Raw genomic sequence first — 111,543 nt, 5'->3', positions numbered from 1 at the left:
TCTGCCTTTTTTGATCTTCTCCCCCCCCCCCCTCCAAGAAAAGAAAGAGGCTCCCTGCCTGGCTCCTCTTCCCCCCCCCCTTCTGAGCCTCCCTAACCACGTGCAGAAGACTTTCCTGTTTCAATGGAGAGGAAGGGGGAGAGGAAGATCCGAGTTCAAAGCAATCTGAATTCAACAAGATCGACAATGGAATAAAGAAAGTAAGTGCAGACTCTGCCCAGGAGCGACTTCAAGACTAACAGAATTGGTGGGTGGGGAGGAGCTTTCTGGAGTCAGTTCTCGCTTCATCAGACACAGCGAGACCCGGGAGTCTGTCCTTCTATCACAAGGTTGACGGATTCCCATTCTGTACGGTTAAATGTGGTGCCATCCATGGAGGCAGATCAAGATGGGCAGCCGTGGGAGTCTGTCCGCAGCAGGAGAAAAGAGCCAGAGTCCAGGAGCACCGTCAAGACTAATTCAATTTGTGACACAGGAGGAGGAGCTTCCACGAATCACGGCTCACTTCTTCAGAAAACTCCTCCCTGTCCACAAATATCTTTTGTCTTGACTCTTGCTCCTCTGCCTCTTTTCTGCTGCTCCTCTTGACCCGAACAGGAATCCATCAATCTTGTGATATAAGGACAGAGGGACTCTCATTCTCGCTGTATCTGATGAAGTGACTCATGAAAACTCCTCCCCTGCCACCATCCCTCTTAGTCTTTAAGATGCTCCTGGACTCCCGCGCTTTTCTACAGGAAGTGATGTCATCGTGTCGCCAGCGGGCGGGACATTTTGGAATTTGGGCGGAAACTGTACGGTAAAAATGGCTTCTATCAAACAGTTTTTGCCCAAATACCAGAATGTCTCAAACCACCACCAACACAATGACATCCGATCTTTGTGTTCCGGAAGGGACGTTGCCATAATGCCTGGCTAGGCCGGCCCCTCCTTCTGGTGTGTCATCCTCCCCACTGCCAGTTGCCAAACCTGGAAAAGCCTACAAAAATTCCCAAAGTGCTCACAGGTTCACCAACTCTAGGACACCCCAGGTTGGAGTACCCTGCACTTAGGCTAAGATGTTGACCATCTCTGTTTTACGTTAATCTTGAAGCACATTGCCTAGTTCATAAAGGGGATTGTTATATGCTTAAGTGCTTAAAGAAAAAACATCTGCTTGGAAGCACCGAGGTTTTATACAGTATCTCCGATCCTCCACGTTTCCCGGGTAAGGGAGAAATACCGCTGAGGCAAATGACAAAGATGATCTGACTCCAACGGCTGCAAGAGAAAGAAATTTTACTTACCGAAGTAGAAGCATGTTTTACATGACATTCAGGTGGATACATTTAATGTTTGGGGAACAGGTAAACTTCCAAAAAGGTTAACTTATTACAGTTCTAAGCCCAGGTAAGAGAGGAGGAAGAGGAAGAGGAAAAAGAGAAGGAGGAGGAAGAAGAACGCCATAGATATGTCATTTTGTACTAAGACCAGGGATTATACTATATTTTGGATGATAAATTGTTCCTCATTGTACCTTATAGATGCTGAATTTGTTTTTTGTATTTATATACGGATGGGTATATTTTGTGACTGATTGTGAACACACTGATATAATTATTGGAAATTAACGTATGGGGCAAACTGACATTTTATACGCAACTAACATGACTTTACCATTATTTGCCGTATAACCAAAAAAGGAACTAAGGTATCCCCTGTGCAAGCACCGAGTCATGTCTGACCCTTGGGGTGACACCCTCCAGCGTTTTCATGGCAGACTCAATACGGGGTGGTTTGCCATTCCCTTCCCCATAAAAAAGGAACTAGAAACTTGATAATTTATATATTCAGAATCCGAAGCCTCCGAGGAAGAGAATTTTCCTTGAAAATGAATCTTATACCGGATCTTGTTTTGCCTCTCCTCCTCAAGAATAAGCCCCGTCAGCTTCCTCCTTTCCCTTGGCAGGTGTGTCTCCTGACTGGTCTCCAGCTTTTGCCCACCTGGAGGTTGGCAACAGAAGGGCATGCTTTTCCCCGGTTATTTTCCCCTCCACATTAAAATAACCAGCCGTCTCGACGTCCTTTTTTCCAAACAAAAGAGCCCTGCGGAAAGATCTCCCAGATGTGCCGGTTGTGCAAACAAGCTGCAAAGTAGCTCTTTGGCAGAGATCCTAAAAGGATATTATCCTCCGCTTGAAAATAAAATCCTCAAAGGCCAGGAAGGCCAGGGTTTTCGCCTCCGAACACCGATTATTTTGTCTGCAGCAGCCGCTCTCTGGGGCACTCTTCCCCTCTTCCCCGGCTGTTCAGACCCAGGGAACTCAGTGGGGCTTACTCCCAAGTAAACGGGGGTGAGAATTGGACGAGCCATTTTTCTTATATGAAGAAGAGCCCTTGTTGAGCGCTCATCTGTCCAGCATCCTGTTTCCAATGCACGGGCCTTCCCTTTCTGTGGCCCATCAGCAACCCTGAACTGAAAGGTATACTGCCTCTGAACAGGGAGGTTTCACCAAGCCAGCTTGGTGTAGTGGTTAGGAGTGCGGACTTCTAATCTGGCCAGCCACATCTTGCAGGCACCAAAAGCATGGGAACTCAGGGAAATGCCTCTCCCCACTTTGGGATCGGGGGGGGGGCTAATTTCCTCCAGGTCAGATTGGCCAGTTTGGAGGGGGAGAGGCATTGTATTGAAATGGAATTCGGGTCAGTATGGCGGGCAGACAGTTGTAAATTTCTTGCATTCTGTGGGGGGTTGGACTAGATGACCCTGGAGGTCCCTTCCAACTCCATGATTCTGGGCTTCTAATTCTATCTCTCTAGAGATATTGCTCCGTCCGTCAGCAGGTGAAAACTTCTTGGTTCCCCCTGGCCTTCCTGAAGAGGGCTTAATGTGCTAAAGGATGCCCCGATTTGCTTCAACCATGACTGCATGAGCTGGCTCTACATTGTATCCTGTTGTGCAATATCGCGTCATTTAATGTGTCATATTAACACTTATGCTTCGCTTCGGGTTTTGCGTTGTGGGTTTCTGGTGAGTTCTACGACACCCGTGGTGTGGTTTGCTGAATCTCACATCCGGTCCAGTGGGGTGATGCGCTGTGCGTAATCCGCTCTGAGGCCAAGCGACAAAGACTGGGAGGAATGTCAATCGAGGAAAAATAAATATGACAAAGGATCTCATCGACCCCCCCTGCTTCTCTCCCTGCGGTTGGAAGAGCTGGGCCGGTGGTTAGCCTGGCTTCTCCTTTCCTTTCATCTGGTTAAATGAGGAGATCGAGGCGGCATCGGTCTGATTTGCAGATGACCTTCAACTGGGCGGGGTGCCAAACATCCGGGGGAAAGGATCTCTATTCAAGGAGGCCTGGGTAGATTGGGACATTCGGCCATAGCTAATAAAATGAATTGTAATTGTAATCTTCAAGTATTTAAAAGGGTGGCATATGGAGGATGGAGCAGAATTGTTCTCTCTTGCCCCAGAAAGACAGACCAGACCAGAACCAATGGGATGAAATTAATGCAATAGAAATTCCATCTAAACATCCAGAAGTTCCTGACAGTTCGAGCGGTTCCTTAGTAGAACAGGCTTCCTCGGGAGGTGGTGGGTTTTACATCTTTGGAGATTTTTAAACAGAGGCTGGAGAGCCATCTGACGGAGAGGCTGATTCTGTGAACGTTCAAGGTGGTGGCAGGTGACAGTGGATGAGTGAGAGGGATGTGAGTGTCCTGCATAGTGCAGGGGGTTGGGCTAGATGACCCAGGAGGCCCCTTCCAACTCTACTATTTTATGATTCTATTCTATGATTGTATGATTCTAGGGGAAAGTGAAAAATATTAGAGTAATATTTGGGTAATTAAATATTAGGGTATTTAAAATGTGATGCATAAACATCAGACGGGGGGGGGGATACATGGCTTGATAGTCATGTGTGCAAAAGGGACTTGGGAGTTCTGGTGGATGGCAAGTTGAATATGAGCCAACTGTGTGATACGGCAGCAAAGAAGGCAAACGCGATCCCTGCCTGCATTGCTAGGAGCACCGAATCAAGAGCAAGGGAACTTATCATCCCACTCTCTCCGACACTGATGGAGCTTTTTGGGATATTGTGTCCCGTTCTGGACTCTGCAAGCCAAGAAGGATATTGAGAAGTTGAGAACGTTCCCAGAGAAGGGCAGCTGGGATGGTCGAGGAGCAGAGATTCATCAGGGGCTGTTATTGACATGGTATAGAGGGGACATTGTATGGGCTGGTGATGCTCTGTCTTCTTGGGGCTTAGAGGGCCACATTGGGAGGGTTTCTGGAGTTCTGGCCCTGCTGGTGGACCTCCTGGGGACCCCTGGGTTTTCCACACCGTGAGACACACAGTGTTGGACTGGATGGGCCATTGGCCTGATCCAACATGGCTTCTCTTACGTTCTTATGTCTGGGGCAGGGATGCTCTGTTTTCTTGGCACTTGGGGGGCAAGAGTGGGATGGCCTTTGGAGTTCTGGCCCCCCAGAACTCCAGAAACCAGGGTTTGGGCTGGACTGGAGAGGCCACTGGCCTGATCCAACATGGCTTCTCTCCTGTTCTGAGTTTATTTCCCAACAATCCCCAGTGAGACAATTTGCCAGAGGACCAAAATCTGTCTCCAGGTGACAAATTTCAGGCGAAATCATCTACGTCCAGGTAACCTTGTGGGAAACCACATTCGTTCAGAATTATTCGAGTATTTTTACATTCCAATTCTGCGGTGGGAGACGCTCCAGGGTGTGGTTTGGCGCCCGCAGCCCAAAATGGGCGAACTTTAAAAGTCAACCAGACGGTGAGGGGCACAGCGGGGATTTGGGGGGAGGTGACACGGCACCTCTGTGGGCTTGCAGTCTTCGGAGAAGGCCCGGGGGAAGTGGAACCTTCCCCCGCAAGGAGCCAGGAAGAAAAACTCCCCGTCAAGAAGGTGAGATGACGTCAGAAGCCGCTCAGAGGAAATCACAGCGACAACTATAAATAGACAACTAAGGGATCCGGTTCTCAGCTTAGCCCCCCACGGCTTTGGTGGGATTTCCCCGGAATCTTTCCTCCCCAGAAACCAGCTGTGGGGACCGGGGACCCCCCTTTGGGCCTCGCAGGGTTGCCAACCTCCAGGCACTGCCTGGAAATCCCCCCCTCCCCCAAATCACGACACATTTCCAGACTGCAGAGATTGGCTTCTTCGGAGAAAAGGGCTACTTTGGAGGGTGGACTTGGGGATGCCAGCCTCCAGGTGGGACCTGGAGATTCCCCGAAGTTACAGCTCATCTCCAGATTGCAGAGATCGGCTTCTTTGGGGGAAAATGGAGGGTGGAGGGGTGCCAGCCTCCAGGTGGGACCTGGAGATTCCCCGAAGTTACAGCTCATCTCCAGATTGCAGAGATCGGCTTCTTTGGGGGAAAATGGAGGGGGGAGGGGTGCCAGCCTCCAGGTGGGACCTGGAGATTCCCCAAAGTTACAGCTCATCTCCAGATTGCAGAGATTCGCTTCTTTGGGGGGAAATGGAGGGTGGTGGGGTGCCAGCCTCCAGGTGGGACCTGGAGATCCCTCAGAGTTACAGCTCATCTCCAGACTGTACCACTCTACACGAAGTCTGAACCCATTACAACAGGAGCCTTTCCCTGCCCTCCTCCAAGTGACAACCCTTCCGATCCTTCAAGAGAGCCGCCCGGGGTGCAACTAATGCTTCGGGAAGTGCGCTCTGTTGCATCGCTTCCTACGTTTTCGGAGGAACATAGCTTCCCTTTGCGCTTTCCCTTTTCATTCTGTCCCAAACATGCTTCTGCACCTTGTTTATACCACGATGGAGACAGCCACATAGTATCTTTTTTTTGGGGGGGGGGGGGTCCAGCATTTCAGCCATGCGCAGGAGCCATCGGGCGCATGGCCCAGAAAGCAGCCTCATGCGCTCAAATGTACGTTCCAAGTTCCTTAAAAAAAAAAAAATCACGAGTTTTATTAATCCACGTGGGTGCCAGAACGTAAGGGGGTGGAGGGAGACGGAGAAAAGGAAATGAGCATTGCGGTCGATCGCTCTAGTCATAATTCTGGAGTTAATTAGAGAAATTCTCTTATTAAAGTGCGATCCACGAGGGCTGGAAGGTAGGCCATGGATTGGGGAGGGGGGGGGGGAGGACGACCACCAAAAACCCGGAGAATGAGTCCACCTCCCACCTAGAACAGAGGCAGAATCCCCCACCTCCCCAGGACCGTCCTTCTCTTCTTTGACCCGTTTGGCCGAGCTGCCCAGAGACTTCCCAAACTGGATGAAACCGCCGATTGCACTAAGCTGTGCCAGAGAATTTCCCAATCAGGAAGTCACAGATGGGTCTGCTCTCCTCTCCTCTCCCGGCATATATATCCATGAAACACGAAGCGATAAAAGCCTTTCCGGCTGTGGAGAAGCAGGGTGGGACATTCTGTTTTGTGGCCACCAATCCTCACAAACAAGGCTGATCCTCTGGTGCTGTTTCGACAATCCTGGCTTGGATGTTGCAGGGACAGTTGGTGGGTGTTGTTGTAGTTGGGGAGGAGGGTGGACTTGGCTGCCACGAGAGTTCTTTTCTGGGAAATGTTGCGAGACTTGAGCTGCAAGGGCCTATCCACTGACACACTAGCATGGATAGTGGGGGCGGTGGGAGCTCGCTGTTTGCCCTCGTTAGAATGAATAACATTGGAAGAGTCTGGTTGGAACAGATTGGTGGTCCAGCCTCCTGCCTCACCCAGGGGCCAGCCAGTTCCTCTGCAGGGCCAGCCACAGGGCAGGGAGGCCGAGGCCTTCCCCTGAGAAGACCCTCAGAAGAGCCCTGCTGGGTCAGGCCAGGGAGGGTCCCTCCAGTCCAGCCTCCCGTCTCACCCAGGGGCCAGCCAGTTCCTCTGCAGGGCCAGCCACAGGGCAGGGAGGCCGAGGCCTTCCCCTGAGAAGACCCTCAGAAGAGCCCTGCTGGGTCAGGCCAGGGAGGGTCCCTCCAGTCCAGCCTCCCGTCTCACCCAGGGGCCAGCCAGTTCCTCTGCAGGGCCAGCCACAGGGCAGAGAGGCCGAGGCCTTCCCCTGAGAAGACCCTCAGAAGAGCCCTGCTGGGTCAGGCCAGGGAGGGTCCCTCCAGTCCAGCCTCCCGTCTCACCCAGGGGCCAGCCAGTTCCTCTGCAGGGCCAGCCACAGGGCAGAGAGGCCGAGGCCTTCCCCTGAGAAGACCCTCAGAAGAGCCCTGCTGGGTCAGGCCAGGGAGGGTCCCTCCAGTCCAGCCTCCCGTCTCACCCAGGGGCCAGCCAGTTCCTCTGCAGGGCCAGCCACAGGGCAGAGAGGCCGAGGCCTTCCCCTGAGAAGACCCTCAGAAGAGCCCTGCTGGGTCAGGCCAGGGAGGGTCCCTCCAGTCCAGCCTCCCGTCTCACCCAGGGGCCAGCCAGTTCCTCTGCAGGGCCAGCCACAGGGCAGAGAGGCCGAGGCCTTCCCCTGAGAAGACCCTCAGAAGAGCCCTGCTGGGTCAGGCCAGGGAGGGTCCCTCCAGTCCAGCCTCCTGCTTCACACAGGGGCCAGCCAGTTCCTCTGCAGGGCCAGCCACAGGGCAGGGAGGCCGAGGCCTTCCCCTGAGAAGACCCTCAGAAGAGCCCTGCTGGGTCAGGCCAGGGAGGGTCCCTCCAGTCCAGCCTCCCGTCTCACCCAGGGACCAGCCAGTTCCTCCGCAGGGCCAGCCACAGGGCAGAGAGGCCGAGGCCTTCCCCTGAGAAGACACTCAGAAGAGCCCTGCTGGGTCAGACCAGGGAGGGTCCCTCCAGTCCAGCCTCCCGTCTCACCCAGGGGCCAGCCAGTTCCTCTGCAGGGCCAGCCACAGGGCAGAGAGGCCGAGGCCTTCCCCTGAGAAGACCCTCAGAAGAGCCCTGCTGGGTCAGGCCAGGGAGGGTCCCCTCCAGTCCAGCCTCCCGTCTCACCCAGGGGCCAGCCAGTTCCTCTGCAGGGCCAGCCACAGGGCAGAGAGGCCGAGGCCTTCCCCTGAGAAGACCCTCAGAAGAGCCCTGCTGGGTCAGACCACGGAGGGTCCCTCCAGTCCAGCCTCCCGTCTCACCCAGGGGCCAGCCAGTTCCTCTGCAGGGCCAGCCACAGGGCAGAGAGGCCGAGGCCTTCCCCTGAGAACACCCTCAGAAGAGCCCTGCTGGGTCAGACCAGGGAGGGACCCTCCAGTCCAGCCTCCCGTCTCACCCAGGGGCCAGCCAGTTCCTCTGCAGGGCCAGCCACAGGGCAGAGAGGCCGAGGCCTTCCCCTGAGAAGACCCTCAGAAGAGCCCTGCTGGGTCAGGCCAGGGAGGGTCCCTCCAGTCCAGCCTCCCGTCTCACCCAGGGGCCAGCCAGTTCCTCTGCAGGGCCAGCCACAGGGCAGAGAGGCCGAGGCCTTCCCCTGAGAAGACCCTCAGAAGAGCCCTGCTGGGTCAGGCCAGGGAGGGTCCCTCCAGTCCAGCCTCCCGTCTCACCCAGGGGCCAGCCAGTTCCTCTGCAGGGCCAGCCACAGGGCAGAGAGGCCGAGGCCTTCCCCTGAGAAGACCCTCAGAAGAGCCCTGCTGGGTCAGGCCAGGGAGGGTCCCCTCCAGTCCAGCCTCCCGTCTCACCCAGGGGCCAGCCAGTTCCTCTGCAGGGCCAGCCACAGGGCAGAGAGGCCGAGGCCTTCCCCTGAGAAGACCCTCAGAAGAGCCCTGCTGGGTCAGGCCAGGGAGGGTCCCTCCAGTCCAGCCTCCCGTCTCACCCAGGGGCCAGCCAGTTCCTCTGCAGGGCCAGCCACAGGGCAGAGAGGCCGAGGCCTTCCCCTGATAAGACCCTCAGAAGAGCCCTGCTGGGTCAGGCCAGGGAGGGTCCCTCCAGTCCAGCCTCCCGTCTCACCCAGGGGCCAGCCAGTTCCTCTGCAGGGCCAGCCACAGGGCAGAGAGGCCGAGGCCTTCCCCTGAGAAGACCCTCAGAAGAGCCCTGCTGGGTCAGACCAGGGAGGGTCCCTCCAGGCCAGCCTCCCGTCTCACCCAGGGGCCAGCCAGTTCCTCCGCAGGGCCAGCCACAGGGCAGGGAGGCCGAGGCCTTCCCCTGAGAAGACCCTCAGAAGAGCCCTGCTGGGCCAGACAAGTGAAGGTCCCTCCAGTCCAGCCTCCCGTCTCACCCAGGGGCCAGCCAGTTCCTCTGCAGGGCCAGCCACAGGGCAGAGAGGCCGAGGCCTTCCCCTGATAAGACCCTCAGAAGAGCCCTGCTGGGTCAGGCCAGGGAGGGTCCCTCCAGTCCAGCCTCCCGTCTCACCCAGGGGCCAGCCAGTTCCTCTGCAGGGCCAGCCACAGGGCAGAGAGGCCGAGGCCTTCCCCTGATAAGACCCTCAGAAGAGCCCTGCTGGGTCAGGCCAGGGAGGGTCCCTCCAGTCCAGCCTCCCGTCTCACCCAGGGGCCAGCCAGTTCCTCTGCAGGGCCAGCCACAGGGCAGAGAGGCCGAGGCCTTCCCCTGATAAGACCCTCAGAAGAGCCCTGCTGGGTCAGGCCAGGGAGGGTCCCTCCAGTCCAGCCTCCCATCTCACCCAGGGGCCAGCCAGTTCCTCTGCAGGGCCAGCCACAGGGCAGAGAGGCCGAGGCCTTCCCCTGAGAAGACCCTCAGAAGAGCCCTGCTGGGTCAGACCAGGGAAGGTCCCTCCAGTCCAGCCTCCCATCTCACCCAGGGGCCAGCCAGTTCCTCTGCAGGGCCAGCCACAGGGCAGAGAGGCCGAGGCCTTCCCCTGATAAGACCCTCAGAAGAGCCCTGCTGGGTCAGGCCAGGGAGGGTCCCTCCAGTCCAGCCTCCCGTCTCACCCAGGGGCCAGCCAGTTCCTCTGCAGGGCCAGCCACAGGGCAGGGAGGCCGAGGCCTTCCCCTGAGAAGACCCTCAGAAGAGCCCTGCTGGGTCAGACCAGGGAGGGTCCCTCCTGTCCAGCTCCCGTCTCACCCAGGGGCCAGCCAGTTCCTCTGCAGGGCCAGCCACAGGGCAGAGAGGCCGAGGCCTTCCCCTGAGAAGACCCTCAGAAGAGCCCTGCTGGGTCAGACCAGGGAGGGTCCCTCCAGGCCAGCCTCCCGTCTCACCCAGGGGCCAGCCAGTTCCTCCGCAGGGCCAGCCACAGGGCAGAGAGGCCGAGGCCTTCCCCTGAGAAGAACCCTTTTTTTTTAAGCCAGCTCACTGGAGGTAAATCCCTAGGATTTATCTAAGTCCTGCATTTATCAGCGCAGATCTTGTTTCCTGGGAAAAAAGGACTTTAAACCAGACTGTAAACGTGCACTGAGAATTGACAAGCAGCATTTGCTGCCCGGAGATCTAAAATGGGAACGATAAACAGATGACGTGGGCATGGAAAATATTTCCGCCCCCAAACCCCCCTGAAAACATTCGGATCTGGATCACTTGCACATCAAGCTCTGCAGCAGTAGCTTCTCCCCCTCCTTTGATTTTTTTTTCTTTTGATGCGTAGCCAGAAGGCATCTTCTGCGTCACCCGAAAACTTGCCCCCAAAAGCATTTTTTTTTTACAGCCACCGTTTCACTTTTGTCCTAATGGGGGCGCCTGCCTGCCTGGCTTCGGGCTTTCTAGGGGCATCGGACTCCGGAGGGGTTGGGACTCAGTGGCAGAGCCTCTCCCTTGGTGTGCGGAAAGACCCGGGTTCAATCCCCGGCGTCCCCAGCAAAAAAGGACCGGGCGGGAGATGACGTGAAAGATCCCCGGCCTGAAAACCAGGAATGCAGCTGCCGGTCAGAGCAGGCAACGTCGATTTACTCAAATTATCCTGGGCAGTGCAGGCTTAGGCCTGGAGATCTCCTTGAACAGCAGCTGAACCCTAGACGAGAGCAATTTCCCTGGAGAAAAATGGCTGGAGAGCTGGGTTTGATTCCCTACTCTTCCACATGCAGCCTACTGGGTGACCTTGGGCTAGGCATAGTCCTGACAGTGCTATTCTCACAGAGCAGTTCTCTTAGTGCTCTCTCGGCCCCACCTACCTCACAGGGTGTCTGTTGTGGGGAGAGGAAAGGAAGGTGATTATAAGCCATTCTGAGACTCCTTTAGGGAGTGAAAAGCAGGGTACAAAAATCAACTCCCTATTGAGATCCATCTCACGAACCCCGCTCCCCCAATCTCCAGGTATTTCCCAACCCAGAGCTGGCAACCCTAGAAGAGAGCGACAGAAATAAATAAGAAGACAGGAGCCAAACGATGGCCAACAGCGCCACCTGTAGGACAGCAGTGCTAGACCATCTGACACTTTGAAGAACAAGAGACTGGCTTTATTTTTCTCCCCCGCCCCCTTTTTGGTATCATACTTCCCCTTTTGGAGTGTTTTCTCTACCAATAGTTTCAAGGTAACCATGCCCCGCCCCTGGTCGTAAAATCACAGCTTGGAAAATATTGACCAAAAAAACTGTATTAACCTTCAGAGAACCTTCTACTTAAAAGTAACATTTGAGCACCAAAAAAACGGGCAGTTCAGCTGATAACATGTATGTACAGGATACATCCCAAAAAACCTTAAAATGCTTATTTATAATGGAATCTATACAAAAAAGAAAAAGTTAAAAACCTTGTTCCTATATACAATTTTTCTCCATATGTTTTTTTTTTTAAAAAGCACTGTTCTTCATTACCAAAATGTACAAGAGGATTGTTTTTCTTCTTTCTTTCTTCCTTTCCTTTTTAAATCCATTTGCTTTAACCCGCCGAAACACCCCACCCCTCTCCACCCCTTATCTATTGCTTGTGCAAGTCAAAATAAGGCAGAGAAGGGACACCTGACAAATGAAATCAAACCAACCTGTAAAAAGATCAGCAAATGTCAACTTTTAAAGTCCCCCAACGGACACAATTTGATTATAAAAAGAAAAAGGGGAAAACAAGAATTCCACGGCTCAACCTGTATTCCGAGTCAGACGCAAACTCTCCGTTCCTTGGGCTTCCGGCGATCCGTGTTGAGGAACCTTTTTCGCTTTCCTCTGCAGCTTAAGAGGTGAAAACCGTTAGTCTGGATGACCCATGGTTACTGGCCTGCTTGACAGGATCCGAACCCTTGGCTGGGCCCTCCGCCGGTTACTTTTCAATAAATAAGAAGCAGGGGCAAGGTGAGGCAGGCGGGGCATTTTCACCTGTGTGTGGCAGACAGGAAAAAAAACACGCTTCTTGGGAGGAGCAAAAACCCACCGCCCCAAAATTCTGCTCTGTTCCCACCACTCGCCAACACTGTCATTAGAAAGACAAACCAACGGAAAGAAACAAAGACCAATTCTTGCTCCTGCTCGCTTAAAAACAAAAGCAAACGCAGAAGCCTCCGGGTTGGAATTTCGTTCGGCGATTTCTCGGCCCTGCGAAGGACTGTTTTTTCGGAGACCTGGCACGCCGTGTAAGAAACCCCCCAAAAAAGCTCTTTGTGTTGGAGCTTCTGCCTGTTGCTCACGCAGGGAGTCTCTCCGGTAATTTTATGTCTTTCGCTTTGAAGAGGCCGTAGTAGGTGATCTGATGACCCACCCCCCAAAAAAAGAAAGGGAGAAAGAGGGAGGGAGGGAAAAGGAAGGGAGGAAGGAAGGAAGAGGGTAGGGGGAAGGAAGAAAAGAAGGAAGGAAAAAGGGGAGTAAGGAAAGGGGAGAAGGAAGGAAGGAAGGAAGGAAGGAAGGAAGGAAGGAAGGAAGGAAGGAAGGAAGGAAGGAAGAGGGTAGGGGGAAGGAAGGAAAGAAGGAAGGAAGGAAGGAAGGAAGGAAGGAAGGAAGAGGGTAGGGGGAAGGAAGGAAGGAAGGAAGGAAGGAAGAGGGTAGGGGAAGGAAGGAAGGAAGGAAGGAAGGAAGGAAGGAAGGAAGGAAGGAAGGAAGGAAGGAAGGAAGGAAGGAAGAGGGTAGGGGGAAGGAAGGAAGGAAGGAAGGAAGGAAGGAAGGAAGGAAGGAAGGAAGAGGGTAGGGGAAGGAAGGAAGGAAGGAAGGAAGGAAGGAAGGAAGGAAGGAAGGAAGGAAGGAAGGAAGGAAGGGGGTAGGGGGAAGTAACGAAGGAAGGAAGAATTGACAAGGAAACAACCCCCAGGCCCCATCCTCGCTCAGCTGCTTAAAGTAACACATCCGGCTGCCATAAACCTCAACTCTGGCCCGGCGGGCTCCGCCTCACCCCGTTTCATGATCCAGCCTCGCCAATACTGTCAAATTAACACTCCCCGGGTGCAGAGGATCTGAGCTCGACGCATCCTCCGGGTGGACACAAAGTGCTTTGCGAGAACACAAGGACGGCGAGGATGCCGCCGGCCCAAGCTGCGTTCTTCCTGCGTGTATAAAGTGCGTGCTGGTGGGTCCCGCCCCCCCGGGGGGGGCGGTGCTAGGACTGTTCCGAGCTTGGCATGGGGCTGGGTTCGGCGCCTTCCTCGTTGCCGCTGTCGACGTCCTGCTCCATGACGGTCTCCTCCTCGTCCAGACGCTGGCTGGTGAAGTTGTTCAGTTCCAGGAGGCCGCTGGGCTCTACCACCACGTTGGAGGTGGAATGGCAGGCCACGGAATACTGGGGGATTGTCTGGGAAAACGAGAAGGGGACACCACGGGTGAGTAAAGCAGCCTTTCTAGACTTTTGTTTTACCGTCGAGAAGCCTCCGGAACATCCTGCAGGCGTCGAGACACCCCGGAAGTGGAGCAATCAGGCAGAAGATGGTTGGGAAGCATCGCTGTGGACACGCCCACAAGGACCATCATTGGCCGTTTTGGGGAGGGTGGGTGGGTCTTTGTGATTACGTATGGTCGTTTCGCCGGATGCATTTTTAACAAATTTAAAATATACATGCAAGGTTAATTAACTCCCACCCATTTGGGAAACCTTTCTAGGGCCCTCGAGATACCCCAGGGTTTCACGACACCCTGGTTGAGAAAGCCTGGGGTAGAGGGATAACTGTGCAAGATGAGGTTATCCTCACTAGGCAAGAGAATGCTGGGGGAAAATGGGAAGGCCAAAGGAAAAGAAGAAGACCCAACGTAAGATATTGTTAGAATCATAGAATCCTAGAGTTGGAAGGGGCCATACAGGCCATCGAGTCCAACCCCCTGCTCAATGCAGGATCAGCCCAAAGCGTCCTAAAGCTGTTGTTGTTAGGTGCGAAGTCGTGTCCGACCCATCGCGACCCCATGGACAATGATTCTCCAGGCCTTCCTGTCCTCTACCATTCCCCGGAGTCCATTTAAGTTCACATTTAAGTTCACATCACGTAAGATGGATGGACTCAAATGATGGATGGAGAAACAGTATAGTGCAGGGTTAAAACCGGCTGCTCTAATCTGGAGAGCTGGGTTTGATTCCCTACTCTTCCACATGCAGCCTGCTGGGTGACCTTGGGCTAGTCATAGTCCTGACAGTGCTATTCTCACAGAGCAGTTCTCTTAGTGCTCTCTCGGCCCCACCTACCTCACTGGATGTCTGTTGTGGGAGAGGAAGGTGATTATAAACCGTTTTGAGACTCCTTTAGGGAGTGAAAGCAGGATACAAAAACTCCTCTTCTTCTACTTCCCTGAGCAGATGCTTTTGGGGGCCAGAGGTCACTTGACCATCAGTGGGTTGTCGCCACCAACTTGGCAGGGAAGAGTCTTTCATCACCAGTGTGGGAGCGGCCAGGGAATTCCTAATACGAATTTTATTCATTTTAGAAGAAGAAGAAGAAGAGTTGGTTCTTATATGCCGCTTTTCCCTACCCGAAGGAGGCTCAAAGCGGCTTACAGTCGCCTTCCCATTCCTCTTTACTGCATTTATACCCCACTTTTCTCCCTAGTGGGGAGCCTCCCTTGTTCTCTTCTCCATTTTAGCTTCACAACAACCTTGCAAGACGGTTAGGCAGAGACAGCACGACTGGCCCAAGATCACTGCTGAGCATGCTTTTCAGGCAGAGTGGGGATTAGGGGTGAACATTCGGCTAATCAAAGCTGAAAAAACAGCTGAAAAATACCCGATTGGCATTTTTTGGGTATTATTCCAGCCGGTTTATTTTTCTGCTATCTGAAATAACTAAACCTGAAAAATCCCAACCGCCAGTTAGATATAGCTGAAGTGCATTTAAAGGGCTATCAGTCCCTTTAAATGCCTTCAGAGTGAGAAGGCATTTAAAGGGACTGAGAGCCCTTTAAATGCTTTCAGAGTTTACTCACCACGGACAACCTGGGTAAGACTCTCTCTTACTACATTGACGCAGTGCTATTTTTAAGCAATCCTAAAGGAGGATTCACAAGTGTGCTGACCTCTTACATGTTTTTTTTTTTAAGTTCAGAGAATCGGATGGTCACCTCAGGTGTATGTGAAAACATCAAATATTGAAAATCCGTATCTTTGACTTTTTCTTTTTTCAATTTTTAATGTCAAATGAGAAAGATCTGGACCAACTGGAATTATTGGGGTTTTTTTAAGTTTTGAAAATATCTGAAAAATAACGGCGATATTGTGATGCAACATTGGAGCAAAATGAAGAGGAGACGGTACGGCTGGTGCGGTGAGGCTGTTGGAATGAAGGACACCCTACCGCTCTCACCCCCACCCCCCTGCCCCCTTCCGGAATACCTTTTCATTGCTCACCTGAATTAAGATCTCCGTGGGGATCTCCTCGGCTTTCTTCGGGGCAATGTTCTGGATGTGGATGAACTGGCTAGCCGTGGGTGGCGCCGACGCCCCCTGCTTCCTTTCCAATACCGTGGGAGGGGCCGGCGTGGAGTCCAGGCGCTTGGGCGGCTGCAAGACGGACGTGGCCACGGCGGTGCCCGATCCGACCGTGGCCACCCGCAGCACCGAGGTGGGCGCAGAGTCTGCTTCGCCGGTGGGGTTGCCCGAGGGGGTGGCCTTGCTGCCGAGGGGGTCCGCCCCTGTCCGGTCGGCGCTTGGGTCGATCTGGGCTTCCAGCATGGACATTTTCAAGATGTCCGCTACCGCAGTCTTCGTGGGCACCTGGGCGGGAAAGAGGCTTGGGAGGGGCGGGGCTGGCTTAGGCACCGGACCGACTGAAGCCACCTTGGACACGGTAGGAGGCTGATGGCCTTCAAAGGTGATCTTGGTCACGGAGGAGCCTTGGGATATGATGGGCTGGTGCACCTGAGAAACAAATGAGGTTTGAGCAGGTTACGGGCAGGCTGGTGCTCCCTTCTCTCTCTTAAAAAAGAATCTTAGATCATCAAAATTCTTTTTGTTGTCGTCGTTTTAAGGAAAAGAAGCAAAGCCACCAGCAAAACGCTCTACAGAGAAGGGGGTCCGGAAATTAAAAGAGATTAAAAAAGAAACTTTTTCCCGGGGGTTTTGCAATAATCTTAGAGCAAGAAAGTAATTTCACGATAGGACGTTACTTTGAACGGACGGTCAAGCGCATTTGGTTTTTGTCGCCACGGAATTTGAAAATTCAACGGATGCCTTTGATTCATTTCTTTTTCTTATCAACACTTTTCCGCCCCTGAACTTTTATCCTTTGAAAAATTGTTTTAAAAAATTCAATCTATCTGTTCCACTTAATATTTCTGGTAAGGGCTTGGAGGAGGAGCTTAACACCCACTCAGGGCAGCTGTCCCGCCCCTGAGGGCCTCCTCCTCCAACCGGCTTGCCTGTCTGTCCGGCGGCCAGCCAATCACCTTCTGTCCCCCACCCTGGACCATCCCCTCCTCCTTCCACTTCCCTCGGAGGCTGCAGATCCCTGTCGTGTGAGAGGTGCCCTTGCTGGTGAGCTCCCTGAGAAGGCGCCTCCCCCCCAGACAACTGAGCCACTTGGCGGCAGACTCAGCTGCGGATACACCACCCTGACAGCTGCCTGTAGCCTTATATAAATATATCTAGGAAGAAAAAAGAAATTGAGGATTATAAACATAGAACCAGCCAAAAATGGGGGCCAGAGAATGCCTAGGAAGGCACTGGGGTGAAAAGTAGAGATCGCCCGATGGCTGCAGAGGAGAGGACACGCAATAATGGGTTTAAACTTCAAGTACAACGATATAGGCTAGATATCAGGAAAAAAAAATTCACAGTCAGAGTAGTTCAGCAGTGGAATAGGCTGCCTAAGGAGGTGGTGAGCTCCCCCTCACTGGCAGTCTTCAAGCAAAGGTTGGATACACACTTTTCTTGGATGCTTTAGGATGCTTTGGGCTGATCCTGCGTTGAGCAGGGGGTTGGACTAGATGGCCTGTGTGGCCCCTTCCAACTCTATGATTCAAGATGTCCATTTCCGCAGTAAAAAATCCCAGCAGCCCTGTTTTCCTTTGGGATTTACATCCCCCAATCGCTCCCTCTCTTCACCCCCACACCCTTTTAAAGCTCATCGCATTTAGGGGCAAAAGTGTCCCCCCCTCTTTTTTTAAAACACACTTATTTGGAGGTGAACGTCCAATTTTGTTCCTTAATTTGTCTGCCCTCCCCAGGAAAATGAGATTTGCTTCCTCCAGGACAGAAGCGACTAAGCCGAGGGTGACGTGTACTACATAGGAGGACGTACAATGGAGATCCTTAGACCACCGCCGGGGGCTTCCTCTTTAATTCCATTAGAATTTTTTTGAGGTTATTACGGGGACGAAAATGAATTACTTTATACCTACAAAACAGAAAGGAAGAAAAAAAAAGTCAAGCGGTACAGAGCAGCAAGGAGGAAGAGGAGATACAAGACGAATACCTCCTGCAGAAGCACAGTTGAGAATTGCAACACAAGCTGCTGTGAGCCAAGATCCACGGAGAGCTTCTGTCCCGACATTTTGATAATGCAAAAGAAGAAAGTCATGCCATGGGCAGGACTGTTCAGTGGGCATGAAGGAGAGTTTTTCCTCTGGCTCGCCGAGTATTGGAATTTTGATTAACAGCTTCCTGCAGCCTTTCTCAACTTTTTTTTTCAGCCATCGGGCAGAATTCGGGTCCCCTCTCCGTCCTCACCCCTCCTGGCCCATCACTGGCCAGCTTGCAGCTGGGTCTGCGTGACCATATATGATCCTATCACCCGAGAAACGTTGGACAAATTCTAAAAATATATTAGAATTTTAACTCATTCGGGAAACCCTTCCGGAGCGTCATGAAACCCTGCTTGAGAAAGCCTGGCTGAATGCATTATTGCTTATATATATGTACACAAACGGCGTTTTTTGTTGTGATCTTTATCGTGTGCTCCTGTCGTTTGAGAATTGCAGCAGAGTGCATTCGCTTCACGCCCCCCCCCCCCCCCCGCTCCCCAGCAATTACCTGGCTGGCCGGCTGCTTCTCCGGGGCGGGCGGCAGCTGCGGCTGGGGCTGGACGTAGATCTTCTGAGCGGTGGGGGCCTGCTGCAGCTTGGGCAGCTGCTGGGTGGTCTTCACGGCCAGGACTTGCACGACCGTCTGCTGGGGCTGGGCCACCAGGGTGGGCAGCTGCCTCTCGCGGACGAGGGCGTGGTGCGAGGCGGGCTGGGCGTCCGCCAGCTTGGGCTGGGCCGGGTCCGGCGCCTGGAGGGGAGCCAGCTTCTGGTGGCGGACGGAGAGCTGGGGCATCTGGGGCAGCTTGTGGGGCAGCGCCTCGGCCTGCAGGTGGATGGTCTGCTTCTGCTGGGCCTGGAAACACTGCAGGGTCTTGACCTGCAGCTGGGCCTGCTCCAGCGGGGGCTGGCTCAGCTTCGGCGGCTTCTGGGGGGTGAGGGCGGAGCGGTAGAAGAGCCCCGTCTGAGGGTCCAGCGTGTCCATCTCCTCCACTTCGCCCTCCTCGGTGCCCAGCGGCTCGCTGTGCTTCGTGAACGCCGTGTGGCTGCTCAGGGCCTGGAGAGGGGAAATGAAACAGGTGAGTGGCGGGAGCGGGAAGTGGGAAGCAGCACGCTCTCGAACTGAGACGGGAGTATCAGGCACAGCCGGAGTGGAAAGCGGTAAACAGGAATGGGATTTTCGTCAGCTACTCCGTACCCTCTTGGAATAAGTTCTGTAGGACAGCAGGCAGGTTAAAAACAGAAGGCAAGTCATGTTAGAACAGGCTAGTGGCCCCTGCAGTCAAACACTCTGGGCCAAACTCCGAGGGCCATCAAGAAAGTCCACTGGTAGCGCCAGAACTCCAGAAGCCTTCCCAATGGGGCCCTGCCAAGCACCAAAAACACAGAGCACGACTGCCCCAGATATATAAGAACGGAAGAGAAGCCATGTTGGATCAAGGCCACTGGGCCCTCCAATGCAATGCTCTGAGCCACACAATGGCCAAAGCCCAGGGGCCGACACGGGGACCACTAGTGAGACTCCGGAAGCCCTCCCACTGTGGCCCCGCAAACACGAAGGAGACGGAGCATCACTGCCCCAGACAGAATGTTCCAGGCTTCTGATTGGCTACGTACATTTCCTAAAAAATTCCTTTGCAAGAGCTGCCACCTGAGATCTTCATGGTGTGACTGAAGAAAAGCCACAGCGGCCAATTTGTGGCAAGCTCCGCCTCCCGACGCCGCCATTTTGTGGCCGCCCCCCACTGAGCCCCAACAAACCCACTTTGCAGGATCAACAAGTTTGGGGCCCCCTGTGCTACTGTCATTTCCTTCGAGAGGCCTTCCCCGTGATTAATGGTAGCGGCCGCCCTCCCCTAGGCCCCCCCGCCCCTCCCCCTGAGCATGGCGATGTCTAGGCGACAGCGACCCGCTGACCTGCTGCATGATGTGCGTGATGGCACCTGTGGAGGATGCCGGGATGGACTTCACCACGACGGACGTCTGCGTGGCTGTCTGCGACTGAGCCACGTGCTGCAGGAGGGTCCGCTGGGGCTGGGAGGACGGCTGGTGGGGCTGGGACCGGTGGCTCACTGGAAATTGGGGAGGAGTCGGGAGAAAAGGGGGGGGAAGGTCAGCTGTGGCTTCTCCAAACCCTGCTGCGAAGCCCCCTGTCCGTAAGGCGGAGCGTGGAACGGAGAGATCCGCCCCGATCGATAGGAGGAGAAGATGTGGGATGTGAGTGTCCTGCCTAGTGCAGGGGGTTGGACTAGATGACCCAGGAGGTCCCTTCCAACTCTAGGATTCTATGAAGACACCAAGGCCCCAAACTGGTTGCAACCGGCCGGAGACTGGGGGAGGGAGCCACTGAACGTGCTGGGATATTTATCGTCAGCGTGATTCGATGGAGCAGCAGGAGAGTATAGTGGTTACAGCTAGGGTTGCCAGCTCCAGGTTGGGAAACTTTGAGGGTCTCTGCTGAAGAGGGCAGGGCATTGGAAGGGGCGGGACTTCAATGCCCATAGACTCCTCCTTCCAAAGCAGCCATTTTCTCCGGGGGAACTGATCTCTATCGCAGGGGGAGTCCAAGTGACCACCTTTCCGATACTTCAAGAGAGCCACCCTGTCGCCTCTCAGCCCCCTCTTCTCCTGGCTGAACCTTCCCAGGTCCCTCAGCCTTTCCTCCTAGGGCTCAGTCCCCAGGCCCCGGATCTTCCTCGTCACTCTCCTCTGCCCCCTCTCCGTTTTGTCCACGTCCTTTTGGAAGTGATTTAAGCAAATCGCCAGACAGGCCTGCTTGAAAAGAACACGAAGGAGCTACAGGACGCTTACCGGTGGTGATATATTCGGCCACGAGTTCGGATTCCACGACCGCGATGGAGGGGCTTTCCGGAGAATGGCGCTTCTCCTGGGCCATCTGGATGGGGACGGCCATCTGGCTCAGGTCGATGGTCGGCTGCCGCGGCTTAGAGTCCAGCTTCTCCTTCACTGCAAAGGAAAGCGAAAGGAAACAATCCCACCAAGTCCAAAATGAAAGAGGGGCCCATAATAATTTGACCTCTGCGGCGTAATTTACGAGGCCAGTGCGCCTCCTGTCTTCCAAGGAGCTTGATAATGTGAGAGGATTTGACCCTTTACAACCATGCCTGCGAGGTAGGCCAGGTTGAGAAAGAATGAAAGGTCACCTATGCTTGTTTCCTGGCTGAACAGGGAGCTGGAACTTGGGCATATGCAAGTGCTGGTTTCTAAATGCGTATTCCATGTTTAATTAGAAGAAATGCAATGAAGCTGATGGGCAGTAGGAACATACAAAAGGAAATACCACTTTACACAGGGAGTGATTAAAATGGGGAATGTGCTGCCAGAGGATGTAGTGATGAGCACAGGAATAAGCAGCTTTCTGCGCCTTCTAACGAGGGCCTCTTGGACTGCTAGGCTGGGCCTGCTAACGAGGGCCTCCCAGGCCAGGCCTGCTAAGGAGCTCTGTCCCGGCCCTGCTAAGGAGCTGCCCAGCCCCCACCCGCCCCATTTGATCCACCTGCGAGCTGTGGCCCAAAGCCACCTTAAGGGGGCCCTTTCAAGGCCGGTTCTTTTGGAACGGGCTTTGAAGTTAGTATCTGAAATATTTGTAAAATTCTTTATTTCTGTAACTCTTTGTAACTTTTCTGAACTATTGCTAAAAAAAATTATTTTAATTACAAAACCCCCGCAAACCCTAAATTTTTATTCAAGACGCAAGCTTTTGTGCGCATGGGCGTCCTGATGGCTACGGCATACCTGACCACGTGTGCATGCGCACGTAAGCTGATGCCTCGAATAAAACTGTGTTTGGTCTTAAAGGTGCCGGTGGATTCTGACTTTGTCCCAACAGCCGTCGGTTTACCTGAGGCAGGCAAAAGCAGGGGACCCAAACCATGACTGGCACACCTGTGGTCTGCTGGAGCTCCAAGAGGGCTTTTATCGTCGACGTGGCCGACTGGGATTCCCCGGAGACGTCTTGGTAGATAATGGTGGGGCTGGAGTCCACGGCAATTTCGTGCTCGGACCAGTCCTGGCTCCGGGAGGCGATGACGTGGACCACCGGCTGGGAATCTGAGACACGGGAGAAAGAAGGAGAGGCTTCCGGCATCGGCCACGCGATTCCTTCGGCCGGCTGCGGGCTCGGCCTTCCGGATTTCAAGCTCGAGACAGACAGGGAGGCCGGAAAGGAAAAAGAGCCCTGCCTGAGAGATCAAGCCGGAAGTCTGAAAGCTGAGCTAATGGAGAATTGAAATGAAACGCAATCATTTATTAGCTAGTGCAAAGAAGCGGGGCGGAAAAATGGCGACCAAAACACCGTCGAAAGCAGAAATCCGCGTATACGACAACCTATGAAATGTTGAATGCACAATTCGCAAAGATGACATCGATGGCTACATGTAGCATGACCAGTGATCTAATGTGTTCTTCGGTGGCCACAGCGTGGCTCTCTCTCCAGATGGCTGTGGACTACAATTCCCATAAGCCCCTGCCAGCTGGCAGGGGCTCATGGGAATTGTAGTCCACGGCCATCTGGAGAGCCACGCTTTGGTCACCCCTGCGAATAGACACACACAGACCCTTTTCAAACTTTCAAGATTTGATAAAAAGCCAGAAGCAAACGAAACCAATAGGCAAAAAGTGGCATCTTCTTGAGATTTATTAAATGCAGTCCTGGATTGTTTAAATAATTTTGCAACCGTAAGAAGCCAGGCAGGTAGTGCTTAAATCATTAAAAGCGAAGGCCCAAATAATTCCATGTAGTGCAATTCTCAGGGAATACGGAGCCCACAGTCAGAAATCAAGGTGGCCAAGAAAAATAACCCACCCTAGGCCGCAGTTGAAGTCTCAGGGCTTGTTCTCATGCGTGTAGCCAAAAAATACTGTTTTTAATGATATTTCTGTGGGTATATTTTAATCCGATTTATTTGCACTAGGTAACAAACAGAAGGCCTGGTTCTTATACCCTACTAAAAACGCCTTACGGTAGCCTTCCTGGGAAGGTAGGTGAGGCGGAGAGAGCTCTGAGAGAATGGAGACTGGCCAGCAGCAGTCAGGATGCCAATCCCCAGGTGGGGCCTGGGGATTCCCCGGAATTATAGCTCATCTCCAGATGACAGAGATCAGTTCCCAGGGAGAAAATAGCTACTTTGGACAAGGGACTCTATAGCATTGTGCTCCACTGAGGTCCCTTACTGCCCCAAAGTCCCGCCCACTCCCAGCTCCACCCCCAAAGTCTCCAGGTATTTCACAACCCAGAGCTGGCAACCCTAGCCAGCAGACCTCATGTGTCTTAAAGTGACTTACAATTGCCTTCCGAGCCTTTCCCCACAGGAGATACCCTGTGAGGTAGGTGGGGCTGAGAGAGCTCTGAGAAAACTGTGACTGGCCCAAGGTCACCCTGCGTGCCTCATGTTATCTCAGGGAGGCTGACAATCACCTTCCCTTCCTCTCCCCATGGCGGGCTCCCTGTGGCCCCAAATAACTCTACAGGCCTTGTGAGCCTCAAAGTGGCTGACGATCGCCTGCCCTTCCTCTCCCCACATCAACCTGTGAAATAGGTAGGGCTGAGAGAGCCCTGGGAGAACTGTAACTGGAGAACTGTAACTGGCTGAAGGTCACTCAGCAGGCTTCATGTGCCTCAAAGCGGCTTCCAATCGCCTGCCCTTCCTCTCCCCACAACAGACACTCTGTGAGACAGGTGGGGCTGAGAGCTCCGAGAGAACTGTGACTGGCCCATGGTCACGCAGCAGGCCTTGTGCGGCTGAAAGTGGCTTACAATCACCGTCCCTTCTTCCCACAGAAACCTTGTGCGGTAAGTGGGCCTAAGAGAGCTCTGGGAGACCTGTAACTCGTCCAAGGTCACCCATCTGGTTGCATGTGGAGGAGTGGGGAATCCAACCCGGTTCTACAGGTTAAAGTCTGCCGCTCTTTAACCACTACAACAGGGGTAGTCAAGCCTGCGGCCCTCCAGATGTTCATGGACTACAATTCCCATGAGCCCCTGCCAGCGAACGCTGGCAGGGGCTCATGGGAATAGTAGTCCATGAACATCTGGAGGACCACAGGTTGACTACCGCTGCATTACACCACGGAGATGGGGAAGACTAGGCCGGGAGAGGTGGTCCTGGAGGGTCCCAGGTTGTTGGCAACACACAGGTTGGTGCGAACACACACGGCCTGACCCGGAATAAGCATGTGCATCGCTCCTCCCGTTTGGATCATACTCACGCCACGCTTGCTCTCTGGGGGTAGCAGTGAGTGTGTTCCTCAAACACTTACGGCCTAATAGGAGACAAAGATGACACAGATGGGAAGAGGACACCTCTGGAAGGACAAGGCTACACTCCAGGGTCCCCACCCATTCTGAGCCTTGGGAATCATGACACAGAGGGGCAGGGAGAGGAAGGCGCTGGACGAGATGGACCCTTGCTCTGACCCAGCAGGGCTTATCAGGGGAAGGCCTCGGCCTCTCTGCCCTGTGGCTGGCGCTGCAGAGGAACTGGCTGGCCCCTGGGTGAGACGGGAGGCTGGATTGGAGAGACCCTCCCTGGCCTGACCCAGCAGGGCTCTTCTGAGGGTCTTCTCAGGGGAAGGCCTCGGCCTCTCTGCCCTGTGGCTGGCCCTGCAGAGGAACTGGCTGGCCCCTGGGTGAGACGGGAGGCTGATCTGGAGGGACCCTCCCTGGTCTGACCCAGCAGGGCTCTTCTGAGGGTCTTCTCAGGGGAAGGCCTTGGCCTCTCTGCCCTGTGGCTGGCCCTGCAGAGGAACTGGCTGGCCCCTGGGTGAGACCGGAGGCTGGACTGGAGGTACCCTCCCTGGTCTGACCCAGCAGGGCTCTTCTGAGGGTCTTCTCAGGGGAAGGCCTCGGCCTCTCTGCCCTGTGGCTGGCCCTGCAGAGGAACTGGCTGGCCCCTGGGTGAGACGGGAGGCTGATCTGGAGGGACCCTCCCTGGTCTGACCCAGCAAGGCTCTTCTGAGGGTCTTCTCAGGGGAAGGCCTCGGCCTCTCTGCCCTGTGGCTGGCCCTGCAGAGGAACTGGCTGGCCCCTGGGTGAGATGGGAGGCTGGACTGGAGGGACCCTCCCTGGCCTGACCCAGCAGGCCTCTTCTGAGGGTCTTCTCAGGGGAAGGCCTCAGCCTCTTTGCCCTATTGTTGACCCTGCAGAGGGACTTGTTGGGCCCTGTGTGAGATTTCCAAGCCCCTTGGCCAAGATCCTTGTGCAGCAGGAGAAGCAGCTGCTGAACCAACGTTTTAAAAATCAGCAAAGCCCATGAGCTCTCCAAAGGTCACCCGGGAGACCCTCCTGGCTCTAAAAACGCTCTATGGGAGTCAGGAAAGGAGTCACTTCTCAGGGGAAGGCCTCGGCCTCTCTGCCCTGTGGCTGGCCCTGCAGAGGAACTGGCTGGCCCCTGGGTGAGACGGGAGGCTGATCTGGAGGGACCCTCCCTGGTCTGACCCAGCAGGGCTCTTCTGAGGGTCTTCTCAGGGGAAGGCCTCGGCCTCTCTGCCCTGTGGCTGGCCCTGCAGAGGAGTCAGGAAAGGAGTCAGGAAAGGAGTCACTTGTGTCACATCCCCTTTTATATACGGAGAGTCAGCGTGGTAAAGTGGTTTGGAAGGTTGAACTGGAACTGGGGGGAACCCCAGAGTCAAAGACACCCAAATCCCACTCTGTTGTAGTTTACCAATTGCTCTCATGATCGAGCTAGCCTACCTCACAGGGTTAGCGTGGGGACGAGAACAGAGAGGACTTCGGCATCATGCTATGAAAGGTGTATTCTTGTTACTTGGGGTATGGCTTGTTTAATATAGGCTGGGAGATCCCAAGATTGCTCAACAGCTGGGCAAGAGACATTTAGAGTTGGTTTTCCGCTGCCTGTCCCTGTGTCATAACCCTGGTCTTCTTGGAGGTGGTTTCCCATCCAAATACTGACTGGAACCTGCTTAACTTCTGGGATCTGATGGGGTCAAGGGCTGCCTGAGCTATCCAGGTCAGCTTTGTCATGAAGGAAAAAGAGAAAAGCTGTTTGTTTTTTTTATGCCCTTCTTTTTACTGCTTGAAGGAGTTTCAAAGTGGCCTTCCCTTCCCTCTTCCCGCCACAGACACCCTGCGAGGGAGGTGGGGCTGAGAGAGCTCTGAGAGAACTGTGATGGCCCCAAGGTCATCCAGCTGCCTGCGTGTGGAAGAGAAGGGGGCAATCAAACCCAGTTCTCATGGTTAGAGGCCGCCGCTCTTAAACACCGCTGGCAATCAAAGGTGTGACAAAAATTAAACAGAAATTTAAGAATTTAGAAGGAATTTAGAAGAAGGAGTTTAGAAGAAGAGTTGGTTCCTATATGCCGCTTTTCTCTACCCGAAGGAGTCTCAAAGCAGCTTCCAATCACCTTCCCTTCCTCTCCCCACAACAGACACCCTGTGAGGGAGGGGAGGCTGAGACAGCCCTGATATTACTGCTCGGTCAAAACAGAACCCTCCAACTCAACATTTCTGTTTAGATGTTAATGTAAGCAGCTTCCAATCTGGAGAGCCGGTTTTGATTACCTGCTCGTCCACATGCAGTTAGCTGGGTGGCCTTGGGCCAGTCACAGTCCTGTTAGACCTGTTCTCACACAGCAGTTCTGTCATGGCTCACCCTTCCCATAGGGTGTCTGTTGTGGGGTGAGGAAGGGAAGGCGATTGTGTGGTCCTTTAAGACTCCCTTGGGTAGTGAAAAGTAGATGTAATGTCTTTTTTATATAATGTCAAAATTGCTTGGGGGGGGCAAAAATGGGTAAACTACCAAAAATGGAACACAATACTTGAGGGTCAGAAGGTGAATTTCCTCCAGGCCACATTGGGCAGGGATTCTGGTTTTTTTGGGGGGAAGGGGGGTATCCTTTGGGCATGGAGCTGGGGTCACTGTGGGTAGGCAGGGAGTTGGGAATTTCCTACATGCTGCGGGGGGTTGGACTAGATGACCCTGGAGGTCCCTTCCAACGCTATGATTCTTTAACGGTAGGCACAGGCTAAATTATAACAGATAACGATGATAAAAACATTTCACAAACATGCAACAAAATTAAGAGACAGAAGAAGCTCTGGCGTAGAGCTGGGGTGCCACAACCAAGGCAGCCAGCAGGGGGCAGCGGTGCCAGATCTCACCTTGGGAGCCCTGCGAGGATTCCGTAGAGGAGGAGCTGCTGTCCGTGTAGGCCTGGGGCTCCTCCTTCACTTCCGGCAGCGCGGCGGCCCCGGCCTCCACCACCCGGGAGGCCTGCTGCAGGGTTTCGGTGACCAGCTGCCTAGTCTGCTCGCTCACCACCGTGGCCTGGAACGTCACCGGTTTCGGCTTGATCAGCACCTGAGAGGCGAGAGGAGAACCTCACGTCAGCAGCAGAGCATCAAGCTGAAAGGAATCCAATCCTGCTGGGTCAGACCAGGGAGGGTCCCTCCAGTCCAGCCTCCCATCTCACCCAGGGGCCAGCCAGTCCCTCTGCAGGGCCAGGCACAGGGCAGAGAGGCCGAGGCCTTCCCCTGAGAAGACCCTCAGAAGAGCCCTGCTGGGTCAGACCAGGGAGGGTCCCTCCAGTCCAGCCTCCCGTCTCACCCAGGGGCCAGCCAGTTACTCTGCAGGGCCAGCCACAGGGCAGAGAGGCCGAGGCCTTCCCCTGAGAAGACCCTCAGAAGAGCCCTGCTGGGTCAGGCCAGGGAGGGTCCCTCCAGTCCAGCCTCCCGTCTCACCCAGGGGCCAGCCAGTCCCTCTGCAGGGCCAGGCACAGGGCAGAGAGGCCGAGGCCTTCCCCTGAGAAGACCCTCAGAAGAGCCCTGCTGGGTCAGGCCAGGGAGGGTCCCTCCAGTCCAGCCTCCCGTCTCACCCAGGGGCCAGCCAGTTACTCTGCAGGGCCAGCCACAGGGCAGAGAGGCCGAGGCCTTCCCCTGAGAAGACCCTCAGAAGAGCCCTGCTGGGTCAGGCCAGGGAGGGTCCCTCCAGTCCAGCCTCCCGTCTCACCCAGGGGCCAGCCAGTTCCTCTGCAGGGCCAGCCACAGGGCAGAGAGGCCGAGGCCTTCCCCTGAGAAGACCCTCAGAAGAGCCCTGCTGGGTCAGACCAAAGAGGGTCCCTCCAGTCCAGCCTCCTGTCTCACCCAGGGGCCAGCCAGTTCCTCTGCAGGGCCAGCCACAGGGCAGAGAGGCCAAGGCCTTCCCCTGAGAAGACCCTCAGAAGAGCCCTGCTGGGTCAGGCCAGGGAGGGTCCCTCCAGTCCAGCCTCCCATCTCATACAGGGGCCAGCCAGTTCCTCTGCAGGGCCAGCCACAGGGCAGAGAGGCCGAGGCCTTCCCCTGAGAAGACCCTCAGAAGAGCCCTGCTGGGTCAGGCCAGGGCGGGTCCCTCCCGTCCAGCCTCCCGTCTCACCCAGGGGCCAGCCAGTTCCTCAGCAGGGCCAACAATAGCGCCGAGGGGCCAAGGCCTTCTCCTGATGTTGCCTCCTGGCTCTAGGATTCAGAGGATTAGTGCCTCTGAATATGGAGGTTCCCCTCAGTCACCATGGCTAGGAGCCACCAATAGACCTTATCCCTGCGTGAATCTGCCTAGTCTCCTTTGAAAGCCGTTTATTCCTGTGGCCATCACTACCTCCTCTCACAACTAATTCTACCTTTCAATGCCTCTCAGTGTAAGGGAGTGCCTCCTTTGGCCCCTCCCCAACGCACTGCCCACCAGCCTCACTGCATGCCCTGCATTCCGGGGGCGGGAGCACGATGCCTCCCTGTGAAGTCTCTCCACCCCATTCATATTTTTATACATCTTTTCTAACAGCCCCCCCCCCCCTCCCGGCCCAAAACCACGCGGCCTTTAAAGCAACGTCTTCGGCTCACCTGTGTCTTCCCTTGCTGGCCGTACACAATCTTGGTGGGGATGATTTTGGTGGCTGGCTGAACGGCGGACCCGATCCCTTTGGGCTGCGTGACGATCATCTTGGTGATGGGCCTGGTGGCCGTGATGATGGCGGGTTTGGCACCGGCTGGCACCGCCTGAATCGTCTTCTCTCCCTGCGGGCGAGACGGACAGGTGGCATCTGGGAGACGAAGCAGCTTTCTACCACGGCAGACCTGCTGGTCCCTTGAGGTCAGTCTTCTCTACCCAGACGGGCAGCTGTTCTCCAGGGTCTCAGGCCAAGGTCTTTCCCCTCCCCTCCTGCCTGGTCCTTTCAACTGGAGATGCCGCGGATAGAACCTGGGACCTTCTGCATGCCAAGCAGAGGCTCTGCCCCTGAGCCAGGGTCTCAGGCCAAGGTCTTTCCCATCCCATCCTGCCTGGTGTCTTCAACTGGAGATGCCAGGGATTGAACCGGGGACCTCCTGCATGCCAGGCAGATGCTCTACCACCAAGCCACAGCCTCTCTCCATGGCTGTCCAGGATCTCAGGGGAGGTCTTTCCCATCCCCTCCTGCCAGGTCCTTTTAACTGGAGATGCTGGGGATTGAACCTGGGACCTTCTGCCTGCCAAAAGCAGAGGCTCTGCCCCTGAGCCAGGGTCTCAGGCCAAGGTCTTTCCCATCCACACCTGCCTGGTCCTTTCAACTGGAGATGCCGGGGATTGAACCTGGGACCTCCTGCATGCCAGGCGGATGTTCTGCCACTGAGCCAGGGCCTCTCCCCTACTGTGAATCTACAGAGCTACTTTATAGTGAATCAGACCCTGGGTCCACCAAGCACCTATTCAGTCTGGCAGCTGTTCTCCAGCATCTCAGGTGGAGGTCTTTCCCCTCCCCTCCTGCCTGGTCCTTTCAACTGGAGATGCCGGGGATTGAACTTGGGACCTCCTGCATGCCAAGCCAGCCTTTTTCAACCTTTTGACCAGGAGGAGCTCCTGAAATAATGTGTTAGGCTTCAAGGAGCCCCATATGAGCCAGGGAAGCATGCCTGGCCTCAACCCAACCAGGGCCAGGGCCTTTTTGGTGGAATTTATTTATTTAGATTTCTATACCGCTCTTCCATACGGCTCCCAGAGAGCCCCCCCCCCCCTGCTGCTAAGAGATGTCAGCAATATAGCAGCCTATCAGCTATACTCTCTCTTTTCCTGTGTGGTTTTGTCTTATTGTATGGTTTTATATCCAGAATGGTTTTTAATGGGGCTTATTAGCTTTTTATGTGGGCTAATTGCAACCTGCCACAAGCCGGTTCTGGGAGCGGCAATTAATAAGTCCAATATATAGATAAACAATAAACAAACAAACAAGTTGTGTCAATTGGCCACACCTTTCTGCCATGCCCCCCCCCAAGAAGTGGCATGTCACTATTTGCCTTAATAGGCAGACTGGAGGAGGGCTGAGACGGGGGGGGGGGGGGGAGAGAGAGACAGAGGAGGCTGTTTAATGTGGGAGCAAGCATGCAGGCGCCACCCCCTCCCAGGCGCGCCTCCACATTTACCCCGGCATTCAGCAGCGTCGTGACGACGTTCTTGCCGGGTAGGCCTTGGATGGTGGTCCCTTTGCCGGTGGTCTTCTGCACGACGATCACGTTCGGCTTGGACGTCACGGGGATGGTGGTGATTTTGGTGGTTGTCCCTTGAAAGCGAAAGAAAGGGGGCCTAGGTGTTAAGACAGGGAACCCGTGCAGAAGAAGAAGAAGAAGAAGAGTTGGTTCTTATATTCCGCTTTTCTCTCCCCGAAGGAGTCTCAAAGCGGCTTACAATCACCTTCCCTTCCTCTCCCCACAACAGACCCCCTGTGGGGTGGGTGAGGCTGAGAGAGCACTGATATCACTGCTCAGTCAGAACAGTTTTATCAGAGCCATGGCGAGCCCAAGGTCACCCAGCTGGCTGCATGTGGGGGAGCGCAGAATCGAACCCGGCATGCCAGATTAGAAGTCTGCACTCCTAACCACTACACCAAACTGGCTGGTTGGGAAGCAGGGCTCTGGAATTGGCCAACCGGGGCCCCTCCCCTCCCCTCCCCACTCACTGGCTGCAGGAGGCAGACCCAGACAATAAATGCCTGCTGCAGCTCACCTTGTGCCACCCAGGGAAAACCTTTGCGCTGTGGTGACAGTGGCTGCCAATGTCAATGTTTGAAAATAACCTGCCTGGCCAAGCATACCTCCCACAGCCAATCGGAAGGCTCCCCGGGAAAAAGCCCCACTTGGCAAGGCGTGGGCTAGTGCCACGGTGCCCGCGGGCACCGCTTTGGGGACCCCTGTCCTAAGGAGGCGTCACGCAAAAGCACAGCACAGAGGGCGCTCTGTGCCAACGGTGTCGAAATCGGACTGCAATTTCTCGAGCCAGCGTGGTCTGGATACCTTTTTGTTGAAAGTAGGTCTTCATCAGGGAGTTGCCTTTAAAGAAAGGGAAAATAAAACAGCTTGGTCTACAAACAGTGAGAGTCACTAGGGTTCCTGCCGGTTTGCAGGTACTGGGGGGTGGGGGGTGGGGGTGGGAAGGGGGGCAGAGACACACTTGACACAACACGTGTTAAGAAAACGCATTCCTTTTACCAAGATGCTTTTCGACAGTACGGAAGGACAATGTCGTGTTTCTTTGGTGCCTGTGCAAATGTACCCTAGAACAAGCTCAGAATGTTGCACCCAGGGCCAACGCCGGCAGATTCTGCAGGCAGTTGCCAGGACCCATGGCTTTGGGGGAGGGGCACGGCAAGCGACCCCCCTCCTCACACATCTGCAATTGTACCCCCTTTCACCTCCTTTCCTACCTGGTCTCCCACAGGTATGTGCTGCCTGGATATTACCGGGGGCCATGGAAAGGGTGCTCCCAGCTCCACCCACCCCCCCTCCCGGCATCATCGGGGAAAGAGCATGCTGACTGCAACCGCAGGGACTGGGAGGCCGTTCAAATAGGCGAGGGGACTTCTGTGAACTCAGGCAGAGGGGGAGTGGGTGGGCAGAAGGGATTGTATCTGAGCTTGGCTCTTGTGGCCCTTTCTTGGATACCCAGAGAAACGCCAATTGCTGCTTTGGGATCGAAAGTTGAATTTCTTCCAGGCCAGGCTGGCCAGGGATTCTGGCGTTTTTTTTTGGGGGGGGGGGCATCACCTGGGCATGGATGGGCAGGTAGTTGTGACAGCACCTTACAAAGAGCCGTGGGCGGCTATGACCCGATGACAGCAGCTACGGTTCCAAAAGAGAAGTAGAGCAGGGGTAGTCAACCTGTGGTCCTCCAGATGTGCATGGACTACAATCCCCATGAGCCCCTGCCAGCAAACGCTGGCAGGGGCTCATGGGAATTGTAGTCCATGAACATCTGGAGGACCACAGGTTGACTACCCCTGTTTTAGAGAAGACTTAAAAAAAAAGTTTTTTGGGGAGAGGGAAATCTTCTGTCACCAGTTGGGCCAGGATCCTGGACATACGTTGGTCGCGGGAGAAATGTGCTGATTCTCCCTTCAGCTCATCTAGGGCTTTCTACAGCATGACTTGGGCACATATGGAGACATCATGGGGGTAGTTGAAATTAACATTAACATTATTATTATCAAATAACATTAGAGTCAGGGGGGCAGCCATGTCTGTATGAAGCAAGAGGGCAAATTTTGAGTCTGGTGGTACCTTTAAGGCCAACCAAGTTTAATTCCGGGAATAAACCCCTCCCACCCACCACCTACCCCGTTGTCCCCTTTTCTGAGCTGACACGTCACAGACTCTGTGGCCTTTCCTCCTTGGGAAGAAGAAGGTTCTTAGATGACGCCCTTTTCTACCTGAAGGAGTCTCTAAGCGGCTTCCAGTCGCCTTCCCTTTCCTCTCCCCACAACAGACACCCTTTGAGGTGGGTGAGGCTGAGAGAACTCTGACAGAACTGCTCTGCAAGAACAGCTCTATCAGTGCCGTGGTAAGCCCAAGGTCACCCAGACGGCTGCATGTGGAGGGGTGGGAAATCGAACCCAGCTCGCCAGATTAGAAGTCGGAGCTCCTGACCACTACACCAAGCTGGCTCTCTAAGGTGCTCCAACCCCCTAACCCTCTTGGATGCTGTCCTCTGCACTATCTCCATCGGTTCAGTGCTCATGGGATGGAACACTAGATTTCCAGATTGGTTTTAGAGCACACACTCTGTTCACGGGGAACTGAATGCTCCATTCAGCCGGACTGAACCAAGAACGTGACCCAGTCAACCACAACTGAATGCTCCATTTCAGCCATCCCGCAGCCACTGGGAGGGCATCAAGGGTAGTCTGAGCCTATTTCTGGGTTCAGCAGTTGCTGCTGGCAGAGCTGGTTTTAAGCAGATCAGACCGTTTCCCACAGATGAAAAGGCTCACGGGTGGCGAAGGAGAACGAGGTCTGTATTCTATGTTGGCAAGCTGACCTGCTTCTGATTATGCCCCACCCCCTACCCCGCAATAGTTGTTAGATCTAACATGCAGAATTTGCTTAGGACCCCCGATCCCAAAGAAATCAGCTTGACCCCAACCAGGGCATGGTGGAACATGTTTGCTGGCAGGGGCTCCTGGGAATTATAGTCCATGGACATCTGGAGGGCCGCAGTTTGACTACCCCTGCTTTAAGGCAAGAGCAACCAAGCCTATGGATGGTTCAGGCCTCCGGAAACACCGAATTCCAGCCAGCCTCCTTGCCTAACGCCATCTAGCCAAGCAGACTGGTGAGCCGATGTCTCTATATACCTTCCTCTCTCCGCAGACAATATTCAGCACAGGGAAAACTGCAGAACTGGGCAAGCGCTGCGCTGTTTTACGTTTCGTGTAAAGATCGTATTTTGGCATTACAGCAGTCTTTCATATTATTACAACCTGCATACGTTTTTAGCTTGCTATTTCTCGCTGCTTTTATGTAAAAGGCCTTTGGCCATACACAACATCTGAATATCTGTCTGTCTGTCGGGCGAGACGTTGAAAATTAAAATATTTTTTCCTTTGCCTTGCTTTTTTCCTTTGCCTTAGTGCAGGGGTAGTCAACCTGTGGTCCTTCAGAAGTTCATGGACTACGATTCCCATGAGACCTTGCCAGCGTTTGCTGGCAGGGGCTCATGGGAATTGTAGTCCATGAATCTCTGGAGGACCACAGGTGGACTACCCCTGCCTTAGTGCTTCATGGATATTATTGCAGGGATTCTGACACTACTCTTATCCCACACAGCCCTTCATGCATGTGACTGCAGTGATTTTCACAACAATCATGCAAGGTAGGTCACTGCTCTTACCCTGCATAGAGAGAGGCTGATGCAAGCTCAGGGCTCTTGTCACGGTCTTTCGCCCCACCACTGTCTTGGCTCCCCCACCCCCCCCCCGCCCTGCTTGGACAATCTGGGTTTAATCCTGCACATTTATTCCGTTAACAGTAACGACAGCCTTCTCTGGCAGAAAACACGTCCCCCAGGCCAAAGGTGCTCTAAATCAGGGCTCCCTGACCTTTTCGAACGTGCAGGAGCCTTCAGAATTCTGAAACAGCACAATGGGCACAGCCAGAAAGTGGCTGCCAGTGGGGGCGGAGCCCATCCCAAAATGGCTGCGGCTGGAGGCGGAGCCAGACACAAAATTCTTGCGGCATCTTACTCTTAGTCATGCAGCGGGAATCCCGCTGTGATGGCAGCTGGGGACAAGCGGACATTTAAAAAAAAAAACTGCACAATCAAATCTCCAAAGGTCGATCTGAAACTTGGCTGGGATGAAGCCCCACCTGGTCCCACCCACTTCAAAAGCACTTGGCAGGCACCAGGAATGGTACTAGCGGGCACTCCTGCGCCCACGGGACGCACTCTGGTGGCCCCTGTTCTAAGAAGAAATGTGTCTTGGAACCAGGGGAAGCACCAATCCGTGAGAGCAGCCCCATCGCTGCTTCTGAATCCGCCAGCTCTCCAATCCCCTCCTTTCCTCCCCATCTAGCTAGACCGCCGGTGAGTTCCCAGGGAATATGGCCGCTCCTCTTCACAGCTGCCTTTCGAAGCCCGTCCGGCGCTCTCTGCCCGTACTTACCGGAAACGATGTTACTGCTGATCAGCTTCCCGCCGAGCGTGGCCAGCGATTTGGGGACGACGGTGATGATGCTGCCGCTGGTGGTCTTGACGTACGTGGCGGCCCCCGGTGTTCCAGTCAAGCGCGTCCCGAGGGAAGGGCTCACCGTTGGTCGGGTGTAAGTCGCTTGAGTCCCTAGGGCGAGGAAACAAAGGCGTGACCTTGAAATGGAACGCAGCAAGGCCTGGATGGCATCCCTGCAGGAAAGCAGCGGAGAACGGCCTGCGCCAGGGAGAACCCGCTTTTAAACGCAGGCGCATAACTCTGTGCAAACGGCAAGCTCCGAAGCAGTGAGACATTTTCCCCCTCCTCTGCTTCGTGCTTGAGAAGTCCCTCTCTCTCCGCTTCTTGTTAAGTGTATTCTTGAGCTGCAGGAAGCTTTTAATACAGGGGCTATACCAAAAAGTAAATGCCCACAATGCCCCCCCTCCACAGCAATTGGAAGTAGCATGGTCTAGTCCAGGGGTAGTCAAACTGCGGCCCTCCAGATGTCCATGGACTACAATTCCCAGGAGCCCCCTGCCAGCAAATGCTGGCAGGGGGCTCCTGGGAATTGTAGTTCATGGACATCTGGAGGGCCGCAGTTTGACTACCCCTGGTCTAGTCTACTGCTCCCTGACACCGTCCATGGGTATTGAGCCCTAAGGCAGGGGTGACCAAACGGTGGCTCTCAGATGCCTATGGACTACAATTCCCATGCAGGTCATAGGATCATAGAGCTGGAAGGGACCTCCTGGGTCATCTAGTCCAACCCCCTGCACTAGACAGGAAGCTATGTGGAGCAGCAGAAAACAGCCAGAGTCCAGAAGCACCTTCAAGACGGACTAAATTGGTGGCCGGGGTTGCTTTTGAGAGTCACCGTGACTCTGAAAACTTCTCCGCTGCCACCAATTCTGTTAGACTGGAAGGAGCTCCTGGACTCTGGCTCTTTTCTGCTGCTCCACGTAGCTTCCTGTCTCGCTCTGTCTCCATGGAAGATTTGGGGAGCATGGGCTTTTGAGTCCAAGCAGCAGACATGAGCCGGAACGGAAGTCACTACCTGACGAAGGGAAGCCTTGATCCTCAAAAGCTGATACCCTGAAATATTCGACGCCAGCAAGATTTTCAGAGTGCGATCTTTGGACAGTCCAAGCTACCTTCATCGGACACCAACAGGAATGGAGGTCCCTATCTGATGAAGGGACCTTTGAGTCTCGAAAGCCCTTGCCCTGAAAATCGGGTAGGTCTTTTCAAGGTGCCGCTGGACTCTAATCTAGCTATTCCTCCCGAGAGGTTCTCAACGTTCCTTGAGGACTCAGGCAGAAAAACTTAACCACAGCACGCTGCGACTCGAGCAATCTGCATTCTGTGATCTGCAACGTGCATGTCACAAGGCTGACCCGGCAGACACTCACCTGTAGGGGCGGTGACCAACTTGGTCGTCATGATGGTGCCGTTGCTGCTCACCACCATGATGGGAGAGCTGCTGCTGCTGGGCAGGGTGGCCGAGACCGGCTTGGGGAGGATTTTGCTGGGCTGCACCTGCTGGGTGATGATTTTGACCCCTGGCGGAGGAAACGGGGGAAGCGTCAGGAAGGGACGAGGCATGGGAAGATTCCCATGTGACGGTCTTCTTCTAAACCAGCGTTGGTGGCCAAACGGCGGCTCTCCAGATGCCCATGGAGCCCCTGCCAGCATGGCGAATTGGCAGGGGCTCATGGTTATTGTAGTCCAAGAACATCTGGAGATCCACAGTTTAGCCACCACTGTATCAAAACCATCACCCTTTTTGCGGGTGCACAAAGAAGTCATAAGAACATAAGAGAAGCCGCGTTGGATGAGGCCAGTGGCCCATCAAGACCACTGGGTCACACAGCGACACACATAAAACCCAGGGGCCATCAGGAGGTCCACCAGCTGGGCCAGAACTCAGGAAGCCCTCCCACTGTGCCCTCCCCCCAAGCACCAACAATAAAGGGTATCCCTGCCCCCAGATAGAATATCCCATCTATGCCTTGGGGCTCATAGCTGCGGATGGACCTCCAGGAGGGCGGGAGAAGCAGCCAATCACAGGAGATTGTATTGTGCCTCTCCTTTGCCCCATGGGCCCCTTTGACCCCTTCCCACTTCCCACTGAGCCTTGTGCTGGGTCAGAGTGACAACTCCCCTGGGCTCTTCACAGTAGTCTTAAGGACAGCCCACTCCGGGTGCTACCTTGCTCTTTCCCTCTGGAGCAGCCAGCGAGAGGATGTGACGGTCCCATCAGCCATTTGCCTCTAACAGCCCCCCTCCCCCCCAGCCCTTAAACCATTCTGCAGCATTGCATCTTGCGATAGCAAACTCCATTAAACAGTCCCTTTCCTGACCCCGCGTCCAACAATCCAATCAGGTGGCTAGGGGATGAGAGACCCCGGGGACGGGGTAGGGGGGGCACATATTGGGAATGTTCTAATTTCCCAGGAAGCCACGAAGTGATACCTTGCCTCTCCAGGCATCGCCAGCAACTCTGTGTCAAAACCATGTGGTTAAAAATATGACCTCTCTAGGAATCGCTAGAAAGTCTATGATAAACCGTAGAGTTTTTGTCAATTCCTGCAGAGGAGTGATGTCACTTCCTGATGGCCGTATTCTTTTATTTTTCTCCCACGGCCACTCCTCCTCACCCCCAAAAGGAAGGAGGGAGAAAGCGCCTGCCCTGCCCACCCCTCGAGTGGCGGCGGAAAACAGGAAGTGGCAGTCCCAGGGCTCTAGGGCTGTGACCCACACGACACGGCCCCCCTTACCCGATTCCTGCTTGATCTGGATGGTGGGCTTGATGCCGGGGGGCAGTGGGGACGGCTGAGGAGGTGGGGGAGGCGGTGGCGGCTGCTGTGTAGGCGTCGGGGCGGCTGGCGAAGCCTGAGTCAGCTGCGCCTGCTGCGGCTGCTGTGGTTGCGGCTGCTGCTGCTGCTGCTGCTGCTTGGGGAACTGCGCCAGGATCTGGGTCGGTGTCCCCACCAAGCTCTTGGGAGAAGGCAGCCTGGCCGAGGCCACCTTAATGGCCGACGTGGACACGCCTGGAAGAGAGGAGGCAAGCACAGGGGTCGTTGAGGTTATGAAGACCGAAGGCCTGCAGCTGTTCGGCGGTTGCTCGCTTGGGATCGAGAAAGCCCTGGGCCTGGGCGGGCCTGGGGTCCAGTTAACGACGTTTAGAAACAAAATAATAGTTAAATAACCTACGGCAGGTAAAAAACAGTGGCTGGGGGTGTTCTGAACAGCCAAACTGAAATCTGGCAAATGTTCGGGAAAGGTACCTTCCCTGAACATCGGTTCGCGGGTTCTGCGCCAGGCCAAGTTTGTGCCAAATATTGGCTCGTGAAGCGGTTTCTGCCCATCAGAATCACAGAAACACAGAATCCTAGAGTTGGAAGGGGCCATACAGGCCATCTAGTCCAACCCCCTGCTCAACACCGGATCAGCCCAAAGCATCCTAAAGCATCTGGGAAAAGTGTGTATCCAGCCTTTGCTTGAAGATTGCCAGTGAGGGGGAGCTCACCACCTCCTTAGGCAGACTATTCCACTGCTGAACTAGAATCATAGAATCATAGAGTTGGAAGGGGCCATACAGGCCATCTAGTACAACCCCCTGCTCAACGCAGGATCAGCCCTAAGCATCCTAAAGCATCCAAGAAAAGTGTGTATCCAGCCTTTGCTTGAAGACTGCCAGTGAGGGGGAGCTCACCACCTCCTTAGGCAGCCTATTCCACTGCTGAACTAGAATCATAGAATCATAGAGTTGGAAGGGGCCACACAGGCCATCTAGTCCAACCCCCTGCTCAACGCAGGATTAGCCCTAAGCATCCTGAAGCATCCAAGAAAAGTGTGTATCCAGCCTTTGCTTGAAGACTACCATCCTTTCAAATGAATCTGATGAAGGTCCCTCTCCCGTCTGCCTGGGCCGTCCACCGCCCTCTTAAAGCTAGCAAAAGCCCACCGAAGGTGACCAGCGTCTCACCTTGCGCCACGGTTGACATCACGACGGAAGGCGTGGAGGACACCACGGTGGTCACGGCCACGGTGCTGGGAGTGGAGGAGGGAGTGGCACAGCTGCTGGCCAGGGAGGCCTGGGGGGAGGTGATGACCACGGGCTGCTTCTGAGTGGTCGAGGCGATGACGGAGGTGGGAACGAGCTTGGTGACGGCGGCGTAGTTGTGAGACTTGGACAGGATGTTGGGGACGAAGGTGGAGCTGGGAGACGTAGTCACGATGATCACCTAGGAAGGAAGCAAAAGGATACGGCGTTTGTGCTTTTCGCAGGTGGAGGAAGGCTCTCTTGACCATCTGGGCTTCGGTGATTGGCCATGGGGCTTTGGCAGTTGTCCATTCAGAGTCTCTTGCAGGGTAAAAGCTAGATTTAAATCCAGTCGCACCTGAGAGCCAACAAGATTTTGGGGGTGTACAAGCATCAAGGCTCCCTTTGTCAGACCGCTGAAGGCAGAAACCCTGAAAAAATTGTTGGACTCTCAGGAGCTGCTGAACTCATAGCTAGGTCTTCTACTGCAGGGGTCGTCAACCTGTGGTCCTCCAGATGTTCATGGACTACAATTCCCAGGAGCCCGTGCCAGCAAATGTTGGCAGGGGATCATGGGAATTGTAGTCCATGAACATTTGGAGGACCACAGGTTGACTACCCCTGTTCTACTGTATCAAGATGGCGACCCCCTCGAACTTGGATTGGAGAACTTTCCTTGCACCAGAGAATTGCTACTGTCAGCAGGACAGATAAGAACACGAGAGAAGCCATGTTGGATTAGATCAATGGCCCATCCAGTCCAATGCTCTGTGTCACTCAGTGGGGCCAAAACCCAGGGGCCATCAGGAGGTCCACCAGCAGGGCCAGAACTCCAGAAGCCCTCCCACTGTTGCCCCCCAAGCACCAAAAAGACAGCGGATCACTGCCCCAGACATAAGAGAAGCCACGTTGGATCAGGCCAATGGCCCCTTCAGTCCAACATCTGTGTCACACAGTGGAGAAAAACCCTGGGGCCATCAGGAGGTCCACCAGCAGGGCCAGAACTCCAGAAACCCTCCCAGTGTGCCCCCTTGTGCACCAAGAAGACAAAGCATCACTGGCCCAGACATAAGCACATAAGAAAAGCCCTGTTGGATCAGGCCAATGGCCCATCCATGCCATCACTCTGTGTCACACAGTGGCCAAAACCCCTGGGTCCATCAGGAGGTCCACCAGCGGGGCCAGAACTCCAGAAGCCCTCCCCCTCTTGCCCCCCAAGCGCCAAGAATACAGAGAATCAAGACTTCAGACAGTAAAATCAAGCCCACCCACCCCCCAACCGCAGGCCCAAGGCCATCCCTACCTTCTGGGTGGTCGTGTTGGTCGTCTGTGTCGAGGGCTTGGTGAACGTGATCTTCACGGGGGACATGTGGGGTGGCAAGGAGTTGGCGATGCTCTGCATGATGCTGCTCATCTTGGGGCTGCCGGGCACCGTGATGGTCTTCGGGACCGGCGTGACGGCCTTCGGGACCTCCTTCAGCAGGACCGGGGACGAGCTCGAGGAGTTCGTGCGCCGCCTTTTGCGCGGTTTCTCATCATCGTCCGAGCAGCTCACGCCTGGAAGACACACCCCCCCCACCCCCGGCATTTGATAGCTGCATGGGAGCCCCGGGGTGGTGCTGGCGGTGAGGGCCGGATTTGGATCCAGGTTCGAATTCCCATCTCCGTCGCGAAGCAGGCCGGGGCGATCCGGAGCTGGGTGCCTTCTCCGAGCTAACCTACCTTACCCGGTGGTTTCGGAGTCAACGGGGAGCAAGAGGCACCCAAAAAGAGGCCAATGCAGAAAACGGCGGCCTTGCAGGAGAGCTGGTGCAGAGCTTAGAAAATACTTAACGCAACCATTAATGAAAGAGTGGAATGCAGTAGCAGAGGGTATAGATGGCTTTACAAGGGGATTTGGATGGATTTCTAGAGCACAGGGAGATCAACGGTTCCGAGCCATGGTGACTAAAGAGGACCTCTCCTATTCGGAGGGAGCAAACCTCTGAATCCCAGGAGGGGACCTTTATGGCCTCTTATTGGCCCTCCAAAGCAAATGGTTGGGTGCTGTGGGAGACAGGAGGGTGGACTGGATGGTCTGACCCAGCAGGACTCTTCTGAGGTTCCTATGAGGGGAAGGCCATGGCCTCCATGCCCTGTGGCTGGCCCTGCAGAGGAACTGGCTGGCCCCTGGGTGAGACGGGAGGCTGGACTGGAGGGACCCTCCCTGGCCTGACCCAGCAGGGCTCTTCTGAGGGTCTTCTCAGGGGAAGGCCTCGGCCTCTCTGCCCTGTGGCTGGCCCTGCAGAGGAACTGGCTGGCCCCTGGGTGAGACGGGAGGCTGGACTGGAGGGACCCTCCCTGGCCTACCCAGCAGGGCTCTTCTGAGGGTCTTCTCAGGGGAAGGCCTCGGCCTCTCTGCCCTGTGGCTGGTCCTGCAGAGGGACTGGCTGGCCCCTGGGTGAGACGGGAAGCTGGACTGGAGGGACCCTCCCTGGCCTGACCCAGCAGGGCTCTTCTGAGGGTCTTCTCAGGGGAAGGCCATGGCCTCTCTGCCCTGTGGCTGGCCCTGCAGAGGAACTGGCTGGCCCCTGGGTGAGACGGGAAGCTGGACTGGAGGGACCCTCCCTGGCCTGACCCAGCAGGGCTCTTCTGAGGCTCTTCTCAGGGGAAGAGTGAGACAGGTGCAGATCAGCAGTCCTCTCCCCCCAAAACATGGCCAATGATGGGCCTTGGGTGCGGGTGGGAAGGGGAGGGCATCCTGAGTGGGCGTGTACACAGTTCAGGAAGGCCTGCAAGAGACAGCTGTTCTGCCAGGCCTACAGCTGACGCCAGGAAAGTTAGACCAAGAAAATGCCGGCTGCCCTCCTCACACGATCAGCCATGCGCCATGCACAACACAGCAACCAGCTTTGGGCTGATCCTGCGTTGAGCAGAGGGTTGGACTAGATGGCCTGTATGCCCCTTTCCAACTCTATGATTCTCTAACCACCCAGCAGAAATAGAGTCCTCTTTATAAGGTCTTAAGGAGGTGGTTTAATAATATAATTTAAGTAACATTTCAATTTTAAAAATTGTTGTCAGCATAACTTGTGACTTGTGATTGTTATTATTATATTATTCAAGGCAAGATTTCATCAGTAGTTGTTCTCCGGACTCCAGCTGGACACTTTCCCCGTGGCCCCCTCACTTACTTTTCACGTAAACTGCGCTTCCGCTCGGCAGGACGACCACGTTGGAAGCCGGGCTGGCTGGCCTGGGGGACTTGACCGTGGCGACGCTGCCGCTCGGTACCGGAGTGGACGTCGGTGTGGAAGTTGTGCTCGTGTAGGAATAGCACACCACCACTGGAAAGGGAGAGGAAACGGCTGCTGCATAAAGGGGGGAGCGGAATCCCGCTGGCAGCTTTAAAAGGTTAACTCTCCAATTAGTTTTAAAAATAATTCATTCATAAATAATGAATTTGTTTGTTTGTTCATTCATTATATTTCTGTACCAACCCCTTCATTCATTCATTCATTCACTCATTATTAGATTTCTATACCCACCCCTTCAGCATTCATTCATTCATTCATTTTCATTCATTATTATATTTCTATACCACCCCCTTCAGCATTCATTCATTAGATTTCAATACCCACCCTTCAGTATTCATTCATTATTAGATTTCTATACCCACCCCTTCAGCATTCATTCATTCATTCATTCATTCATTCATTCATTCATTCATTCATTCATTCATTCATTCATTCATTCATTCATTCATTCATTCATTCATTCATTCATTCTTAGATTTCTATACCCACCCCTTTGGTATTACCGGCTTGGGGGAGTTCACGTCATTTAATAAGCAAAAAGATTAATAGATAAATAACCTAAAAACAATTTTAAAAGTTAAAAGCATGCCAAACCCACATCAGCCAAAGATCTCAGCTTCAGCATCCCCTCCTCCCATTCAGGGGCTGGGTTATTTTATCTTTTTTTTTGTACAGCCCTTTGAAATGAACGAGTCATTCGGCTGCAGAAGAACAGAAGACCAACTGGGACTGCGGATGGCCTCCACACAGTTTTTGGCATTAGATGCTGTCTTGAATTTCTCTCCTTACGATTCCAAATCAATTTTAACGAATGGTTTTGCCAGTCGATGTCGCTGAATAGGCTGCGTACTGCCCTGAGCCAGTACGCTGGGTAGGGAGGATCAAATAAATTAAAAAACAGTGCCACAGAATTTATTTATTTTAGAAGCTATTTATTATTAGGTTTCTATACTGCCCCTCTCCTTGACGGGCTTGGTGGGCGGCTTACGACATAAAACAGAAGCAATCAATAGGCCATCGATCAAACCAACATTACAATTCATAAAAACAATAAATAAGTCACTTCCCCCTCCTCCCCCTCCCCCCCCCCGCTGCCTCAACCAAGGTTCTTTACTGGTTGGTGGAGTTCATCTAGTGCAGTGGTTCTCAACCTGTGGGCCAGGACCCCTTTGGGGGTCAAACGACCCTTTCACAGGGCAAGAAGCTTGGCCAGGGGGCCGCCACCCACACAACAACCTTGCAGGCTAGATCGAGATAGAGCATTCGTCTGTCTGAAGCAGCGGCAAAGAGGCAAAACTGAACTGAGGAACCCCGGGGAAAAAAAACAATTTATATCCAATCATGGACCATGGATCTGCACGCCATGGGTCCGTTTCAGTTTAATTTCTGTGAAAGATCACTGGCATCATTTTATGGTTGGGGGTCACCACAACATGAGGAACTGGATTAAAGGGTCGCGGCATTAGGAAGGTTGAGAACCACTGATCTAGTGGCTGCCTGTCCAGCCGCTACTTGAAGACCGCCAGTGCGGGGGGAGCTCCCCACCTCCTGAGGCAGTTGATTCTACTGCTGGACTACTTGGAGTAGGAAAGTTTTCCCTGATATCAGTACTGCTCTAAAGGTAAAGGTATCCCCTGTGCAAGCACCGGGTCATGTCTGACCCTTGGGGTGACGCCCTCCAGCGTTTTCATGGCAGGCTCGATACGGGGTGGTTTGCCAGTGCCTTCCCCAGTCATTACCGTTTACCCCCCAGCAGCAAGCTGGGTCCTCATTTTACCGACCTCGGAAGGATGGAAGGCTGAGTCGACCTTGAGCCGGCTGCTGGGATTGAACTCCCAGCCTCATGGGCAAAGTTTCAGACTGCATGTCTGCTGCCTTACCACTCTGCGCCACAAGAGGCTCTATGTGCCACTGTTCCACCTGTAGCTTAAAGCCATCCCTGCGGCTCCTCTCCTCTGCTGCCAACAGGAACCTATCCCTGTTCTCCTCCCTGCCCCTGCAGCCTTTCAAATACTTCCAAAACAGCTCCCCTTCTCCATTCACCGGTGGCCCGTGTTTTGATCCCTTTTTGCAGAAGCAGGAAAAGGGGTGACGGCGGAACCCCAAACCGAGCATCCCTCTTGAGAACTCAGAGACCGTTTCTCTCCCTGTTCCCGATTTGCAACGGCGGCCTTACCCTCGCTTTCTTTGCTCCCCGTTTCCGCGGGAGACGGAAGGGCCGCGTTGTGCTGGAGGGCGGCGTTGGCGACGGCGTTCGCCGTGACGGTAAAAGCCGTTTGCGGGACCAGCCGCGGCATCAGGGGGACCAGCCGCCTCCCTTCGATGGACCATTCGGAGGAGCTGTTTGGCCCGGACATGCTGCGGAGGAAGACAAAGGTCCGGATTCGGTGCTCGGTTTGGTTTCAGCTCTTCTCACCCGCAAGGCTCTGCCGTTCATCTCCCCCTGCCTGCCGCAGCTCAAGCAGGCTGGACAATTCAATGACCAAGTCACACTGGGAGAAGTCTTGCATATCACCTTTTGCCTGGTCCTTCTCACTGGAGATGCTGAGGATTGAACCTGGGACCCTCTGCGTTCCAAGCACAGGCTCTGCCACTGAGCCACAGTTCATGTCCACAGCTCTCCAGGGTCTCAGCCTGAGGTCTTTCCTACCATCTCCTGCCTGGTCCTTCTAACTGGAGATACCAGGGATTGAACCTGGGACATTCAGCGTGTGAAGCAGAGTCTCTTCCACGGAGCAACAGCCCCTGTGTATGTCCAGTGTCCTAGGAAGAGGTCTCTCATATCACGTCCTGCTTGCTCCTTTTAACTAGAGATACCAGGGATAGAACCTGGGATCTTCTGCATTCCAGTCAGAAGTTCTACTGAGACAACCTAAGTATGCTAAACATTCAAACAGCTAAGGCCCTCCAGGATCTCAGGTGAAGGTTTTTCAGATGACCTCCAGTTAGAAGGACCAGGCAAGAGGTGATGGGAAAGAACTGGGGTTTTTAACTGGAGATGGCAGGGATTGAACCTGGGACCTTCTGTTTGTCAAGTGGAAGGTCCCACCTTGGAGTCAAGTTTAGGCAAGCTGAGCATTCGAGTAGTTATGGTCCTCAAGGGACCTCAGGTCCTTCGTATCATCCGCTGCTCAGTCCTGCCTGCCCAGGAGAAGCTCTACCACTGAGCTACGGCCGCTCCCAAGCTTTTTGTGGCAGTAATCGTGGCTAAGTACCTATTTCCTTCCTCCAGATTCCATGGCAGGGGTTAGTTTCAAGGAATCCTGGGTAATTTTAACACAGCAAACAGTTTAGATTTTTCAGCACTTTTACGCTCTTCGTCTTGAGGCACTGATGTTGTTTTGCTAGAAACAGCCTGGAAGACCCAGGTGCGAATCCCTGCCTTGCCACGGATGGATGCTTGCTGGGTGAATTTGGGTGAGTCACCCTCTCTGCCTCACCTCCCTCAACAGGTGTGAAGGAGAGGAGAGTGATGCAAGTGGCTAAAGTTGGGATCTGTCCCTGCGTTAAAGATCCATTGTCAACTCGGCCAGTTCTCTAGAGCCCTGGAGTTCCCCAGACTCTGAAGCCAAAAACCAAACACGCAAAAAAAGCACACAAAACAACACAGCAAAGAAGCCAAGATTGAAAGATTGGGGAGGGGGAATCTTACTTATGCGCAATAGTTGTCAACCGCTCATCGTTCACCGCCCTCCGGACTTCGGCTCGATGCCTTTCAGTTGAAATGCTGCCGGAAAAAACAAAACATTAGAAGCAGAAAAGGTTACTCAGCTGTAAATTCTTGGGAGGTGGTATGCTAAGACCCTCAGAAGAGCCCTGCAGGGTCAGGCCAGGGAGGGTCCCTCCAGTCCAGCCTCCCGTCTCACCCAGGGGCCAGCCAGTTCCTCTGCAGGGCCAGCCACAGGGCAGAGAGGCCGAGGCCTTCCCCTGAGAAGACCCTCAGGAGAGCCCTGCTGGGTAAGGCCAGGGAGGGTCCCTCCAGTCCAGCCTCCCGTCTCACCCAGGGGCCAGCCAGTTCCTCTGCAGGGCCAGCCACAGGGCAGAGAGGCCGAGGCCTTCCCCTGAGAAGACCCTCAGAAGAGCCCTGCTGGGTCAGGCCAGGGAGGGTCCCTCCAGTCCAGCCTCCCGTCTCACCCAGGGGCCAGCCAGTTCCTCTGCAGGGCCAGCCACAGGGCAGAGAGGCCGAGGCCTCCCCCTGAGAAGACCCTCCGAAGAGCCCTGCTGGGTCAGGCCAGGGAGGGTCCCTCCAGTCCAGCCTCCCGTCTCACCCAGGGGCCAGCCAGTTCATCTGCAGGGCCAGCCACAGGGCAGAGAGGCCGAGGCCTTCCCCTGAGAAGACCCTCAGAAGAGCCCTGCTGGGTCAGGCCAGGGAGGGTCCCTCCAGTCCAGCCCTCTCGTCTCACCCAGGGGCCAGCCAGTTCCTCTGCAGGGCCAGCCACAGGGCAGAGAGGCCGAGGCCTTCCCCTGAGAAGACCCTCAGAAGAGCCCTGCTGGGTCAGGCCAGGGAGGGTCCCTCCAGTCCAGCCTCCCGTCTCAACCAGGGGCCAGCCAGTTCCTCTGTAGGGCCAGCCACAGGGCAGGGAGGCCGAGGTCTTCCCCTGAGAAGACCCTCAGAAGAGCCCTGCTGGGTCAGGCCAGGGAGGGTCCCTCCAGTCCAGCCTCCCGTCTCACCCAGGGGCCAGCCAGTTCCTCTGCAGGGCCAGCCACAGGGCAGAGAGGCCGAGGCCTTCCCCTGAGAAGAGCCTCAGAAGAGCCCTGCTGGGTCAGACCAGGGAGGGTCCCTCCAGTCCAGCCTCCCGTCTCACCCAGGGGCCAGCCAGTTCCTCTGCAGGGCCAGCCACAGGGCAGAGAGGCCGAGGCCTTCCCCTGAGAAGACCCTCAGAAGAGCCCTGCTGGGTCAGGCCAGGGAGGGTCCCTCCAGTCCAGCCTCCCGTCTCACCCAGGGGCCAGCCAGTTCCTCTGTAGGGCCAGCCACAGGGCAGGGAGGCCGAGGTCTTCCCCTGAGAAGACCCTCAGAAGAGCCCTTCTGGGTCAGGCCAGGGAGGGTCCCTCCAGTCCAGCCTCCCGTCTCACCCAGGGGCCAGCCAGTTCCTCTGCAGGGCCAGCCACAGGGCAGAGAGGCCGAGGCCTTCCCCTGAGAAGAGCCTCAGAAGAGCCCTGCTGGGTCAGACCAGGGAGGGTCCCTCCAGTCCAGCCTCCCGTCTCACCCAGGGGCCAGCCAGTTCCTCTACAGGGCCACCCACAGGGCAGAGAGGCCGAGGCCTTCCCCTGAGAAGACCCTCAGAAGAGCCCTGCTGGGTCAGGCCAGGGAGGGTCCCTCCAGCCCAGCCTCCCGTCTCACCCAGGGGCCAGCCAGTCCCTCTGCAGGGCCAGCCACAGGGCAGAGAGGCCGAGGCCTTCCCCTGAGAAGAGCCTCAGAAGAGCCCTGCTGGGTCAGACCAGGGAGGGTCCCTCCAGTCCAGCCTCCCGTCTCACCCAGGGGCCAGCCAGTTCCTCTGTAGGGCCAGCCACAGGGCAGAGAGGCCGAGACCTTCCCCTGAGAAGAACCTCAGAAGAGTCTTTCTGGGTCAGGCCAGGGCAGGTCCATCCAGTTTTTAGGTTGAGTTGTTCTCTTTTGGTCTTTCTTTAACCAGTTTATGACTCCATGTAGAGAGCACCATGTTATTACCCCAGGAATCTTGTTGCAATTCTGAAACTACCACAAGTGTCACACACAAACCTTGGGCAACAGAGCACTTGGACTACCTACATGAGCTCTCTATGAGACTGCCCTTGAAGACTGTTCAGAAACTACAACTGCCCCAAAAGGCCACTACTAAGTGTTGCCTACTGTAAGATTGCGGAAAGCACAGGACTCCAGCGTCAAAAGTACCTGAGCACTTTGGAGAGTTCGCCGAGGAGGTCTTTCTTGTCCTTCGTGAGGTCCCCCTGAGCACGCAAAGCACTGATGACGCCGGCATACGCCTCCAATTCTAGAAGTTGGGAGAAGAAAAGAGAAGAGCTGGTTTCTATGCCCCACTTTCCTCTCCCCACAACAGACACCCCATGAGAGAGGTGGGGCTGAGAGAGCCCTGAGAGAACCGTGACTGCCCCAAGGTCACCCAGCTGGCTGCATGTGGAGGAGGAATGGGGAACTGAACCAGGTTCTCCAGGTGAAGGGTCCACCGCTCTGCTACAGGAACAAATCTGCAGGACCGAATCCCTTGAAATCAAAAACCAGCCACCTATAATGCGTCTAGGACAAGTGGAGCGGTTCCCTCCCACACACCTGTAAACTAGGATTTTAAATCCAGAGATTTTTTCAAGGAAGGAGACGAACAGAGGTCATTTGCCATTGCCTCCCTCTGTGTAGCAACCCCGGACTTCCTCAGGGGATCTCCCACCCGGACACTATTCAGACCTGATCCCGCTTGACTGGTGGCCCCAGGAATAAATATCTTTAAAGGGGGATGAGAGAGATTTGTGAAGGTTGAGTCTTATCGATGGATACTGGCCTTGGTGACTGGGAAGAACCTCCTCATTCAGAGGCACTAATCCTGAGGCAACATCATGGGAAGGCCTCAGTGGGCAGCCAGCGTCTGCTTGATATTATTTCCTGGCCTCAACCACAGACCTGGCAGAACAGCTCTGCCTTACAGGCCCTCCGGAACTGTTTGACGTCCAGGAGGGCCCTAATGTCACTGGGGAGAGCGTTCCAAAAAGAGCCAGCGATGCCCGACTGCACCAATTTTGCCTGGAGCAGCGATGTTCAACCATCTTGGCGCATGGGAGGAGGGGGCGACAATGGGAGGGGTTCTGGAGTTCTGGCTCCACCAGTGGACTTTCGGATGGAATCCGGGTTTTGGCCACTGTGCGCTGCAGAGCATTAAACTGGAGGGTCCCTGGCCACCTGGCCTTCTACCGACAAACTCAATGCATCCGGCCAATCCGGGAAAACAGGAATTCGCAACCCGGGGCCGCGGGGAAACGATGGCCCTTGGCGGAGGGGATCGGCATACCCAGCTTGCGAAGGACTCTCTTGCATTCATCCCTGCTGAGATCCAGAAGGGTCGGCCACACGACAGGCATTGTTCCTTCGGCAGTTCGCTCCCGCGGAGCTCAGCCTCCCTGCCGGAAAACGGAAGGACGAGAAGCGTCAAGAGGAAAGCCAAACTCCCAACCGCTGAGGATGTACCAAACGCCCCCCAACAGCCAGTCTCGAAATGCCTCTGGTGCAGGCTAGTTTGGGATGCTGCGTACAGTTCTGGTGACCGCTCCCCACCCCCAAGATATTCTAGCATTGAGAAAGGTGCAGGAGAAGCACCTATAATGAGTAAGAGGACGGAGTTCCTTCCCATAGAATCATAGTTGGGAGGGAACTCATGGGTCATCTAGTCCAACCCCCTGCACTAGGCAGGACACTCCCAAACCTCTCGCTCACCCACTGTCACCTCCCACCCCCTTGAGCCTTCACAGAATCAGCCTCTCCATCAGATGGCTCTCCAGCCTCTGTTTAGATATCTCCAAAGATGGAGAACCCACCACCTCCCGAGGAAGCCTGTTCCACTGAGAAACCACTCAGGAACTTCTTCCGGAGGTTTAGACGGAATTTCTTTTGAATTAATTTCATCCCATTGGTTCTGGTCCATCCCTCTGGGGCAAGAGAGAACAATTCTGCTCCATCCTCTATATGGCAGCCTTTTAAATACTTGAAGATGGTTATCAGATCCCCTCTCAGTCGCCTCCTCTCCAGGCTAAACAGACCCCCAACCTTTCCTCCTACCTCTTGGTCTCCCAACCCCTCACCATCTTAGTTGCCCTCCTCTGGACACGCTCCAGTTTGTCTACATCCCTCTTCAACTGTGGGGCCCAAAACTGAACCCAGGACTCCCTAGGAAGAAAGGTTAGAGAGGTGAGGGCTTTTGCTTAGAGAAACAACTACTGAGGGGTGAAAAGACAGAGGTGTGCAAAATTAGGCAAGGGGGAGAGAAGGTGGAGAGAGAAGTTCCTTTTCTCCCTTTCTCCCAAGACAAGAACTCTTGGGCACTGCATGAAATTAAGAAGCCGTAGGTGTAGAATGGACCGAAGGAAATCCTTCTTCACCCAAAGAGCAATTAACACGGGATATTTGCTCCAGCAGGAAGTGGTGGCTTCAAGCACAGTCCAAGAGGGGGCTGGAGGAACATCTGGAGCAGACACCTATCCGTGGCTATCGGCCACAAGGTCCCACTAGAATGTGGCGTTGATGCTCTGTCTTCCTGGAACATGGGAAGGGCTTCTGGAGTTCTGGCCTTGCTGGTGGACCTCCTGCTGCACCACAGTGTCCGCCTAGATGGGTCCCTGGCTAGATCCAACATGGCTTCTCTTATATTTTTATCTCTGGGGCAGTGACAATCTGCCTTCTTAGTGACTGGGAGGCTACAGTGGGAGGGCTGAAGGAAGAAGGAAAAGAGAAAGACCCTCCATGAGCTGGATCAACTCTGTCACAGAAGCCAGCACCTCGGTTTGCAAGACTTGATCAGGCCAATTAAGGACAGGAGGATTTGGAGCACATCAATACACAGGGTCACCAGTGTCTTGACAGCATGAACGCACAAACACAAACGCTCACGACTCTTCCCTTAACAAACCCCTGATCACAGATTCGCTTGGCTTCACCCAGAGCCAGGGCCTTCTCCTCTGTGGCCGCAGCCCAGTAAAACAAGCTCCCCACTGAAACTCCCCACTGAAATTAAGGCCCTACCAGAACTCAGTTCCATAAGGGCCTGCAAAACGGAGCTCTTCTGCCAGGCGTTCAGTTGAGACTTGTGCTAGCACCCCCCCAACCCGCCCCCCTGTCTAGCAACCCTGCCACCCCTCATGGCCCAACCTAAAGCTGCCGCTCATCTTCTCTGTCCCCCCCTCTGGCCTGACCGATGATCCTGCCCACAAAGTCCTAAGTTTTAACTGCTGTTTGTTTATTACACCTTTTAGAATCACAGAATCATAGAGCTGGAAGGGACCTCCTGCGTCATCTAGTCCAACCCCCTGCACCATGCAGGACACTCACATCCCAATCGCTCATCCACTGTCACCTGCCCACCCCCTTGAGCCTTCACAGAATCAGCCTGTCCATCAGATGGCTCTCCAGCCTCTGCTTTAAAATCTCCAAAGATGGAGAACCTACCACCTCCCGAAGAAGCCTGTTCCACTGAGGAACCGCTCTGACTGTCAGGAACTTCTTCCGAAGGTTTAGACGGAATTTAGAAACATAGAATCATAGAGTTGAAAGGGACCTCCTGGGTCATCTAGTCCAACCCCCTGTGCTATGCAGGACACTCACAACCCTCTCGCTCACCCACTGTCACCCTCTCCGTCAGATGGCTCTCCAGCATCTGCTTAAAAATCTCCAAAGATGGAGAACCCACCACCTCCTGAGGAAGCCTGTGCCACTGAGGAACCGCTCTCACTGTCAGGAACTTCTTCCGGAGGTTAAGATGGAATTTTTTTAAAATTAAATTCATCCCATTCATTCTGGTCCTTCCCTCCGGGGCAAGAGAGAACGACTCTGCTCCATCCTCTATATGGCAGCCTTTTAAATACTTGAAGATGGTGATCAGATCCCCTGTTCATATTGTTATACGTGCTTTAAAAGTACTTGTTCCACTATTCCATGTATTTATTTATTTATTATTTAATTAATTTATTTGATTTATTATTTATTTATTATTATTTATTGGATGTAGACCGCCCTGAGACTTCACAGTGAAGGGCAGTTGATAAACCAAGCGGATTTTTTTCAAAAGGCACCTCTGTCTGGTGAGTGGACCTCTGGGATCTGTCCTTTGCTTCCTGTTGGTTTGACAACCATTTGTGTTGTCTGTGTTTGCTCTCCTCTGGTGGCCCACCAATCCTGATTTAGCGGTAACAATGATTTTGACGGGTTTAATGTTTCTTATGTTGATTTGTACATGCCTGGAAAACATCCTGGGCCGGGGGGAAGAGGAAAGGCAAACCGTATTCTTCTCCTCCCCCCCATCCAGTCTCCCCCAAATAAATGTATTTTCAGAGAGTTGCAATTCAAAAGGAAAGAAAGCAATGAAACTTTCTTTTCTACTTGATCACCTGGAGAAAAGCGATGGGGTGGATCAAGCCAAGAAGAAGGAAAGCTGGTTATTATACCCTGCTTTTCACTACCCGAAGGAGTCTCAAAGCCGCTTCGAATCGCCTTCCCTTTCCTCTCCCCACAACAGGCACCCTGTGAGGGAGGGGAGGCCGAGAGAGCCCTGAGATTACTGAAGAAGAAGAGTTGGTTTTTATATGCTGCTTTTATCTACCCGAAGGAGGCTCAAAGCAGCTTACAGTCGCCTTCCCTTTCCTCTCCCCACAACAGACACCCTGTGAGGTAGGTGAGGCTGAGAGAGCCCTGAGATTACTGAAGAAGAAGAGTTGGTTCTTAGATGCCACTTTTCTCTACCAGAAGGAGTCTCAAAGCCGCTTACGAAAGCCTTCCCTTTCCTCTCCCTGTGAGGGAGGTGGGCCTGAGAGAGCTCTGCGAGTACTGCTGTGTGAGAACAGCCCCAAGAGAACTGGGACACCCAGCTGGCTGCATGTGGAATCAAACCTGGTTTTCCAGATTAGAAGATTCTACTACACCACGCTGATTCTCTAAGGAGAGATAGTTCTTATACCTGAAAGTTTCACCACCCGAAAGAGGTCCAGAGTGGTTTACAAACACCTTTCCCTTCCTCTCCCCATAACATACACCCTGCAAGGTAGGCCAGACTGACAGAGCTCTAAGAGAACTGCTCTATGAGGACAGTTCTAAGAGAACTAGGACTGGCCCAAGGTCACCCAGCTGGCTGCATGTGGGGGAGTGGGCAATCAAATCCGGTTCTCTGGACTACAACCCACCGCTTTTAACCACTATGGCTCAGAAAGGCTTGTGGGTTGCTTCAGAAGTCAAAACACCCTTGGCTTGAAAAACAGACTAGTGGATTTTGGTTCATTTAATAACAGAACACAACAGGGCTGGTCACTTCATCTAGCTAAGTGCTGGTCAGCCACACATTGATTTAATTTGTTGGGCTGCAGTGGCTGGAGATACGTCCGTTGCTACGAAACCAGGAAATTCTATTCTAAATCTCTCCGTTCCAAGCACTTGAGCGTTTGCAGCTAACAAGGTTAAGAAAATGTGTAATGGATGCATCAGAGACACTTAATCGTGTTTCTTGGCTTTCCTCTGGAAAGCAATGACTGTTGCAGAGATTTTTTCCAAAGGAAATTAAACGTATAAAACTCTTGAGCAGATGAGATGGAGCTTAAGAGGAGCTATAGGACAGGTTTAAGGACTGCTTGCTCCTTTCCAGCTTGTTCAGAGCGCTGGCCTCCTATCTGGAGAACCAGGTTTGATTCCCCACGGGGTGACCTTGGGCTAGTCACAGTTCTCTCAGAGCTCTCTCAACCTCACCTACCTCACAAGGGTGCCTGTTGTGGCAAGAGGACAGTGAGAGAGGTTTCTTGGTGGAACAGGCTTCCTCGGGAGGTGGTGGGTTCTTCATCTTTGGGGATTTTTGAACAGAGGCTCGATAGCCATCTCTGACGGAGAGGCTGATTCTGTGAAGGCTCAAGGGGGTGGCAGGTGACAGTGGATGAGCGAAAGGGTTGTGAGTGTCCTGCCTAGTGCAGGGGGTTGGACTAGATGACCCAGGAGGTCCCTTCCAACTCTATGATTCTATGAAGGGCCACTTTGAGACTCCTTTAGGTAATAAAAAACAGGGTATAAAAAACAACTCATCTTCTAAATATGAGCAGCCCATGTGATACTGTGGCAAAAAAGGCAGAGGCAGTCTTGGAGAATATCAACACAGGCATAATACTGAAATCACGTAGCATCGAACAGCTATATGCCATAGCTGGAAGCCTCAATTCATAAAGGATGTGGACAGAATGGAGCTGGCGCAGAGGAGACACACTATTATAATTGGGGAGGCCAAGCCCTGCTTGGGGATGCTCAATCTGGAGAACGGGAGCTTGAAGGGGGGCGGTGTCAAGATGGCTCCCTCTAACTCAGGGGTAGTCAAACTGCGGCCCTCCAGATGTCCATGGACTACAATTCCCAGAAGCCCCTGCCAGCATTCGCTGGCAGGGGCTCCTGGGAATTGTAGTCCATGGAGATCTGGAGGGCCGCAGTTTGACTACCCCTGCTCTAACTATTTGAAAGGCTGTCCATTACAGGAGGGTTTCTGTTGGCACCAGAAGATTGGACTTGCAAGAATGGGCTTAAATTACGGGCAAAAAAGCACCAACTGGATATGAGGAATTTGCAGGGTGTTACAGTACGAAGCAGAAGAGCTGGTTTTTTACACCCCACTTTTCAAAACCCGAAAGAGTCCCAAAGTGGTTTACAAAGACCTTTTCCTTGCCCACAACAGACACCCTGCGAGGTAGGTGCGGCTGAGAGAGCTCTGAACTGTGTTTGGCCCAAGGTCACCCAGATCACCATTGATCACCCTTTCCCCGTCACAGACAGCCTCCGAGGTGTGTGGGTGGTGGTGAGAGAGCTCTGAGAGAACTGTGGTTGGGCCAAGGTCACCCAGCTTACAATTGCCTTCCCCTCCTCTTCCCACAACAGACACCCTGTGAGGTAGGTGAAGCTGAGAGAGCTCTCAGAAAACCGTAACTAGCCTAAGACCACCCAGCTGGTTGCATGTGGAGGAGGAATGGGGAATCAAACCTAGTTTTCCATATTAGAGTCTGCCAATCGTAAACATTATAGCACACTGCCTCTCAAAAAGTAGTTCAGCCGTGGCATGGGCTGCCTAGGGAAGAGCTGAACTCCCCCTCCCAGGCCGTCTTCAAGCAGTGGCTGGACAGATCCTTCTCCTGGGTGCTTGAGGCTGATCCTGCACTGAGCAAGGGGTGGGACTAGATGGCCTGCATGGCCCCTTCCCACTCTAGGATTCTAGGAGTCCAGTTCAGCAGTGGAAGGGGCTGCCTCAGGAGGTGGGGAGCTCCCCCTCACTGGCGGTCTTTAGGCAGTGGCTGGACAGATCCTTACCCTGGATGCTTTAGGCTGACCCTGCCTTGAGCAGGGGGCTGGACTAGATGGCCCCTACGCTCTCTTGTTGTGGGGTGAGGAAAGGGAAGGTGATTGGAAGCCACTTTGAGACGCCTTCGGGTACAGAGAAGTGGCATATAAGAACAAACTCTTCTTTTTCTCACAGGGTGTCTATTGTGGGAAGACAAAGGGAAGGTGACTATAAGCCCCTTTGAGCCACATGAGGCCTACTGGGTGCTCTGAGCAGTCCCAGTTCTCTCAGAGCTCTCTCAGCCCCACCTACCTCCCAGGGTATCTGTTACGGGTCGATGAAAGGAAAGGTGTTCGTAAGCTGATTTGGGGCTCCTTTTGGGTAGTGGAATGAGGGTTATTAAAAAAAGCTCTTATTTTTCTGATTTCTGAGTCTTCAAATAAGTTGATAACCGCTCCGGCTGCAAAGAGACCAAGAAATACGGGCCCAAACCAGACTATCTCATAAATAAAATAATAAATAGTTCGAGATTTTGCTGCCGACAGGCTTTTATTGACTGGTCGGTTTGTTGCTGATTCATTACTCTCCATCCCGACGAAATAATTACACGGACGATGCAGAAAGCTGACCGGGAAAGAAAGCAGATTCATTTGAAACGTGAAAAGAGTAGAGTCCTAGAGATGCTGTGGCCCGCCCAAAAGACAAATAACTGGGCTCGAGAAAAAGTCAAAACTGCCCTCTCCCTAGAACAGGGGTAGTCAAACTGTGGCCCTCCAGATGTCCATGGACTACAATACCCATGAGCCCCTGCCAGCGAATGCTGGCAGGGGCTCATGGGTATTGTAGTCCATGGACATCTGGAGGGCCGCAGTTTGACTACTCCTGCCCTAGAAGCTAAAATGACCAAACTAAGTTTTGTTGGCCTTTGGTAACCTGACACAAGGCCAAGAGTCACCAGCAAAGGCGATCCTGCTAGGAACATTTGTAGTAACTGACCAGGCAACTAACTGACCTGCTAGGAAGGCAGATTTGCTACTAACTGACCAGGCGCTACAACAGGGAAAGGACGCTTTCAAAAAAGCCCACTAGCCAGCACGGGAAGGAAGCAAGAGATCGGCATTACAGGGTATCAGCGCTACAAACTGTTTCATGAATATTATTACTGTTTTCCTTCTTGGTTAAATTTCTATCCCGCCCTCTTGAAGGACGGCTCAGGGCGTTGAACAACAGAACTAAAACATACAATACAAAAAGAGAGCCATAATAAAAATTGATTCCAATAAACTTCTGCAAATTGTCATGAAGAGTCATAGACTGTTTAGAACTGTGATGAAGCCCCTGGCTGTTCAGTTTATTCTTGGATGTTCTCCTTGGGCATGGAAGGGGGGGAACAGATATTTACAGTTCACTGTCCCCTGGTTGAAGAGCTCTGCTTTACAGGCCCTGTGGAACTGCCCCAGCTCCGACAGGGCCCAGATCGCCTCTGGGAGGTCATTCCACCAAGTCGGGGCCGGGACTGAAAACGTCCTGGCCCTAGTTGAGGCCAGACGTACTTCATAGAATCTTAGAATCACAGAGTGGGAAGGGACCTCCAGGGTCATCTAGTCCAACCCCCTGCACAATGCAAGAACTCACAACTACCTGCTCACCCATGGTGACCCCAATTTCATGCCCAAGTGATCCCCCCGCTCAACAAAAATTTCCAGAGCCCAGCCTGGCCTGGAGGAATTCCACCCACCATCCCAGAGTGGGGATGAGCAATTCCTTAGGTATGCAAGGAAGGGCCACAAGAGACCAACACTTCCTGCCCACCCGCTCACACTCTGCCTAAATTTATAAAATCAGCATTTCTGTCACGTGCAAGCCATGAAATCCTCGCAAGCAGGCAGCCTCCACGTGCTTGATGACGCTCCCCTTGATTTTTGCATGACTGAATGCAATGCACGCAAATCTCACAGACTCGTAACAAATATGGCAGGGGATCTATCCCACTGGTTTAACCAGCAGGGCGGTTCATTCAACCCTCTTTAAGTATTTGAAAGGTTGTCACTTGGAGGAGGGCAGGATGCTGTTCCCGTTGGCTGCAGAGGAGAGGACACGCAGTAATGGGTTTAAACTACAAGTACAACCATATAGGCTAGATATCAGGAAAATAATTTCCACAGTCAGAGTAGTTCAGGCCAGGAATTTGGGCGTGATCATTGATGCCTCCCTAACTTTGGAGGCGCAGATCAAAAGAGTAGCAGGCCAGGCATTCTTCCAACTTCGCCAGGCCCGACTACTAGCGCCCTACCTGTCCCCCGAACACCTGGCCACGGTGATCCATGCAACGGTCACCTCCAGAATAGATTTCGGTAACTAGCTCTACGCGGGCCTACCCTTGTCCTTGATCCGGAAACTTCAGCTAGTGCAGAACGCAGCTGCCAGGGTCCTTACTGGCAAACCTTGGAGGGCCCATATCCAGCCGGTGCTGAGGCAGCTGCACTGGTTGCCAATTGCTGCCCGGATCCGGTTCAAGGTTTTGGTTTTAACCTTCAAGGCTTTACGCGAGTTGGGACCCACATACCTGAGGGACCGCTTATCGCCCTATGCCCCCCGTAGAGCTTTACGTTCTGCGGGAGAAAATCTATTGGTCGTCCCCGGCCCTAGGGAAGCACGCCTGGCCTCGACCAGGGCCAGGGCCTTCTCGGTCCTGGCCCCTGCCTGGTGGAATGAGCTCCCGGGAGAGCTGCGGGCCCTGCGGGACCTTCCATCGTTCCGCAGGGCCTGCAAGACGGAGCTCTTCCGCCAGGTTTACGGTTGAGACCAGGCTTAACATCTACGCCCCCCCAGGACCTGAGGATTGGGATTAGACACGAGTACCATCAGTATCCCCTCTCCACTTGCTAGGGGGGGAATGGGTAGTTGATTAGCCGCTCTTGCCAGGTAGTCATTAACATGTTAATTGGTTTTAATGTATTTATGGGGTTTTTATACTGTTGTAACCCGCCACGAGCCGCAAGGGAGTGGCGGGAAATAAATTCAATAATAATAATAATAATAATAATAATAATAATAATAATAATAATAATAATAATAGTTCAGCAGTGGAATAGGCTGCCTAAGGAGGTGGTGAGCTCCCCCTCACTGGCAGTCTTCAAGCAAAGGTTGGATGCACACTTTTCTTGGATGCTTTAGGACAGTGGTCCCCAACCTGCGGGCCGCGGCCCGGCGCCGGGCCGCAAAGGCCATGGCGCCGGGCCGCGGCTCCCTCTCCCCGCCCCCCCCCACCCCACCCCCGCAGTAAAAAACTTCCCAGGCCGCAAGCCTGCGGCCCGGGAAGCTACTTACTGCGGGAGGGCGGGGAGAAGGAATCAGGGCCGGGCCGCGCCCGTGCAGGCCGCGCCCTCTCGGCCCGATCCACGGGCGCGGCCCGCGGGTGTGGCCCGATCCGCGGGCGCGGCCGGACGCGGCTCGCGGGTGCGGCCGGCGGGCGCGGCTCGCGGGTGCGGCCGGGCGCGGCTCGCGGGTGCGGCCGCCGGGCGCGGCCGGGCGCGGCCCGATCCGCGGGCGTGGCCGCGGGCGCGGCCCGAAGCGTGGGCGTGGCCCGCGCCGGCGCGGTCCCTGCGGGCGAGGCCCAATGCCCTGCCGGTCCCCAGCCTAAAAAAGGTTGGGGACCACTGCTTTAGGATGCTTAGGGCTGATCCTGCGTTGAGCAGGGGGTGGGACTAGATGGCCGCTATGGCCCCTTCCCACTCTATGATTCTGTGATTCTATCGAGCGGCCGGTTCGATTTTTCACACACCACCCCATTGCTTCGCCAATGCTCCTTGCTCTGTAATGTATACACGCTGTGGCCTGCTCTTTATGTCAAAATGTCACAGTCCATTCTGTGACTCTTCGCAAGATCTCTCGTCCTTATGCCCTGAGCCTGCAGCCCAGAACTCCTGGGCCAAACAGAGTTCGATGCAAAGCTGATTCTATGATTCTGTAACCCCACCCTAGAGCGATACAAATTTAAATATATAATATATAAATTTAAATATATATATCTATGTTCACGAGAGCCTCTTGTGGCGCAGAGTGGTAAGGCAGCAGTCATGCAGTCTGAAAGCTTTGCCCATGAGGCTGGGAGTTCGATCCCAGCAGCCGGCTCAGGGTTGACTCAGCCTTCCATCCTTCCGAGGTCGGTAAAATGAGGACCCAGCTTGCTGGGGGGGGGCGGTAAACGGTAACGACTGGGGAAGGCACTGGCAAACCACCCCGTATTGAGTCTGCCATGAAGACGCTAGAGGGCGTCACCCCAAGGGTCAGACATGACTCGGTGCTTGCACAGGGGATACCTTTACCTTTACCTTTACCTATGTTCACACCCAGCTAGGAACACATCTTATTTTGCAAGCGGGCGCTAAAATAATGGAATTGCATTTGATCGGAGTCTCCCAGCTCAATCCTGATGGCCGTGACACGACAGCCGTGCTGAAGTCTTTCCATGTCATGCACCTGGCTGCCGGCAGAAAGGAACACACCCCGCACCACAGGCCGAAAAGCCACTCAACTTGCGACAGGGCGTGCTCTGAGCACTGCAATCTGGAAACGCAGGCGTGAGGCCCACGGGGCATGGATAAACGATTCAGACTTGGCACCGTGAAGAGACTAAATTGCACAGCACGGACTGCAGGGCACTGAAGGCCAGGAAGCGCGAGGATCTGCACCGGGGAGCGCCTTCCGTCATTGGGGCCACAAAGGAATGACCGTCTAATATCCAGTGGCGCACGATCAAGAGCTGCCATACTGAGATGTTAAAAGGAAGCAAGAGGAAAACGTGATAGCTCAAAGCGACTGTTCCCAGAGAGGCAGGAACCCCCTTTTCGGACGACAGTAACAAACCACAACCCAAACAGAGGCCAAAAATCAACACATGCGCCTTTAATGCGGTGCCTTGCCCAATTAAAAGGGGCCAACCGAGACATGTCTGCGTAGACTTCCAAAATCAACTTAAGCTTTGGTTCAGTACATCTACCAACGCGAACCTCCTCGTCTTTTTCCGGACGGGCTGAATTCCCTGACGTTCCAGAAACACACCGGCGCCAAAAACACACAAAAAGAAGATGAAGATCTGCAAACAGATGGGAAGTAGAGGCCTGTCTTTTGGCAAACCTGCTTATTTGCGACCGCATGGGAGGTGGGGGGGAGGGAATTCCACCTGGAGTGGAAACCACATCCGGAAGAGGCAACAGAGGAGTAAATCCCAACAGGGCAAACCCCTCCCTCCCCCCCAGGCCGGCCCCTCTGACCATCCCTGTGTTGGCAGCTCCCCGTTCACAAGCCCAGCAGCCCAACTGCATGGGCCTGGGAGTACAACGCCCCAGATTTCAGGGGCCTGGCTCCGCAGCCTCTGTCCTGGAAAGGAGATTCAAAATGGCCCGCCCGCCTGGACCCAAACGCCAAACAAGGGCAGGGGAAGTCGAGGAGCGCCTTGCAGAGAGGACGACTGTCAGGCGGAGGCCTGGAGAGGAGGGACGGATTTAGCGATTTCCCCCTTGCCAACGAAACGGGGAGGGGAGAGGGAAAAGTGTAGGGATCGCCTGTGGGAAGGAAAGGGGGTGTCATGGCTCGACCAGGCACAGCAAATACAGAGATATATACAGATATAAATATGAATAAGGGGGGAGAGCAGACGTGATGTGAAGCGGCAGCAGCCAATCGAGGGGGATGGCAAAAAGGGGGGGTGGGGAGAATGCAAATTGTTCCCCTCCCCCTCTCCAAAAGGATGGGGAGGAGAGGGAAGGAGAAAGCCAAGGGAGTAAAAGCAGCAAGGAACCAGGGGAGGGTGTGTGTATGTGTGTGTGTGTGGGGGTCTTTTTTCTCTCCCCACTGCAATTCAAAGAAGAGGCAGGCAGGAGAAAGAGCAGGCAGCCTGGGGGGGTGGGGGAGAGGGCAAAACAAGCCCACAGCAGTGACTGCTCCATTTCCACAATCCCACCCACCCAATTACAAAATCAGGCATGGGGGGGATGCATGTGTGTGTGTGTGTGTGTGTGTGTCTTACTCCATTCCAAAAATGGGTGGCTGGCGGGGAGGGGGGGATGAGAGGAAGCAGAGTTGCCCCCCCCTCCTGTAAGGAAATGGGCTGGGGTCTCCAAGCAGCAGCCAAGGCCAAGGGGCTGGTGGGCGAAAGCCAGAAGACCCCCTTGCAAGGCCGGGATGCCCCCCAGGCCACCCCCCCCAGCATCCTTCCCAGTCTCCCCCCTCCCCCCAACACCACCCTGCAAGGCCGTGATCCTTCCCATCCCCCCCCCCCATCATCTACCAGGAGGGGGGCTGCTAAGCAACCATGGCAGCTCCTATTGGGGGGGGGGGAGAACGAGCCCCCTCCCTGTCAGGCCAAAGGGGGGGGGGACCTCAACTAGAAAGAGGAGCTCCTGACCAAGTTGGGGGGGGGGAGAAAAGCAGCCACTGGTGTGACCCCCCCCCAAAAAAGGAGAAGGGAACAGAGCAGCAGCAGCAGCAGCTATTTAGGCAGGGGGGCTTCCTCCATCCCCTCCCCCCTCAGCAGCCCCCCTCCCCTCCCCTCCCCTCCCCCCCCCGGCACCCACCTGCCAGCGCTCCCCCGGCGCCACCATGGGCCCCTCCCCCGTGCGTGTCCCGCGCAGAGCCCGGCCGGGGCGCCTCCTGGCAGCGGGGGGAGGGGGCGGGTTTGTTTGGCGGCGCTGGCGCCCGCTGAAGGCAGCCAAGATGGCAGGCCGGGGAGCGCGCGGCGCGCAGGCGCGGCGGCGCCCCGAGGCACGCTGGGGGATGTAGTGTCGGCGGGGGAGACGGGGCCGCGCTGACTCCCCCTCCTCCGCCGTGACGTCACGACGGCTCGGGGTTCTTTCGCCGGGCGGCGGCAAAGGTAGACTGCGGCTGTCCGGGGAGGCTCCGCGGGGACCAGTGGGACGGCTGCGCCGCCGCCTCCTCCTCCTCCTCCTCCTCCTTCATTAAGGGTTCATCCTCGCCCTAAATGCGGAGCGTTGCTGGGAGGAATGGAAGGGGGGAAGGATCGCTGCGCGCGAATTCGGTTTGGACGAGATCCAGGTGGGGGTGGCCGGGCTGGGCTGGGTCCGCAGCGGCAGGGCCAAGGCTGCGCCCAGCGGGCCCTTTGAGGCCAATGAAGTTGCATGCTGGGCAGAAGCGTTCGTGGGCAGGCCCACCAAAGCTGATGCCCAGAATTAAACTTTGCAGGTCTTCAAGGAGTCGCCGGATTCGAACTCAGTTCTCTCTGTAGAGCTGTGCCTGCACACGGTTAGATCTGTGCATTCAGAGGCACAGACATTGGGAGTTCATTCCCACTCTTTAGTGTGACCCCAGGTGTAAGGTGCAGAGCAGGGGTAGTCAACCTGTGGCCCTCCAGATGTTCATGGACTACAATTCCCATGAGCCCCTGCCAGCGAACGCTGGCAGGGGCTCATGGGATTTGTAGTCCATGAACATCTGGAGGGCCACAGGTTGACTAACCCTGCTGCAGAGGACCGAAACGGAAAATGAGAAACCCCCAGCTTGTATCTTCCCACCAATGTGCCGACGGGATCCGGCCTTGCGCTCGCCAATCGCACACTCGAGCTCAGTCCTGGTCGGGTCTTACAGACACAGCACACGCAAAAGTGCCTATCTTGAATCAAGCTTCCTTGTTCTCCGAGGTGCCATTGCATTCTTCTGTTTTATTGATAGTCCAGCTTTTCCGCTGGGGCTCCAGGCAGATTATGGGGAGCGAATCCGTGCAGCCGACCGACGGAACCTTCAAGGAACGCCGCAACGGGAATTGGGGTTGTTGAGCCAACCGGAAGACTCACAGCAGAACTGAAGCAAAGCAGAAGGACAGGCAGGACATGTTCAATTGTGCAAAAAAAGTAACCTTAGCAGGATCCTGATTTCAGCAAGCAACAGCACAGTATACAGTCCCCAGTCATCTAAGAAATAATAAATAATTTGCCCAAATCACTTTGTGGCCCATTTACAACAGGGATATTCTTTTTTTTAATCTGCTGGCTGGCTCTTGTTTTATGACTCTAAATTTATTAGTTATTTTTTAAGTTGGTGTTTTATTGGGGGGTTCTACTCGGTCACCTAAGAGCCTCTTGTGGCGCAGAGTGGTAAGGCAGCCATCTGAAAGCTTTGCCCATGAGGCTGGGAGTACAATCCCAGCAGCCGGCTTAAGGTTGACTCAGCCTTCCATCCTTCCGAGGTCGGTAAAATGAGTACCCAGCTTGCTGGGGGGTGAACGGTAATGACTGGGGAAGGCACTGGAAAACCACCCTGTATTGAGTCTGCCAAGAAAACGCTAGAGGGCGTCACCCCAAGGGTCAGACATGACTCGGTGCTTGCACAGGGGATACCTTGACCTTTAACTCTGTCACCTGCCACGAGTCAGCTTCGGTAACAAATCCAATGAAGAAATAAATAAACTTTCCTGTGCAGGCCCACGTCTTCAGATGCCTCGAAACGGACTTCTTCAAGCCTCACCTATAAGTCGAGAGACTCAGGTGGGTGGCGTGTCGCTCTGAAGCAAATAGAGCAAAGTTTGAGTCCTGGGGGCACCTTTGAGGCCGGCAAAGTTTGATTCTGGGCCGAAGCTTTCGTGTGCAGGCACCCTTCTTCCGATAATACGGAAACAGATCACCTTGACCCTTGCATAAAGGTGGATTCAGGTGGGTCGCCCGTGTTGGTCTGAAGCAATAGAACAAAGGTGGGATCCAGGGGCATCTTTGGGATCATCACGATCAAAACCGATACAGGGATGACCATGAACCAATTAAAAGAAGCACTCAGAGACAGGGGCACATGGCATAGTCTTTCCTATACAATCGCCGAGGGTCGGACACGACTAAACGGATGACATCATCACCATCATTATCAAGGCTTAATTCTGGGGATTCTCTTCCCTCTGAAACTGCAGCTTCCTCCAGGGAGAACTGATGTCTGTAACCTGAAGATCCGCTGTTATTCCGGGACATCTCCAGGTCCTGCCAAGAAATTGGCAACCGACCACCACTGGCCAGGTTTTCCAGGTGCCACTACAGCAGTGCTCACCTGCACCAACAGAGTCGCATGCCTTGTTGTTGTTGTTATGTGCGAAGTCGTGTCCAACCCATCGCGACCCCATGGACAATGATCCTCCAGGCCTTCCTGTCCTCTCCCATTCCCCGGAGTCCATTTAATTTTGCACCGACTGCTTCAGTGACTCCATCCATCCATCTCATTCTCTGTCATCCCCTTCTTCTTTTGCCCTCGATCGCTCCCAGCATAAGGCTCTTCTCCACCCTGCTAAAAAAAAAGGGGGAGGGGGGACAGGATTGCACAAGAGCGTGGGAAAAGAGTCACTAAAAACTTCCTTGCAATTAAAAGCCTCACCGTTTGGGCTTCCCATGCGGGGACAACCACAATGAATGGGGCCTCGAACCCAGCCTGCTCGGTTTGAATGTTCCTGCTCATTCCCACGCATTCCCGCCAGGCACGTAGCGGGCAGGCCTGCCATCCGGAACCCGAACTATCGATAGAGAATCATTAGGACTGCAGCCCCTTAGATGAGGCTGCGAGGGAGAGGAAGTGGAGGACGGGATCCGAAGAGGGACCTGCTGATTCTTTTTTGGCGTTTGGCGTTCCTCTTGCACCTGAAGTGGGTCTAGACCAGGGGTAGTCAAACTGCGGCCCTCCAGATGTCCATGGACTACAATTCCCATGAGCCCCTGCCAGTGAATGCTGACAGGGGCTCATGGGAATTGTAGTCCATGGACATCTGGAGGGCCGCAGTTTGACTACCCCTGGTCTAGACAATGGGGTGGGGGGGAAGACCATGACGTCACTGGATCACCAGGGCAACTGGAATGCATCAAAGCAAAAGTCCCTCTGTGATCCTAAAATGAGAGCCCAGTAGCACCTAAAGCTTGTCTGATTGCCGGGGACCCCCCCTACTGGCTTAATCTGCATTTGAAAACCCAGGCCCTTTATATATCTGCAGTTTATTTGCGGACAAATCCATAATGTATCATATCATAGAATTTAGAATGGTTGACTTATTTTTTTAATGTATTTTAATAATACAAATAATAATATATTTATAATAGATTTGTTTATAATTGGAAAAACCATATCCCTTCTTTATCAATCATTTATGTACAGATAAATGAATAGTTTTATCATTGAAATTCATTTATTAATCATAATACATACTTAAAGGTAAAGGTATCCCCTGTGCAAGCACCGAGTCATGTCTGACCCTTGGGGTGATGCCCCCCAGCGCTTTCATGGCAGACTCAATACGGGGTGGTTTGCCAGTGCCTTCCCCAGTCATTACCGTTTACCCCCCAGCAAGCAAACTGGGTCCTCATTTTACCGACCTCGGAAGGATGGAAGGCTGAGTCAACCTTGAGCCGGCTGCTGGGATCGAACTCCCAGCCTCATGGGCAAATCTTTCAGACGGCTGCCTTACCACTCTGCGCCACAAGAGGCTCATAATACATATTTAGAGTTATTTATTTAGAATTGGGGGAAACTAGAGCATTTATTTATCGTTTTTATTTTTAATATAGACATAATTTATCATTTTATTTATTTACTATATTTATACACTGCCCTCCCTCTCAGCTCAGGGCGGTTTGCATAGAATATGGGAGGACATAAAAATAATTACAGTGTAGTTCAGTAATAATAAACAGTAACAGTGGTTTCAATAACCTTCCAATAACTGGAAAGTTATCATTTATCTATTATCTATCTGTCACCTTCACTTCCAGGATGTATAATTGCAAGGATGATTAGGAATGGGATGAGTTTTGCGCCCCATCTTCATCCCCATGGGGTTTTGACTGTATTTTGTATTTGTTTTTATATCTGTTTTAAGGGGTTTTATTGGGGTTTTATATTCCGACGTCTGTAACCTGCCACGAGCCTTCGGGGAGTGGCGGGCAATAAATTGAAATAATAATAATTGATAAATTATTATGATTAGAATCACAGAATCAACAGAAGTCTTGTAGCATCTCAAAGAGTTTTAAGTCTGGCATCCGCAGGGTACAGCTCCCTTCATCTGGCGTGTGCGGTGTGTCTTCGTGGTGGTTGGGCATATACATGGCTTGACAGGTTGGCTGGGTACTAGATGACCATTCTAGAACTTACATGGTCTCACAGCCCTTTAAAAGAACTCCATCCCGACCCTTTTCCCAGGAAAAGAGAAAAACAGATTGTTCCTTGTCCATAGGGGACACAATGGACCTCCCAGGGTGGTGGGAATGCAAAAATCTGCACATCTGGAAAGGTCTTTAAAAAAGCATACCGTAAATGCATATTTCAACATAGAGGGTTTAAAATAGAAAGCAGATGCAGGGTAATACGGGAAGGGATTTTTGCAAAATCTAAAAGGGTTTTCTCAGTTAATTTAAAGCACGTATATGCTTAAAAGTTCACTACCAAACCGGGGGGGGGGGAATCTGTTTTAATGGATTGGTTCTGGATATTCTATAATGGCTGGGCAGTTTCCAAACTACTTCCGTCTCGATTTGTCCCCATGAACGAGGGCTTTTAAAACAAACAAAAAAAAACCTGGGATTTTCTGCTTTTCAGAAAAAGAAAACGGCACATGTCATAGAATCATAGAGTTGGAAGGGACCTCATGGGTCATCTAGTCCAACCCCCTGCACTATGCAGGCCTACAGAGGGGGAAATGCAATTCAAACATCAGATACTCTCACGGGTACTTGTTATGTCTGGAGAGCTTCCGAGGGCCAATACGAATTGACCAATACGTGGCAGGATCCCATCTGTCAGTTTAAAGTGAAACTGGCCAATCGCACACACTGGCGGAAAGATCCGTTGTGTGGCTTTGTATATAGGTTGGGGTGGTTTTCGGTTCAGCTCTTAGCTCCGCTTGCACGATGATGGGGTCTTAATTAAGAGCTCCGATCACTACCAGCGTCCACTCATGGATTTCACCGTATTGACCGGCGCACAGGATCCGTCCTGCCACTGGATCATATAAAAACAGCCCAATCACTTTCAACTTGTGGAACTTGCCCCACTCCAATCACAGGTTTGGCCAGGAACCTCTGACCTGTACGTAAGTTTGGGCAATGAGCTGTTCAGTTCAGTCGTGTGCGATCTAATAAAGAGGTGATGTTTTGGCACAGGAGTGACTCTGCGCCTTATTGAAGCCACTATTCAGTTAAAAACACCCCAGGAACTAGAGTTGCCAACTCCTTTACGGGCCTGGAGATTTTCTGGAGTGCCACCTGACCTCCTGGACTGCAGAGATCAGTTCCCCAGGAGGAAATGGCTCCGTGTCATCAAACACGACTGAAATTACTCCACTGCCCAAACCCTGCCGTCCTCAGACTCCACCCTCCCCCACCCCAAATCTCCAGAAATTTCCTAACCAGAGCTGGCAAAGCTACCAAGAACACTTTCCAAGGGCTGGTTTGCAGTAGAAAATCTGGATTCGAACCCAGAAACGGCTGAGAGTTCAAGTTCCCTTTTTGTTATGAAGAACACATTTCTGAAGGAAGACAGGGGCCGACTCTCAGAAATCAAACGAAGATTTCAAAGTGCTACCCAAAGATAACCACAAGGCGCTCCTAAGCAGAGTCACACCCGCAACAGGCGGGCCCCTCCCTACGCCTGGGACTTGTCGTTTGTCCAGGATTAGATTTGAGTCTTTGGAAATCAAGACGAAGCTTTTTGCGAATCGGAATTTTCGTCGGAGGGGGATGTCCACCCTTACTCGCACCTGAACAAGGGAGTTTGGACTCTCAAAAGATTTGACCCCAAAAATCTTGGTCTCTGAAGTGCAAATGGACAAGGAAAGAGCGCGGAGCACCAATAAAGGAGGCTTTAGTTATTTGCAAATGGTCTGTTTGAAACTCAAACTAACCACGGTCAATAAATGAGCCTCAGGGGAGGGCGGTATATAAATAGAAATATGGTTAAATAAATAATGCCCGTTTTCTCTTGAGTCACTTTTCCCCCTCTGCTCCCGGAGCTGGTTTATTTGCAGATCAAAATGAGGAATATTTCAAGCAGGTTTCCGTTTGCACATTTGGCAGCACTGAGCTGTCGGAGGGACACTACAGTGGCAGAAGCTAACTATCCTCTGGTGAATAAATCTTTGTTGGCATAAAGGTGCCATGAGGCTCAAATTTTGTGGCCCTCTGGTGTGCGGTAGCTGAGGAAGAAAAGGTTATACCTAGAACAAAGCAGATGGGCAGTAGGTTCGGGATGGACAAAAGTTAAGACCACTTTACACAGAGATGGATTGCAATGTGGAATTTGCTGCCAGAGGATACAATGATGGCTACAGGCATGGACTGCTTTAAAGGGGGATTAGGTAGATTTGTGGAGGATAGGTCTATCAGTGGCTGAGGGGAACTTCCATTTTAGTAGGCACCGATCCTCTGAATCCCAGAGCCAGGAGGCAACCTCAGGGGAAGGCCTCAGCCTCTGAGACCTGTTGCTGGCCCTCCAGAGGAACTGGATGGCTGCTGTGTGAGACAGGGCTCTCCTGAGGGTCTTATGAAGCCCTCAGCCTCTCTACCCTGTTGTTGGTTGTCCAGGAGAACTGGCTGGCCCCTGTGTGAGACGGGAGGCTGGACTAGAGGGGCCACTGGCCTGATCCAGCAGGGCCCTCCTGAGGTTCTTATGAAGGCCTCGACATCTGTGCCTTGTTGTTGGTTGTCCAGAGGAATTGGTTGGCCACTGTGTGAGACAGGATGCTGGGCTAGATCATCGGTCCGATCCAGCAGGGCTCTTCAGACCTACCAGCATCTGTCATCTAGCTTGTGCTCTTGCTGGTCTTTCTCCGTGGAATTCAGGGGACCATGCATAGCTCTCCCTTGCAACCAACCTTCAAGGCAAGCTTGTTAGGGAAAGGATGCCCAACGACTTCATGTCCAAGGGGAGAGCCTGCGACGGTTTCGCGCATCCCACTATTGTGTTGCAGCAAAAGGTCCTTCCAAGCAAAGGAATTCCAGCAAGCTGCAGCCTAGTCGTCTTCTCGCTGCTCGAGCACTCCCCCTCTCCCGTAGCAGAGCGCGGGTAAATAAGCCCCATAACAATGTTCCATTTATTAAATGCGTCAGCGCACCACGGGCGCACAAGTCCCGGGTTTCCACCAGCAGCGAGCGCGCATGCGCGATCAAACTTTCCTGCCCCAGGGAGAATCCCTGCACGTTGCGCGTGCGTCGTAGCTTGGAGTATCCCACGCGGCTCCAGTCGAGTCCATAGAGTTACGAAGAAAAGCGCGATGCAAAAGGAGATTCCGGTCGCGAGTTGAAAGCGCGGGGAAAGGGGTGGGGGACTCAATCTGCGTTCATACCTCTGTTATAATTGCATTAGTGTTAGCAGTCGAATAAGAAAATCCGTTGCAGCAGCGTGAACTCCCGTCGCTCATTGAACCGGCTGCAATAGGCTAGGGTTGCACTGTCTTTTGCATTCTCTGAAGCGTCGCTGCACCCTCCATTTTACACCTCCACCCTTTCATTTTATTATATTTTTTATTTTTTAAATCTTATTTCTGTATTAATTTCTATCCCGCCCTCCCCTGACGCTCCTTAAACAAATAGGATATCGGTGTAGGAGCCTTAGGGAAAGCGGTATATAAATGTAATAAATAAATAAGTAAAGGGGGAAAGAGCTGGTCGGTAGGGCTGGGAGGCAGATGGTCGGGAGACAGCTTGTAGGGCGGCGTCCCCCCTATCCCAGCACCCCTTGAAAGCGCATCCTCCAACTGGTGCAGGAGAGAAGAGGCGAGGAGGGCCTGTTCAACACAAACCGCCATGATTGGAGTTCATAGTCCGAGGAAGAGTGCTTGCCCTCGAAAGCTCACGCCTTGAATAGATCTTTGTTGGTCTTAAACAGGGGTAGTCAAACTGCGGCCCTCCAGATGTCCATGGACTACAATACCCAGGAGCCCCTGCCAGCGAATGCTGGCAGGGGCTCCTGGGAATTGTAGTCCATGGACATCTGGAGGGCCGCAGTTTGACTATCCCTGCTCTTAAAGGCGACTCTGATTTTATTGCATTGAGAACTCGGCTTCCCTCTCCCAGCGGCAGTCGCCTGTTCGCAGGAGCGCGTGCGCTCCAGAAGCGTTCGAATGGAACCCGGACGTGTCACGTGGTCGGCGCGCCTCAACTCTTAGCCGCGGAGGGGAAAACGAGCCAATGGGCGCGCGCGGCGGGGTGCGCCGCTCGGATTGGCGGGCCGGCGGGGCGCGGGGGCTGCCGGGAAGGCGGCTTCTGCGCCGGCGCGTCCCTGCCCTGCCCGCGGTGGCGCCGCTTCCCTCCGGCCGCGCGGGGCGTTTGAAGGGGCGGCCGCCGGCGGGACCTCGCCATGCCGAACTTCTGCGCCGCCCCGAACTGCACCCGCAAGAGCACCCAGAGCGACCTCGCCTTCTTCCGCTTCCCGAGGGACCCCGCCCGGTCAGTGCGCCGCCTTCACACGAGACGCCCACTCGACACGCGTCTGTTTTCGCTGGAGGGGGAGGGTTCGCACGTTACGCGGTCTTGACACGTGTTTCTGGCGGCGGGCACGCGCAGGCGCGAATCGGACTTTAGAGATGCCTTTCAGACTTGCACGTGTGGATGCGGCTTTGGCGTGGAGGGAGACGGGTTTGCGCGCGCGCTTCCTGCGGGCTGGCTTTTTCTGCGCGCTGCAGGCTGGGCTGCGTCGCCTGTGCACGCCTCCGACTCGGGTTGCGGGGCCTTTCCGGGGACCGTTTGCACGTGTGAATCGAGAAAGAAAGACATGAGCGTGCAAAAGTGTAAATGCTCTTGGACACGTGTACTCGTGCGTGTCTGGATCTTTAGGGTCGCTCATGCTTGACCCAGAGAGCAGCCTTGTGTGTATTTTGGGTTCTTTATGGGCTAGCTGTTGTGGACCTGCAGGTCTTATTTTATTCATTCATTCATTTTAATTATATACCGATCCTCACCGCAACGTCTCAGGGTGTCCTTCGGGGAGAGAAAAACGGGGTGTCAAAATCCACTCTTCTTTTTCTGCTTTATGAGCTAGCATTTGTGGATGTTGCAGACTGGGCAGGGTTGCATATGCACATCTGTCGCTCTGCCTGCAGGACATTTTGGTGCACCGTTTCCACTCGTAAACCAAGAGACATAGATGTGCACGTGTAAGCTTGCAGTTACACAGAGACATGCACGTCTGTCAGAGACATGCACGTCTTTAGATTCACGCATGCATATCCCAGAGAGCAGGCTGAGGTGCATTCTGGATTCTTTATGGGCTAGCTTTTGTGGGCACCACAGACTGGGCAGGTTCGTGTACGCACACCTGCGTCAGATTGTTGTCCTTTTGGTGGATCATTTGCACGTGTGGACCAAGAGACACAGCTATGCATGTGCGAACCTGTCTTTTAGCATCAATTTGGGTCCCATGGCACCTTTAAGACCAACTAAGTTTTATTCACGGTATAAACTTCCGTGTGCACTTCACGGGACTCAAAATTTGTCCTTGCCCCAAAGCAACACAGCCACACCCACATGAATCCATGACATACCCGTAATTTGTAATTGTTTGCTGTGCCTCTTGGTTAGAATTCCCACTTGAATAGAGTGACACTGGTCCAGTGTGGACCAGCAAGGAGCAGATACCATGGTGTCGTTGCTACGAGCGGCAGCTTCTAATATGGAGAGCTGGGTTTGAGTCCCCACTCCTCCTTCGCATGCAGCCAGCTGTGGGACTTTAGGCTAGTCACAGGCCTGTTAGAGGTGTTCTCACAGAGCTTTCTCAGCCCCATATAATCCACAGGATATCTGTAGTGGGGAGAGGAAGGGAAAGTTGTTTGTTAACTTCATATGAGGCCCCTTCAGGTAGTGAAAAGGGGGTGTAAAAAGCAGAATCACAGAGTTGGAAGGGGCCTCCTGGGTCATCTAGTCCAACCCCCTGCACTGTGCAGGACACTCACCACCCTCTCGCTCCTCCACTGTCACCTGCCACCCCCTTGAGCCTTCACAGAATCAGCCTCTCCGTCAGATGGCTCTCCAGCCTCTGTTTAAAGATCTCCAAAGATGGAGAACCCACCACCTCCCGAGGAAGCCTGTTCCACTGAGGAACCGCTCTGACTGTCAGGAACTTCTTCCGGAGGTTTAGACAGAATCATAGAGTTGGAAGGGACACCCTGGGTCCATCTAGTCCAACCCCCTGTGCTATGCAGGACAATCACAGCCCTATGGAGCTCTTCCAACTCTGCATAGCAAGCCTGCACTTCCTTGGAAGTCTCCCAGTCCAAAAACTAACCAGGGCTGACTCCGATTAGCTGATGAGATCAAGCTAGCTTGGGCCATCCAGGTCACGCAGCTCTTACTCTCTGGTGTAGCTCGTTCACAGCCCAGCTCGTTGGGGATCATTACTACGACTACCCAAATTTAGCCTGTGCGCCAAGTGACAGAGGGAGGCCCACCCACCCCTGGCCATTTGTTATAACTATATAGTGGTGCTGTCTCCCAGCCAATTGGGGGATATGAGCATTTGATATTGGTATACTTATGAATTCACTTATTATTGCATGATAACATCTATAGTCTGCCTTTCCTCTTCTTGGTTCAAGGAGGATTACTATAATAATTGCAATGCCCCAACGTTAAGAGTGTCGCCACATCACAGCTCACTTATGGCGACAGTGTAGGGCAGGAGCGGCCAAATTGTGGCCCTCCAGATGTCCGTGGACTACAATTCCCATGAGCCCCTGCCAGTGGACATTCAATGGCAAACACGCCTGAACCAAACTGGGTCTTAATGCAGAGGTAGGAAATGGCCAACCTCCTCTGAACATCTCTGCCCTTAAAAACCCCACCGAAGAATTGGGCCAGAGGGACGGACCAGATCCAATGGGATGAAATTAATGCAAAAGAAATTCCTTCTAAAGATCAGGAAGAAGTTCCTGACAGTCAGAGCGGTTCCTCAGTGGAACCTCAGTGGCTTCCTCGGGAGGTGGTGGGTTCTCCATCTTTGGAGATTTTTAAGCAGAGGCTGGAGAGCCATCTGACGGAGAGGCTGATTCTGCGAAGGTTCAAGGGGGTGGCAGGTGACAGTGGATGAGCAAGAGGGTTGTGAGTGTCCTACACAGTGCAAGGGGTTGGACTAGATGACCCAGGAGGTTCCTTCCAACTCTAGTTTTCTGTGAGACATTGAGTCTAAGTGGGGCGGCATAGAAGTCAAATAATAAATAAATATTCCATCATTCTTCTTTTCTAAATTTTTGCCACAACTTCCAATATAACCAGTTTTTAAAAAGAGCCTGTTATTTGTGTCACATTTTGTCCAGGATTTATTTTTCTTCTAACAACTTAACCCATTTTCTTTAGAGGGCCGTTTGGTCGCAAGGAAATCCTATTAAGTACGCCACACACACCAAGCTGTCTGATACTGAATCAGACCTGTGGGCCCGTATTTCCTACTCTGACTGGCAGCAGCTCCCCAAGGTCTCAGCCAGAGGTCTTCCTCACCCTCTTCCACCTGATTCTTTTAACTGCACATGAGGGGACTTGAACCCAGGACTTTTGTCTGCCAAGGTGATGCATTCCCGCTGAGCCATAGCAGATTCCCAAAGAGACATTAATTGGCTCAGTAGCTTGCTGGGATGCATCCCTGTTCCTGATCGGGTTAAATGACAGCCAGTCTTCCATCAATTGCTGCAGGATAGAAGGAAGTCACTCCTCATTTCAAACAGGAGATCGGGACCCTAGCGCAGGGGTAGTCAAACTGCATCCCTCCAGATGTCCGTGGACTACAATTCCCAGGAGCTCCTGCCAGCAAATGCTGGCAGGGGCTCCTGGGAATTGTAGTCCACGGACATCTGGAGGGCCGCATTTTGACTACCCCTGCGTGGATCTAAAACAGTTCCATAGGGCCTGCAAAAGGGAGCTCTTCCGCCAGGCATTGGGTTGAGGTCGACCGAAATTAGCAACATCCCCAGGGCTCCCGAAGGGCCTTCCAGTGAATCCGCACGCTTGAACTGACCAACCAGCGGTCTGCTAGATTGTTACCCTCTCTGGAAAATTTACTTTGAGTGTGCTTTGAAAATGCATCGCCCAGCGTGTGCGGAACTGTGAGATGCATAACTTTTTAGTCTTCCTTTTCTAGGTTCAAAAGTTGTTTGAGGCAGCCAATAAGCCGAGCCAAATAGCACGAGGTTCCCCAGCGAGTTCTGTTTGTGTTTTGTTGTACTCTTGAAGGCCGGTAATTAAAACTGATTTTAGGTTTTGACTTCAGCGACAGAAGAAAATGATCTTCACAGCCTTAATGTCGAGGTTTTAGTTTTAAAGCAGTCTTTCTCAAATACCTGCGGGCTTCAGGGAGATCTCTTTTCTGGAGTTACGATTGAAAGTGACTTTTCTTGGTTCCTTCGAAAAGGCAGACAGTGTCGAGCCAGCCGCCTGCCTCCCATGTTTGCGTGAGACTAGACCTCTGTTAGAGAGCAACAATTCAGTCGTCTCAGATGCAGGGAACGCACACTTAGTCATCTTTGGAAAAGGGGCAAGGCGAGAACAGTAACTCATTCAGAGACTAAGTGGTGAAACTCCCTCTGTGGATGGGGCTCAGAGAAGCTCTCAGTTTCTCCAGTGGGTAAAGTGTGTTGGTCCACAGTCAAAGAGCAGAATCAGAGTCTGGTAGCTACTTAAAGAGCAACCAGATTCCTCCCTCCCTCCCTCCCTCCCTCCCTCCCTCCCCCCTCCCTCCTTCCTTCCTTCCTTCCTTCCTGAATTTAAGTGCTCCCTCCCTCCCCCCTTCCTTCCTTCCTGAATTTAAGTGCTCCCTCCCTCCCTCCTTCCTTCCTTCCTTCCTGAATTTAAGTGCTCCCTCCCTCCCTCCCTCCCTCCCTCCCTCCTTCCTTCCTTCCTTCCTTCCTTCCTTCCTTCCTTCCTGAATTTAAGTGCTCCTTCCCTCCCTCCCTCCCTCCTTCTTTCCTTCCTTCCTTCCTGAATTTAAGTGCTCCCTCCCTCCCCCCTTCCTTCCTTCCTTCCTTCCTGAATTTAAGTGCTCCCTCCCTCCTTCCTTCCTTCCTGAATTTGTGCTCCCTCCCTCCTTCCTTCCTTCCTTCCTTCCTGAATTTAAGTGCTCCTTCCCTCCCTCCCTCCCTCCCTCCCTCCTTCCTTCCTTCCTTCCTTCCTGAATTTAAGTGCTCCCTCCCTCCCTCCCTCCTTCCTTCCTTCCTTCCTTCCTTCCTTCCTTCCTTCCTTCCTCTGTCTCCTTCCCTTCCCTTCCTCTATCCTGGATGCTATTCCTCCCTCCCTCTTTGATTTTTTCAGTCGCTTGTGGCATGTGAGCTGGGGAGCCCTTTGCGACAGTTTAAAAAAACAACCCCTGTCTCTCTCGCAGATGTCAGCGGTGGGTCGAGAACTGCCGGAGGGCTGACTTGGAAGATAAGACTCCAGACCAGCTGAACAAGCATTACCGGCTGTGTGCGAAGCACTTTGAAGCATCCATGATCTGCAGAAGCGTAAGTGAAAAGAGGGACTGGCCCGTGGCGTCTGAAGCACAACTTGGTTACTGACATTAACGGTGCAACCAAAATCAGAGTCCTGATTTTAAGGACCTTTAAGACCAACCAAGATTTATTCAAGATGTGAGCTTTCGAGTGCAGGCACTCTTCCTCAGACTAAATGAACAACCATCATAACTGTGGAGATAGAAGGCACAAGCAAATTCCGGCAAATTAGTCAACTGTGTCACAATATCCAAATTAAGCCATATGATGCCATACGAAGGAGCTTTTCCACCAGGTCTATGGTTGAGGCTAGTGCAGAGAGAAGATCTGTGGGCCCCCCAAAGGAAGGAAGAAGGGATTCCACCACAGTCTAACAGTGGTGGCCAGCATTTCTCTCCTAGTCCCCAGCGGGGATGGGGGGGGGGTTGGTTTGCTACCGCATTTGTAGCTGTTCTCAATATTTTGTTAACTGTTGTGCTATTAGTGGGGGTTTTAGGGGACTTGTGTTTTATTTCTTATTTTAAAATCAGAGTCCAGTGGCACCTTTAAGACCAACAAAGATTCATTCAAGGCGTGAGCTTTCCAGTGCAAGACGAAGAGTGCAAGACGAAGAGTGCTTGCACTCAAAAGCTCACGCCTTGAATGAATCTTTGTTGGTCTTAAAGGTGCCACCGGACTCTGATTTTGTTGCGCTAATTCAGACCAACACGGCGACCCATTTGAATCATTTCTTATCTTGTAACCCCACCACGAGCTGGCATTGCTGAGAGTGGCGATAGATAGATAGATAGATAGATAGATAGATAGATAGATAGATAGATAGATAGATAGATAGATAGATAGATAGATAAGAACCAACTCTTCTTCTAGATAGAGAGAGATAAGAACCAACTTTTCTTCTTCTTCTAGATAGATAGATAATTCTTTGCTATAACAGCCAGTCAGTCCTTTTGAGTTCAGCTGCAGTTCACAAAAACATTCATTTAGACTGACGAAGAGTGCCTGCACTCAAAAACTCACGCCTTGAATAAATCTCTGTTGGTCCTAAAGGTGCTCCTGGCCTCTATTTTTGTTGTGCTACTTCCGACCGACACGGCGACCCCCTTGAATCCGACATTAACGGTGGAAGGGGACCTCTCCAGCATTCGAGTCTCATTCCAAGGCACGCCATTTGCACGACTTGATTTATGGCCTCTGGCTAATTAGCCGACCCTCTCTGAGAGAGCGAGGCAGTTAAGATCTCGGATTCCGTCTTCTCCCGCGCATGCTGAGCCTGTGCGTTTCAGTGCTCGGAAACCTGTTCAAGTTACTTACGTGCAAAACCGTGCCGAGGCTATTGGCGTATTGGGGGTTCCCACAGCATGGAGGATGGGGGCGGGGGATGGAGGCTTCCCGCTGAGGATACCACATTTCAATAAAAGAAGCTCATCTGAAACTCTCCGAGGGGAAAATTGCACTCTCGGAAAGAGAACTGGATCCCCGACCCCTGGAATGTTTTAAAAATAACAGTCTCGATGAATTAATGACCCCAGAGGCCGTGGGCTTTGCATTCACTACATCTGTCAGGAACCCAAGAATATTTGAATGCTTGGAGTTGTCCCACGTAGCCCTTTGAGAAATCGCTCGTGGAAGAGTTACAGATGCGTTAGTAGAAGTTTTTCTTTCTGCAAGCAGGTTTTCTTCCCCCTCCTGGCAGTTAAAACCCGAGAGCCGGCTCAGCATAATGGTTGAGAGGGGCGGACTCTAATCTGGAGAGCCGGGGTGGATTCGCCTTTCCTCTCTACCACAAAAAGAAGAAGAGTTGGTTCTTAGATGCCGCTTTTCTCTACCCGAAGGAGGCTCCAAGCGGCTTCCAATCACCTTCCCTTCCTCTCCCCACAACAGACATCCTGTGAGGGAGGGGGGGGCTGAGAGAGCCCTGTGATTACTGAAGAAGAAGAAAAGATGGTTCTTATGTGCCACTTTTCTCTACCCGAAGGAGTCTCAAAGTGGCTTCCATCCGCCTTCTCCTCCTCCTCCTCCTCCTCCTCCTCCTCCTCCTCCTCCTCCTTCTTCTTCTGTAATCTCAGGGCTCTCTCAGCCTCCCCTCCCTCACAGGGTGTCTGTTGTGGGGAGAGGAAAGGGAAGGTGAATGGAAGCCGCTTTGAGCCTCCTTCGGGTAGGGAAAAGCGGCATATAAGAACCAACTCTTCTTCTTCTTCTGTAATCTCAGGGCTCTCTCAGCCTCCCCTCCCTCACAGGGTGTCTGTTGTGGGGAGAGGAAGGAAAGGCGATCGGAACCCGCTTGCAGACTCCTCTGGGTAGAGAAAAGCGGCATCTAAGAACAAACTCTCCTTCTTGTGTTAATTTGGAGCACCAAATGTGTTTTGCCTTCTTCAGCAGTGCAAACTTTCTACCCTTTACAAGTCTCAACTCATCGCAAGCTAAAAATTCCGACGCAGTACACCTCACAAAGCTCACGAGCATCTGCCTGCGTCTCATATTTCCACCCCTGAAAAACAAAGGTCGCAAACTAGCAATCCGGAGGGAAATGCCAAAGGCTTTCTGGCCTCAGCGTCGACAGACCAGACATTAGGCGTAAAATCGGAATCTGTAAACAGATATTTGCGTGTAGAATCAACAATGGCCTCATCAGAGAAGAGACTTTTTCTCCTTCTATATAGTTTACATAAGTTTTACAGCACTTAAGTAAAGCAGATTTTAAACAGAAGCGTTTTTGGGTGCGGTTGGTCGGTATTGCAGGATTGGCTGCTTTTCCTACTGAACTTTGCCATTGAGAAAACCCTGAGACATTCTTCAGGATAAAATATTTAACAAATTTAAAAAATATATTAAAACTAGGCCAAGTGCAACAGGTGTTAGTGGTGCGTGCTCCCCTCCCCCCAAGGGCTCTGCCACTGCCTTACCTGTGCGCACCACCGATGGCTTGGTTGACATCTCCACAGCCGGCCAGCCTGCTGTGCAAGCTGGCGGCCAGGCCAGGCAGCGGGCTGGCCAGGGCACCACAGGAGTGCCTTCCACGGCATCCAGGGAGCCCAATCCGGGGGCACCCGGCTTTGCTGGGTGCGCCCAGATTCACCTGCGGAGCCGGAAGCAATGTCCAAACACCCGGACGGGTCCCGGACACCGATCCTCCCACAGTGGCTCTTCCGAAATATATAATGGTTACAGATTGACTCCAACCCATTCACAAAACCCTTCCAGGGCTGTCAGGAAATGCTTTTCAGGCTTTGAGGGACCCCAGAAATATTTTTCAGGCTTCAAGGAACCCCGGAAGTGGTGACCTGCCCCTTCAGAGCAGCAGGTGTGGAAGTAAGATGTGGGAGAAAACCAAATCAACTGATTGATCCTTTACTGTTTCCATTGTAGAGAAAGAGTCTGGATGGGTAGAGCAGCAGGGAAAGTAGGCTTGAGTGACATCCAGTGATGTCAGCAGCTGTCTGAACTGCTGGGAAAGCCTGCAAAACCCCTGGAGAGCTCTTGTGGAACCCCGGGTTTCCCCAGAACCCTGGTTGAGAATCTCTGCTGTCTCTGTATGAACATATCAAACTGCCTTATAATGAATGAGACCCTTGGTCTATCTAGGTCAGTATAGTCTAAGGTTGGCAGTGATTCTCTAGGGTTTGAGGCAGAGGGTCTTTCACACCACCTTCCGCCTGCGCCATTTTAACTGGAGACGCCGGGGTTTGAACCGGGTACCTTCTGCGTGCCAAGCAGAGGTGCTACCCCTGAGCCACAGCTCCTCCTGGGGAGGTTATGGATTCCTTCCTAGAAGGGACTTGGAACGACGGCCTGCCTTTTCTTCCACAGAGTCCCTACAGGACCGTTTTACGAGACAACGCTGTGCCCACCATCTTCGACCTGACGAGCCATCTAAACAATCCACACAGCAGGCACAGGAAGAGAATCAAAGAGCTGGTGAGTCAGATTCTTCCAATCACCGTTAACACCCAAAAAAAACTAGTGATCCACATGTCTTTTCATCCCATAATACCTTACAGCAGGGGTAGTCAACCTGTGGTCCTCCAGATGTCCATGGACTACAATTCCCATGAATGTCCCATGGACTACAATTCCCAATTCTCATGGGAATTGTAGTCCATGAACATCTGGAGTCCCACAGGTTATCCCTGCCTTACAGGGTCTAATGCAATAGAATGCTACTGGGGGGTGGAGGTGGTCTTTTTCTTGTAAAAATCTCTTTGGACAAACTTTAAACATACGGGTAAACATATGGAGCAGAGGTCCATGAAGTGTAAATGGAACACTCTGTCCGGGGCAGTGGTGCTCTGTCTTCTTGGTGCTTGGGGGGGCAAGAATGGGTGGGCTTCTGGAGTTCTGGCCCCACCCTTGGATCTGTTGATAGCCCCTGGATTTGACCACTGTGTGACCCATCGTGTTAGACTGGATGGGCCATTGGCCTGATCCAGGGGGGCTACAGTGAGAGGGCTCCTGGTGTGGTGGCCCTGTTGGTGGAGCTCCCGATGGCCTCTAGGTTTTGGCCACTGTGTGACACAGAGTGGTGGACTGGATGGGCCATTGGCCTGTTCCAACAGGGCTTCTCTTATGTGTCTGCGACAGTGAAGTTCTGTCTTCTTGGTGCTTGGGGAGGCAAGAACTTCCTCCTCTCTGTGCTTGGGTGCTTGCCGAAGCACGCCGGAGCATGCAACCCTAAAGGTAAAGGTATCCCCTGTGCAAGCACCGAGTCATGTCTGACACTTGGGGTGACGCCCTCCAGCGTTTTCTTGGCAGACTCAATACGGGGTGGTTTGCCAGTGCCTCCCCCAGTCATTACCGTTTGCCCCCCAGCAGCAAGCTGGGTACTCATTTTACCGACCTCGGAAGGATGGAAGGCTGAGTCAACCTTGAGCCGGCTGCTGGGATCGAACTCCCAGCCTCATGGGCAGAGCTTCAGACTGCATGTCTGCTGCCTTACCACTCTGCGCCACAAGAGGCTCTTCAAGCAACCCTAGTGGCCAATTAATCCAATAAATAGTTAATAATTATAAACTAATAAAAGTTAAAATTGCTTGACCCAAATAGTTCAGTGTGGCAGCAATACAAGTAATCTTTTGTCTCGTATCTTCTTTCCTCCGACTTTCCTGAATCCCAACTACAGCACACGTGATTTAAGTTTACCACTTTTACAGGAGATGAAAACTGTCTTTCTTATGCGGTACAGGTTGCCAGTGCATCTCTAGAAATATATGATTGCTGCTTTTAAGTATCGGAGTGGTTGTCCCTTAGGAGAGGGCAGGGAAAGGTTCCTATTGGCAGCAGAGGGGAAGATCTGCAGGAATGGGTTTAAATTATGTGTAGAAAGATATCGGCTAAATATCGGGGTGGGGTGGGGGGAATTTCACAGTCCGAGTAGTCCAGCAGTGGAATAAATTTTGTCATAGACCAGTGGTGACCTGGATCATTTAGACCAGGGGTTGTCAACCTGTGGTCCTCCAGATGTCCATGGACTACAATTCCAATGAGCCCCTGCCAGCGAATGCTGGCAGGGGCTCGTGGGAATTGTAGTCCATGGACATCTGGAGGACCACAGGTTGACTACCCCTGCTTTAGACATCTAATAAAATTGAATGCTTAGATTCAGAGGAGCTGCCTGGTTTAGGGATGTGGTCGTTTTGTAGATTTTCCCAAAGGGATCATTGAGCGCTGTTTTTCTTCCCCCAGAGTGAAGAGGAAATAAGAACGTTAAAGCAGCAGAAAAGTAAGTGACCCTTACTTGTTGATAAGCTGCCCCTATGGGTCTGCTGAGGGGTTCTCTTTCAGCGAGTGAGATTAGCACAGGGAGCCCCCCACAGAGCACCTGCAGGCATCATGGTACCCTGCCCACTGAAACCTTTCTTGGAGCCCAGCGTGCATGTTGGAAAGTGGGCAGGGCTTTTGCCCAGCCAGGCTTGCGATTGGCCACTGGAGATTTGATTGGCTGTGCAGGTATTCTTGAAAGAGATATGGCTTTGGCAGCCCCTCCCACCACTACCCAAGCTTCTCCAGTGCGTGACTGAAGGTAAGCTGCAGCGGCCATTTTGTGGCTGGCTCCGCCTCCTGCGGCAGCCATCTTGCACCTCCTGTGGCACCCACCACATTTTTTTCAGTTCCAAAGGTTTTTAAAGGCGCCAAAAGTCTGAGGATCCTTGGGTTTAGTATGTATTCAGATCTGTTTTTGGACATCAGTGGGATTTCAGCCAGTTGGGCTGCGGCCGAATCGTTTCTGCTGTGTTATCCTGGTTTCTTCATTAGTTCTGTTTTTAAGCATCTACCGTTGTTAGCATCCTTGCAAACATGTGTCGTATCAGCGTGCTTGACTGGGAGTCCTGATGGCTCTCTGGGCTGTTTTCAGGGGCCAGTTTATATCTTGGCCAAGTGAGCGAAAGAAATGACAGATATTTCTATTCTTAACATTTCCCCCATGACTTGTCTTTCTACAAAGTCATATAATAAGGCTTTTCATTGGATCGAACGGACAAATAAGAACCGTTTTTTCCCTTAAAGCGACATTGAGAAGTTTTTTTGGCTCTGGCCAGGTGAAAACATTTACTTTGGCACGAGCGTTTCATGTGCTTTATCGTAACCTTTTGCAATGTGGGATTTAAACAAACAGAACGACTTAACCCCGATTCGGTAGCAAGCCGTTTTATTGTCTGCGTGGCTTGTGGCTGTAGTAAAGATTGAATAGCAAGCAAGCCACGTTGGGGAAACATTCCTTGTACCCAACTGACTGCATGCTGGCAAATCCTCAATATATCTAATTTTCAACATGGCCCCACGTGTGGATACTTAAACCTGGAGATTGGGGACATGAACAAGCAAAGACAACTCTTTCTACAAACCTGAAAGAAGTCCCAGGTTTGGAGAAAAAGCTGAAATTTGAAAAAAAAAGATAGGCAAAAAGAGAATATTCCCAAGATAACACAAGCAGCCCCTGTCGCTCTAAGAAACAAACGACTTTACAGTCACTGTTGCTAGGCAATGACAAAGTTATTGTCAGCCTCCAAGCTTTGGCTGCTATCATTAAAAGTCAGGGGGAGAGGCCAGGGGCTCTTTCTAGGCCTGTTTGGGGCTTTGATGGAGGATTCTTAGCACCGGACCTAGCAGCTACCACTGGGCAACTGAATATCACCTGATCTGCATGACTCACCCAGGCCTGTCGGCTTGCCACTGTTCAGCAGCAACTGCCCCACAAGAGCCAGTGCAGGATGATGGTTAACCCTAACCCAGCATTCACTGGCAGGGGCTCATGGGAATAGTCCATGGACATCTGGAAGGCCACAGTTTGACCACCCCTGCCCTAACCCCCCGACGAAGGTTGAACTTTCTAGCAAGTAATGATGTCATACAGTTATCATCCCCCCCCCCTCCCAAATCCTTTTGACTCCTCACATTTTCCAGTCTGCGGGCACCAAATGTACTAGGGCCCCCCAGGGGGTCATATGGCCCTGTTGAAAATGGCAGCTCTAGATTCTGAAATTATGCATGTAATTGTGGCTGGCATATAAGAACCAACTCTTCTTCTTTTCTTCTTCTAATTCCTTGGATCATTTCATTCACAAATTCTGTCATTTGCCAGTAAGTTTTTCTCTGAGGCTTAAACTTGTCGGGGGGGGGGGGGTGTGTGTGGAAATGTCGCCCAGAATTTTAAAATTACAGCTTCACTATCTCTTCTCTCCTGCCCTCTAGTCGACGAAGTTTACGAGCAAGAAAAGAGCAATCCAGAGTCGGTGGAAAACGAGCTGCAGGATCCGGCGTCCGAGGAAGGAGGAGACGAGCCCTCGAAAGACGACGCCCCTTTGACGCAAGAAGAGCGGGAGAACAAAGATTATCTGAAATCGTTATTTGAGATCCTGATCCTGATGGGGAGGCAGAACATTCCGCTGGACGGCCACGGCACGGACGAACTCCCAGAAGGCATCTTCACCCCGGACAACTTCCAGGCCCTCCTGGAATTCAGAATAAACTCTGGGGACGAGGTTCTGCGGAAGCGCTTTGAGACCACAGCGGTGAACCTGGCTTACTGCTCGCAAGCCCAGCAGAAACAAATGCTGGACATCTGCGAGAGCTGTATCCGAGAGGAGACACTCCGGGAGGTCCGCGACTCTCACTTCTTTTCCATCGTCACCGAGGAAGTCGTCGATCTCGCCGGCGAAGACAACTTGCCCGTGCTGGTGAGATTCGTCGACGATTCCAACAACCTCCGGGAGGAGTTCATCGGTTTCTTGCCCTACGAAGCGGACCCCGACGTCCTGGCGGTCAAATTCCATACCACCATCATTGAAAAATGGGGCCTGAACATGGAGTATTGCCGTGGCCAGGCCTACATCGTCTCCAGCGGGTTCGCTTCGAAGATGAAGACTGTAGCCATGAGGATCTTGGAGAAATATCCGCAGGCCGTGTACACGCTTTCCTCGTCCTGTGCCTTGAACATATGGCTCGCTAAGTCCATTCCGGTCTTGGGCATTTCCATCGCGCTGGGGACGATAGAAGAAGTCTGCTCGTTCTTCCACCAGTCCCAGGTGCTCGCGGATTTGGACAATGTCATTTCCCTCCTTTTCCAGAATAGCGAGGAAAGGGGGAAGGAGCTGAAGGGCGTTGTCCGTTCCCATTGGACAGGCCGGCACGATACCTTTGAGATCGTGGTTGACCTCATGCAGGCCCTGGTGTTGTGCTTGGACGGCATCAACGAGTCCTCCAACCGGTGGAACACCTTGGTGGCCGGCCGCGCGAACATCCTCTCTAGCGCCCTGGCCGACTTTGACTTTGTGGTCACCGCCGTGATCGTCAAGAACATCCTTTCGTTCACGAGGGCCTTCGGCAAGAACCTCCAGGGACAGACGTCGGACGTCTTCTTCGCCGCCAGCAGCCTGACCGCCGTGCTGCACTCCCTGAACGAGGTGATGGAGAACATCGAGGTTTATCACGAATTCTGGTTCGAGGAAGCGACGAACCTGGCCACCAAGCTGGACTTGCCCGTCAAGCTCCCAGGGAAGTATTGCCGCGCGCAGCAAGGGAACTTGGAGTCCGAGGTCACGCCGGAGAATTATTACAAAGAGGCCCTCAGTATCCCGACCGTGGAGCACATAATTCAGGAACTGAAAGATATCTTTTCGGAGCAGCACCTGAGGGCCCTGAAATGCCTGTCCCTGGTGCCCTCGGTCATGGGGCAGCTTAAATTCAACACCTCCGAGGAGCAGCACGCAGACATGTACAAAAACGACCTCCCCAACCCGGATACGTTGTCGGCGGAACTCCACTGCTGGCGCATCAAGTGGAAGCACAGAGGGAAGGACATCGAGCTTCCGACGACAATCTACGAAGCCCTCCACCTGCCCGACATCAAGTACTTCCCCAACGTGTACGCGCTGCTCAAGGTCTTGTGCATCCTTCCGGTGATGCGGGTGGAGAGCGAGAAATTCGAAGTGGGCCGCCGGCGCCTGAAGGCCTACCTGCGGAACACCCTGACGGAGCAGAGGTCGAGCAACTTGGCCCTGCTCAACATAAACTTCGACATCAAGCACGACTTGGATTTGATGGTAGACACTTACATGAAACTCTATCCCGAGAAAGCGGAGTTCCAGGAGGAATTCCTCTCCTCCAACAGTTCCGACCTCAAAGAAGAGACTTAGCAGAAGAGGGGGAATGAGGGGACCTCTCTAAAAAGACAATAACAAAAGCCCCTTTCCTTGTTTTAGATGCTTTGGTTTCACCCCTTTTGTAAAAAAAAAAAAAAAATTCAGGGCTCCAAACTGGGAGAAAGCGATTAATTATTTGGAACCGTTGTCTTTGAATGAGTTTTGAACAGAGTTGTAAACAGAGCCAGCCCTGCTGGCCGTCCGTTGCTCGTTGATCTGTTTTGTAAAGTATGTATTAAAAAAACAAAAGAGTCGGGGGTCAGTTTTTACGCTGCCCGTATATGAGAGCTTTATTTTGTCTCTTTAGGGGGGAACGCATTCGAAATAATTACAGGCCTCTTCCGGCGATAAGAATTGGGAGCAAATAGCAGGTGGGAATTGAATGACAAAACAACAACATCAGGTTGGTTACTTATTTGGGCTTCCTTCGTTAGCTCCGCCTCTCCCCCTTTCCCGTGAAAATCCTGAAGACGGTTTGAATTAACTCGAACCTTTGGAAGAATTGCGTCCAGTCGAAAACCGTACATGGGATAGTGCCGGCTGAGAATGTTGGGGAGGATTTTCGTCGAAGGGGGTAAGTGCCCTCCACCGCACCCTGTGCCCCTTCCCGGTGGTACTTGGCTGGCTCCCCGAAATGAAGGTTTTTTGGAGTGCAGGAATGTGTCCAGACTGGGCTTGAGCCAGTCACCTTTGGGCATGTTCCGCTGCTCTGTGTGGCCCCCCCCCCAGTCCCTTTTCATGCTTCTATGAAAGGGGAAACAGCCCCCCCTCCAAATGAAGCAATTTCACTTGTCTATGTGTATGGGGAGGAATTAGATATGTCACGGGCTTCTGTGTTCCAGCAGAATTAGCGACTTGGCCTCTGGGATATAAATTGTAAACCTGAAGCTGGCGGCGAAGAAAAAAAAAAGGGGGGTGTGTTTTACATAGAAGCGCCATGGGCTGATTCTGCTGATTTTGGAGTGGGGGGGGGAGGAAGCAGCCCGCCCACCCCAGTTTTGTATAGTTTATTTCCATCCAGAATAAAATTTGAGTTTTCTATTTTGGCATCATGAACCAGCCCAGGGAGTGCAGCCCTCTCTCCCTGTTTGCATAAAATGCAGCCAGCTGGGTGACCTTGGGCTCGCCACGGCACTGATAAAACTGTTCTGACCGAGCAGGGATATCAGGGCTCTCTCAGCCTCACCCACCCCACAGGGTGTCTGTTGTAGGGAGAGGAATGGGAAGGTGACTGTAAACCGCTTTGAGCCTCCTTCGGGTAGGGAAAAGAGGCATATAAGAACCAACTCTTCTCCTCCTCCTCCTTCTTCTCCTTCTTCTCCTTCTTCTCCTTCTTCTTCTTCCTTGTGTTGCACGTGTGACCCGCTGTGGGGACCCCAGGAATTGGATCCCACGTCTCAATTGATGGTCCGCCCAGGTTCTACTGCAGAAAGAACCTGTCATGTCCGCTCTGCTGATATGGGGCTCTAGAGCAGGGGTGGCCAAAGAGTGGCCATCCAGATGACAATGAACTACAAGTCCCATGAGCCCCTGGGCCCCTGGGAGTCCATAGACATCTGGAAAGCCACCCTCTGGAGTATTTTTCCATGGCATTGACCTCTTGCCCAGCCTGGTGCGGTCTTAAAGAGCAGCAATCCCTTATCTGGAGAACCATGTTTGATTCCCCACTCATCCATGTGCAGCCAACTGGGTAACTTTGGGTCAGTCACAGTTCTCCTAGAGTTGTTCTCACAGAGCATTTCTCTCAGAGCTCCCTCAGCCTCACCTACCTCCCAGGGTGTCTGTTGTAGGGAGACGAAGGGAAGGTGATTGGAAGCTGCTTTGAGACTCCTTCGGGTAGAGAAAAGCGGCATCTAAGAACCAACTTCTTCTTCTCCTCCTCCTCCTTCTCCTCCTCCTCCTTCTTCTTCTTCAGTAATATCAGGGCTCTCTCAGCCTCCCCTCCCTCGCAGGGAGAGGAAAGGGAAGGCGAATGTACGCCACTTTGAGAAATGTGAGGCCACCTGGGTGACACTGGGCCAGTCAGTTCTCTTGGAGCTCTCTCAGCCCCACCTACCTCACAGGGTGTCTGTTGCAGGGGGAGGCAGGGAAGTTGATTGTAAGCAACTTTGAGACTCCTTTGGGTAGAGAAAAGCAGAATAGAAAAAAATCTGGCTCTTTCATACTGTTTGTATGATCTGTTTGTCTTGATCTGTTTGTGCGTATTTTTTTCCTGTTCCTGTATGCTTGGGTTTTGCACCTTGAACAGCAGAGAGGCAGTAACTAGCATCCCCCTGCCTTTCCTCTCCCCACAACAGACACCTACTGAGGTATTTGAGGTTGAGAGAGCCCTGATATTACTGAAGAAGGAGGAGAAGGAGGAAGAGAAGGAAGAAGAAGAAGAGTTGGTTCTTATATGTTGCTTTTCTCTACCTGAAGGAGTCTCAAGGTCAGAACAGCTTTATCAGTGCTGTGACTAGCCCAAGGTCACCCAGCTGGCTGCATGTGGGGGAGCGCAGAATCAAACCCAGCATGCCAGATTAGAAGTCCACACTCCTAACCACTACACCAAGCTGGCTCTTTTGATTCCCGCCTGCAGCTCCTGTGAATTTTATGCACCTCGATGCCTCTCAGGTGAGCAGAAGGGTGCTGCAGATCTAAACTCTTTGCCAGCTGGCTTCCAAGTGGCTTGTGGCTAATTTACAAATCATTTGTGAAGCTCCACTCTAAATGCAGGTGTTAATATTAGATAACTTCCAGACCCTTAATGCGTCTTCCATTCTCTCCGGCTCACGCCCTGCCCTGTGGGAAATCACTGGCTGTACGTACCCAGAAGATCGCAGAAGCTGGGGCTGGTTTCCTGGGGAGGGAACGCTGTCCGAAGCAGCCGGAGAGGTGTCGGGGATGGCTAAAAGGTTTTGAGTGTCTGCAATTTGGCTGTGGGTCCCTCTGGAAGCGCTTTAATGCAGCCTGGAGAAACCTTCAGCCGAAAACTCAAACGCAGTCTGAAAAGCTGCCCGGCCATGCCGTCTATCGCTATGACATCGCGGCCTTGCCCAGTGAACGACAAAAGAGGGAACGAAATAACCCAACCTGTGTATACAAGTTAGGAACCTTAGAGGTTGAGCAGCGAGGGAAAAAGCCCTAAATATTAAAATTCAAATACTTATTGCCATACATGTGCACATTAACAAAATTTAAAGCATCAACATTGTTGTTAGTTGCAAAGTCGTGTCCGGCCCATCGCGACCCCATGGACAATGATCCTCCAGGCCTTCCTGTCCTCTCCCATTCCCCGGAGTCCATTTAAGCTCACACAGACTGCTTTAGTGGCTCCATCCAGCCACCTCATTCTCTGTCGTCCCCTTCTTTTGCCTTCGATCGCTCCCAACATTAGGCTCTTCTCCAGGGAGTCCTTCCTTCTTTAGTAAAAGGTGATCTGAAGAGTCCTTCCTTCTCATGAGGTGGCCAAAGTATTTGAGTTTCATCAACATTAGACTCATGCTATTGTACAAATCCATGCGACACATGAGCGTGCGCTCCGGCTAGGAGAGGGCTACGATACGGGTGGAATTTTGGAGAATAAATCTTTTCATGCGGGGCTCCGAGAGATAAATTTGGACACAGTTTGTAAGTGTGGGATCTTCTGCCTTTCTAGCTTTCCACCTTATAGTCCCCGTTATTCCATTGCACGAGCGTATTTAAAATATCAGGCCACTGAAGAAGACCCCAAGGGGGGATGAGAGACATTTAGTTATATGGTATCAGTTTATTTATCCTGCCAATGTGCTCTGGATTTGTGGGTCTAACGTGGATATATTTAAATGTTTAGATCAGGGGTAGTCAAACTGCGGCCCTCCAGATGTCCATGGACTACAATTCCCAGGAGCCCCTGCCAGCATTCGCTGGCAGGGGCTCCTGGGAATTGTAGTCCATGGACATCTGGAGGGCCGCAGTTTGACTACCCCTGGTTTAGATGTTCACATGAATGGCAATAAATATGTGTTTTAACATGTAGCATTTTTTTCTGGTGCTCAGCCTCTAAGGTTCCTATCACAGCCTCGTCCACCAGATCATCTTTAAAAAGGAAGGGTTTTTTTAAAGGCACGTTTGTGTATTTCTAAACTCATGTCTGTGGGCAACTCGATTTCTTTGTAACGGGCAGTGGGTTTGTTCTGTGGTCGCAGCTGAGCTGAGAAGTTGGCATTTCCTTCACTGGGACCTTGCAGTACGTTTGGGGCCCGTGTGAAGTTCTTTTCGGTGAGACGGGACAAAGACTTTGGGATGTAGAAGAAGAAAACAAGTCGATTTTTATACCCCGCTTTTCACTACCCGAAGGAGTCTCAAAGCTGCTTACATTCTCTCCCCACGACAGAAACCCTGTGAGGTCGGTGGGGCTGAGGGAGCTCTCAGAGAACTGCTCTGGAAGAACAGCTCTAACAGGACTGGGACAAGCCCAGGGTCACCCTGCTGGCTGCATATGAAGGAGTTGGGAATCAAACACAGCTTGTCAGAAGCCGCTGCTAGATATATAACCCAATTATTGTCAGAAAAGCCACAAGATTATTCAGAAGGACAGTAATGGCAAATGAGCCAAAAAGGACATGGAAGAGATGGGACAAGAACAGGGGAATGTGCCGAAGAAGATTAAGGGGTTGGAGCATCTTTCCCCAGGAGGAAAGGCTGTTTTATTAGAATCATAGAATCATAGAGTTGGAAGGGGCCATACAGGCCATCTAGTCCAACCCCCTGCTCTGCGCAGAATCAGCCCTAAGCATTTGTTCCTAAAGCATGCTAAGTACCCTCCATTTCACTAGCCAAAGGAGTCCCAAACAGCTCCCCTTCCCAATAACAGACATCCTTTTGCATGTGGCTGAGTGAGCTCTGAGAGAACTGCGACTGGCCAAAGGTCACCCAGCCGGTCTGATGTGTCTCAAAGCGGCTTCTGATCACCTTCCCTTCCTGTCCCCGCAACAGACACCCTGTGAGGTAGGTGGGGCTAAGAGAACTCAAAGAGAACTACTTTGCGAGGTGGGTGCAAAAGAACTGACAAGCCCAAGAGCCACACGTGGATCTTCACTCCACGTGTTTCTCCAGTCCTCTCTTGAGACTGTTCTTGTAACCGCCACCGTTTCCTGCAGCAGGGCATTCCACGCCTTTCCTCTCTGGGTGAGGAGGGACGTCCTTTTGTCTGTTCCAAGCCTGTTGATTCCTTGATTTCATGGGAATACCCAAGAGTTCTTGGATTGTGAGGAAGGGAGAAAAGGAACTCTTTCTCTTCCTTCTCTATCCCATGCGCCATTTTGGAACCCTCTATCATGTTGTCCTTTCTCCAAGCTCAAGAGCCCTCACCTCTTCCGCCTGCCTTCGCAGAGAAGGCTTCCCTTCCCGTCCTTCACTTTATTTCCCCTTTTCTGCTCCGGTTCAAATGTTAGACGATCATTTTTGAGATGCGGCGACCAGAACTGCACACGGTATTCCAAATGAGACCACGGCATCTTGGACGACGAGCTGAAGGTGCAAATTTTTGTTCTTCTCTCACACATGCTTTGTCCTCTCCCTTACCGCACATGGCCATCCATAGAGATACACATCTCTGCAGGTCTCTCCTGTAGAGACGATGCCCTCATGCTCTCGCACCCATTCTTCCAGACAAGCTGGCCGTTTGTGATAGAAGAAGAAGAGTTGGTTCTTATATGCCGCTTTTCCCTACCCGAAGGAGGCTCAAAGCGGCTTCCCTTTCCTCTCCCCACAACAGATACCCTGTGAGGGAGGGGAGGCTGAGAGAGCCCTGAGATTACTGAAGAAGAAGAAGAGTTGGTTCTTATATGCCACTTTTCTCTACCTGAAGGAGTCTCAAAGCGGCTTCCAATTGCCTTCCCTTTCCTCTCCCCACAACAGACACCCTGTGAGGGAGGGGAGGCTGAGAGAGCCCTGAGATTACTGAAGAAGAAGAAGAGTTGGTTCTTATATGCCGCTTTTCCCTACCCGAAGGAGGCTCAAAGCGGCTTCCCTTTCCTCTCCCCACAACAGATACCCTGTGAGGGAGGGGAGGCTGAGAGAGCCCTGAGATTACTGAAGAAGAAGAAGAGTTGGTTCTTATATGCCGCTTTTCCCTACCGGAAGGAGTCTCAAAGGGGCTTCCAATCGCCTTCCCTTTCCTCTCCCCACAACAGACACCCTGTGAGGGAGAGGAGGTTGAGAGAGCCCTGAGATTACTGAAGAAGAAGAAGAGTTGGTTCTTATATGCCGCTTTTCCCTACCGGAAGGAGTCTCAAAGGGGCTTCCAATTGCCTTCCTTTTCCTCTCCCCACAACAGACACCCTGTGGGGTCGGTGAGGCTGAGAGAGCCCTGATATCACTGCCTGGTCAGAACAGTTTTATCAGTGCCGTGGCGAGCCCAAGGTCACCCAGCTGGTTGCATGTGGGGGAATGCAGAATCGAACCTGGCATGCCAGATTAGAAGTCCACACTCCTAACCACTACAGCAAACTGGCTCTCAGAGAAGATTAGGCTTTTCACACGTGCTTTGTCTTCTCCCTCACTGGACATGGCCTTCCGTGGAGACACAAGTCTCTTCAGATGGCTCCTACAGGTTCAATGCCCTCATGATCCCCCACACACTTGATTTTGGACAAGCTGGTCATTTGTGATCGGAAAAGGACTCTAATTTGTCCTCTCCCTCCCTACACATGCCCTTCCATGGAGATACATGTCTCTGCCTATCTGTCTTGTAGAGCCAACGCCTTCATTCTCCCACACACATGATGCCAGAGAAGCTGGCCATTTGTGACAGGGCAAGTACTCTTGAGATTAGGCTTCTTCCTTCACTTTGTCTTCTCCCTCACTGCACATGGCCTTCCATGGAGACACAAGTCTCTTCAGATGGCTCCTACAGGTACAATGCCCTCATGATCCCCACACACGCCATTCTGGACAAGCTGGTCGTTTGCGATCAGAAAAGGACACTTTTGATTAGGTTACTATGTCACACACTTTGTCCTTTCTCTTGCTACACATGGCCTTCCATGAAGATACGTGTATCCGCAGGTCTTTCTTTTAGAGATAATGCCTTCATTCTCCCACATACATGATGCCAGACAAACTGGCCATTTGTAATAGAGCAAGTACTCTTTAGGCTTCTTTCATACACGCTTTGGCTTCCCCCTCGCGGCACATGGTCTTCCATGGAGACATGAGTCTGCAGATGGCTCCTACAGGTACAGTGCCCTCATGATCCTACACGTGATTCTGGACAAGCTGGTAGTTTGTGATCAGAAAGATTTGGCTTTAGATTGGGCTACTCTCCCACACTTTGCCCTCTCTCTCCCTACACATGGCCTTCCATGGAGATAACATGTCTCAGCAAGGTCTTTCTTGTAGGGGCAACACACTTCATTCTCCCACACGCATGATGCCGGACGAGCTGGCTATTTCTGCCAGGGAAAGTAATCGTGATAAGGCATCTCTCTATGTTTTATTTTGTCTTTCCAGTCCCACTCTCCGCACATGGCCTTCCATGGAGACCCAAATTTCTGCAGGCCTCTCCTGTAGAGACTTATCCCTTATCCTCCCACACACCTGATGCCGGACGAGCTGGCCGTTTTCGAATTGGCTTCTTTCTCTCCTTTCAACTGCGACCTGAATGTGAACTGGATCTACTCGAATAAATGTAAGCTAACCTTTTTTTGCAAAATACTTCTTGATAGATTTATTTACTGTGCTCAGGGATCACGCTTCTAGGGCCGGGCCAAACTCTGCTGTTTCAACCAGATATCCCAATAGGGAGGAAAAGCGATCCCTAGTTGGCCTGAAGGATTTTGTGAACAACGGGCAGTACGTTAAAAGTCCGCTGTTGTAATTTTTGGATGTATGCAGCCCAGCCTGGTTGTTTTTTCACCCAGCCTGGTTGTTAAATGTGATCTAAGCAGCGAATGACTAAAGTCCAGGAGCATACCACCTCCGGGACAGCTGTTTTACTGGGGAAAGCATAAAACTGAAGCTCTGGAGGCTACATGGGATCCTGCCAGGTCTAAAGCCAAACCGAGAAGCTCTGTGACAATTTGGGATTAGGGATGACTGTAACTTTCCCCTCCCTGATTTTTGGATCCCTCCATCCCTTCTTCAATTTCACATCTCCCTTGTGTCGACGATTTTTTTTATTGTTTAAGTCTTTTGCTGTTCTCTTCCATGAAATGTTTCCTGCATGGAAAATGTGCACACTTTATGCTCTCTTCATCAACATTATATATTTGTTAGGAACCCATGAGGAATTGTGAAGGCAGGTCACTTGGAAGTCTCTTTCTCGGTCCTCTTGGGGATTTAAGCAGGTTGATTTATATTGGCTGAGCAATTAACACAGCAATGGTGACCGACCTGATTAAAGAGTAGATGAAAGTTTATTTAGGAACTAATGTACTTGATAGTAGAGGGTGGGGGGGGGTTCCTATCTATATCTCTGGTTGAGTCAGAGAGTGAGAGGGAATGTGGTATTTCTGAGAAGGGGGAATTGCCCTAAAAGTAGGAATTTGGAGACAGAAAAGGAATGGCCTTCTTCTCTTCTTTGTACACCAGACACTGCCTTTTCCAAAAATGTAACCCCTCTCCCAAATCCCTCCAACTGACTCTGAGTCCCTCTCAACCTCCCATGCTTCCTGGTGCATACTCCGCCCCCATCCGACTATTTTGGAGCTCAATCCTTAAAAAAAAAAAAGTTGCAAGAATCAGATTGTCCTGTAAGATGTATGTGAAAACAGCAAACATTAAAACTGTGTGTTTTTAATTTTTCCTAATTCGAATGTTGATGTCTGTTTTTGTCAAATTAAAGATCTCAATGAGATGAAGCTGCTGGTTTTTAAAGTTTTGAAGTTGCCCGAAAAATAACAGAGATATTGAGATGAAACCCTGGAGCATAACACTTGCTTCCTGCCGTCCTACCGTGCAGAGTATGGCTTACTAATGAAGTGCCCCCTCTATGCCCAGCCTCCTAGACACTTACAGCTTGTATCTCCATGCTCTTTAAATTTTGCCAGTCCGCGATTACTTCCGTAATGGATTTCCGTTGCATCTTTTCATTGTGCATCTTTCCAATATTTCCCTAAGGCTGCTGTGTAAGATGTGTCCAGATCAAAAACAAAAAGAAAATGGAAGTCATTTTCCCCCCTACATGTGTGTGTGTGTGTGTAGGGGGGGTTCAAATAGGCCCCTCCCACACACCCCTAGTTTGGCTGCTTCCCCAGTTTCATTTTGATAAGGCGAAAAGGCCCTGATTGGGCCAGACTACCCTAACCTTGTCCAGTCTCACAAACTAGGTAAGTACCTGGATGGGAGACCACCGAGGTCTTTTGCCCTGAACTGGACGGCCCAGGATAACCTGATCTTATCACCTAGAACAGGGGTAGTCAACCTGTGGTCCTCCAGATGTCCATGGACTACAATTCCCAGGAGCCCCTGCCAGCATTTGCTGGCAGGGGCTCCTGGGAATTGTGGTCCATGGACATCTGGAGGACCACAGGTTGACTACCCCTGACCTAGAAGCTAAGCAGGGTCAGCCCTGGGTAGAATTTGGATGGGAGACTGCCAAGGCAGCCGAGTGTTGCTACACAGGAGCTAGACAAAATCTCTGCTGTTCATCCCTTGCCTTGAAAATCTACACCGTAGCTACTAGGGATATGCACTTCGCCTGATTCGGCGAGCACCGAAGCCCAAAGAGTGACAGAGTGTGCAACTCTAGTGTCTGCTTAGTTACTTTGGACTCCCAACCACTGGGCAGAGAGGCCGAGGCCTTTCCCTGACGTCGTCTCCTGGCTCTGGGGTCCAAAGGCGGACGGCTCTATGGTGTCCTACCCGGCTGAGGTCCATCTCTTCAGCCCATCCCCACCCTCTCTAGGAATCTCTAGAAATCTTCCCAGGAATAGAGTAGCGGTCACTGGGAAAGTGTGCATGTGTGTGGGGCGGGGTCTGCTCTGATCGCCCTGCATTGTGTAGGTAGGTGGACTAGATCAGGGGCAGTCAACCTGTGGTCCTCCAGATGTCCATGGACTCCAGTTCCCATGAGCCCCTGCCAGCGTTTCCTGGGAATTGGAGTCCATGGACATCTGGAGGACCACAGGTTGACTACCCCTGGACTAGATGGCTAGAGTTGGAAGGGTTCTCCACGGTAACCTAGTCCAACCCCCTGCAGAATCCCTGACCAGTTTGGTCTGGAGGAAACTCATCTCCTGACCCCAAAGCATTTCCCTGGGCCTGCAAGAAAGGGCCGCAAGAGCCAAGCGCTAAAATAATCCCTTCTGCCCACCCACTCGACATCTGCCTGAGTTCACAGAATCAGCCTTTCTGTCCGATGGCCGCCTACCTAGCCTCTGCTTCAAAACCTCCAAGGAAGGAGAACCCAGCTCCTCCTGAGGAAGCCTGTTCCGCTGCTTTGTAATCTACAGGGGTTTCCCAACCGGTAATTAGCAATGGTGATTTTCTACTCCCTGGTCCGGCACTCTGATCTTGTATGCCGCCCGTCCCATATTCAGGATGCCTCAAACTTTTCGAATGGGAAAACACGCCGGCTGAGTTTGATTCTGCAGGCCTGTAGGTGGCATCGTGACCCTAGAAATGGACCCCGCCCTTAGCAGCCAAAAAGTGCCGGAGATCCAGAACTCCTTCAAGACTAACAACATATCTGGCTCCACCGTAAGCCTCTTTGAGACTCCTTCGGGTAGAGAAAAGCAGCATCTAAGAACCAACTCTTCTTCTTCTCCTTCAGTAATCTCAGGGCTCTCTCAGCCTCACCCATGTAGAGAGACCCCCACTGACAGGTCCTGTCCCTCAACTGTTGATCAGTTGGCCAGTGGGTGGTTCTTATCTGGAGAAAGAACCACGACTCGTGGCTGACATCGTACCAGCCGTGTCCATGCGACACTCTGGCTTTTGGGCAAAATCTCTATTGTAAAACCACCTTCTCCCATGGAATTTTTTGCCCAAATACCTAAGCACTGTCCAGCGGTCTGGAGCAGGGCCTGTCAGTAGGGGGCTCTACCTAATCTGCCTGAATTCACCCAAAGGTGTCCAATCTTCCACCGGTCATAAGGTTCCCAACCTCCAGGTGGGGCCTGGAGACCACCTGGAATCACACATGACCCTCCAGACTACGGGGACAAGTTCCCCTGGAGAAAACGGCTGCTATGAAGGGTGGACGCCCCACTGAGGCCCTCCCCCTCCCCATATCACAATTCCCCAGGCTTCCGCCCCTGATCTCCAGGAATCTCCCACCCCAGAGTTGGCAACCCAAAGCCAGCAGCTTCCCTCCCCTTGCCAAGCATCCCTCCAGCGCACAAGTGCAGCCTGAGGCTTCACAACCCAGATCTCTCTGGCTGGCTCGCCTCTCCACCGCCGCCACCCCGCCCGGAGCAATTAGCAATATTTGTCTGGGGAAACTCATAACTCTTCACTTCCAAATGATTTATGAGTTTCCCCCCCATGTTCCGGCCTTGGCTGGAAGCAGGCAGGTTTCTCAGGCCAACTTCCAGTCAGTTCCTTGCCGGGGGGGAAAACCAGGGACCGGCCCTTCTCCCCTCCCCTCCCCTCCCCTCCGGTCCAAAGCCCAGATAAGCCCCAATTGCTCGACTCCGGGCCGATTTATCGTGGTCAAAGCGAACGGGACGGGTTGACTCCGGTCCAAGTCCTGGGCTGTAGGAAATCGGGAGGTTCGGGGCGTGAGAAAGCCCAGGAACTGGGAAGCAGTCAGCCGTTGACGATGAGCAATAGGCTCTTTGGAATAAAGAGGCGTCGTTTCAAAAAATAAATTAGGGGAGTGTTGCACGGGGTCATATTAGGGAAAGACAGCCGGTCAGAAGACTCCTAGAATTATAGAATCATAGAATAACTGAGTTGAAAAGGACCTCCTGGGACATCTAGTCCAACCCCCTGCACTGTGCAGGACACTCCCAACCCTCTCGCTCCTCCACTGTCACCTGCCACCCCCTTGAGCCTTCACAGAATCAGCCTCTCCGTCAGATGGCTCTCCAGCCTCTGCTTAAAGATCTCCAAAGATGGAGAACCCACCACCTCCCGAGGAAGCCTATTCCACTGAGGCACCACTACAACTGTCAGGAACTTCTTCCTGAGGTTTAGACAGAATTAGGAATCATAGAATCCTAGTTTGAAGGGACCTCTTGGGTCATCTAGTCCAGCCCCCTGCACTATGCAGGACACTCACAACCCTCTCACTCATCCACTGTCACCTGCCACCCCCTTGAGCCTTCACAAAATCAGCCTCTCTGTCAGATGGCTCTCCAGCCTGTTCCACTGAGAAACCACTCTGACTGTCAGGAACTTCTTCCGGGTGTTTAGACAAAAATTCTATTGAATTAATTTCATCCGACTGGTTCTGGTCCGTCCCTCCTGGACAAGAGAGAACAACTCTGCTCCATCCTCTACCTGGCAGCCTTTTAAATACTTGAAGATAGAGCAGATTGTGTTTTGGAGCTTATCGATTTGTTTATTTCCCGAGATATTGTGTAAGAGCATCCACGGCTGGGTGGGGCTTTGGCCTAGAAGCCACCAAAACAGCCCATTGGGGGGGGGGTGCAATGGAGCTCTGCATTGCTCTTACAACAACCCTGCAAGGGAGCAAGACTGGCCCATAGTCACCCGTGGTGTTCATGACCTAGGACAGATATACGGACTTTTAAAATCCGTTTGTACCCCAAATGGGGGTTCTCCTCACCTCTATTTTACCCTCACAACGACCCTGCGAGGGAGATCAGGCAGCAAGGGAGAGACTGGCCCAAGGACCTTCCCCGGCAGAGTGGGGATTCGAACCTGGGTTCCCCGGACCCTAGTCCGACACTCGAACCAGGGTTTTGGGAAACCGTAGGGTTTCCGCTTTGAATGGGCCCTTTGTGCGACACGTCTGCTTTTGTTCTCCGTAGCAAAAGGGCTTTTGACGGATGTCGCGGGCCTAACCCCGGGCCAAGACGCCTGCGTGTTTCGTTCCGTACAAACGAGATTTTTTGGCGCATGAGTCGCTTCACACCCAATTAATTACTTCAGCACCAGATTTTATTCGCTGGCTCCAAGGGAGGTGATAATAGGCCCCAATTTCTAAAAAAGATGGGATTTGGAGGTTTTTTTTCCCTCAGCCAATTCCCCTCAGGTAGCTCTCTTCTAGCCATTTCAGCATCACAGGGCTCGGCCCCAGCCAGTCGTATCCCCCCCCCCCCCTTAAAAATGTCCTTCTGAATCAACCTGGAGGGAGCCAAACATGTAAGCCTAGAGAATGTTCTTCGCCTTCAGCCCTCTGTTGAAAGAGCCAGCGGCAGAGTTAAAATATGAGGAATAATTCTAGTCCCTTCGCCTTCCCGTTAGGTAAGGAAGGTCTGATTTAAACATGAACTTAAGAACATCCGAAGAGCCCTGCTGGATCAGACCGGTTGGTCCACCTAGTCCATCGGCCCACTGGACACAGTGGCCAACTAATTCCTCTGGAGGGTCAACAAGAGCACATTGAGACAAGAAGAGCCGTGCTGGGTCAGACTAGTGGTCCATGTAGTCCAGCATCCTGTCAGGACCAGCCAGTTCCTCTGCAGGGCCAGCCACAGGGCAGAGAGGCCGAGGCCTTCCCCTGAGAAGACCCTCAGAAGAGCCCTGCTGGGTCAGGCCAGGGAGGGTCCCTCCAGTCCAGCCTCCCGTCTCACCCAGGGGCCAGCCAGTTCCTCTGCAGGGCCAGCCACAGGGCAGAGAGGCCGAGGCCTTCCCCTGAGAAGACCCTCAGGAGAGCCCTGCTGGGTCAGACCAGGGAGGGTCCCTCCAGTCCAGCCTCCCGTCTCACCCAGGGGCCAGTCAGTTCCTCTGCAGGGCCAGCCACAGGGCAGAGAGGCCGAGGCCTTCCCCCTATAAGACCCTCAGGAGAGCCCTGCTGGGTCAGACCAGGGAGGGTCCCTCCAGTCCAGCCTCCCGTCTCACCCAGGGGCCAGTCAGTTCCTCTGCAGGGCCAGCCACAGGGCAGAGAGGCCGAGGCCTTCCCCCTATAAGACCCTCAGAAGAGCCCTGCTGGCTCCGACCAGGGAGGGTCCCTCCAGTCCAGCCTCCCGTCTCACCCAGGGGCCAGCCAGTTCCTCTGCAGGGCCAGCCACAGGGCAGAGAGGCCGAGGCCTTCCCCCTATAAGACCCTCAGGAGAGCCCTGCTGGGTCAGGCCAGGGAGGATCCCTCCAGTCCAGCCTCCCGTCTCACCCAGGGGCCAGCCAGTTCCTCTGCAGGGCCAGCCACAGGGCAGAGAGGCCGAGGCCTTCCCCTGAGAAGACCCTCAGAAGAGCCCTGCTGGGTCAGGCCAGGGAGGGTCCCTCCAGTCCAGCCTCCCGTCTCACCCAGGGGCCAGCCAGTTCCTCTGCAGGGCCAGCCACAGGGCAGAGAGGCCGAGGCCTTCCCCTGAGAAGACCCTCAGAAGAGCCCTGCTGGGTCAGGCCAGGGAGGGTCCCTCCAGTCCAGCCTCCCGTCTCACCCAGGGGCCAGCCAGTTCCTCTGCAGGGCCAGCCACAGGGCAGAGAGGCCGAGGCCTTCCCCTGAGAAGACCCTCAGGAGAGCCCTGCTGGGTCAGGCCAGGATAGGTCCCTCCAGTCCAGCCTCCCGTCTCACCCAGGGGCCAGCCAGTTCCTCTGCAGGGCCAGCCACAGGGCAGAGAGGCCGAGGCCTTCCCCCTATAAGACCCTCAGAAGAGCCCTGCTGGGTCAGGCCAGGGAGGATCCCTCCAGTCCAGCCTCCCGTCTCACCCAGGGGCCAGCCAGTTCCTCTGCAGGGCCAGCCACAGGGCAGAGAGGCCGAGGCCTTCCCCCTATAAGACCCTCAGAAGAGCCCTGCTGGGTCAGGCCAGGGAGGATCCCTCCAGTCCAGCCTCCCGTCTCACCCAGGGGCCAGCCAGTTCCTCTGCAGGGCCAGCCACAGGGCAGAGAGGCCGAGGCCTTCCCCTGATAAGACCCTCAGAAGAGCCCTGCTGGGTCAGGCCAGGGAGGCTCCCTCCAGTCCAGCCTCCCGTCTCACCCAGGGGCCAGTCAGTTCCTCTGCAGGGCCAGCCACAGGGCAGAGAGGCCGAGGCCTTCCCCCTATAAGACCCTCAGAAGAGCCCTGCTGGGTCAGGCCAGGGAGGGTCCCTCCAGTCCAGCCTCCCGTCTCACCCAGGGGCCAGTCAGTTCCTCTGCAGGGCCAGCCACAGGGCAGAGAGGCCGAGGCCTTCCCCCTATAAGACCCTCAGAAGAGCCCTGCTGGCTCCGACCAGGGAGGGTCCCTCCAGTCCAGTCTCCCGTCTCACCCAGGGGCCAGCCAGTTCCTCTACAGGGCCAGCCACAGGGCAGAGAGGCCGAGGCCTTCCCCCTATAAGACCCTCAGGAGAGCCCTGCTGGGTCAGGCCAGGGAGGATCCCTCCAGTCCAGCCTCCCGTCTCACCCAGGGGCCAGCCAGTTCCTCTGCAGGGCCAGCCACAGGGCAGAGAGGCCGAGGCCTTCCCCTGAGAAGACCCTCAGAAGAGCCCTGCTGGGTCAGGCCAGGGAGGGTCCCTCCAGTCCAGCCTCCCGTCTCACCCAGGGGCCAGCCAGTTCCTCTGCAGGGCCAGCCACAGGGCAGAGAGGCCGAGGCCTTCCCCTGAGAAGACCCTCAGAAGAGCCCTGCTGGGTCAGGCCAGGGAGGGTCCCTCCAGTCCAGCCTCCCGTCTCACCCAGGGGCCAGCCAGTTCCTCTGCAGGGCCAGCCACAGGGCAGAGAGGCCGAGGCCTTCCCCTGAGAAGACCCTCAGGAGAGCCCTGCTGGGTCAGGCCAGGATAGGTCCCTCCAGTCCAGCCTCCCGTCTCACCCAGGGGCCAGCCAGTTCCTCTGCAGGGCCAGCCACAGGGCAGAGAGGCCGAGGCCTTCCCCCTATAAGACCCTCAGAAGAGCCCTGCTGGGTCAGACCAGGGAGGGTCCCTCCAGTCCAGCCTCCCGTCTCACCCAGGGGCCAGTCAGTTCCTCTGCAGGGCCAGCCACAGGGCAGAGAGGCCGAGGCCTTCCCCCTATAAGACCCTCAGAAGAGCCCTGCTGGCTCCGACCAGGGAGGGTCCCTCCAGTCCAGCCTCCCGTCTCACCCAGGGGCCAGCCAGTTCCTCTACAGGGCCAGCCACAGGGCAGAGAGGCCGAGGCCTTCCCCCTATAAGACCCTCAGGAGAGCCCTGCTGGGTCAGGCCAGGGAGGATCCCTCCAGTCCAGCCTCCCGTCTCACCCAGGGGCCAGCCAGTTCCTCTGCAGGGCCAGCCACAGGGCAGAGAGGCCGAGGCCTTCCCCTGAGAAGACCCTCAGAAGAGCCCTGCTGGGTCAGGCCAGGGAGGGTCCCTCCAGTCCAGCCTCCCGTCTCACCCAGGGGCCAGCCAGTTCCTCTGCAGGGCCAGCCACAGGGCAGAGAGGCCGAGGCCTTCCCCTGAGAAGACCCTCAGAAGAGCCCTGCTGGGTCAGGCCAGGGAGGGTCCCTCCAGTCCAGCCTCCCGTCTCACCCAGGGGCCAGCCAGTTCCTCTGCAGGGCCAGCCACAGGGCAGAGAGGCCGAGGCCTTCCCCTGAGAAGACCCTCAGGAGAGCCCTGCTGGGTCAGGCCAGGATAGGTCCCTCCAGTCCAGCCTCCCGTCTCACCCAGGGGCCAGCCAGTTCCTCTGCAGGGCCAGCCACAGGGCAGAGAGGCCGAGGCCTTCCCCCTATAAGACCCTCAGAAGAGCCCTGCTGGGTCAGGCCAGGGAGGATCCCTCCAGTCCAGCCTCCCGTCTCACCCAGGGGCCAGCCAGTTCCTCTGCAGGGCCAGCCACAGGGCAGAGAGGCCGAGGCCTTCCCCCTATAAGACCCTCAGAAGAGCCCTGCTGGGTCAGGCCAGGGAGGATCCCTCCAGTCCAGCCTCCCGTCTCACCCAGGGGCCAGCCAGTTCCTCTGCAGGGCCAGCCACAGGGCAGAGAGGCCGAGGCCTTCCCCTGAGAAGACCCTCAGAAGAGCCCTGCTGGGTCAGGCCAGGGAGGGTCCCTCCAGTCCAGCCTCCCGTCTCACCCAGGGGCCAGCCAGTTCCTCTGCAGGGCCAGCCACAGGGCAGAGAGGCCGAGGCCTTTCCCTGAGAAGACCCTCAGAAGAGCCCTGCTGGGTCAGGCCAGGGAGGGTCCCTCCAGTCCAGCCTCCCGTCTCACCCAGGGGCCAGCCAGTTCCTCTGCAGGGCCAGCCACAGGGCAGAGAGGCCGAGGCCTTCCCCTGAGAAGACCCTCAGAAGAGCCCTGCTGGGTCAGGCCAGGGAGGGTCCCTCCAGTCCAGCCTCCCGTCTCACCCAGGGGCCAGCCAGTTCCTCTGCAGGGCCAGCCACAGGGCAGAGAGGCCGAGGCCTTCCCCCTATAAGACCCTCAGAAGAGCCCTGCTGGGTCAGGCCAGGGAGGATCCCTCCAGTCCAGCCTCCCGTCTCACCCAGGGGCCAGCCAGTTCCTCTGCAGGGCCAGCCACAGGGCAGAGAGGCCGAGGCCTTCCCCCTATAAGACCCTCAGAAGAGCCCTGCTGGGTCAGACCAGGGAGGGTCCCTCCAGTCCAGCCTCCCGTCTCACCCAGGGGCCAGTCAGTTCCTCTGCAGGGCCAGCCACAGGGCAGAGAGGCCGAGGCCTTCCCCCTATAAGACCCTCAGAAGAGCCCTGCTGGCTCCGACCAGGGAGGGTCCCTCCAGTCCAGTCTCCCGTCTCACCCAGGGGCCAGCCAGTTCCTCTACAAGGCCAGCCACAGGGCAGAGAGGCCGAGGCCTTCCCCCTATAAGACCCTCAGGAGAGCCCTGCTGGGTCAGGCCAGGGAGGATCCCTCCAGTCCAGCCTCCCGTCTCACCCAGGGGCCAGCCAGTTCCTCTGCAGGGCCAGCCACAGGGCAGAGAGGCCGAGGCCTTCCCCTGAGAAGACCCTCAGAAGAGCCCTGCTGGGTCAGGCCAGGGAGGGTCCCTCCAGTCCAGCCTCCCGTCTCACCCAGGGGCCAGCCAGTTCCTCTGCAGGGCCAGCCACAGGGCAGAGAGGCCGAGGCCTTCCCCTGAGAAGACCCTCAGAAGAGCCCTGCTGGGTCAGGCCAGGGAGGGTCCCTCCAGTCCAGCCTCCCGTCTCACCCAGGGGCCAGCCAGTTCCTCTGCAGGGCCAGCCACAGGGCAGAGAGGCCGAGGCCTTCCCCTGAGAAGACCCTCAGGAGAGCCCTGCTGGGTCAGGCCAGGATAGGTCCCTCCAGTCCAGCCTCCCGTCTCACCCAGGGGCCAGCCAGTTCCTCTGCAGGGCCAGCCACAGGGCAGAGAGGCCGAGGCCTTCCCCTGAGAAGACCCTCAGGAGAGCCCTGCTGGGTCAGGCCAGGATAGGTCCCTCCAGTCCAGCCTCCCGTCTCACCCAGGGGCCAGCCAGTTCCTCTGCAGGGCCAGCCACAGGGCAGAGAGGCCGAGGCCTTCCCCCTATAAGACCCTCAGAAGAGCCCTGCTGGGTCAGACCAGGGAGGGTCCCTCCAGTCCAGCCTCCCGTCTCACCCAGGGGCCAGTCAGTTCCTCTGCAGGGCCAGCCACAGGGCAGAGAGGCCGAGGCCTTCCCCCTATAAGACCCTCAGAAGAGCCCTGCTGGCTCCGACCAGGGAGGGTCCCTCCAGTCCAGCCTCCCGTCTCACCCAGGGGCCAGCCAGTTCCTCTACAGGGCCAGCCACAGGGCAGAGAGGCCGAGGCCTTCCCCCTATAAGACCCTCAGGAGAGCCCTGCTGGGTCAGGCCAGGGAGGATCCCTCCAGTCCAGCCTCCCGTCTCACCCAGGGGCCAGCCAGTTCCTCTGCAGGGCCAGCCACAGGGCAGAGAGGCCGAGGCCTTCCCCTGAGAAGACCCTCAGAAGAGCCCTGCTGGGTCAGGCCAGGGAGGGTCCCTCCAGTCCAGCCTCCCGTCTCACCCAGGGGCCAGCCAGTTCCTCTGCAGGGCCAGCCACAGGGCAGAGAGGCCGAGGCCTTCCCCTGAGAAGACCCTCAGAAGAGCCCTGCTGGGTCAGGCCAGGGAGGGTCCCTCCAGTCCAGCCTCCCGTCTCACCCAGGGGCCAGCCAGTTCCTCTGCAGGGCCAGCCACAGGGCAGAGAGGCCGAGGCCTTCCCCTGAGAAGACCCTCAGGAGAGCCCTGCTGGGTCAGGCCAGGATAGGTCCCTCCAGTCCAGCCTCCCGTCTCACCCAGGGGCCAGCCAGTTCCTCTGCAGGGCCAGCCACAGGGCAGAGAGGCCGAGGCCTTCCCCCTATAAGACCCTCAGAAGAGCCCTGCTGGGTCAGGCCAGGGAGGATCCCTCCAGTCCAGCCTCCCGTCTCACCCAGGGGCCAGCCAGTTCCTCTGCAGGGCCAGCCACAGGGCAGAGAGGCCGAGGCCTTCCCCCTATAAGACCCTCAGAAGAGCCCTGCTGGGTCAGGCCAGGGAGGATCCCTCCAGTCCAGCCTCCCGTCTCACCCAGGGGCCAGCCAGTTCCTCTGCAGGGCCAGCCACAGGGCAGAGAGGCCGAGGCCTTCCCCTGAGAAGACCCTCAGAAGAGCCCTGCTGGGTCAGGCCAGGGAGGGTCCCTCCAGTCCAGCCTCCCGTCTCACCCAGGGGCCAGCCAGTTCCTCTGCAGGGCCAGCCACAGGGCAGAGAGGCCGAGGCCTTTCCCTGAGAAGACCCTCAGAAGAGCCCTGCTGGGTCAGGCCAGGGAGGGTCCCTCCAGTCCAGCCTCCCGTCTCACCCAGGGGCCAGCCAGTTCCTCTGCAGGGCCAGCCACAGGGCAGAGAGGCCGAGGCCTTCCCCTGAGAAGACCCTCAGAAGAGCCCTGCTGGGTCAGGCCAGGGAGGGTCCCTCCAGTCCAGCCTCCCGTCTCACCCAGGGGCCAGCCAGTTCCTCTGCAGGGCCAGCCACAGGGCAGAGAGGCCGAGGCCTTCCCCCTATAAGACCCTCAGAAGAGCCCTGCTGGGTCAGGCCAGGGAGGATCCCTCCAGTCCAGCCTCCCGTCTCACCCAGGGGCCAGCCAGTTCCTCTGCAGGGCCAGCCACAGGGCAGAGAGGCCGAGGCCTTCCCCCTATAAGACCCTCAGAAGAGCCCTGCTGGGTCAGACCAGGGAGGGTCCCTCCAGTCCAGCCTCCCGTCTCACCCAGGGGCCAGTCAGTTCCTCTGCAGGGCCAGCCACAGGGCAGAGAGGCCGAGGCCTTCCCCCTATAAGACCCTCAGAAGAGCCCTGCTGGCTCCGACCAGGGAGGGTCCCTCCAGTCCAGTCTCCCGTCTCACCCAGGGGCCAGCCAGTTCCTCTACAAGGCCAGCCACAGGGCAGAGAGGCCGAGGCCTTCCCCCTATAAGACCCTCAGGAGAGCCCTGCTGGGTCAGGCCAGGGAGGATCCCTCCAGTCCAGCCTCCCGTCTCACCCAGGGGCCAGCCAGTTCCTCTGCAGGGCCAGCCACAGGGCAGAGAGGCCGAGGCCTTCCCCTGAGAAGACCCTCAGAAGAGCCCTGCTGGGTCAGGCCAGGGAGGGTCCCTCCAGTCCAGCCTCCCGTCTCACCCAGGGGCCAGCCAGTTCCTCTGCAGGGCCAGCCACAGGGCAGAGAGGCCGAGGCCTTCCCCTGAGAAGACCCTCAGAAGAGCCCTGCTGGGTCAGGCCAGGGAGGGTCCCTCCAGTCCAGCCTCCCGTCTCACCCAGGGGCCAGCCAGTTCCTCTGCAGGGCCAGCCACAGGGCAGAGAGGCCGAGGCCTTCCCCTGAGAAGACCCTCAGGAGAGCCCTGCTGGGTCAGGCCAGGATAGGTCCCTCCAGTCCAGCCTCCCGTCTCACCCAGGGGCCAGCCAGTTCCTCTGCAGGGCCAGCCACAGGGCAGAGAGGCCGAGGCCTTCCCCCTATAAGACCCTCAGAAGAGCCCTGCTGGGTCAGACCAGGGAGGGTCCCTCCAGTCCAGCCTCCCGTCTCACCCAGGGGCCAGTCAGTTCCTCTGCAGGGCCAGCCACAGGGCAGAGAGGCCGAGGCCTTCCCCCTATAAGACCCTCAGAAGAGCCCTGCTGGCTCCGACCAGGGAGGGTCCCTCCAGTCCAGCCTCCCGTCTCACCCAGGGGCCAGCCAGTTCCTCTACAGGGCCAGCCACAGGGCAGAGAGGCCGAGGCCTTCCCCCTATAAGACCCTCAGGAGAGCCCTGCTGGGTCAGGCCAGGGAGGATCCCTCCAGTCCAGCCTCCCGTCTCACCCAGGGGCCAGCCAGTTCCTCTGCAGGGCCAGCCACAGGGCAGAGAGGCCGAGGCCTTCCCCTGAGAAGACCCTCAGAAGAGCCCTGCTGGGTCAGGCCAGGGAGGGTCCCTCCAGTCCAGCCTCCCGTCTCACCCAGGGGCCAGCCAGTTCCTCTGCAGGGCCAGCCACAGGGCAGAGAGGCCGAGGCCTTCCCCTGAGAAGACCCTCAGAAGAGCCCTGCTGGGTCAGGCCAGGGAGGGTCCCTCCAGTCCAGCCTCCCGTCTCACCCAGGGGCCAGCCAGTTCCTCTGCAGGGCCAGCCACAGGGCAGAGAGGCCGAGGCCTTCCCCTGAGAAGACCCTCAGGAGAGCCCTGCTGGGTCAGGCCAGGATAGGTCCCTCCAGTCCAGCCTCCCGTCTCACCCAGGGGCCAGCCAGTTCCTCTGCAGGGCCAGCCACAGGGCAGAGAGGCCGAGGCCTTCCCCCTATAAGACCCTCAGAAGAGCCCTGCTGGGTCAGGCCAGGGAGGATCCCTCCAGTCCAGCCTCCCGTCTCACCCAGGGGCCAGCCAGTTCCTCTGCAGGGCCAGCCACAGGGCAGAGAGGCCGAGGCCTTCCCCCTATAAGACCCTCAGAAGAGCCCTGCTGGGTCAGGCCAGGGAGGATCCCTCCAGTCCAGCCTCCCGTCTCACCCAGGGGCCAGCCAGTTCCTCTGCAGGGCCAGCCACAGGGCAGAGAGGCCGAGGCCTTCCCCTGAGAAGACCCTCAGAAGAGCCCTGCTGGGTCAGGCCAGGGAGGGTCCCTCCAGTCCAGCCTCCCGTCTCACCCAGGGGCCAGCCAGTTCCTCTGCAGGGCCAGCCACAGGGCAGAGAGGCCGAGGCCTTCCCCTGAGAAGACCCTCAGAAGAGCCCTGCTGGGTCAGGCCAGGGAGGGTCCCTCCAGTCCAGCCTCCCGTCTCACCCAGGGGCCAGCCAGTTCCTCTGCAGGGCCAGCCACAGGGCAGAGAGGCCGAGGCCTTCCCCTGAGAAGACCCTCAGAAGAGCCCTGCTGGGTCAGGCCAGGGAGGGTCCCTCCAGTCCAGCCTCCCGTCTCACCCAGGGGCCAGCCAGTTCCTCTGCAGGGCCAGCCACAGGGCAGAGAGGCCGAGGCCTTCCCCCTATAAGACCCTCAGAAGAGCCCTGCTGGGTCAGGCCAGGGAGGATCCCTCCAGTCCAGCCTCCCGTCTCACCCAGGGGCCAGCCAGTTCCTCTGCAGGGCCAGCCACAGGGCAGAGAGGCCGAAGCCTTCCCCTGAGAAGACCCTCAGAAGAGCCCTGCTGGGTCAGACCAGGGAGGGTCCCTCCAGTCCAGCCTCCCGTCTCACCCAGGGGCCAGCCAGTTCCTCTGCAGGGCCAGCCACAGGGCAGAGAGGCCGAGGCCTTCCCCTGAGAAGACCCTCAGAAGAGCCCTGCTGGGTCAGACCAGGGAGGGTCCCTCCAGCCCAGCCTCCCGTCTCACCCAGGGGCCAGCCAGTTCCTCTGCAGGGCCAGCCACAGGGCAGAGAGGCTGAGGCCTTCCCCTGAGAAGACCCTCAGAAGAGCCCTGCTGGGTCAGGCCAGGGAGGGTCCCTCCAGTCCAGCCTCCCGTCTCACCCAAGGGCCAGGCAGTTCCTCTGCAGGGCCAGCCACAGGGCAGAGAGGCCGAGGCCTTCCCCTGAGAAGACCCTCAGAAGAGCCCTGCTGGGTCAGGCCAGGGAGGGTCCCTCCAGTCCAGCCTCCCGTCTCCCCCAGGGGCCAGCCAGTTCCTCTGCAGGGCCAGCCAGGGGGCAGAGAGGCCGAGGCCTTCCCCTGAGAAGACCCTCAGGAGAGCCCTGCTGGGTCAGGCCAGGGAGGGTCCCTCCAGTCCAGCCTCCCGTCTCACCCAGGGGCCAGCCAGTTCCTCTGCAGGGCCAGCCACAGGGCAGAGAGGCCGAGGCCTTCCCCTGAGAAGACCCTCAGAAGAGCCCTGCTGGGTCAGGCCAGGGAGGGTCCCTCCAGTCCAGCCTCCCGTCTCACCCAGGGGCCAGCCAGTTCCTCTGCAGGGCCAGCCACAGGGCAGAGAGGCCGAGGCCTTCCCCTGAGAAGACCCTCAGAAGAGCCCTGCTGGGTCAGACCAGGGAGGGTCCCTCCAGTCCAGCCTCCCCTCTCCCCCAGGGGCCAGCCAGTTCCTCTGCAGGGCCAGCCACAGGGCAGAGAGGCCGAGGCCTTCCCCTGAGAAGACCCTCAGGAGAGCCCTGCTGGGTCAGGCCAGGGAGGGTCCCTCCAGTCCAGCCTCCCGTCTCCCCTAGGGGCCAGCCAGTTCCTCTGCAGGGCCAGCCACAGGGCAGAGAGGCCGAGGCCTTCCCCTGAGAAGACCCTCAGAAGAGCCCTGCTGGGTCAGGCCAGGGAGGGTCCCTCCAGTCCAGCCTCCCGTCTCACCCAGGGGCCAGCCAGTTCCTCTGCAGGGCCAGCCACAGGGCAGAGAGGCCGAGGCCTTCCCCTGAGAAGACCCTCAGAAGAGCCCTGCTGGGTCAGGCCAGGGAGGGTCCCTCCAGTCCAGCCTCCCGTCTCACCCAGGGGCCAGCCAGTTCCTCTGCAGGGCCAGCCACAGGGCAGAGAGGCCGAGGCCTTCCCCTGAGAAGACCCTCAGAAGAGCCCTGCTGGGTCAGGCCAGGGAGGGTCCCTCCAGTCCAGCCTCCCTTCTCACCCAGGGGCCAGCCAGTTCCTCTGCAGGGCCAGCCACAGGGCAGAGAGGCCGAGGCCTTCCCCTGAGAAGACCCTCAGAAGAGCCCTGCTGGGTCAGACCAGGGAGGGTCCCTCCAGTCCAGCCTCCCGTCTCACCCAGGGGCCAGCCAGTTCCTCTGCAGGGCCAGCCACAGGGCAGAGAGGCCGAGGCCTTCCCCTGAGAAGACCCTCAGAAGAGCCCTGCTGGGTCAGACCAGGGAGGGTCCCTCCAGTCCAGCCTCCCGTCTCACCCAGGGGCCAGCCAGTTCCTCTGCAGGGCCAGCCACAGGGCAGAGAGGCCGAGGCCTTCCCCTGAGAAGACCCTCATCTTCCAAAGGAGCCCTTTTCCTCAGAGGAACCAATCCTTTTAATCAGGAGATGAGTTGTAATTCTAGGGGATAACTCAGTTTCCCGGAACAACTCTGGGGAATGATCCAAGTCTCGTAGGCCATCCTGAGTTTCGTTGTGTCTTGATGCCTGTGTATTTATAACTACAGATTTCCCCTTGTGGCCTTTTTCCTTGCTCTTCGACGAGATAGATAGGAACCAGGCAACCGGTCCAGGGATCTGGCAGCCCAGGGAAGGAGCTATTGAATATCAAAAGCCTAAGGAAATTTCCGAGACAATCCACGAAACCTGTTCCCTTGAATTATAACCAGCTGGCGACGGCCGTGAAGGAGATACGGGGCAGGCTGAACAAGTCCTCAGGAGGCATTTCTGATTGGCTGGTCTAGAAAAATGTCCCTCTAGAATGGGCTTTGGGGTGAAGTGGTTGGTATTATACCCTGCTGAAGTTTCTCCCCGCCCCAAATCCCGCTGCCCCCGGACTCCACCCCACCCAAATATTAGGAATTTCCTAAGGTGGATGCTGGAACCATATGAGAGAGCTAATGTCGACCTGTGCTTAGAAGAAGATGAAGAAGAGCTGTTTTTTATACCTCACTTTTCACTGCCCAAAGGAGTCTCAAAACAACTTACGATAGCTTTTCCTTCCTCTCCCCACAACAGACACCCTGCGTGGTAGGTGTGGCTGAGAGAGGTGCTCTGTGAGATCGGCACTATCAGGACTGCGACTTGGCCAAGGTCACCCAGGTGGCTGCATGTGCAGGAGAGGATTGCCAGATTGATTCCCGGCTCCTCCTCCACATGCAGCCAGTTGGGTGACCTTGGGACAGTCGCAGTCCTGTTGGAGTTGTTCTCACAGAGCAGTCCTGTCAGGACGGCCTCACCTCGCTCAGAGGGTGTCTGTTGTAGGGAGAGGAAGGAAAGGCGATTGGAAGCTGCTTTGAGACTTCTTCGGGCAGGGGAAAATGAGATATGCAAACCAACTCTTCTGATTTGAAGGACTGGGCTTGATTCTCCTCCTCCACATAAAGCCAGCTGAGTGACCTTGGGCCAATCCCAGATCTCTCTGAGCTCTCCCAGCTCCACCTGCCTCACAAGGTGTCTGTTGTGGGGAGAGGAAGCGAGGGCGATTAATAATAGCTTTCGGACTCCTTTGGGTACTGAAAAGCAGGGTATAAAACCCAACTATTCTTCTACAGCTCCCTCAGTTCACTACAGCAAGCTGACTCTCCTAGGATAGCTCTAGAATCGCCATAAACTCTATGGCTTTCACCATAGAGTTTGCAGTGGTAACCTAGAGCTACCTAATTCACCTCCTTTAAAAAAAACTCAACAATCTTATGCCTCTGTAGCTGGTCTTGTGACCTCTACAGCCCTGTCCACAGCCTTCCAGTTGGTCGCAGTCAACCCCTGGAGGAAGATGTGATAGATATATTTCTGCTGTGACAGATGTGGTAGTCCCTGAAAAAACAACGAGATTTCTGTGCGACCGCAGCCCAGGATAAAAAAAAAATGTTCTGGATCATTGCTTTTTCTTCCTCCGCTCTTGCGGGTCTGACGTTCTCCCCAGGTGTCAACCGGCTGTTCTTGGCACCTCTCTCTAAACAGAAAGATAACTATAGCTGCCAAGCCCAGGAGGGGGCTGCAAGGCACATCACACACTTAGAACAAGTACATCTGGTTTGAAACCACAACAAAGGTGCTTCCTTGACCCCAAAATGGACTCAGGGTCCTGAAAACTGGCTGGCTTCCCCATCATCCTCTGAATCCTCAACTTCACCCAGTCCTGCCCTCCAAGTAGGCCAGCCAGTCCTCCGGTGGTATTGTGGCCAGGTGTGGTGGCCTCTCATCTGGAGAACTGAGGTGGACCAGTTTGTGAACATTCCTAGACCTACTGCTGTAAACTCCAGGGCTCTGGCCGAGGCAGGCAGTCCCATCCGAGGCCCCAATTAGTCGCAGCCTAGGGGTGCACCCAGAAAGGGCTGGTAAGAGTGAGATTTGGCAGAAGATGTTGAGAAAGAAATGTCCTCGCCCTTTCCCAGAAGTTGAACCTTAAAGGGAAGCTTAATATGGGGGAACAGGCGTCCGACGCTCTTCAGGTAAAGGTAAAGGTATCCCCTGTGCAAGCACCGAGTCATGTCTGACCCTTGGGGTGACGCCCTCCAGCGTTTTCATGGCAGACTCAATACGGGGTGGTTTGCCAGTGCCTTCCCCAGTCATGACCGTTGACCCCCCAGCAAGCTGGGTACTCATTTTACCGACCTCGGAAGGATGGAAGGCTGAGTCAACCTTGAGCCGGCTGCTGGGATCGAACTCCCAGCCTCATGGGCA

At 54.2% G+C, this 111,543-nt stretch overlaps 2 protein-coding genes across 4 annotated transcripts; one reads left to right on the top strand and one right to left on the bottom strand.

The window, feature by feature from the left end:
• Positions 1–11,372: 11,372 nt before the first annotated feature.
• On the bottom strand, positions 11,373–61,662 carry EMSY (EMSY transcriptional repressor, BRCA2 interacting). 3 transcript variants are annotated; one of them, XM_077341243.1, is made up of 22 exons: positions 61,494–61,662; positions 48,925–49,033; positions 47,799–47,898; positions 45,579–45,653; positions 44,103–44,284; positions 41,804–41,956; positions 39,934–40,187; positions 38,574–38,832; positions 37,363–37,635; positions 35,995–36,144; positions 34,562–34,735; positions 30,918–30,953; positions 30,051–30,187; positions 28,497–28,670; positions 26,787–26,985; positions 23,876–23,929; positions 21,554–21,718; positions 20,459–20,614; positions 19,565–19,719; positions 18,159–18,704; positions 15,537–16,046; positions 11,373–13,502 (listed from the first exon to the last, which is right to left on the bottom strand). In XM_077341243.1, exons 2-22 carry the CDS (start codon positions 48,992–48,994, stop codon positions 13,311–13,313), a joined length of 4,014 nt encoding a protein of 1,337 aa, XP_077197358.1. In that variant the 5' UTR covers positions 48,995–49,033; positions 61,494–61,662; the 3' UTR covers positions 11,373–13,310. The 3 variants fall into 3 exon arrangements, with proteins under 3 accessions (XP_077197358.1, XP_077197359.1, XP_077197361.1); XM_077341244.1 differs by lacking the exon at positions 61,494–61,662 and adding an exon at positions 49,712–49,736; XM_077341246.1 differs by lacking the exon at positions 23,876–23,929.
• Positions 61,663–70,122: 8,460 nt separating this feature from the next.
• THAP12 (THAP domain containing 12) lies at positions 70,123–85,279 on the top strand. The gene is made up of 5 exons (XM_077341242.1): positions 70,123–70,337; positions 75,253–75,373; positions 79,172–79,279; positions 81,044–81,080; positions 83,051–85,279. The coding sequence occupies exons 1-5, from the start codon at positions 70,249–70,251 to the stop codon at positions 84,991–84,993; spliced, it is 2,298 nt and encodes a 765-aa protein (XP_077197357.1). The 5' UTR covers positions 70,123–70,248; the 3' UTR covers positions 84,994–85,279.
• Positions 85,280–111,543: the final 26,264 nt, after the last annotated feature.

This window comes from Paroedura picta, chromosome 6 (assembly GCF_049243985.1).
Source record: "Paroedura picta isolate Pp20150507F chromosome 6, Ppicta_v3.0, whole genome shotgun sequence".
Lineage (NCBI taxonomy): Eukaryota > Metazoa > Chordata > Lepidosauria > Squamata > Gekkonidae > Paroedura > Paroedura picta.
This window is presented reverse-complemented; position numbering and strand designations above follow the sequence as displayed.

What these genes read in the sequence shown, in the direction of transcription:
- EMSY (XM_077341243.1), bottom strand. Translation starts at nt 48,994, where the DNA reads ATGCCTGTCGTGTGGCCGACCCTTCTGGATCTCAGCAGGGATGAATGC. An exon ending in TTGACAACTATTGCGCATAA is followed by an intron (nt 44,285 to 45,578) that starts GTAAGATTCCCC and finishes CTTCCTCCGCAG; the next exon opens with CATGTCCGGGCCAAACAGCT. An exon ending in AGAAGCAGCCGGCCAGCCAG is followed by an intron (nt 16,047 to 18,158) that starts GTAATTGCTGGG and finishes TTTGTTTCTCAG; the next exon opens with GTGCACCAGCCCATCATATC.
- THAP12 (XM_077341242.1), top strand. Translation starts at nt 70,249, where the DNA reads ATGCCGAACTTCTGCGCCGCCCCGAACTGCACCCGCAAGAGCACCCAG. An exon ending in TTCCCGAGGGACCCCGCCCG is followed by an intron (nt 70,338 to 75,252) that starts GTCAGTGCGCCG and finishes TCTCTCTCGCAG; the next exon opens with ATGTCAGCGGTGGGTCGAGA. An exon ending in GGAAGAGAATCAAAGAGCTG is followed by an intron (nt 79,280 to 81,043) that starts GTGAGTCAGATT and finishes TTCTTCCCCCAG; the next exon opens with AGTGAAGAGGAAATAAGAAC.